This window comes from Meriones unguiculatus, chromosome 2, assembly GCF_030254825.1.
Source record: "Meriones unguiculatus strain TT.TT164.6M chromosome 2, Bangor_MerUng_6.1, whole genome shotgun sequence".
Classification (NCBI taxonomy): Eukaryota; Metazoa; Chordata; class Mammalia; order Rodentia; family Muridae; genus Meriones; species Meriones unguiculatus.
In genome coordinates, this window is record NC_083350.1 from 63,405,976 (window position 1) to 63,539,700 (window position 133,725).

At 43.2% G+C, this 133,725-nt stretch overlaps 3 protein-coding genes and 1 pseudogene across 7 annotated transcripts; 2 read left to right on the forward strand and 2 right to left on the reverse strand.

The window, feature by feature from the left end:
- Positions 1 to 8,752: 8,752 nt before the first annotated feature.
- Positions 8,753 to 18,005, forward strand: Znf24 (zinc finger protein 24). 5 transcript variants are annotated; one of them, XM_021649229.2, is made up of 4 exons: positions 8,753 to 8,878; positions 11,451 to 11,949; positions 12,169 to 12,316; positions 15,536 to 18,005. In XM_021649229.2, the coding sequence occupies exons 2-4, from the start codon at positions 11,530 to 11,532 to the stop codon at positions 16,072 to 16,074; spliced, it is 1,107 nt and encodes a 368-aa protein (XP_021504904.1). In that variant the 5' UTR covers positions 8,753 to 8,878; positions 11,451 to 11,529; the 3' UTR covers positions 16,075 to 18,005. The 5 variants fall into 5 exon arrangements, with proteins under 5 accessions (XP_021504904.1, XP_060233582.1, XP_060233584.1 ...); XM_060377599.1 differs by lacking the exon at positions 8,753 to 8,878 and adding an exon at positions 9,191 to 9,557; XM_060377601.1 differs by lacking the exon at positions 8,753 to 8,878 and adding an exon at positions 9,191 to 9,386.
- A 6,967-nt stretch (positions 18,006 to 24,972) lies between these two features.
- Positions 24,973 to 72,143, reverse strand: Znf397 (zinc finger protein 397). The gene is made up of 7 exons (XM_060378607.1): positions 71,944 to 72,143; positions 69,941 to 70,434; positions 68,224 to 68,356; positions 64,486 to 65,509; positions 38,508 to 38,638; positions 37,865 to 37,945; positions 24,973 to 29,481 (listed from the first exon to the last, which is right to left on the reverse strand). The coding sequence occupies exons 2-7, from the start codon at positions 70,352 to 70,354 to the stop codon at positions 27,779 to 27,781; spliced, it is 3,486 nt and encodes a 1,161-aa protein (XP_060234590.1). The 5' UTR covers positions 70,355 to 70,434; positions 71,944 to 72,143; the 3' UTR covers positions 24,973 to 27,778.
- Positions 52,550 to 53,952, forward strand: Zscan30 (zinc finger and SCAN domain containing 30). The gene is given in 5 exon segments (XM_060377603.1): positions 52,550 to 52,892; positions 52,895 to 52,921; positions 52,924 to 53,010; positions 53,013 to 53,420; positions 53,423 to 53,952. Coding segments are annotated over 5 exon segments (942 nt in total). The 5' UTR covers positions 52,550 to 52,552; the 3' UTR covers positions 53,503 to 53,952.
- On the reverse strand, positions 58,509 to 64,477 carry LOC132652367 (ceramide glucosyltransferase-like; annotated as a pseudogene).
- Positions 72,144 to 133,725: the final 61,582 nt, after the last annotated feature.

Below are 133,725 nucleotides of genomic sequence, written 5' to 3' on the forward strand. Positions count from 1 at the left end.
GGGAATTGAACCCAGGACCTATGGAAGAATAGCAAAGTGTTCTTAACCTCTGAGCCATCTCTCCAGCCTGAAAAGCATGGAAATCAATAGCGGTCAATGTGCCAGCCACCACAGAGGGAATAAAGGACAAGCCCAATGATGAATGCCCCGTAGGCTCCCCACACATACACACACAAGTGAAAGACATCCTAAGAGAACCTACATTTCTGCTGGAGAGAACGAGTGATGGCATGCTTAGCCCAGAAATAGAGAACAAGAGAATCAGAGGTGAAGAATAATTTACAGTCCATTGAAGGGGCCCGTGAAGCAGGTAATGACATTTGGTGACAGTCAGTTCCGTAGAGAATTAAGAGCAAAGGTCAGACTGGAGGTCCCCACTGACCTCATGAGTAGTTGAAGAGTTGTGGGTGGACTTGATGAGCTAGCTCACGTGAGCCCACAGTAGGAAAAGTGGGGAGCCAACGGTGGACAGTGGATGGGGCCGACAACCCGAGGGTTTGCGGAACTAGAGACTCAGTTGCGCAGGCGTGATGGGGAGGAGAGAGAGAGAGAGTAACATGACCGAAGGCTGGAGGGCCAGGGAAGGCATCTCGGGGCAGAGCTGCCTGGCACGCATGAAGGAAAAGCACACTTTTAAGCGTGTCTCTGAGGACATTTCTAGAGAGGTGGGATGGCAGCTGAAGAGGAAGGACCTGCCTGAATGTGGAAAGCCCCGCCCAGGAAGTGGCAAAGGGAAGGCCACCCGGCCCACAGAGCTTCTGTTCTTTAGGAGTGTGTCTGTTGCTGCTGCTGGTACTGGTGGATTAGCTCAGCCTTCCAACACAGACTCAGGGACGACTGAGAGCTCCCGGATGGTCAACCTCCGACTGGGGCCGCGCCACGGATGCCCTTTGCTCTGAGACTTGCAGAGGATGCCAGGTTCTTTAATTTTCCATGTGCCCGCGGCTTGTGTGGGACCACACAGCCTCTGGCCATGTGCCAAAAGGAGTCTGCTTTTGTTGCCGTTCATAAACTAGCAGATGCTTTTCAAGCACTAGGACCTCTCCTGTCTAACCTCTTATTTCCCTCTACGACTGCATTTTCCGAAGTCTATAAAGTCTGCCTCCAGCCTCGGGAGAACGTGACGTTCGGGAATTCATTCCCCAAATCTGTTGAGAGTGATCCTGAAACTGTCTCCAGCCCCTCAGGCTGGCAGAGGAGGAAACTACACTTAGTCCCAAACTTTTTCAACCACACTTAAACGTACCTGAGGATATATTAACAAATGTTGGAGTGACAAAATACATGGTACAGGCTGCTTCTTATCATTTTAGAAGGCCGCTATGTTCTGTGAACAAAAGGGGGTGGGCCTTTGGGTATGTCAAAACATCGATATTTGGAGCATGGCTGCATTTAGTGTACAGATGGGACCAGCAAACTGTGACTAAACCCAGTTTCTGTGAGTTTACATGAGACCAGGACTTTGGGGTTTGTTTTCTGTAACTTTGCCTAGTTGCTGACAGAACTCCAAGAAATGACGATGGCTTTTATTTGAGCAAGGCGCAGGCCCTGAACTCATTAGAGTTCAAGTGCACTCAGCGGTATCCCCTGGCTGCACCGAAGGCCAAACCAAGGGCAGCTGGTCTCCATGGCAACCTCTCTCCCACCTGCCCTAAGACCCGAAGGAACATGAGCTGGCTTTCTCTGGGGTTCTCCCACAAACCTGGCCAGGCACGAGCCTTGAGCATCACCTCTCCGGGTTTCCCATGCACACTCAACCTGTACCAGTCTGTCCCGTGTTCTCGGAGCCCACACCGAGCCAGGTCCCGGCCCAGAAGGGACATACGAACCCTCAGGTCCTGGCTCCGGGTGGGAAAGCCTTTGCTCCTGGGATACTGTTTTTTCAAGCCACCGAATGTGTTGGGCCATCTGTTCCACCACCTCAGGTGGAGAGCTGGGAGCAGTTATGGAAATGCTGATTTCTTCCAAAGTGCTGAACTGGTAGTGTGTTTTGGGGGCTTCCTTCCTGTGGCTTCCAGAGCCTGCCTTAGGCTGTATGGCCCATGCATAGAGATGTCAGCCCCATACTCTTGTTCTGACCTAAGACTCATCAGGGTGTGCTGTTGTGAGCCTCACATGGTCTACTCTGTGTTGGGTCCCTGTCACTTCAAGATTCAAGATTCAGGGTCCCACCCTGCCCCTTAGTCCCTGAGAACCTCATCTTACTAAGAGAGATTCCTTTTTTACAACATGGTGATGAATGTAACCTCCTAACCTTTATGAGGGCATAAGCAAGTTTTACTAAGTGCTGCAGAACATAGCAAAATCTCTGTCTTTTGTAACTGTTTGCATTCTACCATGTTTCTGTGTACAGGTATTTATTTGGTAACACAAGTTTCACAAAGCCTCAGGCTTTACTCCTGTCACAGCTCTATTGTCACGGCCTTGTACAGCACTTGGAGTGCAGTGGGAGAAAACTACAGGTGACAGAGAGAAAGAACAGGGCCACTGGTGAGATTTGTGTATCAGTTGAGGCTGAAGTTACACTGTTACACTGCCTAAATTAAAAAAATGAGATTACTAGTGATTCATAGACTAAAGAAACACGTTGCAGAGACTGACATTATTGCTGTCGATAACACCAGGATTGACATTCTGTTTTGCAATTTATTTGATACTATACAACAAGATAGGATTTGCCACTGTCTTTTGACCCCAATATGCATGAAGGGAATAATCAGAAAGGAGAAAAATTGTGTGTTCATGGAGATGTGCCTTCTAGAAATACCTGTAATAGTGAAAATTAAATAGAAGGTGAATATTCAACAGTAAAGTAATAGCTAAGTAAAAACATTCATGGTCAAAATGAGAAATAAAAGACTATAAAATTAGAATACATGGAGATGAGGAATATGTGATAACGTTAAAAAAATGATTCTTCTTCCTCCATTGCTGGTGGGAATCTAAACTTGTAAAACCACTTTGGAAATCAATCTGGCGCTTTCTCAGAAAATTGGGAATAGTGCTACCTCAAGATCCAGCTATACCACTCCTGGGTATATATCCGAATAGTGCTCAACCACAGAACAAGGACATTTGCTCAACCATGTTCATAGCAGCTTTATCTGTAATCGCCAGAATCTGGAAACAACCTAGATGTCCTTCAACCAAAAAATAGGTACAAAAATTGTGGTACATTTACCTAATGGAATACTACTCAGCTATTCAACCCGAGGAAATCATGAACTTTGCAGGCAAATGGATGGAACTAGAAAAGATCAACCTGAGTGAGGTATCCCAGAAGCAGAAAGACACATAGTATCTTCTCACTTGTAAGCGGATATTAGCCACATAATTATAGGATAAACATACTAAAATCAGACCTAAAGAAGCTAAACAACAAGGAGGACTCTAGGGAGGATACTTAATTGTCATTCAGAAGGGCAAACAGGATAGACATTGGAAGTAGTAGACAAGAGGGAACAGGATGGGGAGCCTACCACAGATGTTCTCTAAAAGGCTTCATCCAGCAGGGGATTGAAAAGAGATGTAGAGACTCACAGCTAAACTTTGGGCAGAGCACGGGGAGTCTTACGGAAGAAGGGGGAGATAGGAAGACCTGGAGGGGACAGGAGCTCCACAAGGAGACCAACAAAGACAAAAAAATCTGGATCCAGGGGGCCCTGCAGAGACAGCTGCATCAACGAAGGACCATGCATGGAGATGACATAGACCCTCTGTTCAGATGTAGCCCACAGGCAGCTCAGTCTCCATGTGAGTTCTCTAGTAAGGGGAGCAGGGGTTGTCTCTGACATGCCTATTCTTTGATCACTTCTCTGTGGCAGGGTGTCCTAGCTAGCCCACAGAGGAAGAGGATCCAGGCAGTCCTGATGGAATCTGATAGGCTAGGGTCAGACAGTAGGGGAGGAGGACCTCTTCATCAGTGGACTAGGGGAGAGGAACCAGGAGGAGATAAGGGAGGGGGCTACACCCAGGATACAAACTGAATAAGTTGTAAAAGAATAATGACAATAACAACAACAATAATAATTCAGAAAAATGATTCTTCTAACATCAAAACAATATTGTTGGGGCTGGAGACAGCTTAGTGCAAGAACACTTGCCTTCCATACACAAGGCCCTGGATTGTATGCTTTATAAATAATAGTTTTAACAGTTACCAGAAGTTGAAAAATCCACCCCAAAATCTTTTTTCCATGAGGGTATTTCTTGGGGCTCTTTGAACCTTCTGCTCCAGAGAGGGTGCTTTTCTCAGTCTCCTCTTGTTCCTGTTCCCTGGCAGGTCCTTCACAGTCCTGGCTGACCTTGTATTGTAACAATTCATCGCCCTCTTGGGCAAGGGTTTCTCAGAAGTTGGACATCACTTGCATACATGAGTTAATGAGACTTTTGCTCTTTGGCTGTTTTAAGAAAGGCATCTTTGAAAGTGGTTGATGTTAGGACAAGGGCAATATTTTCTGTAGTCTTGCCTTTCTGGGCTTAGTTGTTGGGTTGTAGAAATTTTTGTCCTTTGTCTTGTTTCCACTTTTTTTTTTTTCTTTCTTTTTTTTTTTCTTGTTTGTTTTTTAAGATAGGGTTTCTCTGTGTAGTCCTAGCTGTCCTGAACTTACTCTGTAAGTTGTTGGCTGGCCTTGAATTCACAGAGACCTCTGCACCAGGAGTGCTGGGATCAAAGGCATGTGCCGCCATGCTGGGCTCCATTCCTATTTTTAATGTATTTTATGAGTGTGTGTAAGGAGAGTCCCACACCCTTGGGATTAAGCCTAACAGCCCTGAGCTGCAACGTGAACAAGAACCATCAACATGCCTTCCACAAACTCTGGGAGAGCCTGCTGGGATTCTCATGGGAGAGACAGAAGAGGAGTATGCCTGTGGTCTGGACCCACACCTCCGCTGGTGTACCTCTCCAGCCTGGAGACCTTCTGCCAGACACTTGGGCAGTTTGGCTACTGGATTCACCAGTCAGGAGGCTCTCCAGCCACTCTGGGAACTTTGTTTTGCTCATTTGTCAGAGTTACTGTTCTACTACTGTGACAAGGCAGCATGACTAAGCCAACATATAAAAGAAGACATTTGATTTGGGGCTCAGGGTTCCAGAGGGGAGCAGGGTCCATGACCAGCATGGCAGGGAGCATGGCAGCAGGAAGGCAGCCATGGTGGTGGGGCAGTAGTTAGTTGCTTATATTTGATCCATAAGCATGAGACAGAGATGGGGTGGAGGAGATGGCGGGGTCGCTGAGAACGCGTGAGCAAGTGCACTAGCTATTCAATTAAGGCTGCACTGGGATTTTTGAAACCTCAGAGCCCACTCCCAGTGATACAACTCCACCAATAAGGCCACCTCCTATTCTTTTAAAAAACAGTTCCACCAACTGGGGACCAAACATTCAAGCATATGACCTATGGGGGCTATTCTCATTCAAACCACCACAGGATCCAGTGCCCTCTTCTGACCTCTGCTTGCCCATGGTGTACACAAACTCATGTGGGTACAAATACATATACCGCAGAAGCCTTTAAAAAAAGACTTAGAAGCAAAATCAAGCCTATTCATCCAAACCTTGTCCAAAGGTGGCTCCCCTTGGTCCCCACACACTCAGAGTGCCCACTTTCTCTCTCAGCACACTATGCTTCCTGCTGCTATTCTGCTCTTTTCTACAGCAGCACTTCCACAATTCCTGGAAACACTTTCTAATCTCGTTATTTCTCTAGTAAGTTGGTCCTCTTTAAAGAATCGTAATTTCATTTTACTCATCTCTAAGACTCTGGCACCCAAGCAATGCCTGTCTGTCTTCTGTTGGTTTGTTTTTGCCAATTAATGAATGAGACATTTTTATAAAGATAAGGGAAGGTTAAAAAGATTTAGCTGGTAAAGAAATGAGGCCCAGCAGTTAAGAGCACTGACTGCTCTTCCATAGGACCCAGATTGGGTTACCAGCAATTCACAACCATCTGTAACTGCAATTCCAGGGGATCCGATGCCTTTTCTAGCCTCCAAGGGCCCCAGACACACATGTGGTGCACATACATACATACATACTACAGGCAAAACACCCATACTCATAAAAGTAAATAAATCTTGGGGCTGGATAGATAACTCAATGTTTTAAGAGCTCATACTGCTCTGTCAAGTAGCTCACAACTGCCTGTAACTCAAGCTCCAGGTGATCTGACTCCCTGATACCCTGTGATCTCAAAGGGCATAAACCTTTCAAAAAAGAGTTCCTTTTGGGTTGAGCAAGGGTTTCATCATGGTGTCTTGGCTAGCTTGAAGCTTTGATATGTAGATCATCAGCCTGTCTCTAACTCCCAAGTGCAGGGATTAAAGGTGTGTTCCATCATGCCCAGCACTTTTAAATTTAGGTTAAATTCTACAAAAAGAAAATGAAAAAAAAAAAAGGAAAAAAGAAAAAGAAAATGCAAGCAGAATCAGCCAGAGGTGCTAGAGCTACAAAATACTTTGTCTCTTTTATCTAAATGACAGAACATCCCATTGCTGGGACATCAGTGTTATAGCAGGGTTTCAAAGTTTGTACCTATATGAGGAAGGCAAGGCAGTGTCATCTGTACCCCAGAGGCGGTGAAAAGGTCCCCAGACAACCTTGTAGCAAGGCATGGCAAGAAATGGTCTTGTAAGTACTCACAAGCCTCCCATCTATCTTGTTCCAACAGGATCCAGTGTTTTGCCAAGCCTCAGCTACAAGGCCTATGTAGATGGAGTGTAAGTTTGTTAGCTCTGTTGTAAGACTGCTCCTTACCCAGGCTTTCCTGAAGAGCAGGATGCTCTAATCATTTTAAGATTTACTTTTTAGCTGGGTATGGTGGTGCACACTGCTAATCCCAGCACTCTGGGAAGCAGAGACAGGTGGAGGGCTGTGAGTTCGAGCCCAGCCTGGTCTACAAAGTGAATCCAGGACAGCAAAGGGCTACAAAGAGAAACTGTCTAGAAAAAAACAAAAAAACACAACTTCTTGTTTAAATGGAAGTGTGCGTGATTGTGTGTGTGGTGTATGTGCTATGTGTGTGCAAGTTTGTGGAGACAGAAAAGGTTTTTGGACCCCTGGAGCTGAGGTTACAGATGGTTGTGAGTTGGGAATCAAGCAATGGGCTGCTGGACAGAAGTACAAGCTCTTACTGAACTGAGTTGTGTCTCCAGCTCCACGGTGCTCCAGTCTGACTAGATCTTTAAGAAGATAACAAGGGTTACCATTCTGGAAAAAGTCCTCATAATAGGCTTGAAATGACAGTTTTCCAAAGGGAGTGCCTGCAAAGAAGTGATGTGGTGAGGAAACTCTCTATGGTTTCCCATTTGCTATTTTGAAAATAACTGAGAATGGAATCAAGAGGCAAAGAAGATTACAAAACAGCACATTTTTTCCTTGAGTGTTTATCATTTTTGTTTTTCAGTACTAATTTGCTGTAAAAACTCTTAAAGAGATAAAAACAGTGTGCTTTGAGTTAGCTCTTAGGAGTCACCATAGAGGAAAAGGTTGCAGAGAGCAGCCAAGCTGGATCTTGGCTGTAGCCAAAGAGGAGGTTGAAAATGCTGGATAAAAGCCTCACAATGAAGAAAGAAGAGTTAGCAGGGGTTGTGGGAAGGTGAGCTCTGGCTGGAAGGGAAAGTCTTGCTACTTGGTCAGCTGCTTGTTTACTGCTCTCTCATTCACTATCCCAAGGGAGCTGAGGACACTTTGCAGAGGTCCGTTCCTGAACGAGACAATAGGGCAAAGCTGGAGAATCTTTGCAGGGCTTGACCTACGCTTCTAAGACGACTTTCCAAAACAGGGACCTTTTGTGCGATTTCTGAGGCTTGACATGTGACCAGCCCACAATTCTTTCATTTATTCAGAGAGTGTACTTAGTACGTTTTCTGTGTACCGGCCAGCATCTTGAGACTAGGTGGGGTTACTGTGGTAACTAGGACAGAGACACCTTTACTTTCAAACAAAGCACAGCTAAGTACTAAGATCACTTCTAAGAGTGGCTGCAAGCATATGGAGGCCACCTGTAGGAAAGGACATTGGTCATGAGGCTGAAGCTCCACAATAAGCCTGAGAGAGGGGCAGAGGGAAAAGACAGCCAACAGATCATAGACGACCTGCAGGACAATGTAACAAATTTTTAATGCCATAGTTAAGGTTGTTGAGCTCCACCGGAGGACTTTAAACAGGGGAATGAGGTGGTCTGCTTTAAGTGATTAACCTGCAATTGCTTTTTTAGCAAGAAATAACCAGCATGCATATATTCTGCAATTCTGTGACAACTAGTTAACGTTCTCAACAAGTTTCATCTTGTTTCTTTGATAGCCTGCCATAATCTTTGAAGCACAGCTAGTATGAGACAACACTTTGAGACATGTTTTAAGTGCAAACCTTGTTTCCTACTTACGGGCTTTTGGCCCTGAAGCGGGAATAATAAAAAGTTCCTGCACTATAGGATGTGGGGTTAAAGAAAATGATTTACACATAGGGTACGGCGACTGTGACTGGCAGGACTGTGACCCGTTTTCAGAAATGTTCACTTTCGTCAGTTACTCCACAGGCTTCCTGCGAGGAGCATGGGACACTTGGGGAACTGCCGCCCACCTTCCTCTGGCTCCCCTTTCCTGTCTGTGAAGTGGGGCAGAGGGCAATAGCCACTTTGGCAGAGGCGCAAGGCCAGGCGCAGCCTCAATGCGGCCATTGTCATCAGGCCGCACCTCCCCCGCTCACCGCGCGTCCCCATGGCAACCCCGGGCTTCGTCTCCCCCATCCCCCGCCCCCGCCCCCCGTCCTGCGGACCGGAAGCCGTGCGCGCCGGGGGCTTGTGGGAAGCGGCTGGAAGCGGTGGCGCTGCGTTTGCCCGGGACGGCGAGGCTGCAGCGGGTCCCGAGCCAGAGGTCAGCGGTGCACGGGGGCAGGGTTCGAGGAGGGGATGCGGGTCGGGGCCCGGCGGCTGCCGTCGCTCGGCGTCCCGTGCGCACGCAGAGAAGGCCGCGGCTCCGGCCCGCGGCGGAAGGGCGGCGGCGGCCTGCCACACTTCGGGTGTCCGCCTAATCTCCTGCGCCGGGGCCTCACCGGTCTGCTTCCCCTCCCCCACGGGCCGGTTTTGTTCTATTTCGAGTCTCTGGCGGCTCGCAGAGGGTCCTGGGAGTCCCGGCGGTCCTCGCGCACGGCCTGCTGGGATTTGTAGTCCTGCCGGTCCCGGGCGGAAGTCCTTATTCTGTGTGGCGGGGTGGTTCTTGGTTGTCTGCGGCCCTTCGCGGTGAATGCTGGGAAGAGGACGTCGGCGGAGTAGCTGGGGCTGGCTGGGCTCGGCGCTGTGAGGCGGGAGGTCGCTGAAGACCGGGGTCCCGCCGAGTGCCGGACGGCGTTCCTCCACGTCCCACGAGCTTGGTGCAGTACAAAGTAGAAGAAAAAGCAATTTCTATTACGTAGAAATGCTTAAGCTGTTGGGTCCAGGAATAGGAACAAATAACTTGGATTTTGTTGTCAGGCCATTTCCACTCCATATTTAACGTATCTATGTGACCTGTCACTTTGATACAGTATTTTCTGATTCTGCGTCATCATCTTTCAGTAAGGTTTTCTTAAGTTTCTGTTATTTAGATTGTTGGCCCCGATAAACAGTAGCTGTAAAGCTTATTATTCTTAACCTAATATAAACACACGGTTATGATTTTCAGTAGCTCACAGATTTCCCAAAGTTGGGGGAAGCTGCATAAGGAGTCCCGTCCACTTTGAGCAGTTGTGAGTGCTTTTTCTCTAATAGAGTCTGCTGCAGTGATGCCTGTCACTGCCAGGTTAAATGTATGTGTGGTGTTGTGGGTGCCTGAATAACATCTGCATGTTATGTGAACTAGTTTCTTCCCTCGTGTTATGTGATCTGTCACTGAATTGTGTAAAAGAAAATCTACAAGATCTAGTAGCCCATGTTGGCCTTGCCATGTAGATGAAGATGATTTTGCTTCTTTCTAAGTTACAGGATTACAGGTTAACGACACCATAGTGGGCTACTAGTGAACATTTTTCACATATGTTTTAAGTTTAGGGAGTTCCTAAACAAACTATTTATGCACATTTCTGAATATTAGCTCAGCAATAGAGCACATATGTAAGGTCTTTGAATACAGTCTCTAATTACGGGGGCAGGGGCGCAGTTGACCTGTTTCCTACTCCAGATTACCAAAAACAAAAAATGGATGGGCTGGGTGGCTCATCAAGTAGAGGGCTTGCTCCCCCAGACTCCACATATCAGAAGAAGGGAACCTGCCGCATCTTGCCTTCTGACATCCACACTTGTGTTGAAATGTACAAGCACAAAATAAATGACAAAAAACACGTTTTTTTAGTGTCCCACAGTTCTGAATATTTAGTTGTTGTTATATGTATAGGAGCACCATGTGTCTGCCTGGGGCCAAAGGAAGTCAGAAGAGAGTTTTGTGGTACTGGGAATCAAACCTTGGTCCTCTGCAAAGGCAACAGGTGTTTTTAATTGCTGAACCACCTCTTGAGCCCCCAAAGGTTCAGAACAGTTGGAGAACACTGAGATAGGCTGATTCTTACCAGGATTCTGTAGGTTATTAAATTGCCTTTTGTTGACTGTATGTCACAGATGGGCAACCTTTTTCTGGAAAGGGCAAGATACTAAATATTGAATTGTTTTAGATCTTAGCGGAAATTGTTGGACGCTGTCAACTCTACCATGATAGCCTGAACTATGGTTAAATTTAATGACTTAAAGACCCAAAATTTAAAAATAGTATGGGGCTGGAGAGATAGTTTAGTGGTTAAGAGCACTGGCTGCTTTTCCAGAGGACCCACGTTCAATTCCCATCGCCCACATAGTTTAGTGGTTAAGAGCACTGGCTGCTTTTCCAGAGGACCCACGTTCAATTCCCATCGCCCACATGGCAGCTTGCAACTGTCTATAGCTCCAGTTCAAAAGGATCTGACACCCTCACACAAACGTGAGAAAAAACACCAATGCACGTAAAAATCATTTTTTAAACATTTTAAAATATTTTTACATTTATTTGTGTGTGTGCACACGTGTGTGTGTGTGTGTGCATGTGCATGTGTATGTACGTGTCATGTCTCACTTGTGGACGCCAGACTTGTAGAAGTAAGTTTTCTCCTATGTGCATGCTGGTTATTGGACTCAGGTCATCAGGTTTGGCAGCAGGCCTTTGCTGGTGACCTTGCTGGCCCTAGATAAATACATCTTATTTTCCCATCATGAAATGTTTCTATGCTTTTTAGCCATTTAAATCTTTACACTACTTTTACTATGGAGAATGTAATTGGCAGCAGGTTAGATTGGCTGTAGTTTACCAACTATGGTAGTATTTCAATCAATATAGGCCACTGATTGGCACTTTTCATTCAGTAAAACAATACATCTGCTGCCGATTTTGAATATCTGAGGTACTTGGTGATTGATTTATGTGTCTTTTATTTCTTGTACCTTAGGAATACCTTTAAGGGAAACGGTATTTCTCTGAGGTCTGTATCCTGCCGTGATTGCCTTTTCTTGAAGTATTGTAACAGGATGTCGACACAGTTGGTGGAAGAAGATTCAATACTTATCATCCCAAATCCAGATGAAGAAGAAAAAATTCTGAGGGTGAAACTAGAGGAGGATCCTGATGGTGAAGAGGGATCAAGCATTTCCTGGAACCATATCCCTGACCCAGAGGTTTTCCGACAGCGGTTCAGGCAATTTGGATACCAGGATTCACCAGGACCCCGAGAGGCTGTGAGCCAGCTTCGAGAACTTTGCCGCCTGTGGCTCAGACCAGAGACACACACAAAGGAGCAGATACTGGAGCTGGTAGTGTTGGAGCAGTTTGTTGCCATCCTACCCAAGGAGCTACAGACCTGGGTTCGAGAACATCACCCAGAGAATGGAGAGGAGGCAGTGACCGTTCTAGAGGACTTGGAGAGTGAACTTGATGACCCTGGACAGCCGGTGAGCATGCTTGCCTAATTCTTCCCAAGTCAGACACACTGACCTAGCAGTAGGCAATGCTGAATTGGAAGTATGTCTATGACTTCCTGCAGCTCATTGGCGCTCTGCAAGGCCTGTGCTGCACTGCTATCTAGGACTCCAGTGTATTGTTGTGTGGTTTCTCTTACGTGTGCTTAGTATCAAAATTCCTTCTCAACCAAACTAAAATCTTGTTTTCAGGTTTCTCTCCGTCGCCGGAAACAGGAAGTGCTTGTTGAAGAGATAGCATCTCAAGAAGACACTCAGGGATTACCAAGTTCCGAGCTTGATGCTGTAGAAAACCAGCTCAAGTTGGCATCCTGGGAACTCCACTCTCTGAGGCACTGTGGTAAGGACCAGAATACCATGTGGCCTTTTCCCAGAGTGCTTTGCTTGTTCTTGTGGCAAAACACTTTTAATCTGCGATTTTAGAAATACCTATACCATTAAGAGCTTGACTTTTTATGATGATTGATTCACTGGCCTCAGGTGTTTTTCCTCCTAGACATTAACATTTTAGCTTTTCTTTCTCAGCCAGTGACTATAGACCATGTCTATTTTGTTCATGGCATGCTTATCTGTCATCTCTTTTATGCTCTTTTGCTTTTAGTCTGCCTAACCACATTGATACAATGGACTTATTTGATGTTTTCAACCTTTTTGTTTATTGTATTACTGAAGTTTTCCTAAAATTTTTCCTGTCTTTTGTTTCAATATTCTACCTAGAGTTTTTTTTTTTTTCTTTTCTTATATTTATTTTTTTGTATGGGTACTTTGCCTTCATGTGTGTCTGTGTAGCATGTGCATGCTGGATACTCTTGGAAGTCAGAAGAGGTTGCCAAATTTTCTGGAACTGGAGTTACAGACGTTGTAAGCTGCTGGGAATTAAACCTGGGTTCTCTGGAAAAGCAGTTAATATTCAACCACTGAACCATCTCTCCAACCCTTTTAAGAAACTTAAAAAAAAAATTATCTTAAAAAAATTATATGTAACTTGCATACAAGTATGTGAATGTGAGTGCAGGTTCTCTCAGGTCAGGAGAGAGTATTGGATTCTGTGGAGCAGTATGTGCTATGGAACCCTGAATCATTAAAAAACAAACAAACAACCCACAAATGATAGTAGGGTAAATTCTTCACTTGCTCAAAATATTTACTCAAAATAGGGACCCAAGCTATAATAGGATTTAAATGCAGAAATCTCAAAATATCATAATTGTAATAATCCACTCAAATTTTTGTTCCTATAAATGTTTTTATTTCTTAAGAGGATGAGTCAAGAGCTGTTCCCAAGCCTTTCTTGTTCTTTCTGAACTCTTTTTTTTTTTTTTTAATCTCTGAACTCTTGCTGGCTAGTTCAACTTGGCTGTTCTGACCCAAATGCCTCTTCAAGATGACTGATTCAAACTGGCTTCTTTTGCTTCTGACTGAATTGCTTTGCCTGGCCTTAAACTAATTCTGCCATTTTTTAATCTTCCGGCGTGTTTTGTCATCACCTGTGGTTAGCTTGTTCTCTCTGTAACCTGTTTCTATATACCTGTCCTGCTTTAAAAATAAAACAAAACTCTAAGCAAAAATTTTTCCTCTCCCTGTGATGCTCTGAAGTAGACTCTGTTTCCTCTCCTTTTCTTCTGAGAATTGGGTGTGTCTTCTCTCTGACTTATTCTTTCAAATCTTTCTTTGATTCTTCACTTTGTCTGCCCCCTCAATTAGACATCACTTTCAAATATGGCTGCTTCCTTTTATAAACTAACTTTGTCTTCATTGTTTGGGATTAAAAGTGCATACATTGAAACTGAGGTTTGGATTTGGATGTAGTCCCTTGCCAGAGCAGCCATGTTGCTGAATTAAAATTCCTCTTAATGCTGGATACTTGTTTATACAACCTAGTATACCAAAATCGCTGTTCTGTAGTTTGTTTTTATGAAGTCTTGTTTGAGATTGCTTCAGGAATCAGTCCTTGAGCTAGCGGTAATACTGGCATGCCACAAATGAAGATATGAGCAACGTTCTTCCCTGTGAGAGAGTGGTGCTAGAGATCAGAACGGAGTTATAGGTACAGTCTGCTCAACACTGGTTTTACCTGTCATCGGATGTTCTTCAGTGAGTTAGTTCAAGAACTATACTTGCTCTTTGGAGGTGTACCTTCAAGAAAACTTGTCCCCTCCCTAAATTTTAGACTTTTCTTTTGTTGGCTTCATTTTAGTAATAGTCACTTTCACATTCAGAAAGTTCCATTTATTTCATGTCACATGTCCCCAACTTATTCTTCATACTTGACTTTTCAAGTATCTCAGCCTCATTTTTCACGTCCCTCAGGCCTGCGGGTCTCCCTGTCTTCACCATTTGTCTTTGGCCACTTTTTTGTGCTGCTGCTCCGCAAGTCAGCTGTCCACACTGCTTAACGATTCAAGGCAGTTGTTAGTGAGGCTTGTTCTTACCTCACTGCCTGCGAGGAGACAGTGCTGTCACTTATAAAATTGACGCTTTTTTTTTTTTTTCCAGACACATCTTACTGAGACTTAAACAATTTTTCTAGCTGCCACAACACGTACCAAATTGGGGCAAGTTTCTTTCATAGGGAACTTTTCGTTTATTGTGTGTTTAAGTTTTAAGTGCCATGGCTTTAGTCAACATAGGCTGCCCTCAAATCATTTGTTTTGTTTGTTTGTTTGATACTTGTTCTTACTCTGTGGCCCGGACCGGTACTTGCACTGGCCTTGAACTGTCAGACAGCTGCCTTCCCATGCTCTCTGTGGGTGTTGGAGTTTAAGGTGTGTGCCACCACACCCAATTCTTTCCCTTTTATTCTCATCTGGACTCCTTTGTTCTGCTTTCACTTGAGTATTGGCTGTGACACACTGACTTATTTCAGTAGTAGCTATTGATGTAGTCTTAAAAATCATTTCTAATGGCTGTTGCTTTTTTTCCCCCAAAGGTTTTCAGACCTAGTCATACCTGTTTGACTTTCCCCCTTTATTTTATAATCTTTTTGGTGGCGTTCTGTCATTTTTAATGTTTATATTATATGTCTCTGTGTGTGTGCTGCTTGTTCAGGTGCCCAGAGAGGTCAGAGGAGGTTGGAGCCCCTAGAGCTGGAGTTTTGCTGTGAGCCTCCCGGCGTGGGTACTAGGAACTGAACTTGGGTCCTCTGAAGGATCAAGTGCTCTTAATGGCTGAGCCATCTCTAGCCCCTATGTTAAATTTGGATAAAATCTTTTGTGTCGTTCTGCTATCATGCTCTTAGCTCATTGACCTCATAGTCTTCCTTCTGAGAGTAGTCAACTTTATATTTTCATAGATGTGCATAAGCTGTTTATTTTTAGTTCATGGAAAGCTTTTTTGCCAAGCGTGGTGGCACACACTTTTAATCCGAGCATTTGGGAGGCAGAGGCAGGCAGATCTCTGTGAATTTGAGGCCAGCCTAGTCTGTATAGCAAGTTTCAGGGTAGCAACAGCATCATAGTGAGATCTTGTCTCAATACAACAATACCCTTTTTTTTTTCTTCAAGTTCTTTTCTCTCCAACTAGGAATTGAGTGAAATTTTACCTTTTCTCTTTATTTCAGATGACGATGCTAGGACAGAAAATGGAGCGCTGGCTCCAAAGCAGGAGATGGCTTCAGCAGTAGAATCTCATGAAGTTCCTGGCACTCTTAATATAGGTGTTCCTCAGATTTTTAAATATGGAGAAACCTGTTTTCCCAAGGGCAGGTTTGAAAGAAAGAGAAATCCCTCTCGAAAGAAACAACACATATGTGACGAATGTGGAAAACACTTCAGTCAGGGCTCAGCCCTTATTCTTCATCAAAGAATCCACAGTGGGGAGAAACCGTATGGCTGTGTGGAGTGTGGGAAAGCCTTCAGCAGGAGCTCCATCCTTGTGCAACACCAGAGAGTCCACACTGGAGAAAAACCTTACAAATGTCTTGAATGTGGGAAAGCCTTTAGCCAGAATTCGGGGCTCATTAATCATCAGCGAATCCACACTGGGGAGAAACCTTATGAATGTGTTCAGTGTGGGAAATCCTATAGTCAAAGCTCAAATCTTTTTAGACATCAGAGGAGACACAATGCAGAAAAACTTTTGAATGTTGTGAAGGTTTAAGAAATTAGGAGGAAACAATCAGCACTCAGGTCTTTTTCTTCAGAAATGAAGACAAAATTAAAAACATGAAGTGATACAGAAATGAGTTTTTCCTGTTGACGGAAAAATCCACCAGGAAATAATAACAACAAAATCTTCATTTACCATTATCATCTTGAAAGAAATGGTGTTATACCTTCCTAGAAACTGAAATTTTAAATAATTCAGGTATTAATACCTAAAAATTTCCATGTGATGTTTATATTTTCTTTTTTTCTTCCCAAGTAATGAGCTACCTGATTCTTTGTCCCTTTTTTAACAATTTCCTTTTTTCAGACAGATACTTTATTTCTATGTTGGTCATTGGAGTGTTGTTTTATAAAGGTACACACCTTTCTGTTTTAAAAGGCAACACAGGAATTACATAATCTGAAAGCCCATCTTCAAGCACTTAAAAACATCTTTTGAAAGTTTACTGTTTCCTTTTGTTCAGTTTGAGTATATTTGAGAAAATAGAGGATGAAGGCTGGCCAAAGCCTCAAAGTCAAATGAGCCTTAAGATCTTGGATGAGTGATGATAACAAAACTGCAAAGAGTGAAAGGGAGAAATTGGGGAAGTTACACATTGAAGTGTATCAGTTAAATACAGTCATCCTGCAGGAAAACAAAACAAAAAACTGATTTTACCCAACTTGTGGGTATCTTACTAATTAAAACAGTTTTCCTGTGTAAAAATAGACCATCGTAAAAGTGATGGTAAATCTAACACTAAGGAAGAACTTGTAGTAAATGCCGGTGTTGAAAGGCAAATGTAAAGTTAAGGTAATTATGGCTTTTAGAAAACACTCAAAAACCTAACTCATTTTGCCCTCATCCTAGTTAAGGACAGGAAATTCCTTGATTGGGGGCAGCAGTATCAGGTTTGCTATTTTTATTCCTTTGGTAGAAAAGGGTTGAGCACCAGGCTAAAACAGCCATACATTTATTAAACATTTCTACCGACAATGCACTGTGCTAGGTACTGTAATCCTACCATAAGTAGGTAATTGTTTCACTGTAAGTCACAAGGGGTTTCCCCATCAGCATTCCCAGGTCACCTCTAAGATTCCCAGAGTTGTACTTCTCTTACTATTGTGTTCTGTTTGGAGGGAGAGATGTCAGCTCCGAGAGCTAGCAGCTAGTCAGCTCTTAGCATTCTTCAGAGGTGAGCTCAAGATTCACTTTTTTAGTTTGAAAGGTTATGAATCTTAAAAGTCCAAACATAATTTCTAGTAGCATTGTGGTTCTAACTACACATTAAGTTGAATGAACTCTTCTACTTTAAACATCTAGACAATTAATAACTAGTTTATTAACTGGCAGAGTTAATTGATTTTCTTTTAAATTTACAGTCTTAACTTTTTTTAAAAAAAGTATTAAAATAATACATTTTAGTAGTAGGATTCTGAATGCCTTGGCTATGAATCCAAGTACTGTGGTTCTACTGTTTAATGGAAAACTCTGGAAGTTAAAGCATTGAGTATGAGAAGAGGCGTTTTTATGTAAGACAGGCATTGTTACATGGAAAATGATCCATGCAAGTACAAATATTTCATAGATCCAGTGATTTGGGTTATATCTGATGCTTTGTTGATTTTTAAGGTGAAAAATGAGCTTTTTTATTTTTTTTATTTTTTATTTTTTTGCGTGAGCCTGTTGAAAAACAGTAAATGCAATGCCAGCTGGTAAAGTGAGGCAGAATGAAGCTTGTTCATAGATTTTTCTGACAACAATTATAAGAAATGTGCTTTATAGATTAAGATTTATTGAAGTCTAAATATGTAGTAATGCTATAATGTATTTTTAAGTTATACAAGAAAATGTAGGGACTTTTGTTTGGGTCTTTTCTCTGTGGCTGAGAGGAAACAAGTCAATGTCCAATAAAGCTGCAAACTCCTCTGCTCCGAGATAAAGTAGCCTGGATTTGCTTTCCTTATTTATTATGACTGGCTTCCTTCCCGTAGGATTTTGGGGTGTCACATGTGAAAGACTGCAGGGATGACAGAACTCAGAGTAGGTAGGGAGAGACCTCTCAGGGTGGAATGTCAGTCTTAACAATTTCAGGGGTAAATTTGTCACGATGGCCAAAGCTGTGCGTTAGAGTTGGTGAATATGTTGTCTTGCCTGCTCTGATACCTGTGTACTTGTTGGGAAGGAAGCTCAGACAAGGCTGTGTGGGGAAGGGTCCTGGTCTACCCTGGTGATATAGGGATAGGAAGTGATGGGATGTCTACTTAACTGACTGGCTAGGCCTCGGGTCCAAGCAGTTTCCTAACCAACACCTTTCTGGTTAGCAGAGGAGCATGCACACTCACTGGCCCAACAGACTGTTTAGTGGCTTTTAGTGGTTCTGTGCATTCACACCTCATTGATACCTGACCATTAGTAGCCTGTCTTACATCTGTGTGAGCTTTTGGCTTGGGATACCAGTTTCACCTAGATCTGTGGACTAGAAAAACAAGACCCAACAATCATGTGACTAGGAAGTGTCAGAGCTAAAACAGTTCTGTGGACTCCCAAGGCCAGGTGTTTTGATCGTTCTGTCTAGAGCGATGGCATTTAAATCCTGTTTAGTAAGCACGACATCTTTTGTTATTTTCAGTTAACAAACTTGAAAACAATTATATGTCTATTTGAATTTTTCACAATGCAGTAACAAAAGATGAAAAAAGATTTAGCCAGAAATGGTAGTAATACGGCTTATTGTCCTTCCAAATTTAGCTCTATACACGTTTAAGCAAACACCTTTTAAAATAATAGCTGACCCTTGGGGTTTAGTTGGGACACCAACTAAAGTACTTTTCTGTGCTTTAGTCCTTAGCAAACCTGAGGTCGTTACATATCTCCATTGTGCATCTACTAAAGTGAAACTTGCTTTCCCTCTCCACACTGATGTGGACATTTGCATAGCTACATAGCATTCGGTTGCATGAATACGCTTACAGTCCATCTGAACACCTCCCATTCTGATGGGAGTAGGTTCATAAATAACAGGTATGGCTAACATCCATACACTTACATTGTGCTACCTCTAGTTGTTTTTCTAACACAAATAGCTAGAAATGGATTTATTGGCTCGGAAAATACATATTCGACATTTTTGGGGAAATACAACTAATACTAATTTTATAACTCCATTAATGGTAAGAATGTTTGCCCTCACTCTGTCAGTGCTGCAACCTAAAAATGTTTTGCTTATCTTACAGGCCAGTTCTTTTTTTTATCTCTTTGCTGTGCCTTTATTAGTAAGATAGAACATTTTTGGCTATTTTTATGTCCTGTTCTGGCCTTGCCCATTTCTTTCTTTCTTTATGAAAGTATAAATGAGTACAGTTTATACCAGACTTAAGATAGACAAATGTAAGCATAGAGACCATTTTCCCCCAGGGCTTCTGGTCGATTCCACTTTCCAGCTTATTGTACACATTTCTATGTGAATGTACATAAATGTGGACACCTTTTAAATAAGCAGGGTTCTATATGAATTTTAAGGTATCTTCATCTTATATACTCTTTTAAATTCCTGTAATGTGGATGGTTGGCTGTAAAACATTTAATGTCAGATAGTCTTGGTCTTCCAAAAGACATCTGTGCCATCTTTACCAACTCTGAAAAGTGCTCATTTCCCCATATAGCCTTACCTACACTTGATCCTCTTTATCTTTCTAGGAAGAGATTAGGAAAAAAAATTTTTATTTGCATTTCAGTGATGAATAGTGAAGTTGGGTTCTTTTCTTGTTTATTGGTCATTTATAATTTCCTGAGGATTGTTCATTCATAGCATCTTCTGCCTTTATGTTGGGTTATGTGTGGGTATCTGTTCAGCATTTCTTCATTTACGGTAACAGTATTCTTATTTATTGTGGTTAACCCATTCCATATGGCTTTGGTGAGCACATGCGCAGGCCTGGCCTCCTGAGCCACACAGCATCCTGACCACAGTGATGAGTGGGCAGCAACTTTAAGCAGGCTGAGGAGAGTGTTCAGCAGAGCTGCAACTACTGGCAAGAAGGCCTTTGGAGATACTGGACACCCAAGGACAATGTGAGCCTGCATTTTTCCTATATAGAGAAAGTGTCCAAGGAAAAACTCAGGCTAGCAGGGATGGTGAGAAAACCATGTTCTAATACCATTTTTCTGGAGGTCCTAGATCCAGATGTGCCTAGAGCCTGCCCTACCTCTGGACTTTAAAGTTTTGTGAGCCAATAAAGTCCATTTCTTCTTTAAGATAATTGTTTTTGGCTTTTGTCCCAATTAATATAGATTTGTATTTTCTTACTGATTTGTAGAAAACCTTAGTGGTTTTAAATTACAGACCTCATGCATTATATAAGTTAATAAAATTAGTGTGGCCTCCTATGATTTGGGCTCTCTCAACCTCTGCCATCTGTTATTCTGCTGCCTTCCCTCCCCAATTCACACCCCACTCACATTCTTAGCATTCTGACAGTTCCTGAATGCTGACTTTCATTTCTGAACAACTTTTCATACACTGCTTCCAACAGTTCTTTCTCCAGATTCATTTGGGTCCAGGTGTGTTAAACTGCCAAATCTGCTTGTGCGAGAACTTCTGTTGCTGTGATAAGACCAAAAGCAACTTGGGTAGGAAAGGTTTATTCCATCCTACAACTCTTAGGTTATTTGAGTTCCTGCCCTGACTTAATTCAGAGACAGGAGTTGAAGGCAAGAACTAAGTGGAGGCCATGGAGGAATGCTGCTTACAGGCTTTTACTTAATGGCTTCTTCAGGCAGCTTTCATACAGCACCTAGCGCTGTGGGTGAACTGGGCCTTCCCCCGGCAGTCATCAAGAAAATGTACAAAATGCCTGCCCACAGGTCAGTGTGGTGGGGTACTTTTTCAATTGATATTTTCTCTTCAAAAATGACTCTAGCTTGTGTCTGGACCGCCAGCACCCTGCTGTACCTAGCTAACATTCTGTTAGGGCATTGCCTTCAAACTTATGTATGTGGTCCTTGGAAGCCCTTCACAGTTATCTTTACCCAACATGCGTTTGGGGAGTGAGGGCATTTTATTCACTGTATAAGACCAATATCTGATCTGATGCAAGACTGCAGGGCGTTTGATGGAAGGGCCCAGCCCATTGTGGGTAGTGCCACCCCTGGTCAGGTAGTCCTGGGTGACCTGAGAATGTGTGCTCAGCGAAGAGTGAGCAAGCCAGTAAGCAGCACTCCTCCAAAGTCTGCTCCTTCACGGTCTTGCCCAGTTTGAGTTCCCACTCTGAGTTCTTTCCATAATAAACTATGAGTGGAAGTCTAAGTGGGAATGACTGTTTACTCCCAAAGTTGCATTTGGTCATGGTGATTTACCACAGCAATAGAAACCCTAAGATACACACGTACGTGTGTGTATGTGTGTGTGTATGACTTTGGGTCCTTGTTATTACTGGAGTTTCTAGGCCAGCACATGGAGAGGGAAGAGCAAAGCTTACTGATCTCTCTAAGTGAAAAATGGGCCCAGAAGTCCAGTGTGGCTATCATTTTCAAGATGCAAGACACAGCCTACCAGGAGAAAATGCTCAGAAAGAAGGTGTATTCTCCAGAGATTTTGCCCAGGAATTTGAATAGTTATGAATGCATGTGAAACTGGGAAAAGAAAATCCTCAGGGTTGAGGACCACTAGAACTCACAAGGCCAAAGTAGACCTCATAACCCCCAGGGCATTGCCCAAAGAGGAGGTACAGCAGTGTCTGAACACAGTTTTGTTTGTCACACCAGGGAATATGGCCACTATGGCATCTAATGGGTAGAGGCCAGAGAGGTAGCTAACCAGTGTACAGTGCATAGCTGTATTAACCACAGATGGCTTGTAGTGAGGTTGAGAAATTTGGGGTTAGAATACCAAGAAAATCTTGTTAAGTCCAGAAAAGAATCTTAAAAACAAATGAAACAAATCCTGAACAAAACTTAAAAACTAAGTCTTAGAAGGGTAAAGACTGATCCCAGAACAAGATATTTAGCTACCACCAAGACACAATATAAAACCTGGTGTGAAATAAATTAATGAGAGAAGAAAAAAGCCTGTTGTGGCTCATCTCCTCACTTGGGAAGCCGCCAAGAGGATTAGAACTTGAAAAGTAACTAGGCTATGTGGTAAGACCATGTAACAAAATAATACACGTAAGTGCTTGGCATCTAATAAAAAATGTTTACAATTTTACCATATACTGCCTGCCCTAGTTGTTCAACAAAACATGGACAAGGTCCAATAATGATGTTAGATATACACAATGCAATTTGATTCAGCCATAAAGAAAAATAAGATTTGTAGGAGAATGACTAGAATTGGGAAACATTGAGGTATCCTAGGCTCTGCATGTTCTTCTATGTACATCCTAGTTTTTTTAAATGTCTTTATTAATTATAGTTTATTCACTTTGTATCCCAGCTGTAGCCCCCTCCCTCATCCCCTCCCAACCCCACCCTCTTTCCCTCTTCTCTCATTCCCTTTCCCAAGTCCACTGATAGGGGAAGTTCTTCTCCCCTTCCATCTGACCCTAGCCTATAAAGTCTCATCAGGACTGCTGCATTATCTTCCTCTGTGGCCTGGTAAGGCTGCTCCCCCCTCACGGGGAAGTGATCAAAGAGCCAGCCCCTGAGTTCATGTCAGAGACAGTCCCTGTTCCCATTACTAGGGTACCCATTTGGAGACTGAGCTGCCATGGGCTACATCTGAGCAGGGTTCTAGGTTTATCTGCATGCATGGTCCTTGGTTGGAGTATTAATTTCAGAAAAGACCTGTGCCCAGATTTTTTTGGTTTTATTGCTCTCCTTGTGGAGCTCCTGTCTCCTCCAGGTCTTTCTATCTCCCCCTTCTTAAGATTCCCTGCACTCTGTCCAAAGTTTGACTATGAGTCTTACCATTTGCTTTGATACCTTGCTGGGTAGAGGCCCTCTGTGGTAGGCTCCTGTCCTGTTCCCCGTTTTCTCCCTCTTCCATTGTCTGTCCTATGTGCCTTTCTGAATGAGGAAATCTTTACCCAGGGTCCTCCTTCTTGCTTAGCTTCTTCAGGTGTACAGATTTTAGTATGTTTATCCTGTATTATATGACTAATATCCACTTACAAGTGAGTAGATACCATGTGTGTCTTTCTGCTTCTGGGATACCTCACTCAGGATGACTTTTCTAGTTCCCACCATTTGACTACAAATTTCATGATTTCCTTGTTTTTAATAGCTGAGTAGGATTCCATTGCATAAATGTACAGCAATTTCTGTATCCATTCCTCAGTTGAGGGACAAGGTAAAGAGCCACTGAGGAAGAAATCCAGCGTTGACCTCTGTCCTCTGCATCTTCACACACACACACACACACACACACACACACACACACACACCTGCACACTACACAGAGCAGAAAAGTGGCTGTACACTATGCCACTCTGTCCTGTGTGCGTGCGTGCGTGCGTACACCTCACACTCCTGGTGCTGTAATTTCCCTGCCAGGAAATACTGCATCCTCAGACTGAGCCCAAGCAAATCTTTCCTTCCTGAAGTTGCCTTTGTTGAGTCATTTTGTTACAGCAATGGAAAACAACAACAACAACAACTGCTACACAGCAGTAAAACTGACCAGTGACCTCAAAGAGGATAGAAAAAAGGCAAATTCATTGAGGCCCTAGGAGAAAAGTCACCGAACGGGTATTCTCAGTACTGTGGACAAAAAAGGAGCAGGATGGAAGGTAAGCATGGACATTGAAATTGGGAAAAACAAAAAAATTGGAAATAAAAAATTCAATGAACAAATTAAAAATAGGGTGGAAAAATGAAAATATTTGAGCATGCTAAAGAAAGAATGTTAGAGATGGAGAATATGGTCAAGGAAATACATTCAAACATCAATAAGGAGAACCAAACCAAACCAACCAAGCACATCAAAGGACATGAAAGCATGACCAAAACGTCCAAGATTCTAGGATATGGTCATTAAACCAAACTTAAGAATATACAGGGTAAAAGAGGAAACAGAGATAGAAAGAGAGCATCTATCCAGTGAATCACGGATCTTCTAGAAAAAAATAGACATCCAAACGCAGCGTGTTTAAAATTCCAAAGGATATGGACAGAGAAGAACCTCTCCCAACACATTCAAGTTGTCAAAAGCAAGTAAATAAATAAAAATAAAGAAGAAACAGTGTTAAGAGCTGAAAGGAAATAACGGCAACTCATGCACAGAAATAAGTACACAGGCCAGGCACAATGGCACATGCCTGTAATCCCAGCACTTAGGAAGGTAGAGGCACTCGGAGCTCTGTGAGTTCGAGGCCAGCCTGGTCTACAAAGTGAGTCCAGGACAGCCAACGCTACAGAGAAACTGTGTTTTGTGGGGTGGGGAGAGAGTATCTGCTGCCGGCATATAGAATGTCAGATCTGTCATCAGCAGCTTTAAAAAGTCTAAAAACAAATTATTTACATTTGTGTGTGTGTGCACATGTGCCATGGTGCATGTGGAGGTCAGAGGACAACTTGTGACGGAATTATCACAGAGCCCTTAGGTGAAGGTCTCAGTCCTGAGCGACCCCTCCAGCTTCAGCCAATGACTATATTTTTCACTGGTGCTTTGGCCTGAATATATGTCAGGAGTTTCCTCTATAAACCCACCCATAGGTCTGATCACTTGCTCCAAGGATCCCACTAAACTCAGAAATGTTACTTAGCAGATTAGCGGTTATTAAAAAAGAATACAACCCAAGATGTCAGAAGAGATGCACATGACATGGTGTTTCAGAAGGGGCAGCTCTTTCCTCTTCAGGAGTACCATCTTTTAACTTCAAGAGCCAGGTGCTCTGAACCCTGTCCTGTAGGCTTTTTGGAGAGGTTCCTTAACAATTCCTTAATAGATAGAATAAATATATATACGCATATTTGTTAATATATTTATATAATTATACATGTTAATATATTAACAAATCATTGGCCATTGGTATTTGAACTTTATCTCCAGTTCTTCTTTCTCGGAAGTCAAGTTGGGGCAGAGTGGTACTGAGTTTTAGTTTCCCTGGCAAGCAGCTCCCACGGTTCAAAGGTCTTTCCAATGTTACTTCATTGACAAAGGGGGTTTGTTGTAAGAAGATAATTTCAAATACATATTAAAAATATTTAAAATCTGAAAAAAAAGAAGATAATTGTTCTTTAAAAACATTTACAAATCTTTCTGTATATGGTGTTTTGTCTTGATGTACACCATGTGTGCCCAGTGGCTTCAGAGGTCAGAAGGCATTGGGTCCCCTGGAACTAAAGTTACAGATAGCTGTGAGCTATCATGTGGGTGCTGGGATTTGACCCCAACTCCTCTGGAAAAGCAGCCAGTGTGCTTGACTGCTGAATCATTTCTTCAGGCCCCATCTTAATTGTTCTTGTAACTTAGGGATGTCCAAGGATTTTAGAAATTACATGTCAGAGATGATAGTCAAATAGTCACCTCCGTGGTTTTCTTTTCTGACGTTTGAGTTACCTAGTTCACCTTGTTCTTAAAATTCTAGAGACAATTCGGTTTGTGAGCAATATGGTGAAACCTTGAGTCCTCCTTTCTGTACAGCTTCCAGCACGTGAAACAGTGCCTTCTCCAGAGTGTCCATTTTGCATGTATTATTCTTCACTTGGTAGCTGTCTGGGTCATCAGATTCAGTCTCCGTACTCCCACTGCTTATGGTCAAATAATCCTTGCTTTACTGAACAATGGCCCCAAGATGAAGAGCAATGGCGCTGGCAATTAAGATAGGAAGAGAAGACAGTATTATCATCTGTAAGTGAAAAAGGAGGTTTTCATTTGAGGGAAGAAAAAAATTCTGAGGATATTTTTAGGCCTATAGTAAGAATGAATCTTGTGAAATTGTGAAGAGAAAAATTTATTATTCTGGAATCTCAAAATGCAAGTTTATAGACACACTGCACAGTAAGTGTTTAAGCAAGGAAATGGTGTTAGGAATGCAATACTGACCAACGATACAGAAGGCCAGCATCTTCTGAAATGTACAAGAACTGCAGTGAGGCTTCGCTCTGCCTGTAGAGCAGGTTTCTACCAGCTGATGCTGCCATCCTTTAGCCACTTCAGTTGTCTCTATTCATATCAATAAAGCACTCCTCCCTCCCCTGCTCACAACCTACAATTGCATAAAATCTGCAGTTCATCAACAGGACACCATGAAAGTCTATTCCTTTTGCCTATATAATTTGCCCCTTCTCTCCTCCTCATCTGGTCAGCCCATGCATTGCTAAAGCACAAGTACCGATGGCATCTCTCTGGATGCTTTTGCATATTTATGATTTCTGGATAAAGCAGGCTGACTGGTTCCCTTAGGGCTGTTATCACTGAGAGTAGCTTATTACCAGTGATGGGAACAGCTATCTCTGTTGACAAAATGACAAGAACTGCTGCTAAGTGATGGTTCTGGCTGTAAGAAGAGCAGCCAAGATAATAACACTAGGATTTGAGTCACTGACACTCAAAAGTTTGGAGCTGTTAGAGTTAGGAACTGAAAAACTCTAGTACTAACACCAGGGATGATGCACTTTGCCTAATCATGGTCTACTACCTGAATTTAGCAAGATTATCAGCTGATAAAGTTCTATGCCTTGGGACATCCCCTATGGTACTACAGAACTACTGTATTTACATTACCGCAATACCGCAGTTGCATTTTTGTTCAATAGATGAAAAAATAGTCAGTTTTTACATACATTTCTTTACAAATTCCTGAGACAAAGTGGCACGGGGTTACACAGGGAATTTATAGACACTCAGCATGAGCATTGGGCACATGTGTGCTGTCAGTGTTAATACTATTTTAATTACAGGATTTAAAGTTTCCTTACCTTCTCTAAAATACCTTCTGATAGGTAGTTGGCAATTTAGACTCAGTAAAGTTTGAGCTTCTAAGATGAATATATTTCCCTCTGACATTTGAGATTTTTCCACATTTTAAAAATTGATAAATTCTGCATTAATGTTATGCATTTTATAATGATATAAGTCTTTGTGAATTGTATCTCAATAAAAGATTTTTCTTAGATCATAGCAAAGGTAAGAATTTCTAGTTTCGCTTTCTTTAAAAAAAAAAAAAAGATAAACCATGAAGGTTTTCACACAACTCCCAGAACTCCTCAGAATTTCCTTAGTATCAGTAATTCTCGGGTCTAAGTTAAATTGCCACAAAATTCATCTTCCAACATTTTTAAGTGGAACATGGGTTGGACTTTGATTAAAACCATTTTCATGATCATAATAGCATTGAGAAGATTATGTTCTTGTATGACGTCTGAATTTGTATACTACAGGTTTTCCCAAATTTATCACATTTATGCAGTCTTCCACCTCAGAATGGATCTTCTTTTCTTCTTCCTTCTCCTCACCTCTCATTTCTTCTTCCTTTTTCCCCGCCAAGGCAGGTATTTCTATGTAGCCCTGGCTGTGTAGCTTGCTCTGTAGACCAGGATGGCCTCGAACTTACGAGATCTGCCTGCCTCTGCATCCCGAGTGCTGAGATTAAAGATGTGTGCCACCACCACCTGGTAGGATGGATTTGCTTAAAATCACCAAGATCAGGTTTGTTAAAGCATCTGCTGCCCTGAACGTGAGGGTAGAACTTTTCTTCTCCGTGGGTCCTCTGATGTTCAGGAAGATTGCTCACAGTGCCGAAGGTTTCCCACAGGGATCAGAGTTGTAGTTTCAGGGATCAGAGTTGTAGTTTTTCATCATGTGGATTCTCTGATGGTTAATGAGATCAGAGCGCCGACTGAAGCTTTTGCCACACTGAGCACATGGGTATGGCTTCTCTCCAGTGTGGATTCTCTGATGGAGAGTCAGAGCTGAGCACTGACTGAAAGCCTTCCCACACACATTGCATTCATATGGTTTCTCTCCAGTGTGGATTCTCTGGTGTTTGATGAGGTCTGACTTCTGACTGAAACTTCTGGTGCACTGTGCACACGCATATGGTTTTTCTCCCGTGTGAACTCTGTGGTGGAGGATGAGGTCAGAACTCTGACTAAAGGCTTTGTCACAACTATCACAATGGTAGGGCCTTTCACCAGAATGTACTCTCTGATGTTTAGTGAGGTCTGAACTTTGACTAAAACTTTTATTGCACAGATTACATATATATGGTTTTTCTCCAGTATGTATTCTGTGATGCTTTATGAGATCTGAACGGCGACTAAAACTTTTAAAACAACCACTGCAGGAGTATGGTTTTTCCCCAGTGTGGATTCTCTGGTGGAGAATGAGGTTGGAACTCTGGCTAAAGGTTTTCCCGCACTCCTCACACTCATAGGGCTTCTCCCCGGTGTGGGTTCTGTAATGTTTAACAAGGTCTGACCTTCTCCTGAACATTTTCCCGCACTGGCTGCACGGGTGCGGCCTCTCGCCAGTGTGAACTCGCTGGTGGTTGGTGAGATCAGAGAGCCGACTGAAGGTTTTGGGACACTGACTGCACGGATAGGGCCTTTCTCCAGTATGAATTCTCTGGTGCAGAATAAGAACTGAGCTCTGGTTGAAAGCCTTCCCACATTCACTACATTTATACGGCCTCTCCCCAGTGTGGATCCTTCTGTGTTTAATCAGGTCTGAATTCTGACTAAAACTTTTGTTACATTGAGCACATGGATATGGCTTCTCCCCAGTGTGGATTCTCTGATGCAGAATAAGGTCAGAGCTCTGACTAAAGGCTTTCCCACACACATTACACTTATATGGCTTCTCCCCGGTGTGGATTCTCTGATGCTTTATGAGGTCAGAGCTCTGGCTGAAATGTTTGCTACACTGGATACACATGTATGGCTTCTCTCCAGTGTGGATTCTCTGATGTTTAACCAGGCCTGAGCGCTGGCTAAAGCTTTTACTACAATGACTGCATTGGTAGGGCTTTTCTCCTGTATGGATCCTCTGGTGTATGATAAGATCTGAGCTCTGACTGAAGGCTTTCCCACATTCATCACATTGGTAAGGTTTTTCACCAGTGTGGACTCTTTGATGTTTAATAAGGTCTGAGCTCCGACTGAAACTTTTAACACACCAGTTACAAGGATAGGGTTTCTCTCCAGTATGAATTCTCTGATGCAGAACCAGGGCTGAGCTTATCCGAAAGGCTTTGCCACATTCATCACATTCATAAGATTTCTCCCAGTGATTTCTTTGGTGTCTAATAAGACCTGTATTCCAAGCAAAGCTTTGGTCACATTCATCACAGTTATACTGTCTTTTAAAGAGCATCTGGTCATTCAATTCATCCTCAAATTCACAGAGTTCTTTGCCTTGGGGATTCTGGAGAACATCCTCCTTGAGGCTGACAGACTCTTCAGTCAATGCTTCAATTTGCCCTGTCATTTCCTCCTCTGAAGCTGGCTCTCCGATCTTGATCTTCATCTCACCATCTGGAACAGTAAACAAAATCCAAATGGGAAATGTGCTCCATGTTGTAAGAAATTTCCAGGTGAAGCACGTCAGTACTTACATATAGATGCCACAGCAAGGGGGAGGATGTGCTACAAGGTGGCACATGTTTGATGGACTGTAAGTGAAATGAGAGGCTCCCCAACATTTAAAAATACTGAGGAAAACTGGGAAGAATCAGCAAGTAACAGACCACACGTTTGTAGAAAGGACTTATCAGATACAAAGGTCTGATTTTCACAGGAGACCTAGAATACTGAAATTGAGTCACTATCATAAAACTGTAATTAAATTTGAGCTAATAACTTATTAATACACTTAAATCAAGCAGCATAGAAAGTGTAGAAGAAGGAAGTTGGTTGGGTTTTATCTAGCAATGTTCCGGTATTTCAGCTAAAAGGTGCTAAAGAAAAACTAGTGAAAATCCTTCAAATTCTTGTGTCTACCTTTAAGAAACAGTATAAAATTGTTATGACATGCACAGAACATGTGTTTAGAACTGTGTTCTAAATACCTTGTACAAAACGTCATGTAACTTCCAGCACAGTAATCAGTTTAGACTCAATTTCCATGTAATAACATACATCTAGTGCAAAAGAACTCTGATACTTTTTATTATCTTCTCTAAATGGAACTAAATTTGGCATCACAAACAAGGCGCTCAGAGTATTGAAATGGCCAAGTTGTTTCTCCTTTCTCAAACTGCACACATCAATGAGAGTAACAAGAAATCAACTTTGATACAAAGATGGTTTCGTTTTTTTTTTACGTGTGTGCCAGTGCACTTTAAAAGAACTATGTGTATTTGTGTGTATGTGCTGGTGCCGCACGTGTATAAGAGTCCTCAGAATCCAGAGGAGCGTGTCAGATCTGGAGCTGGAGTTATAGGTAGTTGTGAACTGTCCCACATGGCTGCTGGAAGCCAAACTTGGGTCCTCTAGAAGAACAGCAAGCACTCTTAATCATTCAGCCATCTCCCCAGCCTCCAAAGAAAGACTTGAAAAATTAAGGACACAAGCTGGGCACGGTGGTGCACACCTGAAATCCTAACACTAAGGGAGGCAGAGGTAGACAGAGCTCTGTGAGTTCCAGGCCAGCCTGGTCTACCAAGGCTATACAGAGAAACTCTGTCTCAAAATTCAAAAAATAAGAGTAAAAAATAAAATAAAATAAAGGGCATAAACATAAATATTTAGACTGAAGTCTGGTGCCATGTCAATTTGTTAAACCACAGTAGCATTTGGTAGGGTCTACTCCCTAGCCATGAATTTTTGATGGGGTTTGATATTGTCAGGCATTTATTCTGTCTTGTTGGAGCAGGCCTCAAACCTAATCCTAGTGGTTGTTTACCTTCACAACGGCTGCGCTGCTACTGTGCTGCTGGCCCCATCTTGCTTGGCAACTTAGCACGGTAGTTTGTAGGGCTCACAGCAAAGTAAGACTTCTGAAGCCTTAGCTCCCCAGTAGCTTACACAGCACCTTCAGGTACTCTGAAAGCTAGCCAGTAGTGAGCAAACTTCCAGCTTATTTTCAGGTTGCTTTCTTGTAACAGAAGTACATCACGACTTTGGCAATAGGATTTATTGTCTTGCAGGATCTTAATTCTGGTGACTAACCATGAGGAACGGCCATTGTTTGGGGAACCTCTGGGGTCCGTTGGCCAAGTACTCATAAGAAGGTATTCCTTCCAGACCTAGCATTAGAATTTTTGTTCTAGGAGCAGCATTATCCAGCCACCCAGAATGTCTTCCTTCTATTTTTTTTTAAGTCGGCTTACAAAGTACTGAGTTTCTATATGACTTTCTCATATAACCTTCCCTCCCAACTCCCTTTCCTGTATCACTCCAACTCCATTCCTGCTTGACTTTTTCAGTGCCCAGTGTTCCCCTTCTACTGTAATACTCATAGATAAGTGGTATTCTTTCTTTGGGTGACCACGGGAGCTGTGGATTCAGAGGCAAGCACATCTGGAAGGATCATCACTTCCCTTAGAAGTCAAGCCAAACCAAACCTGTGGAAAGCTTGCTTGAGTGCCCAAACTACAGCAAGGGCAGCAATTGCCTGGCTATCTCTTCCTCACTGTTCAACTCTTTTGCTCCCAAAGAGTATGAACTATGACCCTACTTGTCAGAGAAAACTCTTCAGCCCTAGACTCCAAGCTCCTCTGGAGCCTATTTAGCAGCAATTCTCCCAGTTCTTCAGTCAGCTTCAGTGCTGAACTCAAAAGAGCCTGTTCCCTCAGCACAGATCTCTAAAGAGCCTGTTCCCTCAGCCCTGAACTCTAAAGAGCCTGTTCCCTCAGCACAGAGGGAATCTTTTTTTTTAATTTTATTTTTTCTTATCAGTTACATTTTATTAACTCTGTATCCCAGCTGTATCCCGCTCCCTCATTCCCTCCCACTCCCACCCTCCCTCCCTCATCTCCACCCTGCCCCTTTCCAAGTCCACTGATTGGGGAGGACCTCCTCCCCATTCATCTGATCCTGTTTTATCAGGTATCTTCAGGACTGGCTGCAAAGTCCTCCTCTGTGGCCTAACAGGAATGCTCCTCCCTTGGGGGTTGGGGGAGGTCAAAGAGTCAGCCATTGAGTCACAGAACTCTTTCAAGTGACCTCCAGAACCTGCTCTTCACCACCTGATCCTTCAGGGCCAGCTCAGCACTGACCTCCAGAGCACTGCTGCCTCAGCACCAATGACTGTGCACCTGGCTCACAAGGCCAGACCTCCAGTGTGACCCCAGCAGGACTGACTCTCCAGTGTGACCCCAGCAGAACTCTCTGGCAGAGGTCTCCTTTTGGCGCCTGCCTCTTGACTTTGAATTCTTCAGCACCTGGATCTTCAACAAGAACTGTCAGGAAGTGACCATCAGTTCTGAACTGCTCAGTGCATAAATCACCAGACTGTGTTTTAGTTTTCCTTGGACATTAGGCTAATCAACTCCATTTAAGCAAAGCACCCAAAGTGCTAGTAATTCACCCAATTTCTGTCCCTAATAATCAGAAACCTCCCCCCTTTTATACAGCTCAGGTATATGCGTAGGCGGGGGGGAACTTTCATATACTCAGGATGCAATTACTGCTGTTACAAGAGAATGGGTCTGAAGGTAAGGTAGCCATTCAATTGGTGAGACAGTCTCCTGACAGGACAGTTACTGGCTACGACAACACAGCTGGGCACTATTTGAGAGCTCAGCACCTGCTCCTCAGCACAGCTCCTTCATCTAGCTATCTCCAGCCAAGAGGAAGGTGCTAAGTACTATCAAAATGTGCTAAAAAAAAACAAAAACAAAAACACTGTTAGTGTCAGTGGTAAAGTCTTTATTTATTTTCCTGTGAACACAACAGGATGTTGACACCTGTCCCCTTTGAGTTAAAAAACTATCAGACAACCAGCTGGACACTGGATGACCCTTATTGGCCATGATCTCTGCAACAATCTTTAACACTCCACAGGCACCTCAAAAAAAAAAAAAAAAAAAAACCCTAAAAAAGATCACAGCTATTTGCGCAGGCTCAGCCTGCGCTGCCTGAAGGCATTTTGGCCACAGGTTTTATCACAGCCTCAGTGTGTTCTTTATGACTCTGCAAGCATCATCATCCAGGAGGAGGTACCCGTGCCCTGGTGGTCCAGGAGAGATACTGCCGTGACTAGTGCTACAAAGTAAGGCTGAGGGAGCTGGAGAGGAGGCTCGTGGCTGCTTTTCCAAAGGACCAACACCCACACGGCAGCCCACAACTGTCTCTAATTCCAGTTCCAGCGGATCTGACACCCTCGCACAGACATATATGTAGGCTAAAACACCAATGTACATACAATATAAATACATAAATATTAAAAAAAAACTAGCAAGGCTAAACCTTACTGTGTTTGCCGCTGAGAGGAAAGGCGGTGACTGGTCCAAACAAATAGCTGCAACTGGTCCAAATTAAAAAAAATTTTTTTTTGATTGGCTTAAACAGCTCTTCTTAGCTGAAATAAGCAAGCTACTCAGAGATGGTTTTTCTCCTGTCCCGGTGTTGGTGTAACATGAGGCCTGACACACGTTTCATTCAACCTTCCTTCATGCCTACCTTCCGTAGTGTGGGCTGAGTTGGTACCACAAGCGCAACAATAGAGACATTAGAAGAGCAGAGACAGGGGTCCTGGCTGTTGGTGGCAGGCCGAGCTGCTAATGGGCAAGAAAGGCTGCTTTCTGAAGCAGCTACTAAACAAATGTGGCCAGGGCAGGAAGCAGAGCAATGGGAGGGCAGAGCAAGAGAGGACAGAGAGCCGAGCTCAAGAATGAAAGGCCCCGGGGCTCTTGACAGTTTCACTGTAAAGCTGTGGTCAAATGTTGTAGACAGAGGTGTGAGACGCTTTGCTTTCTGTACCAGCACGTGCCTTGCAAAGAGGAACTGAGGACCTTTGAGTTCACAGGACTTCTGCTGCCTGATGAACTTTATGGACCTGTGCTTTGCTTCCTCATTTAAGGATCATACAAGGAGCTATGATACTAATAAACATGCTTCCTTGGGACATCAGCCTTTGCATCCCTCCTCACCCCAGTTTTTAACTCTTCCTTTCTCATTCCTGCTCTTCCCCTTCAGAGTCCCAGTGTCAGCTCAGGAAGAACCGCCAGGGCAGTTCAGTATCAAGTCTTTGGGGCCAGCTGCTTAAGAGTTTTAACATTGCCAGGTGTTAAGGGTTAAAGGTTGCAACACACAAAAGGCCTGCACAAAGACTGTAGTGGAAGTGATGTTCTTTGCGGCCTACTCTACTTAGCTCCTGCCTGCTGCTCACTGTTGCCATACACTGAGGGGGATAATGGCTGCTGGGGACCATCTCTCAGCAGGCTTCTCTTTACCTACGTATGAATTTTTCTGAGTGGTGCCAAAGGACCTCCAGCCAACTGACTGGAAATTTGGACAGCTATCTTTGAATAATATTGTTCTAGTTTAATTTTCATTGCTAAAATATCTTAGGAAATATACTTAGGAAATATAAATATACTTAGGAAATAAAATATACTTAGGAAAGAAAGGTTAGCCCATTCGTGTCTATAGGCCAACCCGATATATACAATCCCACAAGCATGACTGAGACTCTATTCTCAGGTAGTGTAGGTTGTATCCAGTTGACACTTCAAGCTGACCATCACCAATATGATTCCTGAATCTGGCCTGCCATCACCTCCCCACTACTGCCTCATTTACAGGCAAAAAGTAGAAAAATATTTATTGCTCAGCTGACCATATACTTGGGTCAACATAGGTAATACTTATTCCTATTCATTTCCTTCATTTCTGGAGCCTCTAATAACCTTTTCTAAAGGGTCATGTCTTTCATCTATGCCTGGCCTGTATTTCATGTGTGCTACTTGTGCCAATTAATCTCTGGTCAACTTGATACAAGCTACGGTCATCTGGGAAGAAGGAACTTAAATTGAGAAAAATGCTTCCATCATGTTGGCCTGTAGGCAAAAAAGTAAAATAAAATTATACACACACACACACACACACGCACACACATATATATATATGGAATTTTCTTGATTAATGATTAACATGGGAGTGCTCAGCCTAATGTGTGTGTGTGCGTGTGTGTGTGTGTGCACGTGCATGTACCAACCCTGGGCAGGTGATCCTAGGTGGTTTAAGAAAGCAAGCCGAACAAGATGGAGAGCAAGCAAAAGTGAGCAGCCTTCCTCTAGGTTCTGCTTCAGTTGCTGCCTCTAGATTCCTGCCCTGATTTCCCTTGGTGATGGACTGTAAACTGTAAGCTGAAATAGACTCTTTCTGCTCCACGTTGCTTTAGGTCACTGAGTTTATCACCGCAACACCCCAAGCCTGGTACCAATGTCTTCAGGAGTTAGCTTTCTGTTGCTAGGATGTGGTGATAAAACATATTTGCATACAAAATGGGTAAATGATGGATCTAAAATTATTTTGTAAATGATATATATGAAAAATGGTAAAACATTACTTGCAGTGGCTAGAGCATTGGGGCTTCACTCATTTATAGAAACACATCTAAGAAAAACTGTAATAATAGAGAATGAAAAAAGCAAAAGGCCTTACAATGGAAAACGACACAAATGATGAATAAAAGTATAAAAAAAAATCAAGGAAAATAAAATAAACATATATATTTAAATCTAAACATATCAAATATTAGTGTTTTTAAGTTTATTAGTATTCTATACTCAGAAAATTATATATGCATCTACTCATATATGTGCGGATATAAACAATTCAAAGAAATGAAACTAGCTGGGCCATGGTGGAAAACACCTTTAATTCCAGCACTGAGAGGGTAGAGGCAAGTGGATCTTTAAGTTCGAGGCCAGCCTGAGCTACAGAGTGAGTTTTAGCATCACCAGGGCTACACAGAGAAACCCTGTCTCAAAAACAAACAAACAAAACCCAATGAATCACACAAACAAAACAAGCAAAAAAATGAAATGAAAGTAAACTTCCCATTTAGTTTAAGAAAAACAAAATTATCAGAAATTTTCTTAGAATTCCCAGCATGCTTTCTGTTCCTGTGATCCTCCAAGCTTTTTCTCCACCTATTCTAGTAATGTGTGTGCTGAACTCATCCTGAGCTTTTGTTGAGATATTTACCAAACGTCAGTATTTAAAAAAATATACTGTTTGGTTTTGCAAGTGTTAGGAAATGAATTGTGTATCTAACATTGTTCATATGCTGAAATCTTAACTCTCAAAGTGACTGGTATTTAGAGATAAGGCCTTAAGTAGGTCAAATAAGGCCGCAGGGCAGAGGGTAAACTTTGGAAATTAGCTAGATGGCTCTCTCCTTTTACCACATGGGTCCTGGGCCTCAAACTCAGGTTGGCACACTGTGTGCTAAATGTGGCTCTGAGCCATCTCACTGTTACCTAATATGACTAAATTGTTTGCCAGTTTTGTTGTTCTGTGAGATACTCTGTAGCCCAGGTTGTCCTGGAACTCAGGGGAACCCTTCCAGGCCTCAACTCTAGAGTGCTGAGAAGACAGGCATTGGCTACCATACCTGGCTCCTCCATCCTTTTATTTTTGTGTCGTTTGAGACATGGTCCTAGTGCGGCCTTGGCTGGCCTTGAAATCACCTTGTAGCCCAAGATGACTCTGAACTCACGGCAGACCTCCTGCCTCAGGATCACCAGTGCTGGGATTACAGGTATATGCGACCATACCTGGCTAGGGTTGCTACTTTTGAGTGAGATTTGACCTTATGCCAAGAACAACTAGTGGCATTAGAGGTGATGGTCAGAGATACATGAAAGATTTGTAAGAGACCTCAGTGGAGCAGTGCTACTGCCAATAATAGTGTCTAAGTGAAAAAAACAAATCCTGGGTTACCATTTATTAGGCACCCATGGACACTTCTTGATTGCAGAATACTAAATGGCTACATACAATGACTGCTTGTTATATACTAGCAATTTAGTTGGCTTTGACCAACTAAATCTAAAACTGGACACACAAACCAGCATTCCATTGAAAAATCAAGTTCACAAGATAAGTCAATTCCATATACAAGTGATTTCAGAACAGGTTGGCATATGGGCCTACAAACTTTCACTCATATTTCCACTCAGGGAGGCACTCCAACTGGTGAAGGCAAATTCTTCCACAAACAGAACTTTAGAAACAAAACTGGTTAAGCTAGATAGTGGTGGAGCATGCCTTTAATCCCAGCATTTGGGAGGTAGAAGTGGGCTAATCTTTGTGAGTTTGAGGCCAGCCTGTTTTACAGAGTGATTCCAGGACACCCAGGGCTACACAGAGAAACCCTGTCTTGAAAAACCCAAACCAAACCAAACTAAAACAAAACAAAAAACCTTAAAATCAGTTATCCATTACATGGAAAGAGCAAGATTGGGAGTCTAGAAAGAAACAAGGATTCTGGGAGAAGCATTAAGGATAACTCCTGGAATGGACAAAGTATGCAAATATATTTGTATACCTTGTACATTTTCATCAAAGAGCATCTGTTGCAAAGAAGCCACTCAAGAAGGAAGAGAGGAATACCCAAGTACAATGCCAATCAGCCTCTATTCCATACTGGCATGGTTGATTCATGTACAGAATGGTCATGGCAGCAGAATAAAGGCGATACACAGCTTCAAAAATATGGATCTCCTCTCTCCAAGGTGGACACACCCATTACAAATTCTCATTGCCTGATGATTCAACAACCAGAGTAAACACTACCTAACAACTAAGGTAACCCTTCCTGGGGAGGGATCAGTTAGTGTGTGCTGGAGGCAGATTAACTGCATGGAACCAGCTTTGTCATGAAAATGGCAGAAATGTTTTTCAAAGGATTAGATTCATAGAATATTGCCATCACCGAAGTAACCCGCAGCACACTGCTGCTCACCAGATAGAAAGCGATGCTCTTGAGATTCATAACTGAATTGGACACGGAGCACAACTGGACATCTCGGAAACCAGCTGGAGAATTACCACTTCTTCAGTAGGATGCTCTTGTCCACAGAATGGTCTGAAGTCAGCAGGCAACGTGGTAGCCCCGAGCTCAGATGGGAACCACTGTGCAGAGGACAGATGTCATTTCTGAGACTAGAGCTTCTAGATATAAAAAAAAGGGGAGAAAAACCTTATTCATCTTCCATGCGCTTTCCCTCTTGGTGACAGCTTCCCTTCCGATCACCTAGGAGTTGGGCATTAACCCTCTCCGATATAATTTCCCTTACAAAAACAGAGATGTTCAAACCAGGATTGGAAACTAATAATATTAAACTAGGAGTGCCACTGGAACGGTAATTCAGGGAGGGAAATCAATATTTTCTTTAGGAATCAAGATTATGCTAGTCTCTGTCTTTTCTTAGAGTCTAACACTCACAAGTCGGGTATCTCTTTTCCAGCTCCGCAGGCTGATTAATGTGGGTTCATGCACTTCCTTATTCCACCAGCACCCCAACATTTCGGACGTTCAAGCAGCTGAATCGAAGGCCCAGTGAGCACGGAATTGCTGTCCACAGAACACTAGGCCATGAACTCACCCGCTCTCCACGCTGAAGAAGCCACTCTGACTCTCCACCGCCGGAGAAAACGCCTGTCAATTACCACCACCCACAATCCCTCCACCGACCTCTTGGACACAAGGCATGGAGACAGCCCTCGCTCGGCCGCTCTAGAAATACGGGAGGGTCACAGCTCTACGTTGCCGGCAACACTTGCTCGGCCGCTCTAGAAATGTGGGAGGACCACAGCTCTATGGTGCATCCTCACCCAGGCGCTGCATTCACTGGGAACCTGGGAAGTTACCCAAAGCAGCTCCCAGCTTTAGTGTATAAGGAACCAGCTTGACCCAAAGCTCATGCTTGGCTGCGGTTTACTGGTTCTTGAGGTGAATGTCATAATCTACCCTCTATGGGAAAAACTCTCTAGCCCCCCCCTTTTTTTCCTGACCAATTATTAACGATTCGTGACTCTTCTATAGCTGTTTGTTTCTCCTTCTCTTCTATCCTCCCCAGAACTTAATCACTTTCCTAAGTGAAACTCTGAGTTGATACCTATCCCCCCCCCATTCTTTCTTGCCATTCATCCACACAGGGAATTCAACATGCTAGCTAACGAACTAAATCCCCAGCTGTCTATTACATACAGTCCCCCCACCCCCACCCCGCAGCCCCACCTGTTGTAGTTAAGGTTTCTGTGGCTGCGACGGAAACATCCTGACCCAAAAGCAGGTCGGGGAGGAAAGGGCTTATTTGGCTTACGTTTCCATATCACTGTTCATCATCGAAGGAAGTCAAGACAGGAACTCAAATGGGGCAGGAACCCGGAGGCAGGAGCTGATGCAGAAGCCACGGAGGGGTGCTACTTTATGGCTTGCTCAGCGCGCTTTCGTATAGAATTCAGGAACATCAGCCCAGGGATGGCACCACCCACCGTGGGCTGGGCCTCCGCCATTAATAACTAATTAAGAAAATGCCCGCTGGCTGGATCTCCTGGAGGCATTTTCTCCATTCTTTCATTCAGATCACTCCAGCTGTGTCAAGTTGACATATGACCAACCAGCCAAGGATCAGGTCTTGAATTTTCAGTCCTGCCTGCTCCTGCTGAGTTGCTGGGGTTCCAGGTATGGGTCACTAGATCTGGCTCACTTCTTATTCTCTCTCTCTCTCTCTCTCTCAAATTACATTATTTATTTAGTGTGTATGTGTCTTTGCACATGCCATAACATAGCATGGAGGTTAGAGGAAAAGTTGTTGGCTGTCTCCTTGCATTTTGTTGAGTCCCAGAAACTGAATTCAAGTCATTAGGTCGTTAGCTTTGGCAGCAAGTGCCTTTATCCACTGAACCATCTTTCAGTCTCTCTCTCTCTCTCTCTCTCTCTCTCTCTCTCTCTCTCTCTCTCTCTGTGTGTGTGTGTGTTTTGAGACAGGATCTTTTTATATAGCTCGGTCTGACTTGGAGCTCACTATGCAACCCAGGTTGGCCTTGAACCCGTCAGTCTTCCTACCTTAGGCTCCTGAGTTATGAGATTTTAGGTGTGCACCATCACACCCCATTTTGTCATGAAATGGTGCTCTTTACTGCTATCATGGTAAACCAGAGAAGCGCCATAGTAGTAGCATGTATGTGTTGTCTGCAGATACTTGTGGGAAACTGGCTTACACAAGTATAAGAGCTGGTCAGATAGTGTCGTAGTGCTCGTGTCAATGAGTGCAATGCTGGGATCTGATGCCGACAAGGGGGAAAGGAAGATAGGAGTGAAGTGGAGGAGAACACAGCCACGCAAGGAGCCACAAGTGTAAGCTGAACCACAAAGTCACGGAATGAAACCTCGGGTTAACAGTATCATTATTGGGTTTTAGTTTTTTGAGACAGAGTCTCTTTTATATGGATACTGTTCTGAAACTCACTATGTAAGACCAGGCTAGCCTGGAACTCACAGGGACCCACCTGCCTCTGCCTCCAAAGTGCGGAGATTAAAGGCATGTGCCACCAAGCCTCGCTAGCATTAGTTGACTTTTTAGGATAAATTTATGTAGAATAAATTTATTCATGCAATAAGTATTTCTATGTTAGACACCATGCTAAAGCATACACAGGACATTTAGAACGGTCTTCAAAAACCCTGAGACCTCTCAGCTTGGAGATTCATGGGAAAGTAAAGAGATGCATGTGGAGTCATGTATCACATATACACTGTACAAAGCTCAGTCACGAATAGAACTCGTGCCAGAGAAAACAGCAGCAACACTATGCTGTGGGCTGTTTATAGTCGTGTTTTTAAGAAAAATAAGCAATGCATATAAATTACCAGCTTTTCTGGAAGGCTTGTGTGTTGTCCACAGAGTCTGGAAAGAACCATTCTGAAGGGTTTTTAAAACCCGGCTTAGGTATTATATTAGGCTCAACACCAGTATTTTGATTTAATTCTTTCCTGACACTCAGGAAAGTTAGAGCTCTCAAAACAATGATCTTTATAAAGTTGAGAAAGACTCACCAACTAGTGGTCCATTACAGCCAGATAAATTTGAGGGGAAAGTACACATGTGTTTTAAGTCATCAATAGCTTCATATGGCCAATGGTGTCCGTATTGAATAATATGGATATTGGACACACTCTGAAAACCTAATAGTCTCCTCCATGCATTGACTTGATTCATCTCTCAAGGTCTGGTTCATTGTAATCTTTGATTGCAATTTTATCATGTATTAGACACTCCCTTTCCCCAGGACACCCCTCGATATCAGACGACCCCCTAAAGAGCACATGCAGCCGCAGAATATACTCCTCCGCTGTTCCTGGAGGGGCTCGCTAGTTCCCACTTCCGGGGCGGTTAGCTAGTGGCTTTCCCGCTTCCCAGGGCGGTGCGGGCAACCTACGGAGTGAGGTGAGTGCCAGTGTGCAGCCAGGCAGCTTCGAGGCCTGGTCGGGCTGCAGCTCTTCTTTCTCCCTCTGCCCCTCGCCTCGGCTCTGCTTGGGGGGCGGGGAGAGCCTGGAGCTGTGCCGGGGGCCACTTCTCAGGTCAGCAGGGCGCCTGCCCCTTTGCGGGTGCCTCAGCTGCATGTGGTCCTTTTGCGCTGATTCCTCTTCCACTTGCTGGCGCCTCCCGTATGTCAGTGCTGGCAGCTCTTGGCTTTTTCTCTAGTAGACACTCTCAAAGCATCAACTTCTCTATAGGTTTTTTTTTTAAGAGTTTTTACTATTTATTTATTAATTTATTTATTATTTATTATATAATGTTCTGCCTTACGTGTGTGCCTGCATGCCAGAAGAGGGCACCAGATTCTCATTCTAGATGGTTGTGAACCACCATGTGGTTGCTGGGAATTGAACGTTTGGACGAGCCAAGGTCTCTGAGCCAGCAATCCAGCCCCCTCTATAGGTTACTAGTATTTTAAAATCTGAGGTAGGATCTCACTAATGGCCCGGGATGGCCCTATGCTCACGCTAGCCCAGGCTGACTTTGAATTTGGTGAGCTCCTGCCTCAACCTTCCGAGTAGCTGGGCTCACAGTCCTGTGCCATCAGGTCTGGCTCTTTGTAATTTGTATTCATGATTAGATACGATGTGTGCTTCTCTCTCACACATGCCTCTCCCTGCTTTTAAGTTCTGGACCGGCAGGGACAATGCCTGCACACAGTAAGCATCAACATTTTGTGAAAACCGAGGTCCTTTTCTGGTGAGCACGTTGACTTTGGGAGTCATGCAGAGAAGAGCTAGCTTTCCAGCAGAGGAGTCCTCCAACAGTGTGGACCCTGGAGTCAGACCTGTAATTCCAGCACTCAGGTGCTGGAGGCAGGAAGATCAAACTGTTACAGGCCAGCTCGAAATATGAGCCCCTGCTGGCTCTAAAAAAAAAAAGGAAACCAAATCAACAAATCAACAAAACCAACAACAGTCCAGATTACCTTCCAAGCTACCTGAGCTGAGACAACTCCCATGTGCTGCTTCTCTTTAAACAATTGTAAACAATTGAACTTACGCTCTCGCATGCTGCGAAGTGAACTGAGGCATTCAAGATGTGTTGTCCATGCTGGGATGCACTGTAAAGGCCCAGTGGACTGTTGATTACTAAATGAGCAGGCTGCAACGTTCAGACACATTACATTTCAGTGCAGTTGCATTCACAGTAACAGCCTGCCTCAACCAGAAGTGTCCTGTTGGTTAGAGTGGTAGATGGCTAGAGTTACCTTCTAGAGGTGGGGTTCGGCTTGCACCCAAGCTCAGTGTCTCTCACCTCTGCTCTCCTTCACCATCTGCTGGGTGAGACCTAAATCCAGGTTTTCTGATCGGAGTCAGACAAGGTTGCTTCCTCAGACTCGTATCCTAAGAGCTGGGAGCGCTGTCCTGCAATAACACTGAAATGCCTCTCTCTAGACTTACCTTCTGCGAGAGATGGGAGATCACGCCTGGACTTGCTTTTAGTGAATGTCCTTGTGCTAGATTTCCCACAGCGATGGCTGTTCTGCAATCCATTCCTTGTGAAATGGAAGTTGCCTCTTGCCTTGAATATCTTACTGGGACAGTTTTTGAAATACGGTCTTTATAATTCTTCAGGTGTGGTGAGGACAAAACTGGGGTTGGAAAGTTAGGTTGTTCCTGCATTTCTCAAGAGGTGGAACATGCCTTGAGAGGAAAGCTTCAGGGTCAGAGGGCAGAAAGGGCAAGAGGGAAATGGTAAGAACCTTGGCTGTGATTGCTCTAAGAAGGAAGAGGTGAAGCGGTGTGAGTGCACAAGAACATTTAGCATTTGCTTGTTTGAATCACTTCAGTGCACTCCCAGGAGATGGGGATTTCCATGCTTGTTTGGTGCTGACCTTGAAGAGATTAGAATAGGAAAAGTGATGGTCTTGAGGATGAGAGCCTTACGGAGAACATGGGAGGAGAGGATTCTGGGTCTGTTGGTTTCCAGTGAAAGGGATGCCCACCCTGAGTTGCTTACCGCTGTGGGAGCTGGCTAGCCCTGAGAGGTGCTGAGGAAGCATCGGAATAAAAAGGTATGCTTAACATGCCATGCAGCGCTAGCTTCTACAGCACCTCACTGTTGCGGTGTCAGCTCTTTCCAGGAGAGGGACTGGAATCCCAGAATCTCACCAGGAATACCTGACTGACTGAGTAGGATTGCCTGATTGTGGCACTGGTGCTTCTTGTGAGCTAGATCACTTACCTGAATCTGCTAAATGCCGTGGAAATGTTTTTCAGTCTGTATTAGGTACCTGACAGTATTGACCAGGTTTTCTTTGAAATTCTCCTTTTCTGATTACAATGACATTCATATATCCACACATATAGATCTGTAATGACAGTCATATACATAGGCACACATATATATGTGTACATGTGCATATTCATGTCTAGTGAAATAATTTTCTGTATGACATACAGTGTCATGTGATGCACTGGGTTCATTGGTGGGCCAGAACAGTGTGGCTGGCTGTGTAGTCATGGATAAGACCAGTAGTCCCGTCAATGTGTGAGTATTAGTTTATGTATTTCATTTTGTGTGTGAGCCGGTGTGAGTTCATGTGCACCATGTGCGTTCGAACATGTCCTGGGAACTAGAGTCACAGGTGTTTGTGAGGCAGGGTGCGGGAACCGAACCTGGGTCCTCTAGAAGAGCAGGAAGTGTGCTTAACCGCTGAATCACCTCTAGTCCACCCTTCCCACCCCAGTAGAGAATTTTTTTTTTGACAAAAAGAGAAGTGTTTTGAGGGAAATGCACTTCTCTTTAACCTTGTCTCGCATTGCTTCTTGACTAAGTCAGGGTTCTTGGCGTCGAGACATCCCAGGATCGTTTGTGGACTGTGTTTCAGACGTGGTTCCTGGGATCTGATTTAGGAGTGGTTGATTAAGCTAGAACACATCCCAGGTCAATGAGGTGAGTACAGAAAGAGGACTTCATCCTGAGAGGTTTTTATTTTTTTGAAAACTAGCCAGAAGCACATGGAGGGAACATGGATGGCCTTCCTGGTAATGATCCACCCAGCTGAAAGTCAGAATCGATTGCTAGCTAGTGAGCAGTGCACCGTGGAAAGTCAGACTGGCCCATTAGAGTCTCTTTTTTTTAATATTCGTTAATTTTTTCAATTTATGTCCATGTTCTGTGTACCACATGTTTGCAGTGCCCTTGGAAGCCAGAAGGGGGTGTTGCATCCTCTGGAACTCAAGTTACAGAGTGCCATCAGCTGCCATGTGTGTCCTGGAGTCTATCCCAGGTTCTCGTGAAGAGCAACCAGTGCTCTTAACCCCTGAGCCATCCATCCAGCCTCTCAATAACAGTCTTGATAGCACATTACCATCTCTGATCAGTAAACACTGCTGTGAGTGTCAGATAGATCGATAGATAGATAGATAGATAGATAGATAGATAGATACTGTGGTCTAAAAGACTGAGTGCTGGAGATGGGGGCTGAGTGAGTATGGGCAAGCCAGGTGGTAAGTTGTGTGGTTTGACACATGGGATACTTCTGGGGTCATGGCGGGAAGAGGAAGTATGGACTCTAGAGACAGGAAATAAAACCAGTAGGGCCTAATTTGAATAGAAGGGAGAGCCTAGGGAAGACTGTTAGCTGTGTCGGTTGCTGACCCCACAGCCAGATGGATATTCCTGACTCCTGAGCATAGGTTTAAGCAGGCAAGGATGGTGAGGTGGTTACCCTGAGCTGCGACTGAAGTCCTTTTGAAAGATTCAAGAGAATTCATGATGAGATTGAGCGATTGTGGGTAATCAGGTCTGGGGACCAGATGGGCGTTCTAGTGATGGATATTAGCTGAAAGTGAGGTGCTGAGGTCTTGGGGGACATGGAGAGGGACAATAAGAGTAAATGCTAGGACTGGTTTTATGGAGGACACTGGAGGGAAGGAACTGGACGAACAGAAACAAAATCTTATGATTATAAAGTTCCCTCAGCCGCATCTACCTGGGGAATATGTTGCCAAGGAATAGTATTTGTAACAAAATTTGAGTAAGGGCTGGTGAGGCAGCTCAGGGCTTTCGCTGCTCTTGGCAGAAGACCCTAGTTTGGCTTCTAGCATCCATGCTGACTGGCTTCCAACTGCCTGTAACTCCAGCTCCAGGGAATTCAGCATCCTTTTCTAGCCTCTGTAGGTACTGCACGCCTGAGCACAGCCCATATAGAGACACACCCACATATATAATTAAGAATAAATCTTAGAAGTTAAAAAAAAATGAGTACTATCGCAAATACTGGCATTGAAAAGCTAGAGATGTAACAGAGTCATGGTCACTAAGTGAAGAACACACATGCCAGTGTACAGCCTTAGCAGATGCTGTGACACCACAAACACATCTGACAGCTTGGCATATGTCACTTCTTTGTTTCCCTCTTTGTGTTTTAATTTATTTGGAATATACGTGCATGCATGTATGTGCATGTACATGCCTGCATGTACACCTGCACGCCAGAAGAGGGCACCGGATCTCATTTCAGATGGTTTGTGAGCCACCATATGGTTGCTGGGAATTGAACTCAGGAACTCTGGAAGAGCAGCTTGTGCTCTTAACCTCTGAGCTATCTTTCCAGCCCTGTCCTTTTTTTTTTTTTTTTTTTTTTTTGAGACAGTGTTTCTCTTTGTAGCTTTGGCTGTGTTAGGCTCCCTTTGTAGACCAGGCTGGCCTCGAACTCACATAGATCTGCCAGCTTCTGCCTGGGATTATGGATATGCACCATTGTGACCGGCTCATTTGTTCTTTCTTTAGAGACAGGCTCTTTGTGTATGGATTAGAACTCACTATATAGCCGCAGCTACCTAGAATTCACAGACAGGCTTCTTGCCTCGGCTCAGTAAATGTTGGGATTACAGGTTTGAAACACTACATCTGGCCTTGACTCCTCTGTCTTCTGAATCCTTATAAGTGGATCTCTAAATCCTGCTCAGTTTCTGTATCTTTGCCCATTATGGCCTCACACCTGCATGGCTGTGGCTCCACCTCTTCTGTACTCTACTCTGTATAGGGACAGACCTTCCAGCCATGCTTGTGGGCTCAGGGTTCCACCACTCAAACCATGGATGGCTTGGCTGTTCAGCTACAGGTGTGTTCTCCTACTGTCCATTAGTGTTCCAGGGTCTGGCATACTTGTAAACCTGGGTGCATAGAAGTGCTTGGGGCATTTGCCAAAACCCATATTCCTGGGGATTCTGACAATCTGTAATAGGGTCCATCCTTCATGGCTGATAATTGAGCTATGACTGGGGGTGACACCATTAGTCTGCTATCCTTCAACCACCTTCAGTTTCTTCAGTGAGCTGTGTCTTTTCATAGCCATTTCTGTCACTCAGATCAGACTCCTGAGATTTATCTTGCAGGCAGCTTGCCCTGGCTTTTCTGGCCCACCTCTCTGGTCTTAGAAATTAGTCTTTTCCTTGTGTTTAACTTCTTTTGATTTATCATACTGTTTACTTGTCTTTCCCAACGTGAATTAAAATTCCTTTGGAAGAGAACTTTTAATACGAGACTTCTGTTCAGCAGTCTAAATAGCACATAGTAAAGTATTTGTGAAATAATGAAGGGAATCCTTGACTCTTCGCTGCTGTGACTTACAGCCAGGAATGCTCATTCTGTTTTTGTGCATACACGCACATTTCCCATGACTCCCATCCTAACATTTCTGCTATTATTCATAATTTGTAAGAACAACTAAGAATAGTCTGGGCAACACATTCTGGAATAAAAACAGTTAGTAATAGAGAGTCAGGTTCACATTTTGACCAGTTTGGTGACTTTGGAAAAATTAAAAATGCGTGGCTTCTTCACCTGTAAAACATGGGGATGATATTTACTGCACAGTGGTATTGTTGAACCCCCAAAAAATAGTATTGTGAAATGCATATTAGACTGTAGAGGACTCCTCTACCCCAGCTAGTTCCCAAATCATGGGAGTCAGAGACCATTTTAGAATTATAAAAGTTTTAAGGAACCATAAATATGCAGGTATCAACCCTCTAAGCTCTTTCACTGTTTCTGAGCTTACATACCCCATGTTACTTGCCATAACTTTTCCTACCAGTGCTGTTTCTGTTCCATCAGGCCAGCCTTCATGGCCCACGTTCTCACGGTCCATACTGCCCCTTGTCAATTTCCTTCCCACTTCCTCTCCTACTTCTCCTTTCTCTCTTCCCAGCCTCATGGTCCCTCTCTGACCCCAAGCCCAGAAACCTTAGCTCCACCTACTTATCTTCTGCCAGTTACAGGCTTCAGTGTCTTTATTAACCAATTAACTTGAAATTAGATAGAGCAAAGTTTACTCAACAAAGACCTTGTATGTGAGGATGTACTTGCATGGGCGGCAACCAGATCTTGGGGGCCAGTAATTAGCAGTAGAATATATATCATCAGACCAACTCCTAACAAATTAGCTCTTGTAAACTGCTTGGCCCGTAGCAAGTGTTACACTTTGAGTTCCTGTCTTATGGGTGACTCCATGGCATAGTAGGGCTAAATACTTTGCTTGCAAAGTCCAGCTGTGTTGTTCACTAGCTGTGTGCCTTTGGCCAGCTTATGATCCTCAGAAGTCTCATTTGGAGAATGGACAAAACCATGATTGTTCTTACTATTCTGTTATCCCTAATGCTATCCCTAACGTTCCTACTCAAGGTCACATAATTTTAGCTGTACTCAAATTTTGTCTCATATCCTGAAAACAGTCTTGAACAAGCTACAGATTATCATTTGTGCGGAAGTGGCCTTTTAGTCAGTTTTCTACACAGGCACCAGGTTAGCTTTTTTTCTACAGTAGTATATACCCGAGTGGCTGTTCTTAATAAACACATATTTACATTCTGAGCACATGCTTTCCCTGTGTAATGTGTCCAATCAGGGGCTTTGGGTCCACCTCCTCTCGGCCTCAGCTAGGTAGCCTTTTCCATTGTCCTGCCCAGGATGTTCAGAGAGGCCATAGCCTTGGCCTGTCATGCTCCAAGAGGACAGAGTAGACTTAACTTTGTGAAGGTGGAAGAAGACAATGATGTTTGGAGGCAGGACTCTGGTCTTTTGGGAAACCTCCAGAGCCAGGAGGTTTTCCACCAGCAGTTCAGACAGTTTGGCTACTCTGATTTCACTGGACCTCGGGAGGCTCTGAACCAACTGCAGAAGCTTTGCCATCAGTGGCTGAGGCCAGAGGAGCCCTCCAAGGAGCAGATCCTGGGGCTGCTGGTGCTGGAGCAGTTTGTGGCCATCCTGCCTGTGGAGCTGTAGGCCTGGATGCAAGAGCCAGGAAACGGAGAGGAGTCTGTGACTCTGCCAGAGGAGCTGGAGAGAGAGTTTGGTGAACCCAAGCAGCAGGTGAGATGTAAGGATTTCTGTTTGTTTTTACCTATTGTGGTTAGTCGAGAAGCCATTTGTGAGCACTGACTCAGCTCTCAGGGAACTTAATCCGTTTCCCTCCATTAATTCAAGTCATGGGGGGCTGTAGTGCTGTTTTTTTTTTTGTTTGTTTGTTTTTTGTTTTTTTTTTTTTTTCCTCTGGTCATCTTGACAGTTTTCTGGGTCTTCTGTCTTGCCCCATTACTGTAGCGTTTTTCTCCTGTATATCCCCAGGCACAGTACTTGTTACTCTAGGACACAGCTCACAGCCAAGAAATAGTCTGCACAGAAATGACAGTCATGGGCACACCGAAGTCTCTCAGTAGCCCACTGCAGTCCTTGGAGAACTATTGCAGGAGTGAACCCCAGGAGCCCCAGGTTTTTCATGAGAGAGAAGAGCAACCCTACCGTTTAAGGTTAAGGATGGAGGTAAGGACTATCAAATGTGCCAAGGCTTACTTTGTTAATGACTATCACCAGCACTGTCACCAAGTATTGTGGAAAGTCTTGTTGGCTTGAAATAGTCTTCAATTGGCTCAGCCTAGACTCTGAAATTTCAATATAATTTTTAACTTGGATTAAGAATAAAAGTCTTTTATATGATTTTTTAATACCATATTCCAAGAGTAATACTGTTTTTTTAAAGTATTTTTGTTACACTAACAAGACAGTTTCTAAGAGGGACAAGAATACTGTGTCGGTAACTAAAGTCTCACAATAGTTTGGAAAAGGGAAAACGATATTAAAATTTGTCAGCTGCAAGCCAGATGCTGCGGCACACACCTATAATACCAATGCCAACCTGAAAGGCTGAGAGGTAGGAGGGTTACCTGTTCTAGGACAGCCAGGATTACATAAGGAGATGGTCTGAAAGAGAAGAAAAGCAGCAGGCACTAGCCACTACGGAGTGTGACTAAAAGCCAGACTCTAGAACGTACAGGGCCAAGTTAGAAAGTTCTCAGAAGAACACATATGCAGGAGGGTGCCGTGTTCATCTGCTCCTGCTAGGCCTGAGATCCTGACCTGTTAGAGAGGGTACAGTCACCGATGGAGGTAGAGATGTTCTCTGAAACCCTCAGCTGGCTAGATTCAGGAGAGGCCACCTTTAGGGTGCCAGAAGCGCACCAGGAAATTTGACTTAGTGTGACATTTGCGGGGAAGCTGCCAAGGAGGATAGTTTCTCTGAAATTTGTTGGGTGTTGTCGGGTACAGAATGAACTGAAAAGTCTCCTCCACTCTCCTTCCAACTCCCTCAACAGATAAATCCATGTGCTAGCCTGATGCCAGTATCATAGATAGGACAATGATAAATTTGAAACAAAGAGGCAATAAATGGAAAGTATCACAGGTGCCAAGAATTAGAACCAAAAGGACTTTAACTTAGTGGCAACATCCATCTATATGGACAGTAGCCACATGAGATGTATTAGCCTGTTATCTCTAACTAAGCTTCTGATCTCATTTTTACCAAGCAAACTCATTACCCTCTCATGAAGTTTAACTCAATTAAGAGAATGACTGGTTCAGTCAAGTCTATGTAATTTACATCACTCATTCTTATTTATGGTTATAGTGCATAGTTATAGGAGCTTGTTTACTGAGTCCACCCAAGGAGGTAGACCTGTTCATTGTGTTTTGATAGAATTAGGAATAAGAGGTCAGAAGCCTGAGGGCCTGACCTTAGGCTTTGTCAGGTCACCAAAGCAATCATATCTCCTGGGGCCCTCCTTCCTCCACTTACCTACTCTGATACTGCCTCCTGAATACCCTGTGTATTGAGTAGGAGGCCCATTAAATGCATCTTAAAAAAGGATCTTATCATATCCCTTGCCTTACAGGGAACTATATACTAATAGATAATAATAGCTAAATGTTTGTATTAGTTTTTAGTCAGTATAATGAGATACCCAAATTAACATTAAAAAGGAAAAAAGTGGTTTATTAGCTCATTCACTTAGAGGTTTAAGGCTATGTTACGTCATTGGCTCATATCTGGTTAGGGCACATTCTGCAGCATTGTATCATGATGTTGATTATGAGAGTATAGACAAAAACAAGTGCTCACACAAACGCAAGAAGCAGAGGCAGCAACTTTGCAGGCAGCAAATTTGGCTAGCCTGGAACTCACTACTAGACAAGGCTGGCCTCAAACTCAAATTTCTATCTGCCTGTCTTTATCTCCTGAATGCTGGGATTTAAGATGTGTGTCACTACTTAGCCTTTTTCTATAACTTTCAAAGAGAAGGACCACCTGGAATAAGAGGTCGACATAACTAATGATTTAACTTTCTGAAATCCAAGTACAGTACGAATTTCATTGTTCAGATCTTATATTTGCTATGTCTAACTTTGCATAAGGAATGCTAATAAAGGAAGCCGACTTGTTCTCAGCTCCTGCCAGCCATTCACCATAATGCTTTATTGTTTTCAAGGTGTTGTGAAACTGGAATATCAGAAATACTTATTTTCATGGAAAAGCAGCACTTTTTCAAAGATGAATTAAAGTGAATTTAAAATTTTATTATTATTATTTTTTGGCCTCAGTTGCGACTTACAGCTTTGCTTCTAAAAAGACAGGTAACTTGGGGAAAGACCTTAAAATCTGAAATTAGCCATCTCTAATCTTGTCCACCAAGTAGTAATCCTATAGCTCCCCCAAACCCTTAAAAGCTCCAGTTTCCTGATTTGTAAAATGCATATTTTTTTAGAAGATTTTTCAAGGAATAAAAATAGCAGTTCAGATTTTACCCTTAAAATAATCCAATTTATATTAACTGTCTCTAGTCGTCACTGTTTTGAGATAGTAAATACTTAGAAGTGAAAGGACATGCTATGTGATAGCTGGATTTGATCCCTGTAGGTGGTTGTTGGCATACATTTTCTTTGGCCATTTATGCTTGTGAGGTGAATTACTAATACTCTTAGCTTACCCAGAACAAATAAGGAACCCAGAGTATTTCTGTGTAAATGCTTTGTCTTCCTCTATTGCTTATGTTTATTTGCCTTATTAGGAACCTGCCAGATTTTGCAAATGCTTCCTTGCTCTTCTGTTTCCTGCCCACCTCCCTTTCTTTAATACTTACCCCCAGACATTTTTTGGTATCATGTGCTCTTCTACTTTGTTAGATGTCCTGCCGATCTACAGCTCTGAAGAGATCTTATTCCTCGTTATTCTGTATCACCTCACCTGTTCTCCTCTCTCATATTACCTAATCTAGAATTGTCTCTTCCCTTTCTGGCTTATGGCTGATAGTAACTGTTTGTCACTCTAAGTATTGTTTTCTTGTTGAGTATTCAATGTCTCCAATACTGACTTATGTTCTTTGTCCATTTTATTCTGAGTTCTTCTATAAGCTAATTGTCATTTTTCCCTCCCATATCCCTTCCCCAAATCCTGGAGATCAAACCCAGGGCCTCAGGTTTGCACGCACCCTGTCACTGTATGTCAATCCCTGTTTTGTTTTGTTTGTTTGTTTGTTTTTCTGAAAACTGTATGAGTATTTGCCTGCATGTATGTATGCACTACCTGCATGTCTGGTTTCACAGAGGCCAGAGGAGGGTGTTGAATCTCTTGGAACTAGAGTTAGGGATGGTTGTGAGCCAATTTATGGGTGCTGAGAACTGACTGGGGTCCTCTGCAAGAGAATCAAACCATGTCTGCAAGACCCAGCACTTACCTACCCTTTTCCTTTGGTTTATTTGCTTTTCATTTTATAACATGAAAAAAACGACACATCCTATTGACATTTTTAGATCGCAAGATGGTGACTGACAAAGTATTGACAGCAAAGCAAGAAATTTTTGAATGTATTGTGTCAGTGGCCACAGTATCTCCAAGAAGACTTCCTAGGGAAACGTCTCCAGTACAGCTAGTTGAAGAAACCATGGTATATCTGGACAACAATGAGAAGCAAAGAGGAAGGGATGATTCAAACAACAAAATGAGTGAGCTTTCTTCCCAGGAAAGCTATTTCAACTTGGCAGCTTTTGACGAGAAAATCCCTACAGAACAGAATATCTTTAAGTGTAATGAAAGTGAAGGAATGAATTCTCAGTCTAAACTCACATGGTGCTATGTGGCCCAGAACTCACAAAGTAGAAACTCCTATATGAGTGCGTGGACTGTGGAAAGCTTTTTGCCACAGGTCAAAGCTGATTAGACATCAGAGAAGCCATACTGGAGAGAGACCTTATGGATGTAAAGAATGTGGAAAAGCCTTTGGTTGAAAACAGACCTTGTTAGACATCAGAGAATTCACAGTGGTGAAAAACCCTATAAGTGTTGTGACTGTGAAAAAGCTTTCATAGGCAGCTCAGAGTTCATTAGGCCTAGGAGAACTCATACTGGAGAGAAACCTTATGATGGTGATGAATGTGGGAAAGCCTTCTGCCAGAGTGCTGCTCTCATCCGGCACAAGAAGATTCACGGTGGAGACAAAGACTATGATTGTACTGAATGTGGTAAAGCTTTTAGAAGTTCTGTTCTTATGGAACATCACAAAATCCACACTGGTGAGAAGCCTTATGAGGGTAATGAATGTGAAAAGTCCTTTCATCAAAGCTCAGCACTCGGCCAGCACCAGAGAATCCACTCAGGGGAGAAGCTCTATGAGTGTAATGAATGTAGGAAAATATTAGGCAGAGGTCAGGCCTTATGCAGCATCAGAGAGCACATACCAGAGGTCAGCTCTGTGGGGAAGTGGTTGAGTGAAATACAAAGGATTCACTTTGAAGGAAAGTCTCCTCAGAAGATAAAAGTTTCCCGATAGCAGGACTTTGTCTTTCCAGCCCAGTTCTATTCTGTAAAGAGATCCACACAAAATGCTTGCATATCTAGAGAAGAATTTTATCCAAATCTTGTCTAAAAAGAATGCTATTTACTAAAATAAAATAAATAAAAGGCTGACCCATTTCTGGATGAGGACTCTCACCAATATGCTCTTCCTCCCATTCTCCACTCAAGATGGAGCTGCCATTGAGTCCCTTCCTGTCACTCTAAGATTGAGGCACAGGTCCTGCAAGATCTCCTTATCAGGTGGCAAGGATTACTGTCCAGCCAAAGTAGTCGTGTTTTAAGAGTTCCTGAACCCTGAAATGTTGAATTGAGGCTCTGAAATGTCATGTTCTGGATCAGCTTGATAATATCAGAGGAATGAAAGCTCATTCTACCCCCTTGCCAATTCTTTCAACCCCGAGTGTCCCTTTGTGGTCTACTTTCTTATTTGGTATCTGCTGGGCTTAACCGTTGGGAAAACAGGCTTGCTCATTGCCCTCTCAAAATTAAGGGCTATTGGAATATACTTATTTATTAAGCAATTTATTACAGTGAGAGTGTGGCAATACTTTGCCAGAATAAATTCAGGGTTCGGTTGGAAGACATTATCAGGGATGTTATGTGATCTATGAGTTAACTAAAGATTTCTTGGATGTGACATCCCATTGAGACCTAAAATATAGACGTTAGCTTGGCTAATGATGAGAATAGAGGCAGAGGTTAGAATACATCTGTGGCGTGGAGAGGATCTGGAGATGTTCCTGTATCGTGACTTCACTCTAGGTTTTGCTGGAGTTGTCTTTGACCTTAGTTCAGAAGCCAAGTTGGTTTCTTCCTTGTCATAATAACGTGAGTTGGATAACCTGTTTCAGATCACAAATGACCTATATGATCTAGAAGTGTTCGAATTAGTGTGGTTAAAAAAAACCCACAAAGCTGGTGTTTCTAATGTAAAGTCATGCGTGTATACCAGGGAAACATGCATTGGAAACTGAAGGACAGTCTGGAGAGGTGTCCTCAGTGTTAGATTTGCAGATGGCAAGCCTCTTGAGGGACATACACTTTGAGTCAGTCCTTCAAAGTCTACAGAACTCTTCCTTGATTTTGATTTGGCAGTTTTTTTTAATCCACAATTACTGGGAGTAATTTCTACTTAGGAGAATGTACCATTTTTGAAGACTTGGTAATAATAGCTATTGTGAATAGGGGAGGTAAATTTGGATATAATTCCCACTTCCAAAAGTTGTGAAATTATCATTTAAGATCTAACATAAATGGATCATTCAAATGGACAGTGAATGCCTTTTCTTATAGGTGACAAGTGAATGATTCAATGTTTTATTTTTATTTTTTATAATAATTTTTATTTTTTTTATATTAATCACAGATTATTTACTTTGTATCCCAGCTATAGCCCCATCGCTCATTCCCTCCCAATCCCACCAGCCCTCCCTCATCTCCTCCCTGCCCCTTTCCAAGTCCACTGATAGGGGAGGACCTCCTCCCCTTCCATCTGACCAAGCTTATCAGGTCTCTTCAGGACTGGCTGCAATGTCCTCTTCTGTGGCCTAGCAAGGCTGCTCCTCCCTTGGGGGAGGCGGGGTCAAAGAGCCAGCCATTGAGTTCATGTCAGAAATAGTTTCTGTTCCCCCTACTAGGGAAACCCACTTGGATACTGAGCTACCATGGGCTATATCCAAGCAGGGGTTCTAGGTTGTTTCCACACATGGTCCCTGGCTGGAGAAACAGTCTCATAAAACAACCCTGTGCCCTGATATATTTGGTCCTTGTGGAGCTCCTGTACTCCCCAGGTCTTACTAACTCCCTTTTATTGCATATGATTCCCTGCACTCTGTTGAAGGTTTGGTTATGAGTCTTAATATCTGCTTTGATACACTGCTAGGTAGAGTCTTTCAGAGGCCCTCTGTGGTAGGCTCCTGTCCTGTTACTTGTTTTCTCCTCCATCCAATGTCCATCCCATTTGTCTTTCTAAGTGAGAATCATTTTACCCTGGGTCCTCTTTCTTGTTTATCTTCTTTAGGTGTATAGATTTCAGTATGTTTATCCTATCTTACAGGTCTAGATAAATGAGTATATACTATGGTGTCTTTCTGCTTTTGGGATACCTCACTCAGGATAATCTTTTCTAGGTCCCACCATTTGCCTGCAAATTTCATGATTTCCTCGTTTTTAATTGCTGAGTAGTATTCCATTGTGTAAAAGTACCACAATTTCTGTATCCATTCTTCAACTGAGCGACATCTAGATTGTTTCCAGGTTCTGGCTATTACGAATAAAGCTGCTACAAACATGGTTGAGCAATTGTCCTTGTTGTGTACTTGAGCATCTTTTGGATATATGCCTAGGAGTGGTATAGCTGGATCTTGAGGAATCATTATTCCTAATTGTCTGAGAAAGCGCCAGATTGATTTCTAAAGTGGTTGTACAAATTTGCATTCCTACCAGCAATGAAGAAGGGTTCCCCTTTCTTCACAACCTCTCTAGCATGTGTTGTCACTTGAGTTTTTGATCTTAGCCATTCTGATGGGTGTAAGGTAAAATCTCAGGGTTGTTTTGATTTGCATCTCCCTGATGGGTAAGGATGTTGAACATTTCTTTAAGTGTTTTTCTGCCATTCTACAGTCCTCTACAGAGAGTTCTCTGTTTAGTTCCATACCCCATTTTTTGATTGGGTTACTTGATTTGTTGCTTTTTAACTTCCTGAGTTCTTTATATATACTAGATATTAGCCCTCTGTCAGATGTAGGGTTGGTGAAGATCCTTTCCCAGTCTGTAGGCTGTTGTTTTGTTTTGATGACAGTGTCTTTTGCTTTATAGAAGCTTTTCAGTTTCATGAGGTCCCATTTATTGATTGTTGCTCTTAAAGCCTGTGCTGTTGGTGTTCTGTTCAGGAAGTTGTCTCCAGTGCTGATGAGTTCTAGGGTCTTCCCCACTTTTTCTTCTAACTGATTTAATGTGTCTGGTTTTATGTTGAGGTCTTTGATCCACTTGGACTTTAGTTTTGTGCAGGGTGATAAATATGGATCTATTTTCATTTTTCTGCATATAGACATCCAGTTGGACCAGCACCATTTGTTGAAGATGCTGTCTTTCTTCCATTGAATGGTTTTGGCTTCTTTGTCAAAAATCAAGTTTCCATAGGTGTGTGGGTTTATTTTTCTGGGTCCTCTGTTCGGTTCCATTGATTCAATGTTTTAAATATCATTTAACCCCTATTCTAATTGTGAGTGTTGATAAGTACAAATACCCATAATCCCACTGTGCATAGTAAAATTAACTTTTGAACTATTCCTGTTAGTGTTCTTCCCTAATCCGAATATATTTGGTAAAAACCTTCAGTATATTTTTTTGTTAATTTTAACATTTATATATTCAATATGCAGTTCAGCTGCTTAGTAGTACCAGCACGCAATGGGGATATTTTGTAATGAAACTGAAAATTTAAAGCTTTACTTTTAACTCATTCAGGTAAAGGACCACAACATGAATGGAGTTAGTTTGGAGGGTGGGAAGGGTAGAAAAAAAGGGAAGTAGCACCCTTAGTTTCTATTTTTGGGTCAAATAAACAGTATCAGGAAGCTCTGACAGCCAGACTTTAAGGGTGGAGCATGGGAATGAGAGCAAGAACCTTTTAAATTCACATATATACTAAATCTACCAAGATACCATCCTTCTTCAATACCAGGTGCTAAGACCTTTGGGATGACTGTTTTTAAGTTATGAGCATATGAATGCAAATGCCTGCACAAGCCAGAAGTGAGCACGAATCTCCGAGACGTGGAAATACAGGAGGTAAACCAATGTGGGTTCTGGGAATGGAACTCTGGTCCTCTGGGAGAGCAGTGCCTGCTCTTAACCACTGAGCTGTCTCTCTAGTCCCATGTTTTGAGTAATTTTGAGAAAGGGTTTTAAGTGAAGCGTAGGTGTGACTTTTCTCTTTAGTAGTTTACATATAGAAGTAAGTTATCAGGTCATTGTCAAATGCCTTAAAAATTCAATCCTCTCAGTTTTGGTTGCAGGCTGATGAGGGAGAAAGAGAAGGGATAAAACTGACTTAAAATTCATGTAAGGCAAGTGCCGCTTTACTGTCGGGAGCCGTGATTCAGCGGCCTGCTTTGATATTTAAATCTCGGCGGAGAGATGGCTTTTTGGAGGCCTTTTACTAATGGCAGAGGAGAACTTGCAAGTCCATCTCCTTTTGTTTGTGACAACAGGTGGGATGGCTTGTGAGGGTTACACCTCTTCCTCAGGCTCCTTGTGCAAATTAACCATTGTTCTGAGATGTTTCTACTCTCGCTTAGAAACTCTACAATAAAAAGACAGGCTGACAGTTACTGCAGAAGGCTGAAGATGATGCTCCAAGCATCCTGTCTCAACTCTTGTGTAAACAGGACCCAAGTAAAGCAACTAGATACAATGTTGTGCAATGGGAGGAGCCAGAGGACAGGAAGGGGCGAGAAGGAGGAGGAGCTAGGTCAGAAGGCTAGAGGCAGAGGAGGCAGGCAGAGACTTGAGACTGGCTGCTGGCACTGCTTGTTGCGGCTGTCTGCCTTTTGCTATGGCTGTCGAGTCTGGACCTTTAAAAAGTTTCTTGTGTGCTGTGTGTTTATTTTATTAATTTTAATCCTCACACCCAACTCAAGAACCGTTTGACTCTGCCCGGCTGGCCCCGGCAGAAAAAAAAAAACAACAACAAAAAACATGGAGCAGAGGGAAAGGCCTTAGTTATTTGCTTTCAGAAAAGGCGGTTGAAAGACAAAACTTCCTTTCAGCTGATGTTGGCATCCACTTCGTAAGATCATCATCTTCGGCTCCTTTAACATGAGAATATAGTTGTGAGATAACTTGTTTCTGTACCTACTGAATTCTTGGAAAAACAGTAATGATCGAAGTTTTTTTTTTTAAGACAGTTTATTGTAAATATGGGCTCCTACAGTTCTGCTGTGATGCTTTGACATTTACAGTATTTCTTACTATTTTATCTTCACTCCAAACTTGCTAAACAAACAGTTAACTGTCTGCATACTTTAAGTTTTGCTTTAAGGAAATACTCCATGACCACATAAAACACACATACAGAATACTTAAAAAAAAATATTTACAGAACACAAGAAGTCTGTCCAGCCATTTGCATTTTGTTTCTTGGCCCATACTAGGATCAACAAAAAAAGCTCACTAGTCAGCAAGATCTCACTTCAGCAGTGCAAAGAATGGCATCCACCAAACTCCACTAAACAAACTGACAAATGACAAACATACTCAGCAAAACTCAACTCATGGAAGAGTGATTAAAAAGAACAGACATGTAGTGGGTCATAACTAGACTGGTTTCCACTGTGCAACTTTCCTCAGGGGACAATATTACCCATTTCACAGGGGGGAAAAAAGGAATATGCATCTATGTCCATGGAGAAATGCCCTTCGAACAAATTCATCCTAAGGCAGGAGAAAGAGAAGGGGGAGGGGAGAAGAAAGAGAGACGGAAGGATAACATAGTTTGGCCCAGAAAAATCTAAGTATGTTGTGTATTTATAGTATATACACTATTGCACATCTATTGCGATTTAGACCATGTGTATAGTCATAGGCAAAGGGATTGGTTCAGTAAGATGAAAATGTCCTCTATAAATAGGAGCAGTTACTGCTAGTGCGCTACATGCTAAGCACTCACATGGAAGCCACGGTAACAGGATGTGAAGCTGCCATAGGGGCTGGTTAACAGCAGGCATCAGATGCCACCAAATTCTGAAGGAACAGCAAAATAACATTTAAAAAGATGGGGGTGAGGTGGGAGCGGGAGGCTAACCCTCTGTTCCTTACAATTTTGCTTGTTTTAAACAGAAGTCCAGTTCACCACAAGTTAAGCACAGGCTGACAAGCAAGTTTAGCTGCGTGATGGAGAGAGGAGGGTACAGCATGCATTTATAACTAGGCTCACCTAGTTACTGTCATACAGACTGAATACAGAAATTCAACTTAAATAAAACTAGACTATTACAGTAAAAAAAAACAACCCATATACAGTATCAAGACTTAGCTTGATATTGATTGATTTTAACAGTAAACTTCACTATGTCCTCTCTTAATTCTCTACTGCAGTTTACTGATAACTAGAATATTTACTTACTTAAAAAAGATATTAAATACCTGTATCGTGAAATTACATTCTTATTTAACAATACGGACTTATTGGGTAAGAAAACAGCTCCTGTGTGAACTGTGTCTGAAACGCATTTTTCCTTAAAACTATCAAAACATCCACTCGCAGTAAAAAAAAAAAAAAAAGAACAGCCCCCACCCTGGAAAAAAGCTAAGGAAGCTAAGGAAAGATGGAGTAAGCTGGGTGAAGAACAGGGAAGGGAGGATTTAGCACAGTGGTTAACAGGGTTCAGACAGAACCAACAGTCGGTACCAAAGATGCCTTCATTCATGGTTATGATTAAAAACTAATCTCAGCCACTTTTGGGTCATTGCAGTGAGACAAAAAAAATAAATAAATAAATAAAAATAAAAATAAATAAAACCTCACAGATTCATATAAATGCTAGACTCCAGCTCTTTTATTATTATTTTAAAGTCTTCCACTTGTTTTTGCAAGGCCTACCTACCGTATCACAATTTCTAACTTCTGTTTCCTCCGCAACAACTACAAGAGGTAGGCATAAAGCATGAAAAGGTTTTCAGTGTGCCCCTCCTGGCACACGTCATTCACTTCACACAGGGTGGCCATGGCCTGTTCCCTTCTCACAGAGCTGCTGCTATCCTGCCCATACAGACCTCCGAGTGAGTACAGTCATATAAGAAATTTTCCCTACTGAAGGGTACTGTCATGGTGTCTGCTGCAGATCAGTCATGTGTGGGTGTGTAGATAGATAGGTAGATAGTTAGTTTAACAAACAGATAGGTTTGTTAAAAAAAACAAACAAACCAGTTCCCGAGAACCAAGTGTCTTGATTTTATACTTCCACAAAATACACTATTTGGCCAAGACTAGTGTTTTTTGTTTTTTTCTTCTTTTCACAAACACAAGTGCCATGCAAATAAAGAGCACATACCAAAACATACATGTGAGAAAACTCTTGAAGGTAGATCCTTGAAAGCATTTCTATAAACATAATTTATCATACTTCTGTCACGTACACACTCACAGAACTTGTTACACATCTAGGATTTCCTCAGCTGCTCCTCCACATCACAACCTGTAGCGGAGTTCCCCTGCTCGTAGCAAGGTTCCATAAGGGCAACAAGAGAATGTGTATTGTTGCAGGTTCACAGATGAACCAAGCCACAGCAGAATTATGCTTTGAAAAACAGAGTGCTGCCCTGGACGCTCCTGAGTTGAATGTGGTCAGATAGCACCCATGCCAGGCAGTGACACATGAAGAAAGCCATGACACCTCATCTGAACCCAGGCATGGCAACGGACCTTGCAAATCTCTGACCTTGCTCGGCTATTGCTTTAGCTGTAAAGTAATCTTCAGCCCTGCGCTGAGCAAGTGCCGTCAGCTCTCCTGCCGCACCTAGGACGTCCCTCCTCATGAGACAAGACCTTCCTGTCACACATTTGAAGCCTGTTACATTGGCAGAGATGTAGGCTCTTGGGGGTGGAGTTCCAAAATATGACTGCTCTAACGTGGCAGCAAAGCCCTATCTGTCTGCTATGTAAGGCAGCTCGTGAGCCACACCCCGTTGACCGTGTTAAATGTGTTTGAAATGACTCTTACTCCATTATCACAAATCCGTATGGGACCATATTTTGCAACTTCATATGCTTAAGTCAAATTATTAATTTTAGGATTAATGCCAACCTTTTTGTCACCTATAAGTCACTAGCATCAACTTTTGGGTATTTTCCAAACAGTTTCTTACATCTATGGCTGGATCATCATGATCTTGCACACAAAGGAGTGCTTCATACTTGGGTAATCTAGTTCTGAGAATGTCTCCGAGTTGATCAGGCTAGGATCCACCCCTTCAACGGTTTCAGAGAGACACTAAGGAGCATGATTTAGGGCTGTTTGTTGCCTCCTTGTTTGGGGGTAGATGGACGTGAAATGCACCAGTCACCGCATCGCCAAGAGCAGGAAGCTGAATAAGGCCTTTCCCACCTGAGCCAGGTCCAGCAGCGCCATTCCCCCCGACCCCCCCACCGGGACGGCCGCTGCTGCGGGAGGAGGACACAGGGGGCGCCGGGTGGGGTCCCCGAGCGACCAGGGGAAGGGGGCGGGGTGGGCAGCCGAGCTCCTGGCCGCTCAGCCCCGCGCTTAGGCAAGCAGCGGGCGCAGGCTGACCGCCCGACTCCCCAGGGCAGTCTCCTTTGTGCCTGGCCTCAGAGTTACAAACCGCTGCCGCCGCCTTAATCACTTAAAAGCACTTGCTTTACTCAGCCAAAATCTTCAAGCTACTTCACAGGGGATTTGAAGGGGATTATTCTAATATTATGAAGAAGGTAAGTCTGCACTGATTTTTATCAACAGTGAAAGACCTCTGTTGTTTAAGACTTGAGACAGGGTTGTCATAGAAAGCAAGTGCTTGTTTTCACAAATATTTTGGGACTCTGTTCCCTACCGGCCTCACCTAGGGTTGGGGATGTAGGGATTAAGCCTGGGACTTTAATGACGTCAAATTTAGGCTTTACAACTGAACTGTGTTCTCCGACCCCTTCCTCTATAAGCATTAGATTTGTGATAAAACTTGAAATACAAAAACTAGTATAACATCTTGACATTGTACGTTTCCATTATTTTTAATGCATAATATTTTACGTGGGATCATGTTGTATATATTGTATATTTAACATATCATGGATTTTAAACATCTTTTAACAGTTTATAAGGCTGCATACTCGTGGTTTAAGTGTATTTCTGGGTAGAAATTTCAAAGACAAGGGCAGTACTTAAGGCTTCTGGTATTGCCAAAGATAATGTATTCATATCAGAGCCATGATTTGCTTGGATCCTTGTTAGTTTTATATGGAAAGCAAATACGATCTTCATTCCAATAACTGTAACTTTGAAGACTGGACATCTATGTTGTTCACTGGCACTTCTGTGATTTGCTTAAATGTTAACGGAACTTCTTGGATAGTATAAAGTGCTTTCAGAAAAGGGTTCTGAATTCAAATTCTGACCTTTTAGCTGTCAGCTTCCATTTCCCATGTACAAAATATGATGTGTACTAGTGACCAGCACATATACAAAGCCCTTGGTAAATACCTGTTACATTTCCTTCTGATCTATGTAAGAGCTCTGAAATATTTCCCTTTTTAACATTATCTTACTTAACACCTACATTAGGCAGTTAGCTCATTTTTATTGTTTAGTACACACCTATAAATGTCCAAGACAGTATCCTCATAAATTTTACAGATTTGAGTTTGCTAAGGTATGTTATTCCTCCAAACTATTAGGTCTTTGAATTTTTTTCTCCCCAGTATTTTTGGGTAAGGGTCCCATCATGTAGCTCAAATTGGCCAGGAATACTTGTTCCTTTTGTCTTACTGTCCAGAGTACAGGAATGCCAAGACTTCTTGAGCTGATCAACTTTTTACCTTTGCATTGTGTGCAGCCTTAGGATGCTTTTCCTAATGGACTCCTAACGGAGGGAAAGTCCTAACAAGAATTACTACTTTCTGTTGTCACTTCTCTAGCACTGCCCTTAAAATTTTCAAGATACTGCCAGATATTGCTGGCATAAAACAAAGTATGTGTGAGGTATTTGAATAAAAAGCCAAAGACCCAGAAATCGACAATTCTTGAGCACCTGAGCACAGGCAATTGTGCTTAGCTGGAGAAATGGTCTTATATACAGTTGCTATGGCATCTTCTACCATTGCTGTTCCAATACTCTCTAAAGAACCTACTCCTACCACCCTCTGTAGAAATTTAAATGTTGTTTCAGGAACTACTTATTAGCTTTTTCCATTAGGCCACACTGTAGAAGACAAAGCTCTTCCTGGTGCTCGGACCAAAGACTCCAGGTTTTTATGTACGAATAGCCACTTCTTCATAGGCTCCTATGCAGTGCTTCAGAGTCCTGCAGTCATGCTTCTCACACAGGTGGCTCCAATTCTCAACTCAATAGGCAATGTTCCAGGTTTTATTTCTGGCATTAAACAAACGAAAAAAAAACCCATCTTCCTTTATTGTTACCTGGCCTTCCTTCCTGGTCAACTCCTCAATCTTCCTATCACATTTCAGTTCTTGGACAAGGAAATGCGGAAAGTGCTTAAAAAGCACTTCACCTAACTGGTAATGGCCACTAGACTGTATAAATTATCTTTTTTTCTTCATTACATTCCTAGTCCCTGGCACAAAATAGGTATTTAAAAAAAACAAAAAAAAACCCCAAAAAACATAGTACTTACTTCCCATGTCTAGCAGTGACGCCCTAAGCTCACTTCCCAGCACAAAGGGGGCTGAGGGGTTGGGGTACAGGTGGGGCTCTCCACTTGTATATATGTTGTTTCAGGCCTGTCTTGAATCAACAAACCAATGAAACTGTTTTCTCACTTATTTTGAGTTCCTTAAGCAGCCTCTCACCATCCAGCTATCTCACAGACACTTGACAATCAGATGCTGTAACACACAGAATGAAGCCTTTTCCCAGGACATTCTCGTAGGTCTCAGTATTACATTACTGTTTCTTTTTTTTTTTTTCCTGAGTATTCCTAACGTTAAGAGCAAAGCTTGAAGTAATGCTCATATATCTTGTTCCAGTAAGTCACAAGTTTCAAAGAAAATCTGCACCAACATTGGGATGTGCTGCACAAAGCAAGTTAGACTAAAGACCGTTTGTTTTTTAAAAACTACCTTTATGGAATTTTACTCCAAAGCCAACCTTTCCGCTAACATAGAGAAAAATATACCGATGTATTTACAAGTCATCGTGTTATGTTACTTAATAGCGTGGACTCTCTGATGGCGCATCAACACTGACCTGTGCCTAAAAGCCTTCCCACATTCATTACATATATAAGCTTCGTCCCCAGAATGGATTCTCTGGTGCTGAACAAGGGCTGAGCTCCTTTTGAAGGTTTTGCCACAGTCATTACACTGATAGGGCTCCTCTCCACTGTGAATTCTCTGATGTCTTATGAGGTTTGAATTCAGACTGAAGGCTTTTCCACACTCATTACATTCATAGGGTTTCTCTCCACTGTGTATCCTCTGATGGGTAATCAGCTCTGAGCTCTGCTTGAAAGCCTTCCCACATTCATTACATTCATAGGGTCTCTCGCCTGTATGAATTCGCTGGTGTCTAATGAGCTTTGAGCTCTGGCTAAAGGTCTTCCCACATTCATTACACTCATAGGGTTTCTCACCAGTGTGAATTCTCTGATGTATAATTAAGTAAGAACTTTGACTGAACGCTTTGCCACACTCGTTGCATTTACAAGCTTTCTCACCTGTATGAATTTTCCGATGTCTAGTGAGGGCTGAGCTCTGATTGAAGGCTTTCCCACATTCATTACATTCATATGCCTTTTCACCACTATGGATTTTCTGATGAATAATAAGATAAGACCTCAAACTAAAGGCCTTCCCACACTGATTACATTTATAGGGCTTTTCTCCAGTATGGATTCTCTGATGTTGCGTTAAAGAGAAATGCTGTTTAAAGCTGTGCCCACATATATCACATCTGTAAGGTCTGTCTTCTGTAGAAACTTTCTGACATGTTACAGAGTTTGTACTTAGAATTACACATCTTTGAGATTCATCCTGATGGTCTCTCTTTGCTAAGGATTTGTGTGTGAAGATCACTTGACTGAAACTGCCCCTGTGGAGAGGGGAACGTCTTTCCTGCCACTCTAAATTGCTTTCGTGATCGCTGACACCTCTAAATGAAGGATCCCAAGAGAGTCCCACTGATTTTTCTTTGGAAATGTCTTCTTTTGCTGTTGTTTCATTGTTCTTAGAATCTGAAATGGTAAAAGCAAAACAAAAGAAAATAAAATTAGTAAAACCCCAGAATTTTTATTTCTTCAGTTATTCTCAAGCTGTCATCTTCTTTTTTAAATAAATAGAAAGGATTTTGCTATGTTCCACAGGTTAGCCTGGTTAGTATTTCTGGTCTCAAGGGATTCTTCTACCCAACTTTCCAAGTAGTTGGGATTATAGGTCATGTCCACTACAGCTAGCTTAGTCACTTTTTATGTAAGAGAAAATAGAAGGGTCTACTTACAAAGATGTCACTGTTCCCAGGATCTTTTCTCTTTTTCCAGTGCTAAAACCTACATCTTCCTTTTGACTTTCATCTTTTTCTCCCTTTAAGACTTAAACTGATCACATGCTCACTACTTCTGTTCTATTATTTTCAACCTCTTTCTGATTTCCTGCATTGATTAGTTTTGAATTATCAACCTGACACACTTTAGGATCACTTGGGAAGACTGTCTCAGTGAGACTGTGTAGATCAGGTTGGACTGTCACACGTTCGTTAATGCTTGTGTTCTTGTTTGTTGGCACGTGGGGTGGGGCTATCTTGACTATGTTAATTGATATGGAAAGGACCGCCCACTGTGGACTGTATCATTTCTGGATATGGGTCCTGGATTGTGTAATGTGGAGAAAATGAGCACAGTAGTAGGCATGCATGTACATGCTTTCTCTGCTCTTTACTGTCGCTGTGACTAGATGCTTCAAGCTCTTGCTGTCTAGACTGCCCTGCCATAATATATAATATGGAATTCAGAGGTAAAATGAACTGTTTCCCATCACTTTAGGAGCATTATTAGTATTATAACTTCGGTATTTTATCATAGAAACCCAAAACAATCCGTCTTATTAATTTAAGCTCAAGTCATGCCTTAAAACTCAATCACCTCCTTAAAAACCAAGCTCCTTGCACATGTATCTGCTGAGCAGCCTCACTTGCATTCACAGTAAAATTTCTTAAAAGGGTTTGTCTGGAGTCATTCCCATTCTGCGGTCTGGTTTCTAGTTTACCTTCTTCTTGGCTCTGGTACTTCTAGTGACAGTGGTCTTGTCAAAGCCACCAATTTTATAACTGCATACACTGAATGAGTACTTTTTGGATCGTTAGCTTCTCTGTAGCATGATACTGAGACCCACACCTATCACTGTTGGATTTTTCTTCTTGAGACAGGGTTTCACTCAGCAGCCCAGAATGGCCTCACACGTAGGGTAATCCTACAGCCACCCAAAGGTGGAATTAAAGATGCGAGACACTACATGTGACTCTCCTTTTCTGTTTTTTGTTTTGTTTTGTTTGTTGCTTTTCATTTTAGATTTTAGGGCTTGTAACTAAAACAAAACAAAACAAAACAAAACAAAACAAAAAAAACCCAAACATGTTCCCTCAGGGTGTATCCGGATTTTCATGTATCCTCACTGTTGAAAATCTCTACCCTAGATTTCATTTACTATTTAATTTTTAAGCTCATGTCTTCTCAGGTCTCCAATTCTCTAGACTGACTGTCATATTGTATTTTTTGCTTTTATTTGTACCCAAATGTCCCATACCAAACACATCAGATTTTTTTCTTTTATATTTATAGTACCATTATTAGAAAAATTGTTCAAGACTTAAATGTGATCATGTTCAAAGACCTGCTTTGAATGCTAATGCAATGGCATTTTCAATGCTGAAGGATAGGATTAAGCTTTAATTTCTACGCCTCAGATTAACACAGGTTTCCTCATTTACTGTGACCTCTTGGATTTCAAGTCTCTAATAAGCCTCCAATCTTGCCTTTCTCAAATCATTTCTGTACTCAACAGTTCCGTTCTAAACCACAAATCTAACAATAGCACTGCTTTATCCATTACCATTATCAATTGCACCCCTTACAAGTATGATAGGAATTAGTGTGACATAAAGGCTTTAACAACTTCTGCGTCTTTTCTTCCATTATCCCTTCCCTATCAATTCGCAAGTCAAACTGAAGTGCGTTTAACTTCCATAATGGTTTGTATTCTCTCACGTTACTGGTTTTGCACTGCCTATTTACCTGGCTTTCTCCTGTTGAGTGTTCAAATTATAGCTTAGGTGTTTCTTCCTCCAGCAAGTATTCCTGGAATATTTCTTTAAATTTTATTTATTTTTTAGATTTATTTTTTCATGTTCATATGTATAGCTGTTTTGCTGCATGTATGTCATGCATCATGTGCATACATGGTACCTGAGGCAGTCAGTAAAGGGTGTTTGTTGGATAAGATTTACAGACAGTTGTAAAAATGCCATGTGGGTACTAGCAATTGAACCCAGGGCCACTGCAAAATGCTCTTAACCACTGAGCCAACTTTCCAGCCTTCCTTGACTCTCATTCCAGTACCCACAGAGTGCCTACTTGTATTCCACAACTTACCGTACTTAGGATCCATCTGCCTTTCTCTCTACTTGAAGATGGAAACTCAGTATGTACCACAGCATTAGACATTTTTAGCACTCTACAAAGTTACAAAATGATTCAGTGAGTCAACAATAGGGAAACCCATACAAGGAAGGATGACCACAACTCATGAGATCACTGAATACAAAGCTGCTGAAGTGAGCACCTCTGGTTTGTGTAATACAATGATGTTCACATGCAACAAATTTATAAATACAATCTGCGTCTTTAGATCCAGAAGCCTAGCTTACATAATCTTGAAGATAAGTTTTTATTCTTACCACTTCTAGTAGAAAGGCAAGGTTTCCAGGATTTTAGCTGTGTCTTCAAAGGACGGACTTGGATGCTTGCTGAATCTTGGGATGTTTTGAGATATGTCAAATCTTTCCATGGTCCTTGCGGACTATCTGGGACCTAAAACCAGTAAAACGTGTTTAGTAAAAGCCTCAAGGTTAATGAGGCCACTGCCACAGATAAAGCACAGGGGGAGAAAAAGGGCAGGGATAAGTATGTGCTACTGTTCCTGGGCATATACCCAAAAGATGCTCCATCATACAAGGACATTCGCTCAACTATGTTCACAGAAGCTTTATTTATAAGCCCAAAACTGGAAATAACCCAGATATCCCTCCCAAGAATGGATAAAGAAACTGTGGTACATTTACACAATGGAATACAACTCAACTATTAAAAACAAGGAAATCATGAAACTTGCAGGCAAATGGATGAAAGTAAAAAAGACCATCCTGAGTGCGATCACAGCAGAAAGACACACATGGTATGTACTTACTTATAGCAGGTATTAGCCATATAGTATAGGTACACTTCACAGACCCAAACAAACTAAGTAACAAGGAGGCCCCAAGGGAGGGTGTATGTATCTCACTGAGAAGGGGAAATAAAAAAGACAAAGGAAGTGCTTGAAGAGAGGGAACAGGATAGGAAAGGGAGTGCTGAGAGAAATGAGGGTGGTAATCTTAATGTGGGGAGAGAGAAGGAGGTGGGAAGGAGGACAGAGGGCATGCAGAGGAAAAAGAAACTGTGGCCTGGGGCATCTCTGAGACAGGCTGGAAACCTACAACAGGGTAAGTTTCTGGGAGGATTTGGGGATGACTCTATCAGAGACCCATACTAGCAGGGGACATGGAGACTGAAGAGACCACCCTCTGAATTAGACAGGACTCTAAGTAGAGAGAGGAAAACATCAACACACCATCAAAACTTTGACCCAAAATTTACCCTGCCTACAAGATGTTCAGATAAAGATAAAGCTGAGATAGAGAAAGTGTCCAACTAATGCCTGACCTCGCCATGGGAGACAGCCCACCCCTAACACAGATGCTGAGATTCACAGCCAAACATTGGGTGAAGTGCAGGGAGTCTTATGGAAGAGTTGGGGGAAGGATAGGACTTGGAGGGAACAGGAGCTCTACAAGAAGACCAACAGTGCAGATGAACCTGGGCCCAGGTGGGCTTGCAAAGACTGAATCAGCAACCAAGGAACATTCATAAACTGGATGGAGATCCCCTACACATATGTACACGATGGACAGCTTGGTCTTCATGCGGGTCTCCTTAGCAAGGGGCTCAGGGGCTGTCTCTGACAAGGACTCTCTTGCATTCTTTTTGATCACTTACCCCTGGTGTGTGTGTGGGGGGCTGTCTGGCCAGGCCACTGTGGTAGAGGATGTGCTCAGTCCAGATACGAGTTGATGTGCTGGGATGGGTAGGTTGGGGGGGGTGTCAATTTTCTGAGGGGGAGGAGAAAAGGGATATAGAGAAGAGGAAAGGAAGGTGGGACTGGGAGGAGAGGAAGGAAGAGGCTATGATTGGGATGTAAAGTAAATAAATTTTTAAAAATAGTAGAAAAAAAAAAGAGTACGTGCTACTGTTATATCAAGGTTGTGGTTCCTCAGAGACAACATTTTAACCAGATAAGATATTATAAACTCTAGGCTTCAGATTTTTCCCCACAACACATCATGTCTTTGCTCCCACCTGCTGCCCTGGATCATCAAACTCTTTCTCCAGTTCCTCCAGCAGTGTCACAGCTTCCTCACCACTTCTTGGAGCATGTTTTTGGACCCATAGCTTCAGCTCCTCAGGTAGGATGCTCAGGAACTGCTCCAGCACTAGCAGCTCTAGGATCTGCTCCTTTGTGTGTGACTCTGGCATTAGCCACTGATAGCAGAGTTCCTGGAGTCGGCCCAGAGCCTCTCGGGGCCCCGGTGTTTCATGATAGCAGAACTTCCTGAATTGCTGGCGAAACAATTCTTGGCAAGATGGGGTACTCCCATTCTGTTTACATTTCTGACTCCAAGAAAAGCTACTATCTTCTATTTTCACTACTATTAGTTCTTCTTGATGATCCTGAGGTTTTAAAGTTGAAGTTGCTCTGGATTCCATTGCCATTCTGAGCTGAAATAGCTTACAAAAGGCTTAATACAGCTGGATTTTGTGCTCGGGGAGGAGTTTCCCAAGTAACTTCTTTCCTACAAGATATGAATGCATATTAACTTATAGCATAGGAAAAAAAATCTCTAAAAACTTGTAACATTGAAAGGAAACAGGCTCAAGAATAAATAAATTGACAAAGCATGAAGAATTAAACCACCTAGTGTGGAGAAATACTACCACTGATGACAGAAAAAATTTTGGGAAGTTTAAGTGCACTAATAACATAAATTACACAGTGAACTTATTTCCTTTTTAATTATGCATCAGTCCTGATTAAATTTGTTACTCTGTATGTATACCAGAACTTTTCTCACTGTTGGGAATGTACTCAGTGCTCTAAAAATGGTAGGCAAACACTTTTAACTTTGCTACCAAGTTGCAAGCCTGCCCCCTTCTGATAGTGCTGCGTCTTGAACTCAGGTTCTTTGCCTGGCTAGACAAGCATTCCACTACCGGGCTACATCCCAGCCACAGACAATTTTAATAAGCTCTATGTTACAGACTTTTCCTGTTTTCTTTAGTTTTTAAGACAAGGTCAATATATATAGTGCAAGACCTTGCTATGTAGACCAGGCTGGCCTTGAACTCACAGAGATCCTTCCTGCCTCTGCCACTCTTCGATTAAAGGCATGGAACACCACAAGCATTTAGCAGAATTTAATGCTAATTAAGAAAAAATTAAGTTACTGTTTATAGCAGGTAGTGTTGGTCTGCATTAAAGGTAGTAATATTTTAAAATTCGCACTAAACATGAATTTGTTTAAAATATTGTTGTGTATTTGCCATTTGGTCTCATTAGGATACGGAAATTTTCAACAAACATGAAGACACGTTTGTGGGCTTTGTTCTGAGCCGGTATTGTGGAAAAGTTTGGCTTTAAAAATGAATTTAGTGAGGATGTGAGTAACTGTAAAATGCTTGGGTTAAAAAACATGTTACTGTGGACGCAAAAAAAACCCAACCAGCTCTCAAAAGATGGAGTATTCTAAGTTCAAACGAATTATGATAGTAGTCACTTACTAGCTATTTACTTACTAGCTATTACCAGACTATTACTTAGTAGCTATTACTTGGGGATATGGAACAATCACGATCTGATGTTTGGATAGGAGCACACGCAGAGACCTGTATGCTCTCCGATTCACGTGGAAACCCGGCCCCTAAGCCCCCAACACTGAGCATAAGGAAAACTCGCCACCGGCTGCCTCAGAAGCAGCGCCCTGTCGCCCAGCTTACACATTAACTCAGCCCCATTTCCCGACCAGAGAAATCTGACCCCTGTCGAGGGGCCTAGAGTCAGTAACCTTTGCCTCCCCCTACTACTAACACCCGTTAACTAAGCCTCGGTCCTCCCGGTGCTGAACTTCTCCTGACCGCCTTACTGCCTGGCGTGGCGTTCTCGAGGCTCTCAGCGCCCCTCCCGCCGCCCCATACCTCAGTTCCCCCAGGAAGGGCCCCGAGCGCGACTCCACAGCTGCTCTCCCAGGATAACAAAACACCCGCTACAACGCCGTCCTCCTCCGCAGCCCGCCGCGCTCGCCCACCTTTAACTTCCGGGTTAAACCGCAGCGTTAGGCCCGGGCCCGAGGGGAAGCACTGGGCTGTCCGGCGGAAAGCGGGCGAGGAGGGGGTCCCTTCAGGACGCGCCACCCACCTTCCCGTCAACCGGAGAGCCAGCGCTAGCCCGGGAGCAGCACGTGCGGCGTACACTGGCCACAATGACCGGCGGCAGGTCCCGCCCCTTCCGCTCCCGCTCGCCCGACCCTCCGTCGGCCCCGCCCCTTCCGCTCGCGGGCAGAGACGGGCTAGTTCCCCGCCCTCCCCAGCCACCGCACCTCGGGCCCGCAGAGGGGACTTGATCCCGGCCCCTCCTCGCGTGTCTCCGCTCCGTTGTCGCCCCTGTTCCTTCCCACTCCCCCAGTTTTCCAGTTGCGTGTTCAGATTTCCCTGCCATAACGGCTGCTTTTCGTGGGTTCTGACAGGAATAAACCTGTGAGTGAATGGCCTTGAACAAATGGGATGGAGTAACGAGCTGTTCTTTATGCTCTGCAAGGCAGCCGCATTGTCCACTATTTGCAGCCCTAGTCGTTGCACAAAGCTAAGCCGCTCTGACCCAGACAGATCGGATTCCAGACGTGCCTTTAAAATTGGGTTTTCCCTCCCCTTTTCTCTGTCAGGGCGACCCCTTCCCCTCCCCCTACATGTCTCTCTCCTAGCCTCTCCATCTTCATCCAATAAACCTTTCATATAAAAAAATTGGGTTTTCCTTTTTTTTTTTTTTTTTAAAGTTATTGTTTCTATGTATAAATGTCTTGCCTGGGCTTATGTATGGACAGCACGCCTTTCTGGCAGCGGGTAGAGGAGGGCGTTGAATCCCCTGGGACTGGAGTGACGGTGGTTGTAAGCTGTGATGGCTTAGGTAATGGGTAAGGCAGGGACAGCCTCTGTGATAGGTTTATCCCAATTAGGATTCATACCCCAGCACTGAGGAGGGAGCCGTCGTCCTCTCCTGAAGGACACAGATCTTCTGGTAATCATGCATGAAATTAGGATTCTGTGTAAAAGGTAGAAGAGTGGGATAGATAGATATTGTAGATGCAACAGTAGCATCCATTCCAGCAGGGCATCAGATTCTTGTATAAGATGAAACACTAAGTAACATGCCAGGCTCATGTTGTTATACCCAGTTCGAGAGTCCCCAAAAGATCTACAGGAATCGACTCCGTTGCAAAACACATGAGGGTCTTTTTATTGTAAATTACAAGCTTCAGCTTAGGCCCAAAACACCCACCACCGAAGCAGTGGGAGCTGAGTGTGCTGCGCCCAGATTAGTTGGGTGATATATAGATTCTGGCCCCTCCCAGCATGCACAAGGCAGGAGCAATTCCTGCCTGGCAAGCATCTATTGGTCAAAATGCTACATTTTGAATTGATTGGCTATAGGAAGGTCCCCAGACCATAATGACCTGGTGTCCCTCTCTAGGGGGATGGGCCAGTTTCCTAGCAACTGTTATCTCTCTCTAATAGGTGGGGAAAGAATGCAATAAGGCGGTCCTTCCCCTCAGGGCATTACTAGACTTCTCCACCCACATAGTTCAGGCCTTAATAATAGCTGCTAATTTTTAATCTTTTTGGTCTCTCAATGTCATTCCTTACAAGATGTACCTGGTTCATCTGCTTCTTGCCTACCATACTGTGTGTTGTTTTTCCACGCCTTCCCCACCATAATGGATTAAACTTTTTTTTTCCCCCGAGACAGATTTTCTCTGTGTATAGCCCTGGCTGTCCTGGAACCACTCTGTAAATCCGGGCTGGTCTTGAGCTCACAGAGATCCGCCTGCCACTGCCTCCCGAGTGCTAGGATTAAAAGTGTGGGCCACCACTGCCCAGCGGTTTGAACTCTTTGAAGCCTGCAACATTTCTGAGAAGATTTCTGACTGGAATTATGGAACGTGCTTGAAAAACACAACCAAAAGGAAAGGTTTAAAGTCGCCAAAGTCACTACTGAAAAGGAAGTTCTGCGCAGGCTGAACACGCTTAGAATCACTGGTGTGTCCTGCTGGAGCTTAGTGGAACAAATGAGTAACTCTTCACACCAACTGAACAGTGGTGCTGCAGACCCAGGGCATGTGGCCTGGAGACAAGGAGCTATCTAGAAAAGATCAGACAGAAACAAAATCTGACTCTTTCAAGCGGAAATCGTTTCCGTGATTTTTGACTGTTCAACATCCCTTCAAAAGAAAAGGTTCAGCTTTCTTTCTTCCTACTTCTTTGCCCCTGTGTAAGAACAATCATTGTTCGGGATGAACATCACATGATAAGAGAAAAAAAGGCAATGGCTCACATATTTTAAAAATACGCATCAATTACTTAGTTGCAAAAGATGTAGACTAGTTATTTAGAATCAACATGCAGATTTGGGGCATCAGCTGAACTGGCACTTGAAGCCTTTTTCAAAACTTCACACACACACACCACACACTTGCACACGTGCGCACATGTGGTATGTGTGCATCAGTTACCTTGCCGTCATTATGACCAAAAATTTGCACAAAGGAGGAAGGGCTTATTTTGGCTCACAGTTGCAGACAGGTTTCAGTCTTTTGTAGTGGGAAAGGCATGGTGGAGTGGCTTCGGATGCAGCAATGGCTGAGAGCAAAGCAGCAGCAACTGACATCACTGTGGATCAGGAAGCAGAGAATGACTGGAATTGGGATGTGGGTTAATAACCTTCAGTAATAGCCTACATCCACTGAGCCATCAAGCCATATCTACCAGCTACAAGATGATTCTTATTTTCAGTTAGTTTGGAAACTGTCTTAGGGTTTTGTTGCTGTAAAGAGACACCATGACCACAGCAACTCTTTTTTTTTTTTTTTAGTAACTTTTATTATTTTTTTTCTTTATTAATTACACTTTATTCACTGTGTATCCCCCCTGTGGTTCCCATCCTCCTCCCGTCCTAATCCCTTCCTTCCTTCCCACTCTGCACACATGCCCCTCCCCAAGTCCACTGATAGGGGAGGACTTCTTTTCCTTCCTTCTGATCCTAGTCAATTAGGTCTCATCAGGAGTACCTGCATTGTCTTCTTCAGGGGCCTGGTAAGGCTGCTCCCCCCTTGGGGGAGGTGATTAAAGAGCAGGCCAATCAGTTCGTGTCAGAGACAGTCTCTGTTCCTATTACTATGGAACCCACTTGGACACTAAACTGCCATGGGCTATATCTGTGCAGGAGTCCTAGGTTATCTCCATGCATGGTCCTTGACTGGAGTATCAGTCTGAGGAAAGACCTCTGTGCTCAGATTTTTTGGTTCCCACAGCAACTCTGACAAAGGAAAACATTTAATTGGGGCTGGCTTATAGTTTCAGAGGTTTAGTCCATTATAGTCATAGTGGGAAGCATGTTGGCACTCAGGCAAACATGGTGCTGGAGAGGAAGCTGAAGAGTTCTACATCTTGATATTCAGGCAGCAGAAGGAGACTGTGTGCCACGCTGGGCATAGCTTGAGCATAGAAGACCTCAAAGTCCCGCCCCTGCAGTGACGCACTTTCTCCAACAAGGCCATACCTCTTAACAGTGCCAATCCCTATGGGCCATGCATTCACACATGAGCCTATGGGGGCCACACCCATTCCAGCCACTACAGGAACTGTGATGTAGCTAGAGTCTTGACCTCAAGGCCACACATTTTTTACTCAGAAGTTTTATTTGTTCACTAGACAATCATGTCTAGATTGTTTAAGTGTTGGAAATAATGGCAGAAATTAAAACTGACAGAAATCTCTCTCTTCTTTGTCCTTTATAGACCCTATCATGTGTTGTAATTCCCACCCTTAAGTTTCTGATCAATGAAGCCATGGCCTAGTGCATCATGCAGGAAAGACACACACACACACACACACACACCACAAGAGTGTGTGGTGGGGGGATGTCACCATGCAGGAAGGACCTGTTGTTTCCACTGAGTGAATAATTCACAATCATTGGAAAAAGTGGCAACCTGGTTTGGTGGCTTGGTGTTTGGTTGCTTGATGGTGCCAGGGCAGTTGTTTACATGGTTTCACATTTCAGTGAGAAATCGAACCCCTTGATCACTCAAAAGCAACCAGATTTTGTTTCCTTACGTTTGGAACTTCTGTATTTATTGTCTCATTGGCTGTTGTCAAATTCCATTGGTTAAGCTGACATATGCTGTCAAAGTCCTCTTGAAAAGGGATGGTTACAGTGGCATAGAATTGAATTTTAGATTTCTGCTGCCCCTCACCTTCCATGGTATGAACACACAGCGGTATTCTCAACTTTTTCATGGCTTCTTAGAAAAGCCAAATGTGCCATTGGAAAAGAATTTGTTTCTCTGATGTCACTGGATACCGATAGGATTGACTGTTGTTTGAACTAAGTTGAAAATAATAGGCGCCATTGACTTGTTAGGTCAAAGCAGGAACTTTTACTCTGTTTTGTTTGATTTTTGGTAATGAGTTCATAAACACAAGTCTTTAAGGTTCATGTAAGGATGAAGTTTAACCTCGTACTTTAAAAGAGGCGTTATTTGTTGCTTTGAAATAGAGTCTTGCTGTGTATCTCTGGATGGACAACCACTCACTATACAGTCCAGGCTGGCCTTGAACTTTTAAATGGGAAATTGAACCCACTGACTAAATAAAGGTGCTAGATTCGGTTTTCTTTGTGCCTCAGCCGAAAACACAATTTCTCACCATCGTTGACACAAGTGCACAGGTGGGCTTTGAGGATGACCTCGAACACATCTGATCATCTCCCCTCCACCCTCTGATCACCGGGGTTACAAGAGTGCTCCACTGTGCTATCCATGAGGTGCTGGTGCCTGAACTCAGGGCTTTGTGCATGCAGCTCACCCACCAAGCTGCATCTCAGCCAGAAGGCTTTGTTTCAGTGATATTTTATAGAGCTGACGCCTGTTACCTCCTCAAAAACCAAATGGCCACATTTTTGCTTGTTCTAAACATGCTGCACATTTAAAGTCTTTTGGAAAAGAGTGAATTGTATTCCTGTAAGGCTATGATTTTACTGTAGGGTATGATTTTTGGAAATGATGGAAGCTTGGGTATCAAAATACCTACTTATTTTACTGTCAGCTTGATGCAATTTTATTTCTTATTCCCTGAATTTAACTCTTGAACACAATGACATTTCAGTATCTATCCCTCCCAAACTCTAGCATTTTCCACTGGTGATAGCCATTTGATAGCCAAGGCACTAATTTTCTCTTTACTCCCTTGCCTCCAGCTAACTTAGCTACATGACCAGTCTTTTATCTATGCTTCTGTCAAGCTTGGCTTCAGAATTCTCATTTCTCTCCATCCCTTCTCTGAAGGAATAACTTCACTCTTTTACTCATAAATAAACCATAAATTCATATTCCATCCCTGACATGTCTACCATACTGAAAATATTTTTGACCCATTAAATATTTTGTTTGTGTGTGTCAGTGTCTTTATGTGTATGAGTCCAGGAGAGCCAGAAGAGGATGTTGGATCCCTTGGAGCTGGAGTTACAGGTGTGCAAGAGAAACATGGGTGCTGGGACCTGAACTTGGATCCTTATGACACAGTAGAAAGTGCTCTTAACTGCTGGGCTTTCTCTCCAGTCCTCTAATTTTTTTTTAAAAGGCGTTTTTATAGACTGTATTAATTATGTATGGCAGTGGGATTTGTAGTGACATTTTCATAGCAGATGTAAACTGCTGAAGTCACATTTGCGCCTTCCCCACCTCTCTGCCGACACTTGACATCTGTTTCTCCAGGAACTTCTAAAGCACTTGGAAGAAAGTACTTAGAAATGATTAATTACTTTTGAAAAGCTTTCATCAAGGGCAAACCTAAATGAAAGGGCAACCTGTGACTCAGTTACATCCCCACACCCTGCCCTGGCAGCCAAACTAGAAGGAAAAATGCCTTTCTGGTGTACTTTTGGGGGAAGTATGTTCAAGAGTTAGCTCTGAACTCTTGTGACTTCTACAGCTCTTGACACAGCCTGACACCCAGGATTCCCGCTCATCTGTGTTCTAAATTAAATTCTAGATTTCTGAACTTAGGGGTCATTACCTCCTACTCTTAAAGAAATATCAAACTGTCAGCAATTTGATAACAGGATTGACATGTTATTTACTTTTTCTGTTGATAATAGTCTTGAGGAAAGAAAAAAAGGAAAAACTAACTTTCTATATGGGACTATACCCCTCAACATAGATAGTACCAACAACATTGCAATTAAATAAGGAATGGGGATTTTTGATCAGTTAATTTTACTCATTCTTTACTTATTTCTCTCATTTCTCCCTACCCATTTTTTTGCTTTCTAGAGACTGTCTTTAAAACAAGACTTTTATTTTGTTTAAATTTATATCTGTCTCTGTGTATATAGACCATGTGCTCAGGAGGCCCTTAAAGGCCAGGAGAGGCCATCAGGTCCCCTGGAGCTGGGGTCACGGGTAGTTGTAGGTTGCCTGATGTGGGTGCTGTGAACTGAACTAATGTCCCCTGGAGAAGCAGCAAATGGCCCTAACCACTGAGCTGTCTCTCCAGCCCAAGGACTGTCTTTAATGACCTTTTGGCTCATTGTTATTGAAGGCAAAACTAAGCTGGCAAGTCAAGACAGTTTATTTTTCTCTTTTAAATAGTAACTGATGGTTTCATTTCCTTGGAAACGGCATAGGAAGTAAGAACTCAAATAAAAATGGTTTAAAAAGCTTGCCAGGAACCCCGTAAGGTTTAATTCAAGGATGCTATTAACTAATGGTTTGTAGGCAAGCATGTCAGCTTGGTAGAGTAAAACAAATTAGGAAGAGATGCATATTAATACATTTTGCTATTGATCAGATCCAATCCAACCAAATAGACAACTAATTGTATATCTGTTTTAAAACAGGCTTGCCTAAAATTACAGTTTACTTATTCTGCTAAAAGATTAGAGACTAGTAACATCTTAAAGGTTTGATACGTGGTGTAAGGATACAAAAAGTCAGTCTGGATTTACGTATCCACAGACTCCGCAAGTTAACCAACTTAAAAATCCCCATTAGTTTTTGTAGCTGTTTGATTTCATTGAAATCAGCAGTTATGTATTGAAAATGGTACAAATACACCTCACGCTAATCATGCATAGTGGGTTGAATGGTCATTAAGTTTGCAGATAGGAGGTGTTCCAGGTTCCTTCAACAGCCTATCCTCCATTCCCGCGGAAGTCCTCTTGTTCTTTTCTCTCTGAGGATGTTGCTGTATCACGCCATTATGAATTAGCAAACTGGCGATAATTAGTAGCAGTGGATCCAGTTGTTGGTTGGTAGAACCCACTGCATCTCCGCTGCGGGAGCCTGAAGCTCTTTGTGTACCTTACTTTTCAGAGGCGGGAAGTTAGGGGTGGGTCTGAAAACCGAGAAGGAGCTGGGGCATGCTGCCACCTCCTGGCCACACAAGGCAGGCCGCTTCAGAAGATGCTGGTAGAGCCTGTGGTGTACGCAGTACTGTTTCCATTAACAAATAAACACCTTCTGAACACAGAATTTTAGATTAAAAAAAAAATGTTTACAGGTGTCACACAATATTCAAACCATAAAGAAAAAAATTTAACATTCTGAGGAGCCATTTTTTTTTCTTTTTAAAATTATTATCATTTATTACAATTTATTCAATTTGTATCCCGGCTGTGGCCCCCTCCCTCTTCTCCTCCCAAACTCACCTTCCCTTCCTCTTCTCTCCCTATGGCCCTCCCCTAGTTCACTGATAGGGACTATTTAACCCTAGCCTATCAGGTCTCATCAGGACTGGTTGCATTGTCTTCCGCTGTGGACTGGCAAGACTGCTCCCCACCCCACAGGGGGAGGTGACCAGAGAGCCTGCCACTGAGTTCATTCCAGAGAAAGTCCCTGCTCCCCTTACTAGGGACCCCACTTGGAGACTGAGTCTATGGGCTACAAATGAGCCTGGGTTTTAGGTCCTCACCCTGCATTGTCCTTGGGTGGGGTATCATTCTCTTCAGGGCCCCTAGGGCTCAGTTTTTATGGCTCTGTTGGTCTCCTTTTGGAGCTCCTGTCCCTTCCAGGTCTTTCTATCTCCCCCTTCTTTCTTAAGATTCCCTGCACTCTGCCCAAAGTTTGGTTGTGAGTCTCAGCCTCTACTTTGATACCTCGATCAGTAGAGTCTTTTGTCTGTGGTGAACTGGAGGAACCAATTTTTATTGAAAATACATTTCCCACCCACAATATATTCTAATTACAGTTTCCCTTCCATGAACCCTCCCCCTTTCTGTCTCTCGATAGAAAACAAACAGCCATCGAAATAATAATAAAATAAGATAAAACAGAAACAAACCAATCAGAATAGTACAAAACAAACAAACAGAAGGAAAAGATCCAAAGATAAAGCGCAAGAAACACATAGAGACACAGACACACATGTTCGCACTCACAGGAATCCCATTAAAACACAAAAACATAAGCCACAAGATATGCACAAAGGACAGCAGTGATACTGGCAAGATTCAGTTTTTCTAACTAGCTTTGTAAACTGACATTTTTCTTCTTTCTTTCTCCAAGACGGGATCTCTCTACATAGCCCTGGCTGTACTGGAACTCTCCCTATAGACCAGGCTGGCCTCAAACTCAGAGATCCACCTGCCTCTGCCTACTGAATGCTGGGTAAAAGCGCATGCACCCACCACAACTTGAAAACTGACTTTTTAGTTGATGGAATATATGAAAACAAAATGAATTTGGACTACATGAAGCTGTTGGATAAATTTAAAGAGTCACTGATATATATGTGCTGTAACTTTTAACATTTTGATACTTTAGTAAACAACAACAACAAAAAATTACTAAGCACCAATGAGCCAGATATACAACTTAGTTATGGGACATCAAAGTATATAAACCTATTAGCGGGTGAGACAGAACTCTAACACTCAAGAGAAGGTGCAGTATATACAGAGCATTGTAAATTGATTTTTTAATTGATGGAATTAAAGGCCTCAGAGTTCTACTGTTTTGGTTGTTCATAACCCACCCAGATAGGGGTGACTGAAGCACCCTTCTGTCCACCTCTGACTCACCTTGCTACTGTGGACATTGACCATGTGCTAGCTGGTCATCAGCTCTTGCCAGCCTTACCAGTCACATGGCCCTTGTGGGAGTTGCTGGTCTTAGGTGTTGGCAGGGTCTGCTAGCTCCTTACCATACCATAACTGTCTTTGTTTTCACATTTACACGACCAGCTCTTACGTCTACGGCAGGGAGCTCACTCTAGTCCAGCCACCAACACTCTCACTGAAGTTCTTGTTGGCTGCCTCTTCTCTAGGGCTTCCTCTAGGGGACGGCAGAGGTGGTCTCCTTTCTTGCTAGAAGCCATCCATGCAATCAAGTCTGATAGAGTGAGAATAAATGGAAGGGCAGCAGGGCCTTGCTTAGCCGCGATGCTCAAGGGAAGGTGGCTCCAGAGGAGCCAGGGAGCCTGCTGACCTGTCCTTTCACCAAGCCTACTTGCTTGTCTCGTACCTGCTGTAAGCCTTTGCTTTTCGTCCTCACATCTTTAACTCTGTCATCTCATCTTATCCCTAATGACCATCCACATGGCATCATCACGAGTCAATCAGTCCAGTCAGTGATTCATAGCTTAATGGGCTCGGGGTGAGGGAACCTTGTTATACATAAGACTGAGCTAGCTTTTTTTTTTCTTTAGTGGTTTCTTCGAACTGAGCAGCCTTCCTCGGCATGCATAGCTGTCATATTTGTTCTCCTTCTCGCCATGGCAACATGATCAAGTAACCTCCAGAATCATGAACTCAGTCTTTCCTCCTCCTCAGGCATTTTGTCACAGTGATGGCTTGCCAACTTACCCAGTGAGTCTAAAATTTACTCTTCCCCCCCAAAAAAAATCCAGTTTTGTACTGCACTACCTATTAAATAGTTTCATCTTTCCCCTATTAATTTCAGAAGACATCCTATCCATATACAACATCCTTATATACATGTGATTTTTTTTATTTATATTTATTTTTGCTGGTAGTACTGAGGGTTGAACCTTGGGCTTCATGCATGCTGGGTAGGCAATCTGGCATTGGACTGTGTCCCATGCTCTATTGCTTTATTTCTTAGTTTTCTGTTCTGTTCTGCTCCTCTGGTGTTGCCTAGTAATACACAAGCAAATACACACAGATTTCTTTTTTTTTTAAGTTTTTTTAAACTAATTACAGTTTATTCACTTTGTAGCCCCCCTGTAGCTCCCTACCTTCTCCCTTCTCAATACCACCCTCCCTCCCCCTTCTCTTCCCAATACCCACATCCCTCCCCAAGACCACTGATGGGGGAGGTCCTTCTCCCTTCCTTCTGATCTTAGTCTATCAGGTTTCATCAGGAGTAGCTGCATTGTCTTCCTCTGTGGCCTGGTAAGGCTGCTCCCCCTTAAGGGGAGGTGATCAAAGAGCTAGCCACTGAGTTCATGTCAGAGACAGTCCCTGTTCCCATTACTATGGAACCCACGTGGACACTGAACTGCCATGGGCTACATCTGTGCAGGAGTTCTACATTATCTCCATGAATGGTCTTTGGTTGGAGTATCAGTCTCAGAAGAGAGCCCTGTGCCCAGATTTTTGGTTCTGTTGCTCTCCCTGTGGAGTTCCTATCCTCTCCAGGTCTTACTATCTCCCTCTTCTTTCATAAGATTCCCTGAACTCCACCCATAGTTTGGCTATAAGTCTCAGCATTTGCTCAGATACCCTGCAGGGTAGAGTCTTTCAGAGGCCCTCTGTGTTAGGCTCCTGTCTTGTTCCCTGTCTTCTCCCTCTTCTGATGTCCATCCTCTTTGCCTTTCTGAATGGGGATTGAGCATCTTAGCCAGAGTCTTCCTTCCTGATTAGTTTCTTTAGGTGTACAGGTTTTAGTATGTTTATCCTATATTATATATCTAATATTCACTTATGAGTGAGTATATACCCTGTGTGTCTTTCTGCTTCTGGGATACCTCACTCAGGATGATCTTTTCCAGTTCCCACCATTTGCATGCAAATTTCATGATTTCCTTGTTTTTTATTGCTGAGTAATATTCCATTGTGTAGATGTACCACAATTTCTGTATCCATTCCTCAACTGAGGGGCATCTGGGTTGTTCCCAGGTTCTGGCTATTACAAACAAAGCTGCTAAGAACATGGTTGAGCAAATGTCCTTGTGTACTTGAGCATCTTTTGGATATATGCCTAGGATGGTATAGCTGGATCTTGAGGAAGCACTATTCCTAATTGTCGGAGAAAGTACCAGATTGATTTCCAAAGTGGTCACACAGGACTTCTTCACTGGCTTTTTTTTTTTTTTTTTTTTTTTTTTTTTGGTCTGTCTGATGAATGGCACAGGGTTGTACATACCTTGTGCTGTGGAAGTAATGCTTTCATCCTCTAAGGTCAGATTCAGGTCAGATGCCAGAGCTTCCAGGATCCGCTCCACGTGTTCCTCTGTGCAGTTCGGGTTCTGTTTCCCCTGCCCTTTCCGGTGCAGTCATGGGGGAAGTAGGAGACAGGAACAGCTGGAGGGAGAGGGTGGGTGAGTGGGTGGGTGACGGAGACCCTTGTTGTGAGTGACGGAGACCCCTGGTGTGATTCTCAGGGGGCAGGCTTTATTGAGCAGCTTGTTTAACTGCGGAGGGGAGACAAGGTTCATTTAAGCCTGTGAGGAGTAGTTGAGGTGAGTGTACATCGTTGGCGGGGCTCGGTTGCTGGCGGTGCCTTATTTGAATGAAGAGCAATTCCATGTGCTTGCTGGGCACGACCTTATGAGGAGAGGGGAAGTTTAACTTGCCTCCAACTATGGTGACCTCCTCTGGCACGGGCACAGGTGGGGGACATGGGACTATATGTGCAGGGACAGGAAGGCCTGGGGCAGGGAAGGGAGTGCTCCCACTCCTACTGCTCTGTTGAGATTTCCAGGGTTGGACACAACTGGATCCCACTCCTGCTCTGGACCAGCTCCTCCCAGTTCTACCACACCGAGGCCCAACGATTTTTTCAGTCTGAAGTTTTTGTTTGTTTACATATGCTCAAAATGTTTTATTAGCCATGTATGCTTGGTCTAGACCATGCAGGTAGCTATTGACTAAAGGAAAGCATGATTTAGCCATTTATTCACGTTACATCCTCCTCCCTCCTCTCTTTACCACCTCCATCCCCTCTCCCCTATTCCTCAGAAAAGGGGAGCTCCCATGGGCTCCCAACTGACCTACCCCAGCTCATCAAGTCACATCAGGAGTGAGTGCATCCTCTTCTCCTGTGGCCGGTGAGGCAGCCTCTCCAGGGGAAAGTGATCGAAAATCAAACAGCAGAATCTGGGTCAGAGACAGCCTTCACTCCCCTTATTAGGGACCCTACATGAAGCCTGAGCTGCCCATTCCATTGGCTACGTCTGTGTAAGGGGTCTTAGGTTCAGTTCATGCATGGTCCTTGGTTGGGTGCTTCAGTCTCCACAAGACCCTCTGGGCCAACGTTAGTTGACTCTATTGATCTTCTTGTGGAGCTCCTGTCCCCTCCAGGTCCTTCTATTCTTCCCCTGACTTTTCCACAAGTCTTTCTAGGCTTCTTGGCTGTGAGTCTTGGCAACCTTTTTGATCCGCTGCTGGGTGGAGCCTCTCAGAGGACAGCTATGCTAGCCTCGGTCTGTGAGCATAGCAGAGTATCGTTAATAGTGTCAGAGGTTGGCTCTCTCCCATAAGATGGATCTCAGGTTAGGCCAGGCATAGGTTGGGCATTCCCTCAGTCTCTGCTCTATCTTGATCCCTGCACATCTTGGAGGCGGGGTGAATTATGGGTCGAAGTTTTTATGAGTTCCCCTCCTTCCCCTAGGAGTCCTATCTAGTTAGTGGGTGTCCCTCTCAGTCTACATGACCCCTGCTACTAGAAGTCTCAGTTAGAGTCACCCCATATCCTCTCAGAAGCCTACCCTGTCTTAGATCTCCAGCTTGTCACAGAGATGACCCCAATTTCTCTCTGTGCTCCCTCTCCTACCTTGTTCCCTCTCTTCAACCACTTCTGCTGTCTACTCTATTTCCCCTTCTGAGTGAGATTTGAGTACCCTCCCTTGGGTCTGTCTCATTATTTAGTTTCTTTAGCTTTGTGGATTGTATGCTTTCCCTGTATTACATGGCTAATATCTGCTTATAAGTGAGTATATACCATGCTTGTCTTTCTGGGTCTGGGTTGCCTCACTCAGGATGATCTTTCCATTTGCCTGAAGATTTCATGATTTCTTTGATTTTAATAGCTGAGTAGTATTCCATTGTATAAAAATAACACAGTTTTTTTAATCCATTCTTTGGTTGAGGGACATCTGGGTTGTTTCCAGTTTCTGGCTATTACAAATAAACTGCTATGAACATAGTTGAGCAAGTGTCCTTGTTATATGGTAGAGTACCTTTTGGCTATATGCCCAGAAGTGGTATAGCTTGGTCTTGAGGTAGAGCTATTCCCAATTTTCTGAGAAAGTGCCAGATTGATTTCCAAAGTGGTTTATAGCTGTTTTTTTTTTTTTTTTTTTTAATGTATCACTCTAGGTATTCTCACTGTAAGGAGGAAGATAGTGTCATGTTAGTTAATTTTTGTGGATGTCAAGACTAAGGTGCAAATGGGCTAAATTTGAACTGCAGCTCACACAGGAAGTGGTGGAAAAACATTTTTTCTTTTGTTTTTAGTTTAGTTTGGCTTTTCTCTTTATTTATTTAACTCTGGCTTCATAGGGAGCTGCAAAAATGCTAGGTAGAGGTCTCATGTCCCATGACCCCAAAGCTTAGATCAGATGCAAATGCTTCGGGAAGATGCCCATAAGAGCCATACAGGATGTGAAGATCTGTAATATGTGAGAGGAACCAAGCGTCATGGGAGTTCACCCGACAGGAAGGCCAGAATCAGCTTCCCACCTGGACAACTAGCTTTGGCTGAACCTGTCTGATGTGACTATTTTGGAACTTGGAGTCTATTGAAGGTTTCTATGCATCTGGGAATCGCTTACACAGGTAAACCCTGGATATTTTGAAAAATTCCAGCTTTTTTTTTTTAACACAGGGTTTCTCTGTATAGCCTTTCTTGGAACTCACTCTGTAGATCATGCTGGCCTAGAACTCAGAGATCTGCCTGTCTCTGCCTCCCTCGTAAGGGATTAAGGTTGTATGCCACCACTTAAGTCACCGCTTGACTTAGGTTTCAGCTCTTAAAATAGTAGCGGTTGACTATCCTCTGCCGTCAGCGCTGTGGTAGGTGTGTGTATTTTCTGGAGGCAATGTTTTGTTGTTATTTAAGACAGGGTCTCATGTAGTCTAGGATAGCCTCCAACACCGTATCTCAGGCTAGTCAGTGAACACGTGCTCCTCCTGCTGCAATCTCCTGAATGCTTCAAAATAACAACAATAACAAAACTTCTTTGCCAGATATTGGCTTTTCTTCTCATCCTTTATTATTTATTTTTGTTTGAGCTCATTGATATTTCTGAATTGATGCTTTTTTTTGGATCCTAGTCTAGTATTTATGAAGATCAAACACACACACACACACACACACATTTTAGCTTACTTTGCAGGAAGAATTCATTTACTTCACTTTGTTCTGGGATCAGAAACTATGGAGTAGCTTTAAACATGTAGTATTTGTGTCCAGATTTAGAAAACAGGGACTCAAGGTCCTGCCAACCTATAGCTGCTTTCTTTCTGTTCTTTTTTTCTTTCAAGTATTCTACAATTATCACCAGAGTTATTATAATTTTATGTTCTGAAGCCACAAGAAAATGTCAAGGATGAAGATTAAGATATCAGATGGGAAATCTAAATGCACTTCTAGGGAATGTAATGTGACTCATTTACTCAAAGGGAAAAAAAAAAACCAATAGAGTATAAGCAATATCAGCTAAGGTCAGTCAGTGTGGCTCACACCTATAACCATGGCACTGGGGAAACTGAAGCAGAAAGATTAGGAGTTGAAGGCTAGCCTGGGCTATCTAGAGAGACCACCCACTGTAGCCACTCATTTGCCCTAGGACTGATTCATTTCTGGGAGCCTAACAATAAAATAACCCTTTGTGAAAAGAAGGACTTTATAGCCCATTGGAATGGGGCTTTTTTTTTCCCCTCCAAATTTACACATGCAGAGTTTAGGAGAAAAACACACTCACAGTTCTACTCAAGTTGTATCATGTGTATTAGCCTGGGCATTACAGCTGGGCATTGCGGCTAGCTTTGATAGTGTTTAATCAAGTGTCAGACTCCAGCCGTCCCGAAACTGGCAAGCTGACAAGGAGACCAAATACAACTTGGCTTCTTAAAGAAAGGAAGACAAGAAATTGCAGCCCAAGACATTCTTTCTAAGTTTTAAGCTCCAGTTGAATCCAAGCCAGCCAAAATGATTCCACCCAGGAGCCATTATCACATTCTTCCTTTGGAGAGCAGCTAAACTGACTATGGGATTGTTGGCATTCACATCAAATCCTTCATGAAAAAAAAAGTCTTATGTCCTCCCATTTTCCATCCCTGACTTCCTTTTCCTGTTTGATGGATTTGTAAAGTTATTTGGAAAAAGAAGACAAAGTTTTAATTTCTAAATCTTTAATTTAGAATTGTTTCCCAATAAAGATAATCAATCTGAGAAAAATCATATTTGGTAAAGCCTGCATTTTAGAAGGCTTAACATAGGCTTAGCATATATATATATATATATAATATTATATATTAATATATATTAATGTATGTGTGTGAGTATATATATATATGTATATATATTTAAGCCAGAGAAATAAAACACAAAACAAAAACAAACCCAATAGATTTTGATAGTAACCTCAGATTGACTTTTAAAAAACATCACTTTCTCCTTCAGTGAGCAGCAAATTGAGGCAAGATGGCTACTTTGAGGCCAGCCTGGGCTGCATAGAGAGGTGGGCCAGTTTGGGTCATATAGTGAGGCTGTCTCTTTCAAACAAAAGAAAAACTAAAACAAACAGAAACACCCCAACCCTAAACCAAGCAACTCCCTACAACTTTTTAAATTTATTTAAATACCTCTTACCTCTTGGGTATTCATGAAAGACAGAGTCAGAATAAGCAATGCCCTTCCTTCGCCGCATGTTTCTTCACCTTGTTTTCACAGATGCTACATGTATTTAAAGGTGTATTTATTCCGCTTAATCCACTTCCTTGAAAACATGTTTCTTTCAGCTCTTTTCCTCTTTTTATATGATGGTCTCTTACAACTTGGTAAACATTTTTTTACAACACTCATTTAGTGTGTGTGTGTATGTCATGCCTACCGTGTGTGTGTGTGTGTGTGTGTGTGTGTGTGTGTGTGTGCATACGTTGGTGTGCTTGTGACTATCAGAGGACAACTTGTAGGAGTCACCATATAGGTCCCAGAGACCTGATTCAAGTTGTCAGGTTTGGCAACACTTTGATTTGTGAACCTTTCTAGGGAAGGGCTCTAAAAGCCAATCATGAGAGTGTAAGGGGTAAAATTAAGAAGTACTTGAAGACAACCTTCACTCAGTGGCCTGTGTCTACTGCCAGGTCCTGCCCTGAGTGTCACTTCTACGGTCATTTAGCTTCAACAAATTTTTATGAAAACTGATTTAATTCACACACGGAAAATGATTTAAATGAGGAACAGTTCTGATCTTTCTTTCTTTCTTTCTTTCTTTCTTTCTTTCTTTCTTTCTTTCTTTCTTTCTGATGTGATCTTTGAGAAATGGAAATGGCTTTTCTTCTACTCTGCTTTTCTGAGGCTGGAAATAGAGTAGATGAGCAATGCCATCTGAAGGAGCCTGGATATCTGCTCTGAGCTTGTTTGGGGTAAACATGAGGCTTTATGAATTATGGAAGCCACTTCTGGTAGGAGGAAGGCTCGAATCTGAGCTGATCAGTGGAGTCCAGCCATCTAGAGCTCTCAAGGGAACAGCTTAAACTAAATACCCTCCCTAGTTGGGTCATCAATCTAAATAAGAAAACCCGTCTGTTTTGTTAAGCCGAAAGGGGCCATCTGCTTGCTGAGTCACGTGTCTCTTTTCTTTAGGCTGGTTTTCACTGTCTAGACACCTCTTTACTAGTTAGAAGAAGCTTGGACTTCAGGTTGAATAAGGGCTAATTTTATTTGGAATTGTGTATGGGTTATTCCATCTGCTTAAACAATCGGAAAGGAAATAAACCAAATTTGGTATTATTTTGAAGTTAACAAAGACAGGCTATTTAGAATCTGAATTGATATTTGACTTTTGCTGAGAATCTTTGAGTGCTCCCAAATGAATTGTTTTATGTTTTTTTCTTGTCTTTGCTTGGCAGAAGGGATGCGATGGGTGTGTTTGGAATTCACTGTTTCGTTGTAGAGCCCGGCAGGGTTCTTTATTAAGCAGTATGTATATGCTGTAATGGATCCAGCAAGGGGACCAGGTGAAACCTAGATGCCAGTGTTGACTAAGTGACAAAATTGAAAGAGAATGTATACAGCTCCAGGAGGACACTTCTAGAATGTCATGGGGTGCAGCATGGGCACAGGGAGGAAGCCTTCTCAAGACGACAAAGCACGTCACCCCTGCTTTCCTGTGTCTGGGTGGGACAGAATCAGAAGCCAAGCCAGCCTGGTCTCACCCAACTCCTAGCAACTTCAGTTAGCCCCTCCAAAATCTTAAGACGTTAAATTTGGCAAATGAAGTACTTTGTCAGCTGAGGTGCAGGGTAAAGTTGCGTATAATTTAGAAGGGAAAACAACAACAACAACAACAACAACAGCTTTTTAGTTGTTTCTTCTACTTTTAGGCTAGTGGCTCCACTCGGGGAACTCCATGGAGCCTGAGAATAAGACTCGGAGTACAATAGCAACCAGTCTGACATTAGGGGAGCCTGGTGGGGAGCCGTATCACTGGCAGGTCGAGAACTGCTCTCTGGTCTAGTCCTACCAGGCAAGGACCATGTGTGTATCCTGTGGGGACCCACTCTGCAGCCCCACTCCCCACGCTACCCTCTTTACCTTGACACCCAGGAAGGAGGACCACATGTGTCCAGAAACTGGTTTGGGGACCACCTAGAGATATTTAAGGCCACTGGGACTAGAACACGTGTTCTCAGACTCTAACTGTGAAGAGGAAGGCAGTGACAGAGAGGGCAGATACAGGGCCCCAGGAAGGCCTCTGCATTTGGGATAGACAGGTCATTGGAAACAACCCAACAGAAGAGAGGTTGAGCATGTCCCTTGGATAAGTCAAAATAAAATTAACTCTCCCATCTTGCAGGCTATAGAGCAGTGATTCTCAACTTTCCTAAACGTGTAACCCTTCAATGCAGTTCCTCCTGTTATGGTGACCCCCCCAACTGTAATGTTATTTTGTTGCTACTTCATAACTGTAATTTTACTGCCGTTATGAATCATAACATAAATATCTGCGCTTTCCAATGGTCTTAGGTGACCTCCGTGAAAGGGTCATTCGATCTCCAGGTTGAGAACCGCTGCTCTGGAGCACAGTAAACGGAATCATGAAATAATGTACTCCATGAAATAATCAGGCTGCTAAACCGATCAGAAACTTAAGATCTGTGCCAAGGATTTTATGTACTGGTATATCTGCACTAAAATGTGACATCTGGAATGTTGCTGCACCATTGTTTACGAGAGCAAAAATTTTCTGGTATTCTTCAGGGACTGGATAAATAAATTATGGCATGCTCATGTGTTGAAATATCACATAATTGATAGGAAGAATGAAAGGCTGTGATGATACCAATGCAGAAGTACATGAAATGAAATGAGAAATTTGTATACAATATATTCCTAGGGGATTAAAAAAAAGTAAACATTTTGTAAACATGAAAAATTAGGACTTTCTGAGAAGATTGCAACCTGTGCCCCTTCCTCAAAGTGAAGCTTCTGAAATGCTGAGTGTCCGCCCGCACACTGATGTGTGCCTGCTGATTTCTGTCCTGCTACTTAGATTTTAGTACTTTTTTCAACTTTTTGCTTTTAATCACACAAGAAGTAAGTTACGACCACAGATGAAAAAAAAAAAAAGATCCTAGATTGATTACATTTCATTCCAGGCACAGGCAAGTTGTTTAAATTGTAGCTTCCTTAATTGGTGTTTAAAGTCACTTTTAACTGAGACTTAACTCTTGAAAATACGATTCCCTGGAACTGGAGAAACTCCCTTGATTTATGCACGGAGTTTTCACTTGCCCTTTGAAATACCTTATTCAAATTAGTAAGTAATCAAATTGCCAAGTTATGTTTATATAACTTGGAGTTCTAATTACTTTAGGATCTAGCTCATTTATGTGGCACTGCCTTACAAGCCAAAGGAGTGTTGTAATTCTTAATTAAATGGTTGTCTCAGATCAGAGAGCTGCTGCTTTTTTTTTTTTTTTACCTTATGCTCTTTTTGAATTTGAAAACTCCCTGTTTACTCTAGAGGACCAGATTCTGCGTATCTGTTTCTTGAATTTTGGCACCCCCCACCAGGAGTTATCAGATTGAAGATGGTGGGGGGTGGGGTGGGGAAGTGTAGATATTTTGTAATCAGAGCTCTTGCTTGGTTTGGAAATTGTTTATCTTTCTCTGTAAAGTTTGGCAAGCTGCAGAGCAGGGTATGAACGACCTGGGTTTTGAAGTTAAGCCAGGATTAGAATCTTGATGCTGTAATTAATTATTAGTTTATGTGACTTAGTAGGTGTGTATATTGGAAATTAAAATTTCTAACTTGGAGTTGGCTCACATGAATAGTAGGTATAATCTTCAGCCTACTGGAGAGAAGGGGGAATGATAAGAACAAACACCTAAAGGATTTGGGCAGTATTTGGCCTTGCTGTTCTCCAGTTTGTCCTTTAATTTGATGTAGAACTTTACTTTGAATGCTCAACACTGTCTCAGTATCATCCAAAGTTACATTTTTCAGATAACTTCTTTTCATTTTTGCTGTGGTCTGAGACAAGGTCTCATGAAGCCCAGGCTGGCCTTGAACTTGCTATATACCTGAGGATGACTTTAAATTTTACATCCTCTTGCTTGCACCTCCCTAACACTGGGATTACAGGCATGAGCAACCACACCTGGCTTTACATGATTTTCTAATAAATGCATGTAGGGTCCAGGGCAAAGTGGTGGTGCTTACGATCAACACAGGTCGTATCCACATGTCCTGGCTGGTTTTATGTCAACTTGACACAAGCTAGAGACATCTGAAAGGAGGGGTCCTCAGTAGAGAAAAATGCCGTGACAAGATCCAGCTGTAGGGCATTCTCTGTGGCACCATCCTGGCCTGGTGGTTCTGGGTTCTAAAAGAAAGCAGGCTGAACAAGCCATGAGGAGCAAACCGATAAGCACCCCCCATCCTCCATGGCTCCTGTATCAGCTCCTGCCTATAGGGGCCTGCTCTGTTTGAGCGCCTGCCCTGGCTTCCTTCAAGGATGGGCTACAATGTGGAAGTGTAAGCTGACAAACCCCTTCTCTCCAACTTGCTTTGTGGTCATAGTGTTTCATCGCAGCCATAGAAAAACACTAAATGTGGCAACATGTACGAGAGGTTCAAAGAATAAATAAGAATATCATAAAAATAAAAAAGCATGTGTCACAGAATGGTTGACCACAGTTAAGAATAATGGAGACTTTATTTAATTTCTCTTACTTTGTACACTTGCATGTCTATTGTATAGTGATAATTCTGAGAAGTTTATGATAGTATACAAAGTCTATATTTATTAGTATATATCCTAAGCCCAAGGATCTTTACAGATGATTAAAGATAGTATAAAAATCATGTGATTTAATCCGTAAGTGTTATTATTTTAGAAGTTCACTATCATCATCACCATCATCGTTACTGTGTACGTGTCTGACATGTATGAGCATGCATGTAGACCATGGCATGGATGTGGAGGTCTGAGGACGGCTTTGTGTAGCTGGTCCTCTCCTTCTACCCTGACCTGGATTTCAGGAATGGAGTCCAGGTTGAGATGCTTACATGACAAGTGTTGAGCTATCTCTCTGGCCTGGTATTTTAAGAACAGCTTAAAAACCAGAAATCCAAAAATCACAATTAAAATCTCTAATCAATTGATTGGAAAACCCCTTTGGGAAGAAGCAAAAGCTCCACAGTTTACTCCTACATGCTAGAGATGATAGCTGACTCCAAGGAAACAGGGTCTTCCAGACACAGTAAGATCAGTGCGTACACAAGCTCAGGAGACTGGCAGCATACACAAGGCCTGCCCAGGTTCGAGTCAGATGAACTGAGAGGAGGAGGTGGGCTTGAGCTCCTACTCCTAACCAACAAGCTATATGGAAACTACTTGCAAAGGAAGAATTAGTTCTCTCCAATGGGATCCCCCTGGGCATATTAACCCCACTTCAGTGCAGGCCTCATGCCCAGGAGCTGGCCAGCAGAAAATGAACTCAAGAGTGTTTGTGTAGACTTTTTTTGTTTTGTTTTTTTGTCTCATATTGCTTTGTTTGGACATTTCTTTTTTTGTCTTATTGGTATTCTGCTTATACATTTTGGTTTCTGTTTGTGAGTTTGTGTGTGTGTGTGTGTTTATTTTCAGTTTTTAAAGAGAGAGGAAAAAGCACGGAGTTGGGTGGGTAGGGAGTATCTGGGAGGAATTAGGAAAGGGGAAAAGATGATCAGAATATATTGTCTGAATATTTTTCTATAAAAAAGGATCATCTTTAGAGGCTGGAGAGATGGCTAAGTATGGCTGCTCTTCCATAGGACAGAGGGCTCAGTTTTCAGCACCCACATGGAAGCTTACAACTGTCTATAACTCCAGTTACAGTGAACCCAACATCCTCATGCAAACATACATGTAGGCAAAACACCCTACACATAGAATAAAAAGAAATAAACTACATATAGAAATCTTTTAAAGATCATTAAAAAAAGAAAAATAAAAGGGAGAAAGAAAAAAGAAAGAAAGAAAGAAAGAAAGAAGGAAGGAAGGAAAGGAAGGAAGGAAGGAAGGAAAGAAGGAAGGAAGGAAGGAAAGAAGGAAGGAAGGAAGAAAATCTTAGTTTTTTTTTTTTACTGCCACACAGTTTGAGACTCTTCATACCTGGCTTCTCCTAAGTGTTTTCTTTGGGTGTTTCTATGCTAGGAATATTGACTGTGCCTTATATTATATGTATGTAATACATGAATTGAGAGTGTTTCAATGTGAGGGGGAGTGTAGTTGTAGCGGCAAGACAATACCACATCTTTGAGCATGTAGTATCATTCATCGTCATCATTGAAGACAGGATCTGCATGACAGGCGTCCATGTGAGTCTTTCCATACTCCATGATATTCACATCAGTTAAACCAAGGACCACGAATGGAGATAACCTAGAACCCCTGCACAGATGTAGCCCATGGCAGTTCAGTATCCAAGTAGGTTCCATAGTACAGGACTGGGAACAGGGACTGTCTCTGACATGAACTGATTGGCCTGCTCTTTGATCACCTTCCCCTGCATGGGGAGCAGCCTTACCAGGCCACAGAGGAAGACAATGCAGCCACTCCTGATGAGACCTGATAGACTAGGATCAGGAGGAAGGGGAGTAGGACCTCCCCTATCAGTGGACTGGGGGAGGGGCATGGGTGGAGAAGAGGGAGGGAAGGTGGGTTTGGTAGGGGAGGAGAAAGGGAGCTACAGGGAGGATACAAAGTGAATAAAGTGTAATTAATAAAAATTAAAATAAAAGAATAAAACCAAAGGACGAAAAAGGGCTTGCTATTCATCTCTACAGAGAAATGACCATGCAACATTAGTACATGGATGAGAAGGACAATCAGGAAGGCACCATCTAAGCTGGCCGCATCTACATGTGTTAAGCATGTGGCATGTGCATTTTATTTCTTAGTGGAGGGCCTGCAGCATTTAATTCCCTGTGGCATTGGCAACCAAAATAATGTAAAGAACAGGTATATCTAATTTTTCTTTTTTGAGACGGGGTTTTCTCTGTGTAGACTTGGCTGTTCTGGACTCGCTGTAGAGACCTGGATGGCCTCGAACTCACAGCGATCCACCTGCCTCTAAGTGCTGGGATTAAAGGCATGTGCCACCATAAATTTAATATTGCAGAAAGTAGTTTTTTAAAAAAAGATGAAGTTTAAAGGGATGGCTGGAGATAACTTGAGGGAGCACATTTGCCATTTTAGGCCAGCTGCGCAGAGAGTGGAGAGTAGTTGACTCATCACCAACCTGTCCGTCAATAGCATGTCTCAGGTCCCTGTTCCACCTCTGTGCAGTGGGGGTAGCAACATGGGCCTCACAGGCTGGCTGTGGCGATAGTACCGGCAGAGTGGAGTTATGGGCTTAAAACATAGATTGTCTAAGGAGTGATGATAGAGCTCTGTTGTGGAGGCGAGAAGCCTCCCCCATGCGCATGTGTGCTGTTTTTGGAGGTTACAGAACCTTCTGGACATGGGGCCTAGCTGGCAGATGTGGGGGCAGATGAGGGCTACAGTCTTGGCTCCACACAGTGTGAAGAAGCTGCCCAGGAACTGCCTCTGCTGTAGCCTCTGTCCGTGGTTATCTGTCCCACCAAGATGGATCGTATTCATTCAAACCGTGAACTGAAATAAGTCCTTCCTCCCTTAAGTAGCTTGTTGTCAGGTAATTGAGATGGTTGTCAGGTCAGAGATGGGAAGAAGAGCTAACACAATCTTTATATACCTTGAAACTTGAAACAGCGTTAGCTAAGCTAATATCGCCCAGAGCAAAACAAACATACAGAAAAACAACAACAACAACAACAACAACAACAACAAAAGGTCGAGTTAGTTTTCAAGTGAATTTGCATCAGAACACAGAGGGGAAATGTGAAGAGAGAGCTACCTTTTGTTTTCAAAAGAGCGCTCCAGGCTCTGGGAGGCTTGGTGGAGAAGTGGTACTGGAAGCCACTCTCCAGGTCCGTGGAGGCATAGCGAACGGAGGGCTGATGGGCAGGGGGGGGTGAAGATTTCCCAGCTGCAAAAATTTCCCAGCTTTGTTTCAGAGTTCTTCAGAAAAACGAGCCAGGTGCTCCAGTGTGTAATTCTACAAATGACTTCTCCAGGTGCTGTTCCTGCTGCTGGCAAAGCCACTTTAACCATGCCTCACTTACAGCAATGAGCGCACAAGGGTTTTTGTACTGAAAAACATACTAACCTGTGATGGAGAACAGCAGGCAGAAAGGAGGGATAACAGGAAATGGTGCAGGTTAGCAATCTGCAAACCTTGGACCTAAAAATTAATATTATAAGTTAGGTATGTTCTCAGTGAAACTTATACTTCCTAGGACAGGTCCAAGCACATAGTAGGGCTCACATGTTTTCTATATTTTCATGTTTTCCTCATTCAATGAACACTTAAGAGTTTATTGCTGAAGACACCACACACTATGGTCACAGGACTGGAGAAATCGAATTGGTACTGGCCAGGAAGCTTTCTCCTTGATGGTGCTGTATAGTGTCAGTCTGTGTGTGTGTGTGTGTGTGTGTGTGTGTGTGTGTGTGCTCAAGAATATAATCTAGCTGTGAGCTGTGAGCTATAATAATAACTGTTTTGTCAAGAAAAGTAGTTTAAGGGCAATAGTGCCATGAATGTTATGAAGGTAATAAACTACTTTTCCAAATTTGATTTAAGATACATACCACAAGAGGAAATATTACTGTAAATCTGGCCATAAGCCCAGGGAGAGCTCATAGACCCCAACGGTGAACCTCCCGTTCTTATTTTGCTAAAAGGGCACACTAGCTAATGTCTCTCTCTAAATTCTCTCCAACTTCTTTCTAAATCAGTAGTATCTCCGTACTGATAGATTGGTGCAGCTCTCAGACCTCATCAGAGAAGTGGTTTTGTGCAGCGAATGATGAGTTATGGAGAAACTCACAACTAACCAAAGTCTGGAGAATAAGCGTCCCTGGGGTGCTCAGCTGCAAATAGGTCATTGATGTCGCACCATTCCCCCCCAAGAGAGCTCAATGACCATTGGGGAAGAGGGGGCAGAAAAATTGTAAGTACCAGAGGTCAGAGGAGACTAGAGCGAAACAGTATTTTCCGGACATGACAGGGCTGCTGTGGTATGAGCTCAACTCAGCTGTGGTTGCCTGCGTAAGACCAACCAACACAAGATCAAGCTGGTCAACATTCCAGTGTGGAATGGGAAGAGCTCTTGAGCCTCCACTCCAGCTGAGGAACCTTTGATAGCTGATGGCTTCAGAGGGCAGGAGAGTAAGTTTTCTTTAGGGGCGTGGCCCCTGTCCATCACGTGCCAGTGAACGGCTCTATATTCATGAGCACATTGGTGGTACAACTTAGATTTGGTGGGCTCTAACAAGAAAAGACTACCTGTACCATGTTGGTAGGGCTTGGGAGGTATTAGGGTGGACCTGAAGGAGACAGAGGAACAAGTGAGGGACTAAATATCATTAAAAGACATTCTATGCATGTATGAAATTCTCAGAAGATTAATAAAAATATACTTAAACAAATAACTCCTCAAATCTTTCGAGCTTCTTAGGAACTGGGTCACGATACCATAGTAGTGCTTTATATTCTAGTGAATGACAACACATATTTACATAGTTCAATATATTAAAAAAGTGTTTATTTCCATGTCTGTGTGTGCATGTGTCCACTGCAAGAGTGCCTGATGCTCTTGGAGGGGAGGATGCTGAATTCCCTGGAGCTGGAGTTGGCTATGAGCTACCAGGTGGGTGTCGGGAACCTAGTGTGGGTCCTCTGCCAGAGCACAAGTGCTTGTAACTGCTGAGCCATCTCTCCAGCTCTGACAAAACATGTTTTTGACCTTACAAAAAACATGTTCTATATAAAATTTGTGGAATCTTTTAGAGTCAAGTCTTTTCTGTTCTCACAGGACACGCAAGTTGAGGCATTTTAACAAAGAGAAAACAGTATTTTGTTGTTTTTCTTTTTCCGAATTAAAGGCTTCAGCAGGGGCACTGTCAGAGAATAACCTTTTGCAAGGACTCATGCAGTTGGCCTGATTTAGCTGCATTGAGAGGATCTGAGAGGTTTTCCAGGTGAGAGTCTATGGCTCCTGGGGCACTGTGTGTCTTTCAGTTCACTCTTTCTCCCCCTCTCTCTGTCTCTTTCTCTCTGTTCTTTTTTTTTCTTTCTTTTTTATTGAAAATTGACATTTTTATTTTTTAAAAAGTTGCTTTTTAAATTATTAATTTATTTTTTATTAATTACAATTTATTCACTTTGTATCTCAGCTGTAGACTCCTCCCTGATCCCCTCCCAATTCCACCCTCCCTCCCTCTTTTCCTCCCATGCCCCTCCCCAAGTCCACTGATAGGGGAGACCCTCCTCCCCTTCCTTCTAACCCTAGCCTATCAGGTCTCATCAGGACTGGCTGTATTCTCTTCTTCTATGGCCTGGTAAGGCTGCTCTCCCCTCAGGGGGAGGTGAACAAAGAACCAGCCACTGAGTTCATGTCAGAGACAGTCCTTATTCCCCTTACTAAGGATCTGTTCTGGTTTTGCAAGACAGGGTTTCTATATGTAGCTCTATCTGTTCTGGAACTTATTATGCAGACCAGGCTGGCCTTGAACTCAGAGCTCTACCTGCTTCTGCTTCTCAAGTGCTGGGATTAAAGGTGTGAGCTACCATTGACTGATACTTTTTGGGTCTTGAGAAACTGAGGCACTCTCTGAAGCAGTGGATCATTGAGACCACCTGTCTATCTCTGAATTCCCTAGAAGTCAGCATAGCATAAAGAAGCTTGGCTGGACAGTTAGTCTTAGACATTAATTTTGTTTACTTTATATAGCTTGCAAATGTCACTGTATGCTGACAATTACAATTGTATTCTTCCTGACAACTACCATTATATTCTGTTTCTGATAAGAAATAAAAAGTCTGATTGTTGCTCTGTCTGCAGTTCCAGAGACAGGGATGGTGGCCATTGGAGATTCCCAGCAGAGGTGAGGTCTGTTCTGTGACCTCCTTGAGAGAACCCCTGGGTGCCAGCTTTGCTTGTAGTCACAGGGACAACAGCAATTGGACACTGCAAGCAGAGGAGAGGTCTGCCCTGAGTTCTGTGCATGCTAGTTCCTGGGTGCCAGCATTACCTGTGGTTCCAGGGACAGTAACAACTGGAGACTGCCATCAGACAGACAGCAGACATCAGTGACTACAGTAAAATGACAGCCATCTACCAGGGACTACCAGGGACTACCAGGGACAGCCAAACGTGCCAACACCAGGGACAACCAGATGCTAGGGGACAGTGTAAGAACACACTAAGCAAAACCCAGGGTAATACAGCACCACCAGAACCCAACTACCATACTCTTAACAAACCCAGAATGAACTAACACACATGCAGCACAGGAAAACGACCTTAAACCTAATCTCATGAGGATGACAGAGGCCTTTAAACAGGAAATTAACAAATCAAACAGGTAAAGGAAATGAATAAATCCCTTAAAGAAATACAGGAAAATACAAGCAAACAGGAGAAGGAAATGACTAAAATGGTTCAAGAGCTGAAAAGGGAAATAAAAGCAGTAAAGAAAACACAATTTGAGGCAATACTGGAAGTAGAAAACCTAGGGAAGAACACAGGAACTACAGACGAAAGCATCACCAACAGAATACAAGAGATGGAAGGGAGAATCTCAGGCCTAGAAGATACAGTGGAAGACATTGATGCATCAGTCGAAGAAAACGCTAAATCCAAAAAGTTTCTAAGACAACACACCCAAGAAATTTGAGACACTATAAAAAGACCAAACTTAAGAATAACAGGGGTAAAAGAAAGGGAAGATTTCCAGCTCCAAGGCCCAGAAAATATCTTCAACAAAATTATAGAAGAAAATTCCGCTAACCTAAAGAAAAAAGTGCCTATAAATATACAAGAATACCAAATCGATTGGACCAAAAAAGAAAACCCTACCACCACATAATAATAAAAACACTAAGTGTACAGAGCAAACAAACAAACGAACAAACAAACCAAAAACAAAAGCGACAAGGAATAAGGGCCAAGTAATGTATAAAGACAGACCTATTAGAATTACATCAGACTTCTCAACAGAGACTTTAAAATTCAGAAGGACCTGGACAGATATCTTGCAGACCCTAAGAGACCACAAATGCTGCCCTAGACTACTGTACCCAGCAAAACTTTTAATCACCATGGATGGAAAAAACCCCCAAGATATTTCATAACAAAACCAAATTTATACAATATCTTTCCGCTAACTGAGCCCTACAGAGGATACTAGAAGGAAAACCCTAATATAACAGAGTTAATTACACCCAGAAGAACGCAGGAAATAAATAATTTCACACCAGGAAAAACAAAGAAGGGAAGCACACACACTCACACTACCACCACCAATATCAAAATTACAGGAATCAACAATCATTGGTAATTAATATCCCTCAACATCAGTAGACTCAATTCCCCAATAAAAGACACAGGTTAACAGGTTAATACATAACAGTGGATATGAAAACAGGATCCATTATGGTGCTGCATACAAGAAACAGACCTTAGCAACAAAGATAGACATTACCTCAGAGTAAAGGGCTGAAAGAAGATTTTCCAAGCAAATGGACCCAAGAAACAAATATTATTTTAATATCTATTAAAATAGATTTTCAAGCAAAAGTAATCAAGAGATGGGAAAGGGCACTACATACCCATCAAAGGAAAAAAAAATCCACCAAAATGACATCTCATTTCTGAACATTTATGCCCCAAATGCAAGGGCACCCACATTCATAAAAGAAACATTACTAAAGCTTAAGTCATATATTAATCCCCACACATTAACAGTGGGAGACTTTAACACCCAACTCTCAAAAATAGATCAACAAGACAGAATCTTAATAGAGAAATAATGAAACTAACTGATGTCACAAATCAAATGGACTTAATAGATACCTACAGAACATTTCACACAAACACAAAAGAGTGTACCTTTTTAGCATCACATGGATCTTCTCCAAAACTGATCATATAGTCTCTCACAAAGCAAGTCTCAAAAGATACAAGAAGATTGAAATAACCCTTTGTATCTTATCAGATCACCATGCATTAAAGTTGAAACTCAACAACAACAGAAACAACAGAAAGCCGATTAACACATGTAGACTGAACAACTCTCTACTCAATGACCACTGGGACAGGGATGAAATAAAGAAAGAAATTAAAGGCTTTCTAGAATTCAATGAAAAGAAGGCACAACATACCCAAACTTATGGGACACAATGAAATCAGTACTAAGACAAAAATTCATAGGACTAAGTGCCTTCATAAAGAAATTGGAGAAGTCACATACTAGCAAGTTAACAGGTCATCTGAAAGCTCTAGAACAAAAAGAAGCAAACACATCAAAGAGGAGTAGACAGTAGGAAATAACTGAAATCAAAGAAATAATAAAACCAAGAGCTGGCTATGGTTAGATAGTAAGGGAAGAGGGCCTCCCGTATCAGTGGACTAAGGGAGGGATATGGAGTGGGGGAAGAAGAGAGTTGGGAGAAAATAAACTCAGGGCTGAAATCAATAATGTAGAAACAAAGAGAATAATAGAAAGAATCAACAAAAGTAAAAACTGGTTCTTTGAGAAAATCAACAAGCTAGACAAACCTTTAGCCAAACTAAATAAACATCTGAGAGATAATACCCGAGTTTAAAAAGTCAAAAATAAAAAGGGGGATATAACAACAGACAACTGACAAAATCCAAAGAGTCATTAGGTCCTCCCTCAAAAGCCTATATTCTACAAAACTAGAATAACTGAATGAAATGGACTATTTTCTTGATAGATTCCACTTACCAAAATTAAATCAAGTTCAGATTAGCGATTTAAATAGTCCTATAACCCTTAAGGAAATAGAAGCAGTCATTAAAAGTCTCCCAACCGAAAAGAGCCCAGGGCCAGGGTTTCAGTGCAGAATTCTACCAGACCTTTAAAGAAGAGCTAACTCCAATACTCTTCAAACTATTCCACGAAATAAAAATGGAAGGAACATTGTCAAACTCATCCTATGAGGACACAGTTACCCTGACACCTAAATCAGACAAAGACCCAACCAAGAAAGAGCATTTCAGACCAATTTTCCTCATAAATATTGATGGAAAAATACTCAATAAAATACTCATGAATTGAATCCAAGAACACATCAAAAACATCATTCCAGAGTCATTTTGATTTGCACTTCCCTGATGACTACGGACATTGAGCATTTCTTTAAGTGCTTTTCCACCATTTGAGATTCTTCTGTTGAGAATTTTCTGTTTAGCTCTGTATCCCATTTTTTAAATTGGATTCCATCTTATACCTCTCAGAATGGCTAAGATCAAAAACTCAAGTAACAGCACATGCTGGCAAGGATATGGAAAAAGGGGAACACTCCTCGATTGCTGGTGGGAGTGCAAACTTGTGCAACCACTTTGGAAATCAATCTGGTGCTTTCTCAGAAAACTGAGAATAACCATACCTCAAGATCCAGCATACCACTCCTGGGCATACACCTTACAAGGATATTTGCTCAACCACGTTCATAGCAGCTTTATTTGTAATAGCCAGAGTCTAGAAACAACATAGATGTCCCTCAACTGAAGAATGGATAAGGAAATGGTGGTACAATTAAACAATGGAGTACTACTCATGAAATAATGAAATTTGCAGGCAAATGGATGGAACTCAAAAAGATCATCTGAATGAGATAACCTAGACCCAGAAAGACAGACATGATAGGAGACTAGCATAGGTGATCTCTGAGAGGCTTCATGCAAAAGCAGATCTAAACAGATGCTGAAACTCACAGCCAGACATTGGGCAGAGTTCAAGGAGTCTTGTGGAAAATTGGGGGAAGAAAAGAAGTACCTAAAGGGTACAGAAGCTCCACAAGAAGACCAACAGAGCCAACTAACCTGGGCCTGGGAGTGTGTGTGGGAGCTTATGGCGCACCAACCAAGGACCATGCATGGACTCAACCTAGGACCTTTATACATACATAGATGATGGGTAGCTAGGCCAATGTGTGGGTTCCCTAGGAAGGGGGCAAGGGTGGGGGCTATCTCTGACATGGACTCTGTTGCCTGCTTCTCAGTCACTTCCCCCTGCCTCACCAGGCCACAGGGGAAGAAGTGCTCAGTCCTGATGCAACTTGATGTGCTGGTCTGAGCTGGCAGTGGGGTGGCTCCCCTTATTTGAGGGGAATAAAGGAAAGTGTGAGGGAGAAAGGGGACAGGAGGAGAGGAGGGAGGGCCTTCGGTCGGGATGAATCAGGATTAATAAACACATAAATTAATTAATTTTTTGAAAAAGTTTGATTGCTTACAATAAACCAGTCTCCTAATCAAGAAGGAGGACTCTGGCTAAAATGCTCAATCCCCATTCAGAGAGGCAAAGAGGATGGACATCAGAAGGAGAAAACAGGGAATAGGACAGGAGCCTACCACATAGGGCCTCTGAAAGGCTCTACCCTGCAGGGTATCCCAGCAGATGCTGAGACTTATGGCCAGACTTTAGGCAGAATGCAGGGAATCTTATGAAAGAAGTGGGAAATAGTAAGACCTGGAGGGGACAGGAGCTCCACAAGGAGAGCAACAGAACCAAAAATCTGGGCATAGGGGTCTTTTCTGAGACTGATGCTCCAACCAAGGACCATGCACGGAGATAATGTAGAACTCCTGCACAGATGTAGCCCATGGCAGCTCAGTGGCCAGGTGGGTTCCATAGTAATGGGGACAAGGACTGTCTCTGACATGAACTGATTGGCTTGCTCTTTGATCACCTCTCCCTGAGGGGGGAGCAGCCTTACCAGGCCACAGAGGAGGACAATGCAGCCACTCCTGATGAGACCTGATAGACTAGGATCAGAGGGAAGGGGAGGAAGACTTCCCTTATCACTGGACTGGGGGAGGGACATGGGTGGAGAAGGGGGAGGGAGGGTGGAATTGGTAGGGGAGGAGGGAGGGAGCTACAGAGGGATACAAAGTGAATAAATTGTAATTAATAAAAATAATAATTAAAAAAATTAAAATAAAAAAAAATCAGTCTCAGCCTCAGTCTTGCTGAGACCCTCCAACCCAGGCCAAGTTTTCATTCCCACTGACCCCATCAGGAGACCCTGCTTTGGTAAGTAAGTACTGTCACTAACAACCTTTTTTTTTTTCTTTTCTTTCTTTTTTTTGTAGTTTTACTTTTATTTTGCCTTTGTACAAAGCTGGTAATTTGTAATTGCTAATTTGGCTGAATGTATAATCTTAGTAGTTAAGTATTTCAAATTGGTTTTGGCAACCGTAGATAATGCCTGTGTTTCCAAGGCCAACGCTCAATTTTCTTTCTCCTTTAATTACACGGGATGCTGGTGGCTTTAATCCTGCCAGAGGAGGTAAGTTTTGATCAGAAGAAAACTCCAGATGGTTTGACAAGAGACGTTAAGGCCACGCAGAATGTTAGGCAGGCGGCAACTTACAGTTCAGCTCCTATCGCTCGCGTCATCAGAACACCGGTGGCCAGGGAGCGTCCCTTCACACAGTCTTGGACAAATTCCGCGGCTCAGAGCGTCGCCGCTTCGGGTGAGGAGATTGCCTGGCTGCATCGTTGTGACTCATGGCTATGTATGGTAGAACTCTGGATAGCATTTGTGTTTCTCTTTTGTTTTACAAATAACAAAAATTCTATTCAGCTGTTCTGGAAGGAAAGCCTACGGTCAAGAAGGCAGCAGATTTGGTGTCTGGTGGAGGTCACTGGTTTATACGTAGTACCTGGTAGCCATGTCCTCACACAATAGAAGGGTCTATATTTGTATCACTGTAGTCAACTTAATTTCACCCAAAATAATGACAATTTTCTAGTTTTTTAAAAACTTTTCTTGTGTTTTAAAAAGCAGCATATTTTGGTAGCAGGATTGTGTCTTAGGAAAACATACTGCTAAGGTTGGCTGGCCAGAGGGCTCCAGGGATTTACTTGTCCTATGCCACCAACACTGGGGTCACAGGTGTGCATTGGCAGGCCTGGCTTTTACATGAATGTCGGGGTTCTTAAGTCAAGTACTAGTGTTTGCACATCAAGAACTTTACCCACGGAGCCAGTTCCCTGGCCCCAGGAACTATTATTTTGATACAGAGACTCATGTAGCCCTTTGCCTTTGAATGTACTATGTGACAGGGCTGTCTTGAACTCCTCATGTTCCTGCCTTTACCACCCGAGTACGGGGATTTCGATCGTGTGCCACTACATCAGGCATTGTTATTATTTTTCTAAGCCTGGCAAGGTCTGGTACGCATTAGCTGTGTAGATCTACAAAAGCAGAGCATAGAGAAGGGCAGACCAGCACAGTCATGAGCAATCTGTATGTTTGTGTAGAGCCTATGGCCCACAGGTCAAATCTGTCTGGCCATCCATTCTATTTAAATAAAGTTGTCTTTTAACTTTTTATAATTTATTTACTTTATATCCTTTTTGTAGCCCCCTCCCTTGTCTCCTCCTGGTCCCACCCTTTCTTCCTCGTTCCCCCAACCCCTCCTCTAGGCTACAGAGGGGGGGCCCTCCTCCCCACATCTGACCCCAGCCTATCAAGTCTCATCAGGACTACCTGGATCTTCTTCCTCTGTGGCCTGCCCTGCCGGGGGCAAGTGATCGGGATGTGGGGGCATGTGGTCAGAGAGTAGGTAACAGAGTCTGTGTCAGAGATAACACCAGCACCCCTTGCTAGGAAACCCACATGGAGACTGAGCTGCCTATGGGCTAGGTCTGAGCAGGATGTCTAGGTCCTCTCCATGCATGGTCCTTGGTTGGTGCATCAGTCTCTGAAGGGCCCTCTGGACCCAGATTTTGTTGGTCTCCTTGTGGAGCTCCTGTCCCCTCCATTTCCTTCTATCTCCCTACTCTTCCATAGGACTCCCTGTGCTCTGTCCAAAGTTTGGCTGTGAGTCTTAGCATCTGCTTCATTTTCTGCTGTGCGGAGTCTTTCAGAGGATATCTGTGGTAGGCTCCAGTCCTGATCCCTCTCTTCAACGTCTTCTCGTGTCTATTCTATTTCCCCTTCTGAATGAGAATTAAGCATCCTCCCTAGAGTCTTTCTTGTTATTTAGTTTCTTTAGGTCTGTGGATTAAAACTGAAATGACAGCACATGCTGGCAAGAATGTGGAGAAAAGGGGAATCCTCCTTCATTGCTGGTGGGAGTGCAAACTTGTACAACCATTTTGGAATTCAATCTGGTGCTTTCTTAGAAAATTGGGAATAAAACTACCCCAAAACCCAGTTATACCATTCTTGGGCAAATACCCGAAAGATGCTCTACCATACAACAAGAACATTTATTTGTTCATTAATGTTCATAACAACTTTATTCATAATAGCCAGAATCTGGAAACAACCAAGATGTCCCTCAACTGAAGAATGGATAAAGAAACTGTGGTACATTTATACAATGGAATATTACTCATCTATTAAAAACAAGGAAATAATGAAATTTGCAGGCAAATGGACGGAACTAGGAAAGATCTTTCTGAGTGAGGTAGCCCAGGACAAGAAAGACACACATGGTATATACTCACTTACAAGCATATATTAGCCATATAATACAGGATAACCATACTAAAGAGCACTGCCGGATGTCTGTTCATTTATGTATTATCTATGGTGATTTTTTAAAAAATGATACAACAGCAAAATTTAGTAGTTGTCCATAAATCTAGGCTGTATAGCTTGGAAAATGCAAAATGTTTGCTATTTGGTCCCACATTGAAAAAAACTTTGCAGGCTCTGAAGTAGTGTTTTTGTTCTTTTACATTCATGTATTTCCTCTGTTCAATGGTGAATGCTTTTGTTACAAGATCTGGCAAAAGTGCTTCCAGCTACAATTTCCCTCCCAGAACTCATGAGAGTGTGTAGGTCGCAAAACTCCCATGAAGCAGCACATTGTACCACCACGGAAGCTGAAGGGATGCCCAGTGTCGCAGAATGAATTGTGACTGCGTCTTTTGTGGTGGCACTGGGGACCGTTGAGACTAACATGAAGATTACCTTCTGAGCATTTATGCAAGATGATTTAATTTTAGAGCTCGTAAACAAGCCGGAGTCATGCGGTTTGACAAAAGGTCTCCTTATGCGTCCAGACCCTTGCCAACAGCATGAGGAAATCCCGAGGCGCGGAAACCTTAATGTGTGCTTCAAATTTACATGTGGCCAGCAGGATCCACTAGTGTTCATAAACATTCCCGCTGCTATCAGCAGGCTCTTGGGAAACTTGGAAGTTCTGTTAGATACGGAAGGACCTTCTTCCCCACTGCGGGATCCACATACAAATACGTACACTGCAGGCCACTAGTTTTGTTTTGTTTGTTTGCTGTTGTTTTGTTTTGTTTTTGTTTTTTATTTTAATGTATGTCCTTATAGCACACGTACCCTTCTCCTTCCAGCATCTTGCCTATTTACTTGAAACTTTCTTTGTTCACTAAATGCGTCTGTTTCTGATAGCAGCTTCTGCTTGTGGGGCCATGTTTTACAGTTTCTAAAAATGTGGTAGTGTGCAAAAACAGTGAGGTCTGGCCTAGTCAGAGACTAAAAATTGAATTTGACTTATTTGCCAAAACGCTTCCAGAGAAGCTTAAAATGAAAAACAACTGCTTCTTTCAACGTAATTTGAAAATATCGCGTCAAGTCATGGCGAACATATCAACTGGAAGAAAATCAGTAGGAGAAAAAGTCTTAATTAATTAAAGCTACTAAAGACATGAATGCAGCCATTCAGCAAAGCACAGATAGGGGTGTATACGGCAAGGACTGGAGACAGACAGAATTGCCCAGTGACCGCTTTCACTCGGCAGAACATGTGTGGCTCTGCTTCTGTCTGTCTTCTATCTATCATCTATCTATCTATCATCTATCTATCTATCTATCTATCTATCTATCTATCTATCTATCTATCATCTATCTATCTATCTATCTATCTATCTATCTATCTATCATCTATCTATCTATCTATTTTTCATCTATCTATCTATCATCTATCTATCTATCTATCTATCTATCTATCATCTATCTATCTATCTATCATCTATCTATCTATCTATCATCTATCTATCTATCAATCATCTATCTATCTATCTATCATCTATCTATCTATCTATCTATCATCTATCTATCTATCTATCTATCTATCTATCTATCTATCTATCATCTATCATCTATCTATCTATCTATCTATCTATCTATCATCTATCTATCTATCTATCATCTATCATCTATCTATCTATCTATCTATCTATCTATCTATCTATCTATCATCTATCTATCTATCTATCTATCTATCTATCTATCATCTATCTATCTATCTATCTATCATCTATCATCTATCTATCTATCTATCTATCTATCTATCTATCTATCTATCTATCATCTATCTATCTATCTATCTATCATCTATCATCTATCTATCTATCTATCTATCTATCTATCTATCTATCTATCATCTATCATCTATCTATCTATCTATCTATCTATCTATCTATCATCTATCTATCTATCTATCTATCTATCTATCTATCTATCTATCATCTATCTATCTATCTATCTATCATCTATCTATCTATCTATCTATCATCTATCTATCTATCTATCTATCTATCTATCATCTATCTATCTATCTATCTATCTATCTATCTATCATCTATCTATCTATCTATCTATCTATCTATCTATCTATCATCTATCTATCTATCTATCATCTATCATCTATCTATCTATCTATCTATCTATCTATCTATCTATCTATCATCTATCTATCTATCTATCTATCTATCTATCTATCATCTATCTATCTATCTATCTATCATCTATCATCTATCTATCTATCTATCTATCTATCTATCTATCTATCTATCTATCATCTATCATCTATCTATCTATCTATCATCTATCTATCTATCTATCTATCATCTATCTATCATCTATCTATCTATCTATCTATCATCTATCATCTATCTATCTATCTATCTATCTATCATCTATCATCTATCTATCTATCATCTATCATCTATCTATCTATCTATCTATCATCTATCTATCTATCTATTTTCATCTATCTACCCATCTACCATCTATCACAGCTTACGGTACGGTCCTTCATGGAGGGCAAGGCATGGCGACAGAGGCTTGAGGCTACTGAATGGGTTGCAGTACATTTACAATCTGGAAGAACAGAGAGATGGAGGCTGGCTTACTCCCCATTTCTCTTTTTTATTCAGCCTGGCACTCCAGGGATGACACTACCCACAGCAGATCTTCCCTTTTCAGTTAAGACTCTGGAAATGTCTTCACTGGAAACGCGTCCCCAGAGGTTTGTCTCCTGAGAGATTCTAAATCCTTTCAAGTTGGCAAGAGTAACGTAAAGCAGACCACTGTAAGGACGGCGTCTCATTATAGAGGTACACGCCATTCGCAATTCCATCTTACAGAATATGTGCCATCTAAACTTCCCCTAGAATTAAAATAGGCAGGTCAGAACAAGACAGCTTAAAACTTGCAGACTGAACTGCAAGATGGACAGATTTGACGGCAGGTTACGTGCTGTGTATGATGGGAAAAGACAGCATTCATTCACTTCTAGAGGAAGCTTCAATTACACAGAAAATTGGGGGACAATTTAACAATGTACATACCAATGCATTTTTTTGACTCAACAGTTCTACTTCTCGGAGTTAAGTCTACCGATAACACTCATGCATGTACAAAAACACACAAACAATAGTATTTATGACTGCATTGGCATGACCAAAACAAACAAACAAAAACAACAACAACAACAACAACAACAAAAAACAAACGCTGGAATGATGATGTTTGTAACACATTGACTACAGGTTGAACTGTGTCCCCCGAAAGCCACGTGTTGGAGTCCTAATACCCTTACAACCTCAATGCATTTACTAAGATATTCAATATGTGTCTGGAGGGAAGACCTGCAAAGGAGAAATCGTGTTAAAGGAAGTCATGTGTGAGGCCCTAACTCAGCCTGGCCCCTGTTTGTGATGAATTTGGGGAGCAGGAAGGGCACAGGCCCTTGAGTGGAGCAGCATGGTGTGAGTTATTTTCCAGTGAGCTCTTCTTATTTTGCTTTTGCGGTACTGTCACTGCTCATTCGATTCTTGGTTTTGGAAGGAGGAGCTCAGGGAGCATTGGGCTACATCTTCAGTTAACAGACTCTACCGGCTGGACAGATGCTGCATTTGAGCCAAAACTGGGAAGTTAGGTGGGGTCTGGTGCACATGTACATGCACACACACGCACACACACACACGCGCGCACACACACACACACACACACACACACACACACACGTACGTACGCATGCACGCACAGCACGCACACGCCTACTGTGTGCCAAAGGGAAATCAATTTTGTCCTCAGAATCAGCCACGTTTAATTAACTAAATGCTGGAGTACAACCTGGAGCTCATCCAGCATGAAAGCACTGATGTGGGAAATCCACTCCCGAGGGGCGTGGGAGACTTCCTAACTCCACCGAAGTTCTTTGATTTCTGAAGTTTTATGGAAATCTACCACAGCGGTTCAAGCAGTCTCTAAACTGAGCACTGATTTTCTTCCAAAAGTTCACTTATAAGCTGTCAGAACTCAGAACTTAGTTCTGTTGAAACAATGCTATACTGTTAGTTCCTTCCCAGGCTCGCTCTTAAAAGATTTGAAGAAAAAAAAAAAAAGCCCAAAACATAAAAAGTGAGCTGCTATAAACCAAGTTTACTAGTACTTGAAGGCTCTTTGGGGGGCCCTCGAGTCAGTGAAACCACTAGGATGTGCAGGGGAGCACGGAGGCCTTTAAGGGGCTTGGTTATATTATCCTCAGAGCCAAGGCTGGTCTATTTTTTTTTTTTTTTGACATTTACTTTTCCATTATAATGTAATTTATAAAATCAGGCCACTTCTTACCATGGTGTAACTCTGAAAATGATTACTTCTGAATGAGCAAACGTCCCTTTAGGCCCTGGGAAATGGCTTCCCGAGTATCAAGTTCTCTACACCTTCACGGCGATCCCGTGAGGAAAACAGCAAAGCTCTGAGAGGCTCGGTAAACTGTCCGGTGCTGCACAGTTGGTGAGTGGAGGACTTGGGATCGAAGCTCAGCCTGTCTTGGTTGGGGCCAGTGGCTCATTTGGGTAGGAATGCAGGCTGTATCCCTGCAGGAAGCACATAGCTGTGCAGGTAGGAGAAAGGCTGGAGATGGGTGGGGTCTCCGAAGGAAGGCTGAAGTGTTGATTGCCAGCCGAGGAGGAGTAGGGCTGGGAGTGAGGACCGAGGGCCCTCTGAATTGTAGCTTAGACACCCAGAGCCATGGGGAGGCCGCAGTTTTTAGTGATGGCAAGTATTGGCCGTGTGGGCAAGTTATGCTTGCTGTTTTCTGTTCAAGGCAGTGCCTGGCCATGATGTTGATTTTTTCTTCAGTAGATATCAGGCACATAGCCGAGGCCTTAATTAGAATCTGTGTAGTTCAGGTCCCAGTGCCTTGTTAGAAGCTGCACTTGCCAAGTATTTAGCTTGAGTCCTTCAATAAAATACTTCTGAGTTTAATAAAACACTTCTCTTAAAAAAAAAAAAAAGCCACAGGATACCTTTCCTGATTGCTTCCCTCCTTCCCTCGTTTTTTTCCTTTCTTTCCCCCATCCCTAGTCCCCCACTCCATTTTCAATGTTGGACTCCAACCCAGTGTCCAAGCAAGATAGACAAGTGAGCTAGACAAGTGCCCTACCCTAAGCTATATTAATTCCCAGGCCTACATTTTTAATTTTTTTTAAATTTTATTCCCATTTGAAGAACTAATATATTGACTAAATTTTATTCAAACATATTCACAGACAGACACAAAGATACACACACAGAGACACAGACACACACAGAGGTACACACAAACATACACAGACACAGACACATGCACAAACACAGCCATACAGAGATACACACAGACACACACAAACACACACAGACACACACAGACACACACACACACACACACACTGCTTGATTTCTAGTGGTCAGACTCAGGCTTTAGGAACCCTAGGTGACTGTCTATCACTGAGCCACACCCCTGGGCCCTGCTTTATGAATCTTAACTTGTCCCTTTGAAGAAAGAAATATTTATCTTCAAAAAAGGAGACCAGTAAGTGTGGAAGAAGGACCTATTTCAGCCGCAGGCATAGCAAAGGTCTGCACACCATGAGTGTGACTTATAAACTCCCGGAATCAGAGAGGAAAATCGGCTGTGGAACAGCGCATGGGTGCTCACTGTGGACGCAGTGACGCGTGGCTAAGGATGCTGGGAGAAGTGCGTATGAGCTTGAAGAATGCTTCTGTGGAGTCCCTCTGCTGGCTCAGCAGTAGAGATGGAGCAGGCTCCGGTCTGCAGCGTGTGGACGAAGGCTGTAGCAGAACCTGCGGTGTGGAAGCTCGCTTTGGAATGAAAATGATTTTAGATCATGTTTCAGCGCCACGTGCCACATTTTGAGGCATTATGTCATGCGCAAGTTTGATTTGCATTCCTCAGGGCTTACTCTTCATTGTGAGGGTCTGTTTGCTCTCTGGTGCTTTCAGTTTATTACCCAGCGGTTGCAAAATGTATCACTCAAAGTCGATGATCCTGTTGTCAGGGAGGAGAGGGAAACCCCGCATGCTGGGCCTTCTTTTCTGTCGTTCGTCACCTCTCCCTATTTTTTGTCGCTCTCTTTCCAGTGATTTTTAATTTTTCTCATCCTATAGTCCTTTTATTTTCTGTAACCTTTTTTTTTTCTGTTGTTGTGTCCAGAATCCACACCATCTTGCTTATTTTTATGCTTCTCTTTATACAAGAGACATTTCTGTCCTGCCTTCTCAGCTCTCCAGGCTGAGAACTCTCTCACACCCTTCTTCTAAGCTTGCTCAGCTGCCTCCTCCACACTTAATCTTTGTTTTCATTTGTTTTTCCTTCTTTCCTCGCAGTTTTTTTTTTTTAAACTGCATTTGGCCTGTCTCTAGCTCAGTCTGTCTTCTCTCTCTCTCTCTCTCTCTCTGTGTGTGTGTGTGTGTTATGTGTGTGCTCATGTGGAAGTGTGTGGATGTGCACGCATGTGTGTGCACGTGGAGGCCGAAGGTCAGTGTCGGATGTCTTCTCTGCCTTATATTTTGGGTCAGGGTTTCTCACTGAACCTGGGGTTCATTGATTTCGCTAGACTGGCGGGCTGATGAACCCCAAGGATGCCTGTGTCTCTGCTCCTCCCCACCCCACCCCTGCACTGGGTTACAGACACGGGGCCACTACACTGAACTTTTTACATGTTCCCAGGATCCGAACTCAGGTCCTGAGGCTTGGCCGGTGGCCACTTTATTTACTGAACTCTCTCCCTAGCTGCACGGATACTTCTTAACCTCAGCTCCTCCTTGGATTCTGAAAAAGAGAGGCAACGTCTAAGCTATACTCCGAGATGCTGTATCCTAAAATGCTTCTTAGGAACGAGGGATAACCTTCCCAGTAGAAAGAGGCAAGGAAAGACTGCCGAGGGCAGGAGGAACAGTCTTCCCCGGGGATGACTCCCTAACTGGTTATCCAAGTAGTCAGCCCTGAAATCATGTGCAGACAAGTAACACTAAACTGGACCAAGCAGGTTTATGCATATATGCATGTGTATACACATATATACAGATGTGTGCATATATATCAATAACAAAGAAAACGAGGCCATGAATTTGAAAGGGAGCAAGGAGGGGTCTGGCAAAGTTTAGTGGGAGGAAAGCGAAGGGGGGAAATGATGTAGCTCTATTTTAACTTTGGCGGGAATGTTACGTGAGTCTAAAGTATTTGTCACATTTGTGTCACCAGTGCTGCTAAGTGTCCATTAGGTGATGAGCCACACCTCAGGCCACGTCTTCTTACTTGGTCACAGGCTCACAAAGCATTCTCAGACTTTTCCTTTGAGGGAGGCAACACACCATGGTGGAAAAAAACCCTGAACTTTCAAGTCAGACAGATGGGAATCCGGGCTGAGGCTCTGTCCCTAATTAGCACTGTGTCACGGGGAGACTCTTACCATCAGCTATTGATTTGTTTTTATTATTCAATATCTGGGGCTTGCCGAGAACCACGAGGCGACATCTGCTTCCCCGCTGTTTCTCATTGTCAGGCTCATCATCCTTGCCACACTACTATCAAGGTTCTTTCTTCTTGTTGTAGGAATTAAAACATTTTAAACGGAATCACTCCGGTTTGGAATTCCTCTGGCTCTGAAATGGGTGTGGTTTACACCTGCATGTTAGGGTTACATCATATCTAAAGTGTCTGCCATATGGGAAGCACTTACAAAAACCAGTTTATTTCCTTCTCCTTCTTCTTTATTCCTTCTTCCACTTTCGTGTGTGTGTGTGTGTGTGTGTGTGTGTGTGGTGTGCATGTGGAGGCTGGAGATTGATATCTGATATCTGGAGTCATCCTCTGATCTCCCACCTTGTTCACTGAGTCAGGGCCTCTCAGTCAAAGCCAGAGCGTACCGATGTGGCTATGCTCAAGGTCTCTCAGTCAAACCCAGAGCTCACCGATGTGGCTGGTCTTGCTAGCTGCCAGCTTGCTCCAGACGTCTGCTTTCTGAGGCTGGAATTAGAAGACAAGCTATTACTCCAGCCCTGCCTCTGGCGACCCCAGCAAAAGTCCTCACTCTTGAGGGGCGAGCACTTCAAATGCTGAGCCATTTCTCTGGCGCTGCTTCCCTTCTTAAGCATGACATCGTGGACAAGTCATTTTAGTGAAAGCTGAGAACTCTGATGAAATTTAAAAACCTAACAGAACATAATTTTGTTTAGTTGATATAGGTGATAAATATGATTTCACAACTACTGTTTTAGTAATATAATCCGACATCCAACAGTTCTTGAAACCACATTTTCTGGGTCTCACAATTTGACAAACATTAGAAACGTCAATTTTGAACTGGCACCTCACTGGATGTGTTTTGAAAATAATGTCTTCTAAATATAAAAGTTTTTTATTTTTTTATTTTTTCCTGGCACAAAAGGTCTTGAAATGCTTTTTAAGTGAGGTTTCCAGATGCTGAGATGGGAAGGGCTGCCTCTGGTCGCTACTGTAAGCAGCTGCCCTAATAAACCGTCCAGGCAACGAATAAAGAATATCCTAAGTGGGAGAGGGAGGGACTTCAGGGGCCCAGCTTATGAGGGGATCTAAGAGAGTCGGCACTGAGATGCCTGGACCCATCCGGATCTAGCGAGCTGCTCTTCTCATCCCTGCTGCTCGTTCTTTTCCTGCTGGAACGCCCAGTCTTTGGGTCTTCGGGGGAGAAGTCCAGCTGAGCTAGGCCAGTCCCGCTCAGTACCTCAGAACTGAACTGGGGACAGTGTGATGGCTCTGCAGGTAGCAGCATTCACCATCCAAGCCTGAACGCCTGAGTGTGATCTGGGCTGTCCTCTGACCTCCATGCCTGCGCCGTGGCCTGTGGGCACCCACACGCATACACACACTAGAACAAACCTACATTTTAAAAATAGTTGAGTTGTAAAACTGAAACTTCTTGGTTGTAGGCCACAGACCACCACACAGTTCAACAACTAGACCTTTGTCCTCTTAAGTCCTGAATCCTGTCCTGACCGCTCGTTCTAAACTTTATTTTTTTTTTTAAGACTAGCTCTTTGCTCTCTCTTTCATAGTTCAGGTCAGTTCATGCATGCTCATTTGCTAAGTCCCAGGCACTAGAGGCAAGTTGTTGGGTACAGAGAGTAAAAAAGCAGATAAAGCCCGATCCTTGTTCTGCGGTGTTAGTTTTTAGTGGAGCTGGTTAAACAGACCCTTGGAGATGACACTAGCCGAGCTGATGCAGCAAGGGCAGAAACCGTGCGTCTAGAGGAAATACAAGCTTGCTTAGGAACAGGGTGCCCAAACCCAGCGGGCCTCCGCCGCCTATGCTAACCCACAGCAAACCTGCCGCGTTGGCGGCTGCTGGCCTGCCCTTTTTTGTTCTCCAGTCTCCTTTCTTGCTACTGACCCATACGTGACTTTAAATATTCCTTATGGAGTTTAGGTACTGCATTTCGCCTGTTACCTTTCTGCATTCTTTGAGCTAAATCCTTCAACATATCTTTCTTCCATCTCTTTTCTGTCCCTTTCAACCTCACTGGAATACACCAGATTCCTACCTGTATTTTGGGCTCAGAATATTGGTGTTTATAAATACTGAGAACTCAAGCACATACTGGGATTTGAAGCTGCAGTGTTTAGCTCCCTGATGCAGAGCCCTTCCTGAGGGTTCCGGAAACAGTCCTATTTCGGAGGATGTGAGGAGTCTGCATGATTTGTGGGTGTAGTACCTGCCAATCCTTTCACTTTCTGCTTGTCAAAGGTGAGTCTAATCTTTACGGTTTAGTGTGGACTACCTACTGGTACTTGATTTTAGTGACTGCTGTGACTTAAGAGCAAAATTAGAAGATGTGACAGCTCTTGGCTGGCTCTCTCTTGAGAAGAGCCACCATGTTGGGAAGGAGCCCAAGACACACACACAAAAAGCCCTGTGTGGTAGCTCTTGTCTCCCCACTGCCTCTTTCCTACATTGTAGCCTGTTTTCTAATTTCTTCATTAGGAGCTTGTTCTATTTTTCTCTAATTTAAGGTAGGAGCTGAAGTTGTCATTTTGAGGCATTTCTTCTTCCTTGTACGGATGTTGAAACTATACGTTTTATTTTAAGTTAACTGCTTTAGTGGCCACTCATAGTTGGGGTGAACTTCAGTTCCCTTCCCTGCACCATGTCCCCAAACATTCTTTCAAGCCAGTATGTTGGGAAAATCATGAGGTTTGTCTCATTTGTTCCTCATTTATCAGGAATGATTGTTTAACACCTGATATCCAGTGGTTTAAGAGCCATAGTTTCATATAAAGTCTCCCCAACCCTCAGTGTTTTCGAATAAGCTAATAAATGTGGTTCTTGTTAATCCATCATGCTTGGGAGCAAAAATTCACATGCATTTAAAAATAAATATTCTCATTTATAGGCATTGTTATGATCACATCATGTTTATTATTTGGCATATTTATCCTAAAATGTCTCTTCCTTGTTATTTCTCAGGCACCAGCCTTAGTATTTTAGTCACAATGACTCAGTGTCCTGTGGTATTTAGAAACTCAACCCTCTCCATGAATTTCTGGCTTAGCATCATTATCCTTACTTATTTTGCTTGTTTGACTTCTGTTCATTCTCCTCTCTAGAGGTACCAATGCTAGGAAGCAAAGACAGATGGAGGGCTTGCTGGCTAGCCATGTTAGCCAAAATGGCAAGCTCCAAGTTCAATGAGAGACCCTGCCTCAAAAAATAAGGTGGAGAAATGATTGAGGAAGATGTCCTGATGTCAAATTCTGGGGTCAACACACACTCTCTTGGGTCAGTGCACCTACAAATACATAACACACACACACACACACACACACACACAAAGAAAAGAAAAGAAAGCCAGGTGGTGGTGGTGGCACATGGCTTTAATCCCAATACTTGGGAGGCAGAGACAGGAGGACCTCTATAAGTTTGAGGCCAGTCTGGTCTACAGAGATAGTTCCAGGACAACCAAGGCTACACACACACACACACACACACACACACACACACACACACAACAAAAACAAAAAAACAAAACCAGAAAACCAAAAAACCCTGTCTCGAAAACCAAACCAAACCAAAACCAAAACCAAACCAAACCAAAAGAAAGCTATGTTTGTTCAGGTCAGTTTTCATGATTTTGCTGTCTCCAGTGTGGCTTCCCAGGAGCTGTCCACTTTTGTTGTTGTTTTTAAGACCAGGCCTCTCACTGGCTGGTTAGGATAGGCTATTGGCTAGCAAGCTCCAGGTACTCTCTTCTCTCTGTGTCCTCAAGTGCTGGGATTACAAGAATGTATTAGTTACTTTCTGATACTGTGATAAAACTGCATGACAAAGCAACTTACATAAGAAAGAGATTTGGTTTGTGGTTCCATAGGGATGCTGGAACCATGGCAGCCGGAGCCAAAGCTGAGAGTTTACATTTCAACCGTGAACATGAAGTAGAGAGGGAAAACTAGAAGTGGGATGAAACTTTCCACTCTCAAAACCTGCCCCAGTGACACACTTCCTCCAGCAAGACTAGGTCATCTGAACTTCCCTAGACAGCACCACTAACTGGAGACCAAGTGCTCCAACCTCTGAGCCTATGGGGGACATTCCCATCTAAACCACTACAAAGCATATCCCGCCATGCTCAGCGATTTGTGTGGGCTCTAGGCGTTGAACCTGAATCTTCATGCTTGCATGGCAAACACTTTATTGACAGAGATATCTAACCCCCAGAGCCTCTGCTTAGTCTTCTTAAATTTCATTTTCCCTCTAGCAAAATGGAAGATAACATCTTTCCTGCATAGTTTTTTCTTTTTTCTTTCTTTTTATATTTATTACAATTTATTCACTTTTTATCCCAGCTGTAGCCCCCTCCCTCACCCCTCCCATTGCCACCCTTCCTTTCTCTTCCTCCCATGCCCCTCCCCAAGTCCACTGATAGGGGAGATCCTCCTCCCCTTTTCTCTGATACTAGCCTATCAGGTCTCATCAGGACTGACTGCATTACCCAGTAGGGTATTGAAGCAGATGCTTAGACTCATAGCCAAATTTTGTACAGAGTGCAGAGAATCTTATGAAAGAAGGGGGAGATAGAAAGACCTGAAGGGGACAGGAGCTCCACAAGAAGAGCAACAGAACCAAAAAAATCTAGGCACCAGGGTGTTTTCTGAGACTGATACTCCAACCAAGGACCATGCATGGAGATAACCAGAACCCCTGTACAGATGTAGCCCAAGGCAGCTCAGTCTCCAAGTGGGTTTCCTAGTAAGGGGAACAGGGACTGTCTCTGACATGAACTCAGTGGCTGGCTCTTTGGTCACCTCCCCCTGAGTGTGGGGCAGCTTTACCAGGTCAAAGGAAGGCAATGCAGGCAGTCCTGTATAGTTTTTATGGCAGTTAGAGATAATATATAGAAAACATCTGGTACTTTAGTAAAACAGCCCAGAACATTCTAGACTTATTACTGTAACTTTCAGTATCAGTTACTTATTTGCATATCTAAACATACTAATTGTGATTTTTCATTTACTGGAAAGTAGTCAATATCTGACAGGTATGTTTAAGCTTTAATTTACATTTTTAGACCTGTGCATATTGAAGTAATGATATTTACCTCTAAGAAGAAATTTACCTCTAGGAAATCTATAGGCTGGATAGATGTCATGTGAACTGAAGGCTCAGTAGAGCAGAAAAAAATGAAGTACTTCATGTATGGATGGAAATTTATTCTCATTCTTAAATGTAGAAAAAGTTCAATAACCCACCTATATCAGGCACTAAGAGAACTGAGCTAGGTTTACAAATAAAATCTACATTTAAAAATAATAGTTTGCTTTCTCCCTCCCCTTTAGAATATGGTTAGAATGATTCAGCTGAAGCCAAAAACTGAGTTGCTTTAATAAGTAAGAGACTCAAAAAGTAAGGAGCTGTAGATAGCGATCCAGGTAACTCAGTTAAATCCTTGTGAATTATGGTCAACCTCATGTACAGACCCAGATGTGTGCTTCCATGTTGATTCTAAATATAGTTAAGCTGAAAATTAAGTTTAACCATTATGGTGGTTAGAATGAGAATGGTACTCATAGTGTCATATGTTTAAATGCGATGTCTCCAGTGGCAGAACTCTTTAGGAAGGATTGGGAGGTGTGGCCTTGTTGGAGGAAGTGTGTGAGTGGGAGCAAGGTTTGAGGTTTCAAAAGCCCACATCATTCCCAGTCTCTCTGTCTGCCTCCTGCTTTGTGGATCAGATGTAAGCTCTCAGCTGTTGCCTGGCTGCTGCCATGCTCCACACCATGATGCTTATGGACTCCAGTCCTCTCTGGAACCATGAGCCCCATGGTTTTTGTTTGTTTGTTTGTTTGTTTTGTTTGTTTGTGGTATCTCACTAATATAAAGGTACCTAAGACAACCATCCCATCAGTAAACATGACCACAATGAAATTACTGCCCTTGGAAAGCTAGTATTTGTGTGTGTGTGTGTGTGTGTGTGTGTACCATGGTAGCATTTCACAGAAGCATCCATGTAACCACACAGTAGGTCAGCATTCCTTCTTTAAAGGCTCATCAAGAAAGAGGTTTTGTAGGCTTGCAACTGTAGACTTCTTCAGCTGAGTTCTGGCCTTGTGCGTTTTTGTTTTTCTGTTTTGCTTGCTGTTTTAATTGGTGAGAGGTTTGGACTTTCTTCTAGAAGTCTATGTTATGAAAGTAAAGGCCAACTGACTCCAAAAGGAGACAGAAATAACATCTTTAGAAACTTAAGTGTGTTGTAAGTATTTCCTGGGGAGCAAGTTGTAGACATTTGGAACATCTTGGCAGAGGAGAATTGGAGGGCAGCTTCAGCATCTCCCATGACACAGACTCCAGGTGTGTATCCTGTAACAGGGAGAGAGGCTTGATCACAAAGCAGAAATCTTGCTGAGTTTTGCTTGTATGGCTATTGGGTAATTGTTGACTAAATCAGTGCTTTAGAGAAATAGCTAAGGAGCTTTTGGATCTTGGGTTAAGGACGTTTTTGGATAACTTTTCTTTGTTGATTTTTGGACCTAGACTCTCAAGCTCTTTCAGAGCTCCAGCAGGAAATTTAGATTTAATCTCAAGAGTCAGCATTTTGTCTGGTGTCTCTTCTAATGTAATGCAGATGTTAAGATGGCTTTATTTGATTTGAACACTCTGCTTTGCTCCTCTCCTCTTTGTAATGGGAAACAGTCTAACCCCAGTGTTCATTAAACTCAGAAACTACAACTTGTAATCTTGAGTATGTACATGGAGAGCGGACATATTTAGGCTATTTACATAGATGCCAAACCCTTAAACTGTTGCAGTGTTGGAGGGAAAACATCTCCTCTGGGGGAAAAAGACACATAAAAACAAACAGAAATAGAAAACGAAGTGTTCGCTGGGAAAGTTCCCCTCCTAAGTATTCTTGTTTTGAGCTGTGTCAGTTCCTTACCCAGTGGCCTGGAGTATGGCTGGAATATCGCTTTCTAGCACATTCTGAGGTCACACAGCCCGTACTTTCTCCTTTGAATTGCATGGCTTCACAAGTTTCCACAAATCATCTGAGTAGCTCAGCAATGGTCCCAGCGTCCAGGGTCTTCCTCTGCAGCGTATAACCCTCTCTCCTCAGCTTGTCAGGAGAACAACATACGACTGGTGACTCCGATGCCGTGAACCCAGCCATATTCACCTGTCATTGCTTAATCAGCTCTCTGAGTTTTTCTTTCGGCTTGGTGGCAAGTTTATTTATTCCATTGTATAATGTAGACACATTCTGTGAGACCCTGTAGATGGTTTATGTGTTGTTTCTTTACTGGTCTAATGACTTGATCTTCTTGTACTCTTAAAAAAAAGTGTCACAAAGCATGTTCCCTTCGGATTTATGTGACTACAGATATTTTTGTTTATTTGTGTTACTAAGGACAATAAATAAACACATAGATATGTCCTCAGGCACCACAGATTTTTGTGTTCTTGCAGTTATGACTAATCATGACACAGTCAGAGATGTCCTGGGATGGAATGGTGGCTTCTCCTGGGATGTAGTACGCATTGGCAAAAGCAGTCAGGTGACTGGCATCATTCTGGTCTGTGTCCAGGCAACTGCATGTGTGTGTGAACTTCTCCTGAGGATACAAATGTTCACTCCCTATAGCTAGGGCACCCATGACAAATGATCCTACCGGAGTGTAGTTTGGAGAACCAACGAGCTTAATTGGGGTTCCACACAGGATGAACACGAACAACTTATGAGCAGTTACACTACTGAAGGAAAAAAAAAATCTCTTTCTTCCTCAGCAACGCTTAACTGTCCCTTCAGGAAGGGGTGGGATCTCATGAGCATCTCCCTACTAGCGACTATCAACTGCCTTGAAGTCCTCTGGGAGGCGCACTTCCCTCTTCCAGGGTGGGAAGTTAATGTGTCCAGGCTCCTCCAGGTCTCCTGCAAGCAATTACGGCTGCTGAGAGTTCAAGAGGGTAATGACCGTGTCCTGCCCAGAGGACTGAATTCCACAACTGGCTCTAGTCGAGGAATTAGTAGCTTGAATGGACGGCTGGTCTATATTACCTCCACTGGCCCCTGTAGCGTGGAGCTCAGTACTCTCAGGACTGGCCGTGTCTGTAGAACTGGAATATTTTATCAGCAGTTTGAAGCCCTCTTCACGCTTCTTCTGCTGTGGAGCGGTGAATGTGTACGTGCTACATGTGGCGCACAGCTCCGGTGTGGAGAATCAGCAAACTGTGAAGCGACCCTGAAAATCATTCATTGTTTTGGTACTGAGGTTTTTCTCTGAAATCTAACTTTTCCATCAAGTGCTCATCAGGAAGGGTAGGCATCTGATTTTAAAGAACTCAAACAACCCGTGTCAGCTGGTACTTCCAAAATAACATATACAGACCACGGTGATGACGACACTCACTGTGTTAGTGACGTGACTGCCACCGTGGGCAGCAACTTAGTGTAACTGGTAAAAAACACAAAACAAAACCAAAAACATTATTACTTCTGTAAGTTTTACTTTGGTACAGTTTGTAATTAATATTTCCCTGGCTCCTGATTGTCATACAAAAGTGTCTACGCAGTCTTGTCTGTGCACATCTCATCATTTATACTGCAGGGTAGACCTAATAAGGCAAAGAGAAAGGATTGATGGGAAAGTAAACGGCCACTGGTGAGAACAGCTTGGGCCAGAATGCAGTTGTGAAGCTCACTAGCTGGGCAGTCCGTGAGCCTTCGGCGTTTTACATTCCTAGGGAAAGCACTCCGGGTCTCAGACTCTGCTTGCCATAGGTCCCCTGCCTACAGAAGAAAGAACCTCTCTTCTAGGAGCAATGGCCGCTGCCACTGGCTCAGGGCATTTGTGGACAAGGGGCGGGAAAGTGGGATAAAGGCAACACCAAACCTTTGCATTCTCTCTTCTCATGTGTTATGGACTTTCACCCTTGTTCAGTGAGTGGTGGAGGTCAGAGGTGGGAGAAGAAATAGCAGCAAAGCAGGACCCTGTCAACAGCAAGGACTGTGGTGGTTTTATAAGGTGGGACTTAGCTGAAAGTCCTGCGTATGGAGAAGATGGAAGTGTATCAGAATTCTGAGAATTAGGAAATCTGCAGTGTGTGTGCGTGTGTGTGTGAATGTGTGTAAGGGTGTGTGAATGAGGGTGTGTGTGAGTGTGAGTGCATGTATGTGTGTGTTTGTGTATACAGCTGATCCAAAGAATACTCTAAGGAGATTGGAGGAAGCATTGCTCCCTCCTCTGTCTCATACCTTGCTTTCTCTCTTACTCTCTTGGTGGCTTTATCCCTTATGATGTATAGGTCAGGCCACTCAGAGGGTTTATGTTCATATTTCAAATGCTTTCCCGAGTGTGAATAAAGCTCACAGGACTCCAGCAGGTCATATTTCTGACCAATGCTATTCAAGAGCAATGGAGTGAGTCCTTTAACATGACTGCTTTGACCGGCTTGGCCATCTTCGACGCTGCATATTCCCTAGCTCTATGTTTTTGGCAACAGCAGGTTATGCCTCACGGGGCTGGGGTGGTTAAAAGTGGCTGAGGATGTGCTGTGCTTTCTGGGTCTTCTTTAAACTTAAAGTTGTGTGTATCCAGAACACTCTATGGTCTCACTGTGAAGCACCCCTGCAGGTATTTGAATCCTTGGTCTCCAGGCAGTGGTGCTGTTTTGAGAATGGGGGGATATTTGTGATGTAGGGCCTGTCTAGCAAAAGTCAATCAGGAAGGGAGACCTTGGAGGCTTTAGCTGGCCCTGCTTCTCGTCCCGCTTTCTTCTTCCTGTTTGTCACCATGATGTGGCCTTGAACTTCTGCTCTCATGAACTGAGCTGCTCCTTCCAGCATGGTCTTTCCACCACGATGATCGAAGGTCCCATGAAACTGCGAGCCAAATTAGACCCTTCCTTCCTTCCTTCCTTCCTTCCTTCCTTCCTTCCTTCCTTCCTTCCTTCCTTCCTTCCTTCCTTCCTTTTTAAATACACCAGTCTTTTCATTTTCTTTTTTATTTTTGAGATTATCATATAATTAGAACATCTCTCCCTTCCTGGTCCTCCTTCCAGATTCTCTTCCAGATTCAGCCAAATTAGACCTTTCCTTCCTTCCTTCCTTCCTTCCTTCCTTCCTTCCTTCCTTCCTTCCTTCCTTTTTAAATACACCAGTCTTTTCATTTTCTTTTTTATTTTTGAGATTATCATATAATTAGAACATCTCTCCCTTCCTGGTCCTCCTTCCAGATTCTCTTAGGTATCTTTCCCTGCTCTCCTTCAGGTTCATGGTCACTCTGTCTCTTTTTTTCCTTTATTCTTCTCTCATATATTACATCCTGACTACAGCTTCCCCTCTCTCTCTAGTCTCTCTACCCCACCCACTTCCCTCCCTACCTTCCCTTTCACCTCAGAAATGCACAAACCTTCCAGGGACATCAACCAAACACGGCATAACAAGCTACAATAAGACCAGACACACATTCTCACATCGAGACAGGACAAGGCAACCCAGTAGGAGGAAAACGGTCCCAAAGGCAGGCAAGAGAGTCAGAGACACCCTCAGCTCCCACTGTTAGGACTCCCGCAAGAACAGTGAGCTACACAACCATAACAAATATGCAGGAGACCAAGGTCAGACTCGGACAGGTTCCCTGATCTCTGTGAACCCTCTTGAGTCCTGGCCAGTTGGTTCTGTGGGCTGTGGTGTCCTTGATCCCTCTGCTTCCTCCAGTCCTTCCTCGTCCTCTTACGCAGGAGTCCCACAGCTCCCCCTAACATTTGGCCGTGGGACTCTGCATCTGCTTCCATCGGTTGCTGGATGAAGTCTCTCTGATGATGACTACGCCAGTCCCAGCATACCGTACAGATGTGACACACTGCCGGTCGGAGGTTTGGTGGCTGGGTTGGTGTCCCAGCCTCTCCACTTGAGGCCTTTCCAGGTTCCAGGGGCTGTGCTGTTCAGGCTCTCTGTTCCCCATTACCAGGAGGCTTTGCTAGTATTACCCTTGTAGATTTCATGTAGTTTCCTCCGCATTATTCTACCTCACTCCTGAAATGTCCCTCAATTCCAGTTGTCTTTTCCAGTCTCCTCTCCCTCTGTACCTGCCCCGACCTGATCCCGTCAGTTCCCTTCCTTACCCACCCCCAGAATACCTGAAATATTCATTCTATTTCCCCTTCCCAGGAAGATCCTGGCATTTTCCCTTAAGCCCCCCTTGTTACTTAGCCTCTCAGGTCTGTGGACTGTAGCAAGGTTATCGTTTACAGCTAATATCCACTTATAAGTGAGTACATACCATTAAACTCTTCCTTTCTAAGCTTGCTTCTTTGAGGTATTTTGCCACAGTGATGAGAAAAAAAAAATGACAGATACCACTCATTACTGATCTATAGAATTCAAGGTGAATTCAGGTGTTTTGACATTTGTACCTGCTGATAATTATAAGTTGTCATGCAAATTTATTTATGGAAGAACTGGAAAAACTAATTCAGAAGAGGATGCCATCAATGTTCTAGTTTTAAATTAACTCACCCCACTATGGCTGGCAGAGTTTCGTTTGCCTAATACAAGCGATGTGTATTTCGACTGCAGCATCAAAAGAACCCCTGGGTGTGATATTCTTGTCAAGCACACTGAACCAGCCCACCCCTTTCCCTCTGATTTTGAGACACTGTACCCTGATGGCTCAGGAGAGCATTCATTCCTGTTAGACAGAACCTGTAATTAGAACTGGTCCATGTCAGCCGGGCGAGGTGGCACACACCTGTAATCCCAGCACCTGGGGAGGCAGAGGCAGGCAGATCTCTGTGAGTTCGAGGCCAGCTTGGTCTGCAAAGTGAGTTTCAGGATAGTCAAGGCTACACAGAGAAACCCTATCTTAAAAAAAAAAAAAAAGAAAATTGGTCTATATCCAAACTACTCTACTTGGCAAGGAAGTTTCTTAGAGTTCCAAAACTGATCAGATTATCTGGAGGTAGAAACAGTACCGGAGGAACTCAGGCTTGGGAGATTAAATGTCACCTCAGGCCAAAGCTCAAGTGAGGCATCAAACAGATGAGCAGTGGTAGCAAAGAGAAAAATCTGGAGGCAGGTGCTGTGGTGCAAGCCTGTAATCCCACCAGTTAGGAGGTGTAGCCCAGGCTACGTGGCGAGACCCTGTTTTATTTTTTATTTATTTATTTTTAAAGAAAGAAAGAAAAATCTAGGCATGAGGCTAGAGGAACGTATCTGAGGACAGTAACTGAACAGGTGGATATTCAGGCATAATTAGAAGGCAGAGCTCTAAAGGCCCTGGGCAGCTTTGGAAAACTCAGCTAATTAGATAACTACATGCAGCCATATTATTTAGTTTGTAATGAAAAAAAAAAGTTTTAAGAAAAATGTGCTGTGCATGATTTCAAACCACAAGATGTTTCCCGAGCTGGGCTTGCTGGTCTCGTTCTGGCTTTGCGTGACTGGGTCCAGAAAAAGCGTGGGTTTTCTCAAGAGACGCTGGTGGGTATTGGACTCGGCTCTACCATCCTCCTAAGGGAAAGTAACAGCAGAGCCTAGAAATCGGTGGGAAATGCCGGAGAAGAGAAGCAAGCCCTTTTGTTCCCATACAACTGACTTGAAGTATCCACGCCTGGCAGTCCAAGATGTCATGATGCTCCCTGTCACTCAGCTCTACTGTTTAAACTGCATCCTGTCCTCTGAGGTGTGAGCCTGCAAATATCGGAAGCAAATGGTGAACTGGCAGGCGTGCTCGCACGTGCCTGTGACGCCAGCTCGTAAGCAGTGGTGGCAGGAGGATTGCGAGTTGGGAGGATTGCGAGTTGAGCGTAATGTGGGCATCTTTGCTAGCTCAAGGGGCAGCCAGAGTTCATTGTGAGGCCCCATCAGATAGACAAGTAGAGCCAGCCATTAGATGGTTTGGGTCCTGGCTTCATTTCCGTAAATGATGGCTAGCTCGTTTCAAGTTGGAACACTCCTGAAGAGGACCAGCGGTCCTTAGCTGTCCTAATGCTGCGACCCTTTCATACAGTTCCCCAGGTTGTGGTGACCCCCAACCATAAATTTTTTTTCGCTCTTACTTCATAACTGAAACAGTGCTACTGTTCTGAACTGTAAAAACTGTTTTCTATCGGTTCTACGGGGCCTCTGTTCTGTGAAAGAGTCATTGACCCCCAAAGGGGTCTCCACCCACCCACAGGTTGAGAACCTCTGAAATAGAGGACTATTTTCATGTTCTCATAGCAGAGTCGAGCCAACAGACGTTAAGGAGAGTAGTGGTAGTTGGAAATGTTTCCAAATCAGAGAAGGTCGCATCTCTGTATGATTTTCTCATTCTGGTTTCTGTTCCTATTTACACGGGGACTGAGTTGTGACTGTTGCAGCGATTCCTGCCCTATGTGATACCCTGCTACCTGAGGTTTTTAGTAAAGAAAGCTCCTCACAGCAAGGTCAGATCTCTTGAAATGTAAACATTGCCTCTTCCAAAGTCTACCCAGAATAGGGTAGACTTGACCTCTACCTTGACCTCACCACCGTGATATTTGCTGACCTCTGAACTATTGGCTAGTTTGAAGTTTTCGGCCTCAATGGACCAGGAAAGAGTGTTACAATCGTGATGGTTTGAGGATCCTGGTACGCTGTGCATTTCCCCTGTCGTTAGCTCACCGGTGGCTGTGAGGCCTTTGGGGTTACCTGTCATGGCCACACACTGGTGGGCCTGCCTTATGTATCAAAAACCCTCACCAGGTTTCTTTCTGCCCTTCATTTCTTCTCTTCCCTCCCCCTTCATAAGGTCTCCTTTAGCCTGTAACTGGCCTCAGATTTGTCCTGTAGCCAAGGATGGCTTTGCTTGTCTGATCCGCTTGACTCTGCGTCACAACTCCTGGGATTACAGGTGTGCATTGGGATACTTGGCCAGACCTTCATTTTCTTTTCTTCGTCCTATCTTTCTTATGTCCTTCTTTGGCTGTTATGATTTTTCTCCCCAGGAAATTTTTTTTTTTTTTAAACTTTACTATTCTACTTAAAATTCCCTTTGGAGTTGACAGGCACTTAGGTCCCCGCAAATCCTAAAGCTTCTTTCTCAGAACTCACCATCTTTGCTTTTCCCGCAGGTTTGCTGCTGCCTCTCCCACAGTCCAGTCAGCTGGGAATCTGTTTCCTGTTGTGCTCCCCTTTTCACCCTTCCTTTCATCCATTGGCTTCTGCCCATTCTGTCCACCCCTTGGCTTTGTACAGCATTTTTTTTTATTTTTGGGAACCTTACAGTTACTTTGGTCTTTTCCCGACATACACACCCCAAATGTTTCCCTCCCTCCAGGTTCCTGCTTGAACAGCTCCATGTTCCAAGTTTCTGTGGGATGCTCCTGAATCCACACAGCCATCCAGCTCACGATGCAGCCAATTGCACTGTTGTGTTGGCATCTGTGCTGTTTGCTGGATTGTCACAACGCACCACGTGTAGCTGTAGGAAAGATCTACTGTCTCCCCCCCCACCCCCGGAAGAGTAAGTGAAAAAGGCAAATAACATCGTGGCCTCATCATGAAGATGATCTTAATTCCAAGGCCTCACTGGAGGGCCTTTAGGGATTGCAAAGGCTCGGGGATTTCTTCTTGAGAATCAGCGGTGTAGAAAACTGCTTATGTCTTTTTCTAACTTGGCATTTCGTGTTTCTTGCTCATGACCTTTTGGTTTTAGTCATGTGGTTTTAGATAAGGAAAGTCTAAATTCAACACTGCCGTGTAATATTTGTTGATAGGATTCACCCAGGCTCTAAGCTCTTGCCTATGATAAAGTGGTAGCTTTTAGCAATCATTGTGCTTGCCTTCCACACCCAGAGTCAGCCATCTTCATCTCTTCCTCCCACACATGATTTCTTCTCTTTCGTTCAGACCTCTTAGATTGTCATTTTCTCTAGTGTAAATCAAATTTTGTCCTCAGTGTTAATGGAGGGCAAAATGGATTTACAGCAAATAACACTGATGTGAAATTCTGCCGTGGCCCCTTCCCTTTCCTTCATTTTTATCTGGTAAACCGAGTTCTGATAAAGGCTCTGTATTGCCAGAGGCTGGAGCTATTAAATTTATAGACCAGATGGCCTTGGCTGAAAGTAATAGCCCAGTAGGAACGGCTCCCACGGCAGTGCTCACATGTAGTGTGCTGGTTGCCTGGCTGCTTCAGGTGACACCTGAGTGACATGGTGGGGTGCCGCTCTCTTCTTTTTAATACTTTTTATGTTATTTTATTTATCATCGTGTGTGTGAGACCACGCCTGCACACATGCATACGATATGTATGATATGTGTGAGTGCAGGCGTGGGTGACCCGTGGCAGGTCAGAGGACAGGTTTCGAGAGTCACTTCTCTCTTTCTGTGGTGTGCTGCGGCGATTAGACCGTTAAACCACCAGGCTTGTGTGGCTTTTACGGAATTCGCCATCTCACCAGCTTCTTTTCTCTCTCTTTAGACAATGGAAGGTGACCAGGGAGCTCCAAAAGCAACCATTTCAGCAGAATGTGTGGATCCAGAGATTTTCTTCGCTCAACAGGGAGCTCAAAGCTCATCACCTCTCAGTTAAATGTAAGCCAGAAGAAGGTGTGGGAGGTGGATCAGTTATGGGGAGAGGAGGTGGTTATCACTGAAAATGGTGGTGGGAGGGATGGGAAAGAGAGTAGTGGCATGGGTACTGTCGCTGAGTGGTGCTCCTTGTCACATCACGCTGCCATTTAGCTAGGGATGGAGAGAAACAGTACCGGTTCCCCACCGCTGACACTAATCAGTCACAGCTGCTGGTGATGGCTATAACACGTACTAACTACACTGCAACCACACTGCTAAATTCTGCAGCCATTGTTTTCTTAAATCCTCCTAACAAGGCACACATGGGTTCTTCTCATCCGCTAGGGTTTTGCATTCCTTTATTGTGCCAGTTAACTGAGTGCTAGGTCATAGGGTTGGGTTGCTCAGCCAAATAGACAGAGTCTAGATGGGTACAGAGTCTGGAAGTGAAAAGTTTAATATAATAATTGAAGGAATAATCTCACCCTACACTGTGTATGCTCCTGTATCTAACTTTTCTTTTTACGTTTGTTTGTTTTCTAGACAGGGTCTCTTTGTGTAGCCCCGACTGGCCTGGAACTCACTCTGTAGGCCAGGCTGGCCTTGCATTTACAGAGACCCACTTACCTCTCTGCTTCTTAGGTGCTGGGTTTAAAGGCGTGCACCACCACACCTGGCTCATGCACATAGCTTTTATGGAGCACTTCCTGTGAACCAGGCCTTGAGCACACGTTAGGGATGCTGTTATAATTGTACTGCTAGGAGGGTCACTGAGGACATGTGGGGAGTGTCTTGAGAGAGACCACCCCTTTCTGAACTTATCTTCTGCCTTCAGAGAACACCCAGGCCTGGACGTCTCGCTGAGCTTGGACTCAGCTGAAAGGCTGAGCAGTGACAAAGATGGGGCATGCTACAAAGTACAGAGAGTTCCCTCTCTCTTTTTTTTCAAATAACATCTCTCTATCTCTATCTCTCTATGTGTGTATGTGCACACATGCTTGTGGGAGTCGGCTCTATATTTCTACTGTGTGGGTCCCATTGTTGGACTCAGTCGTCAGGCTTTGCAGTAGGCACCCTGACTCTGGGCCATTTTGGTGGTCCTGGATGTTTACTTCTTATAGTTCTGGAGGCCGAGAAGTCTAAGTGTGGGGGAGGGCTACCTCATATCATGATAAAACACATGTGCGTACATATGTATATAAAATGTACATCTTCCGAGCCTTTCACGATGGGATTTCATTAATGAGGAGGGAGTGCTTAGGGACTCTCAGCATCCCCACCTGCCATCCCTTTTGTGTTGGTGATTGAGTTTCTAACACACACTTTTGGGGGACACCCTGAACCCATAGAGATCACCGTTTTCCCCAGTGTATGTCATCACGAGCGGCTAAAGCAGTGTGCTGTGGGATCTCACCAGGCTGCTGAGAGCCATTATACTGATGAATGAGTCAACGGCTAGTCTCTTTTCTCAAATGTTCAGAAGTTGGGAGTACAGAGGAAGGTAGGGAGTGTGATTTCTGTATTAGAGTGAGCAGTGTGCCTGGTACAATATGTGCTTAAAATTGCCCCCAAAGCTGTTTTTTCAAATTACAGCAAATGAAGGAAATTTAGTCAAATTTCCTATAACACATTTCCTATAACCTCTTCATTGGGTGGAGCCCAGGTTTTTCAGGAGGAAGTCTGGGGGAGACAGCAGGGCAGGAAGAGGAAGATTTTATAGAAAATGGCGACTGGTAATGAGCTTTCTTCAGCCCATGTGGCCTCCCTGCCACCACCTTGACACGTCGTGGCTTAGTCTTCTGTGTGTGGGGGGGGGCTAGCGGCCAGATGCCTCTGACATTAGCATTCCATCGCTGGCGCTGTGTTTACCCACCCCTTCGGTCCTCGTCATCACTATGAAGCCATTGGAAAAGGTGGAGAAAATCAACCTGCAGCATCACTCTTCCCAAAAATGGTATCACAGCCAAGAAAGTGTTCACATGGCATACAGGGTCTATTTTAGGGGTGGAGGGTAAGGGTCATAGAGCTCAAGGCCACCCTTTTGATGGGTTGCTTATCAGGAATGAGAATTTTTCAGACCTGGAGGGTAACGCAAAGATCACGTGGGCTAAGTCTCTCATTTCACACTTATATCCTGTGAGGCTTGCTAAAGCGATACGCTTGGATCATCTGCTATCTCTTACAGCAACCACATTCCACCACCACGCTTCCAGAATGACCTGTAGTCGCCTGGCAAGCCACCTTAGTCATTACAGTTTCCCGTGGTCCCGTGGCAGAGCTGGGCAGTGCCCGCTTGGGTCCCTGCTGAGGCTGCTGTCACATGGCTGGATGCCCAGACTCCATTGCAGGCTGGTGGGAGGGGCTTGGCTTGGAGCCAGCAGGGGAGCTGGCTGTTAGCTAAGGGCTCGGTTGGACTTGGCAGCGGTCTTTCTCAAGGTCCCCTTTGGCCGAGAGACTCAGACAAGTTCTCTCCCCAGGTCTATCTCCCGGCAAGGCCCTCAGTGGCATGGAAGAGTGATGCAGTGTAGTCACCCCTGCCTTTGGCTGAGAGAACCAAGTCTTAGCTAAAGCACTCCTTGGTTCTTTTCTGAGCGTCTGCTGTTCTGCATTGGCCGTTTTCGCCTTTCTGTTTCAGAGCAACTGTTTAACTCTTCATCTCCACAGCCTTCCTTGTGGCTCCCTTACTTCCAGCCTTTAGGCGTGAGCTCCCACCTTGTCCGTCCTGATGCTCTGTACACAGGAAGAGGTGGGCAAGAGGGCATCCGATCACTTAACTCGGAGGGCCAAATAACGTGATTCCTGGGTTCTGAATCCCACTCTTGGGTGAGAGGTCCTTTCAGGATCACAGGACTAACACATGTACACTGCCTGCGGCTATGCCAGCTGTAGTTAATACAACAACATTATATAGTACTTCCCTCACAGGACTCCTACTGAAGCCAAGAGTACTGAAGAGAGCTATGATTTATTATCTTCTCCATGCACATATATCCATCATTTTAGTTTCTTTTTCAAGACAACTGTGTGAGATAGATATAAAGTGTACATGTCAATGAATAGGGCCTACGCAATGGGTTAGTGGGTGAAGGTGCTTGCCATCAGGCACAGTGGCCTGAGTTTGGACCCACATGGAAAGAGAAAGCTGGATCTTGGAAAGCTGTCCTCTGGCCTCCATGTGTGTACTGTAGCACGCCCCCCCACACAAGTGAATAAATAAATGTAATAGAAATGAAAAATGAGAAAAAGGAAGAATGGACAGCTGTTTACTCATGATGATACAGCTAGAACTGGTGTGTCTGGGGGGAGTCCAGCTCAAATGTTTTTCGAGTTCCCCTCCCCCACCACTTGGTCATCACGTGTGAAACCATTTTTGCATCGTGGAGTAGTTTTTCAGACCCAGCACGGTTTGCTGCCTCCTCATCTCCTTTCCTATTTAGGCCCCGGGAAACACACCAGCTGTCAGAGGATTTTCTCCGGGACAGGCTTTTAGATTTAATTTAATTTAATTTAATTTAACTGTCCGGTGCTGAGGATGGCGAGCTGTGGGCTTGCATGAGCTAAGCAACCGCTCCACCACCGAGCTATACCCCGGGCCCCCCTCCAGCATAACGTTAAGGCTTCAAAGAGTAACTAGCCAACCGTTTGACACTGACTACCGAACAAGCAGAAACCAACTCCCAGCAGCCTCACCCTTGCTGTGCTTCTGGTAAGCTGTGTCCCTGTGAGGCTACCCCTCCCTCTTCCCCAGGAGCGGGAGGTGGCCTTCATGGCCAGGATCCTCAGCCTCAATCCGGCAGCTGCTCCACCCTGATTTTGTTGACTACTGGGGAAGGCAGGTCCCTTAATCAGCAGCGTTCAGCGTCTGCCCTCTAGTCCTAGTCAGACCGTATAAGGTCACACCCTGTCATTCAGACTGTCACTGAGCTGACACTGCAAGGAGTCTTCTCACCCACCCTTGAATGCTTTGCCTTTGTCCTGGGAGGCCAGCCGGTTCTCAGGAGCTGTAACATGCCGGACTGGTCCCTGGTGGACCTCCTCCAATGAACTGCGCCTCATCATTGTACCATCAGGATTAGCTGGGACGGCCGCTTTTTGTGACAGGCTCAAGACAGGCTCGCTACGTCACCCTAAGACGGCACCTAGTAGGAGCTATGCAGAAATCCCTCAGGCCTGAGC

Bases quoted from the DNA above. Each gene is read 5' to 3' on its own strand.
- Znf24 (XM_021649229.2), top strand. From the start codon at position 11,530: ATGTCGACACAGTTGGTGGAAGAAGATTCAATACTTATCATCCCAAAT. The intron at 11,950-12,168 runs GTGAGCATGCTT...TCTTGTTTTCAG, and splicing joins TTGATGACCCTGGACAGCCG to GTTTCTCTCCGTCGCCGGAA. The intron at 12,317-15,535 runs GTAAGGACCAGA...TCTTTATTTCAG, and splicing joins CCACTCTCTGAGGCACTGTG to ATGACGATGCTAGGACAGAA.
- Znf397 (XM_060378607.1), bottom strand. From the start codon at position 70,354: ATGGCAATGGAATCCAGAGCAACTTCAACTTTAAAACCTCAGGATCAT. The intron at 65,510-68,223 runs GTAAGAATAAAA...TTACCATTTCAG, and splicing joins TTGCCTTTCTACTAGAAGTG to ATTCTAAGAACAATGAAACA. The intron at 37,946-38,507 runs GTGAGTTCATGG...AGAAGTGGTAAT, and splicing joins TTCTTCAGCGTGGAGAGCGG to TCTCCAGCTGGTTTCCGAGA.